Here is a 143578-nt window from a genome sequence, read left to right on the forward strand (position 1 = left end):
ACTTTACATATTCCTCTATTTTTAAACTCATTTATTCAGCGCTTAGAACAGTGCTTTGCACATAGTAAGCACTTAACAAATGCCATCATCATCATTTATTCACTTATGCATACTCGCATTCTCTTGTCCAAACCAACAATGTTTCCTTCCCTTCTAACCATAAATCATTTTGCATCCTCTCCCACATTCAATTTTATGCTCCTGGAGAGCAGGGTACATGTCTTTTGCCCCTATTGGATCCTCCTAAGCACTTAGTACAGTGTTCTGCTCACAGCAGGTGCTCAATAAATATTATTTATCGATTGGTTGGTGAGGTGGGTCCTGCTGCTTATCATTCTGCTTCTCTGCATTGGCCTGGGATGAAACTTTCTGCTCTTGCTTCTGGGACTGTCTCTCTCCTGGTCCTGTAATGGGTTTTCTTTCCCAGTGTCCTGCTCCCTCACCCCAGCGATCCAAGCTGGGGCTGTTAGAAAAGCAGGTGAATTGATGGGAAGCAGTGTGGTCCAGTGGAAAGAACACGGGTTTGGGAGCCAGAAGACCTGGGTTTTCATCCCAGCTCCACCACATGCCTGCTGTGTGTGACCGGAGACAAGTCACTTAATTTTTTGGTGCCTCAGTTTCCTCGACTGCAAAATGGGGATTCAATACCTGTTCTCCCGCCTACTTAGGCTGTAAGCTCTGTGTGGGACAGGGTCTCTATCCGGCCTGATTAACTTGTACCTAATCCAGTGGTTAGAACAGTGCTTGTTGCATAGTAAGTGCTTAACAAACGCCAACAAAAAAAAAAGAAAGATACCCTGACTCAACCTCAGCTTATGGAGGGTGGACAAGTTTCTTATTGGCCCTTGCTGAGGGGGTCAGGGGCCTTCTGTAAGAGAGGGCCTCCACTGGACAGAGAGTTGCCAAGGGCCCATATTCCCCACCCCACCCCCCTTAATGTGGTGCCAATCCAACAACTCATGCGCTCCCATATATACCTTCTAGACTGTGATCCCGTTGTTGGGTAGGGACCGTCTCTATATGTTGCCAACTTGTACTTCCCAAGTGCTTAGTACAGTGCTCTGCACACAGTAAGCGCTCTATAAATACGATTGAATGACTGAATGAATGAATCCTGGCAAACCACAATGCCTAGACAGTCAGAGGGGTTGGGCAAGGTGGGGGTGTCCAAAAAACATGCTCTGGGCCAAAGGTTTTTCCTGTAGGATAGAGAGCGATGTTACGACAATATAAAATGAGACCAGGAGCGAGGCCCAGGAAACAGAGAAGTAAAATGCTGGCAGAGCCTGAAAACAGGACAAAGGCGAGTGGTAACAGGATTAGCACCAACAATGTAATTGAACTGTGCCCATCTGAAGCAAAGGGTGCAATGGAGACAAGGAATTTTCCTCTAACAATGGGCCTCAGGCTCAGATCTTGGGCAGCAGTGAAACTCCAGCTCACTGCTAGGCAACTACAAGCTTGAGGAAGGGGCTGGGTGCCATGGTGGTGGGTTTGGCCTTGGTCCCAGCAGCTGGCCATCCCCCAGGGTTCTGGCAGCTGGCTTTTATGTCTGGACAGGCCGCTGCCAAACACTGTCTCCTAAAACGGGCCCCGGGAGCACACAACCAGGCCGTCTCCAGCAGCTCGGAGCTCACACAGAGACGTGGCCCTGAGGTCAGTTGCCATGGACCCTTTTTCTGAAATTGCCCAACAAGACAGAGAGGAAGGGACAGTCCCACCTGAAATCATACTTCCACCAGGAGGTCGTCCCTGAGTAAAACATCATCTCCCGACCTCATTTCCCCAATTGTTACTTCAACTCTTTAATGCCATTTTGCACCCCTGCCCCATCATACCACTTATCCAGTGGAGAGATCACCAGCCTGGGAGTCAGAAGGATCTGGGTCCTAATCCCAGCTTTGCCATATGTCTGCTGTGTGACCTTGGACAAATCGTTTCACTTCTCTGGGTTTTAGTTACCTCATCTGGAAAATGGAGATTATGACTGTGAGCCCTACGTGGAACAGGGATCGTGCCCCACCCAATTACCTTGCCAGTGCTTAGTACAGTGCCTGGCATGCAGTGAGCACTTAGCAAATACTACAGTATTTTATAGCTCTTATACTCTATTATGCTCGTATCTGTGATTTATTTATGAGTCTGTCTACCCCACAAACTGCAAGCTGCTTGAGTGCAGAGATCATGTATTCAAATACTTTTGTTCTTTTCCAAGTGCTTAGTGCAGTACTCTGCACATAGAACGTGCTCAGTAGATTGACTCACTATGTGTAAACACACTTGGCCAGAGAGAGCAGGAACAGAACCCTTCCTCACGCAGTTCAACACAATATTAAATTCCTTCATCACAAGAAAAGAATGTATTGGCATGAATGGAATTAAACCTATTTGCTGCACATTACTACATGGCTATATTTTTTTCTAACAGCAGGATGGCCCAGTAGTAGTAGTAATAGGAGCAGTAGTAGTAGTGATAATATTTATTAAGCACATAATAATAATGGCATTTGTGAAGTGCTTACTATGTGCCAGGCACTGTACTAAGCACTGGGGAGGATAAAACAAATCAGATTGGACACAGTGCCTGCCCACCTGGGGGCTCACAGTCTCAATCCCCATTTTACAGATGAGGTAATTGAGGTACAGAGAAGTTAAGTGACTTGCCCAAGGTCACAGAGCAGACAGGTGGCAGTTCTGGGATTAGAACTCACAACCTCCCGACTCCCGGGCTCGTGCTCACTCCACTATTAATGTATACAGAGTAGGGAACTAAGCCCTGGGAGAGACTACACAGGTGAGAATTAGACATGGTCTCGTCCTTCGGGGAACTCATGATCCAAGGGTATAGGTGGAGAAAAGGGATTGGAGACAGATACAGCCGGAATGATGAAACGTTAAAACATGGGACAGTCAAGTAAACAAAAAAAATCAGCTGAAGGAGCAAAATTTCCAGCTCCTCGGGGCTCAGAGGTCAGGGCACACCTGCAGACACACAGCAACCGCCACAGCAGTCACTAATCCTCCCAGGGGCCTGAGGAGGTCTCAAGGCTGTGGGCATTTTTCTCTTTCCTGCCAGGGATGGTACCAGGCAGGATGGGATGGAGTCTCCTCAATCAATCAATCAATAGTATTTATTGAGCACTTACTGTGTGCAGAGCACTGTACTAAGCGCTTGGGAAGTACAAGTTGGCAACATATAGAGACAGTCCCTACCCAACAGTGGGCACCTCAATGGCGCGGAGGCAGTGTAGTTAACTGTCCGGTGTTGGGAGCACTCCAAAAAGTTGATGGCCATCTCCGCCCAGTGAGATGAAAACTGGAAAGGGGGAGACAGAGAAATAGCCAGACGGACAGAAGCACAGACTCTGCCAAAAACACGGAGAGCAGGGGACCAGGTATTCTTAAACTAGAGGGAATAGCTCCTGGGATTCCCTGCAGGCTCTCTGGCAGTCAGTCAGTCCGTTGTATTTTAGACTGTGAGCCCACTGTTGGGTAGGGACTCAACAGTGCTCAATAAATACGATTGATTGATTGTATTTATTGAGCTTACTGTGGGCAGAGCACTATACTAAGCACTTGGGAGAGTACAATATAACAACATAACAGACATGCTCCTTGCCCCCAGTGAAACTTCTCCTCTGAGCTTTCATATTCAGAGGTTAGGACTGTGTCCCACACCCAAAGTTGCGTTTAGGTGTTAAGCCGTTAACCCCCAGAAGCAAGGCAACAGCTGCTGGGAAGAATTCCTTTTTCAAGCTAGGACCGCGTTCTAACTCTGTAGCTACGGAATAAGCATGGGATCAAATTGTCACTCAAAATAACTTCCGGCACTATGTTTCAGTTGCAATATAGTAACAGAACTTATTGAGTGCTAACTGGGTACAGAGCGCTGAACTAAGCACTAGATAAAAATATATGGGAGAGAAATAGACATGACCCCTGCCTCTTCAGGGGCTCATGATCTTTGAGGGGCGGGAAGGGTTTGGCAATGTCAACAGACACCAAAACTATAGACACATAAAACCAACAGCAGCGTGGCTTTGCGGATAGAGCAAGGGCCTGGGAATCAGAAGGACCTGAGTTCTAATTCAGACTCCTCCACTTACCTACAGTGTGATCTTGGGCAAGCTACCTCCCTCTCTACTTCTGTGTGCCTCAGTTACCTCATCTACAAAATAGGGTTTGAGGCTGTGAGCCCCATGTGGGACATGGACTGTAACCAACCTGGTCAGCTGGTATTTTAGACTGTGAGTCCACTGTTTTTAGACTGTGAGCCCACTGTTGGGTAGGGACTATCTCTATATGTTGCCAATTTGTACTTCCCAAGCGCTTAGTACAGTGCTCTGCACATAGTAAGCGCTCAATGAATACGATTGATGATGATGATCTACCCCAGTGCTTACAGTGCCTGGGCACGTAGGAAGCGCTGGACCGTGAGCTCGTTGTGGGCAGGGAATGTGTCTGCTAACTCTGTCTTATTGTACTCTCCCAAATGCATAGGACAGTGCTCTGCACATAGTAAGTGCTCAATAAACACCATTGATTGATGAACAAATACCTTAAAAAGAAGATATTGTGATTCTGCCGGAGTTGACACGCATGCACCCACCTGGTGCTCACACCCTAGGAAGCCCCCAATGATTGCATGTTCCAGGAATGATAACATTCAGGCACCGACTTTACTTCCCAAGCGGTTAGTACAGTGCTCTGCATACAGTAGGCGCTCAATAAATACGATTGCATGAATTGGTTTGTATCTGACCCTTTTCTACTTGACGTTACATTAATCCGGTGAAATTCATCAGGCGACCAGCAGGGGGCACTGAATACCCGGGCATTTGTAACTGTTTCCAGGTCAATCAATCAATCAATCAATCGTATTTATTGAGCGCTTACTGTGTGCACAGCACTGTACTAAGCGCTTGGGAAGTACAAGTTGGCCAGATGTGAATAAATAAATAAATGATGGTGTCTGTTTAGCGCTTACTACACTGGTCTAAGCTCTGGGGGATACAAGATGATCAGGTTGTCCCACGTGGGGCACACAGTCTTAATCCCCATTTTACAGATGAGGGAACTGAGGCACAGAGAAGTGAAGTGACTTGCCCAAAGTCATGCGGCTGACAAGTGGCGGAGCAGGGATTGGAACCCATGATCTCTGACTCCCAAGCCCGGGCTCTTTGAGAAGCAGCATGGATCAGTAGGAAAGATAACGGGCTTGGGAGTCAGAGGTCATGCTCTGCCAATTGTCAGCTGTGTGACTTTGGGCAAGTCACTTCACTTCTCTGTACCTCAGTTCCCTCATCTGTAAAATGGGGATTAAGACTGTGAGCCCCACGAGGGACAACCTGATCACCTTGTAACCTCCCCAGCACTTAGAACGGTGCTTTGCACGTAGTAAGCGCTTAATAAATGCCATTATTATTATTATTTCCACTGAGCCACGCTGCTTCTCTATAATAATGTTTCATTCCAATCAATCAATCATTTGTATTTATTGAACCCTTACCATGCGAAAGCTATTGTGCTAAGTCTTGGGAGAGTACAGTACAACAGAGCCAGTAGACAAGATCCCTGTCCATAAGGACTTTACAGTCTAGGATGGGGGTTCACAATCCCCTGCAAATTGATGCCATTTTAATCATTCCATTCATTTCATTCCAATCAATCAATCATTTGTATTTATCAAACCCTTACCATGCGAAAACTATTGTGCTAAGTGCTTGGGAGAGTACAGTACAACAGAGCTGGTAGACAAGATCCCTGTCCACAAGGACTTTACAGTCTAGGCTGGGGGTTCACAATCCCCTGCAAATTCATGCCATTTTAATCATTCCATTCATTTCATTCCAATCAATCAATCATTTGTATTTATCGAACCCTTACCATGAGAAAACTATTGTGCTAAGTGCTTGGGAGAGTACAGTACAACAGAGCTGGTAGACAAGATCCCTGTCCACAAGGACTTTACAGTCTAGGCTGGGGGTTCACAATCCCCTGCAAATTCATGCCGTTTTAATCAATCCATTCATTTCATTCCATCAATCAATCATTTGTATTTATCGAACCCTTACCGTGTGAAAACTACTGTGCTAAGTGCTTGGGAGAGTACAGTACAACAGAGCCGGTAGACAAGATCCCTGTCCACAAGGACTTTACAGTCTAGGGTGGGGGTTCACAATCCCCTGCAAATTCATGCCATTTTAATCATTCCATTCATTTCATTCCAATCAATCAATAATTTTATTTATCGAACCCTTACCGTGTGAAAACTATTGTGCTAAGTGCTTGGGAGAGTACAGTACAACAGAGCCTGTAGATAAGATCCCTGTCCACAAGGACTTTACAGTCTAGGGTGGGGGTTCACAATCCCCTGCAAATTCATGCCATTTTAACTGTCTAATAATAATAATGGTGGTATATGTTAAGTGCTTACTGTGTTCCAGGCACTATTTTAAGAGCTGGGATAGATAAAAGAAAATCTAGTTGGAAACAATCCCTGTCCTACGTTGGGCTCACAGTCTCAATCCCCACTTTACAGGTGAGGTAACGGAGGCACGGAGAAATGAAATTACTTGCCCAAGGTCAAACGGCAGACAAGTGGCAGATCAGGGATTAGAACCCATGACCTTCTGACTTCCAGCCTGTGCTCTATCCACTATACCATGCTGCTAGCATTCCCTTTCTGTTCAAGGTCATTTCTCTAGTACTCTAACACGAGCACTATGTTATTCTTTAACACTGAGACTTTGCCATACTGGCATGGTGCCTAGAATACTGAGGCCTTGTAACACCGAAGACAGTGGAGGCGCTGGGGAAGATGGAAGAAGCATAGAGCCTCGTGGGAGCTGGCAATTTGGTCCTAAATCCCTTACAAAAATGTCGGGAGATGAATTTCCCGACCCCTGGAAGTCTTGTAGCTGTGACAGGGAATTCTAGAGCCCTGAAGGTAGAAAGACATCAATCAGCAATCAGCAGGTCCAGCCCCCTGCTGCCAGATAGACAATGACTGGCTCATCCAAGGCAGATGGATTTCTAATTATTTTATTAGAAATTCTTGCACTCTCCCTGTAGACTGTAAGCGCTTCCCAATCACATGACTGGGAAGAAGGACTTTTTTATTCACTGTGGCCCCGTAGATTTTAGACTGTGAGCCCACTGTTGGGTAGTGACTGTCTCTATATGTTGCCAACTTGTACTTCCCAAGCGCTTAGTACAGTGCTCTGCCCACAGTAAGCACTCAATAAATACGATTGATTGATTGATTGGATAGAGCACGGGCCTCAGAGTCTAACCACCAGCTCGTTGTGGATAGGGAATGTGTCTGTTTATTGTTGTATTATACCCTCCCAAGTACTTAGTGCAGTGCTTTGCACATGGTAACACTCAATAAATACTATTGAATGAATGAATGAAAGAGAAACTCCTTCCCAACTGCTTTAAAGCACTCAATCACCTTGACCCCTCCTAACTCATCTCACTACTCTCCTCCTACAACCCAGCCCACATACTTTGCTTCTCTAATACTAACCTTTTTACTGTACCTCGACCTCATCTCTCTTGCCGCCAACCTCTCGCCCACATCCTGCCTCCTTTCTGGAATGCCCTCCCTTTTCCTATCTGACAGACAATTACTCTTCCCACCTTGGAAGTCTTATTGAAGGCACATCTCCTCCAGGAGGGCTTCCTTGACTAAGTCCTCATTTTCTTTTCTCCCCCTCCTTTCTGTGTTGCTCTGACTTGCTCTATTCACCACCCTGCCCCACAGCACTTATGTACATATCCATAATTAATTTATCTGTATTAATGTCTGTCTCCCACTCTACACTGTAAACTCACTGTGGGCAGAGAATGAGTCCATTCTATTATTGTGTTGTATTCATTCATTCTAGACTGTGAGCCCACTGTTGGGTAGGGACCATCTCTATATGTTGCCAACTTGTACTTCCCAAGCGCTTGGTACAGTGCTCTGCACACAGTAAACACTCAATAAATACGATTGAATGAATGAATTCATTCAATCGTATTTATTGAGTGCTCACTTTGTTCAGAGCATTGTACTAAGCACTTGGGGAAGTACAATACAGCAATATTCCTAAATTCTTAGTATAGCGCCCTGCACACAGTAAGCACTCAGTAAATATGATTTACTGATTGATTGAGTCAGAAGGACCTAGGTTCTAATCCTGGCTCCGCCACTTGTCTGTTACAATAATAATAATAATAATAATAATAATAATAATAATAATAATGGCATTTATTAAGCACTTACTATGTGCAAAGCACTGTACTAAGCGCTCGGGAGGTTACAAGGTAATCAGGCTGTCCCACGGGGGCTCACAGTCTTAATCCCCATTTTACAGGTGAGGTAAGTGAGGCAGAGAGAAGTTAAGTGACTTGCCCAGTCACACAGCTGACAATTGGCAAAGCTGGGATTTGAACCCATGACCTCTGACTCCAAAGCCCTTGCTCTTTCCATTGAGCCACGCTGCTTCTCACCTTGGGCCTTGGGCAAGCCACTTAACTTCTCTGAGCCTCAACTGTAAAATCGGGATTAAGATTGTGAGCCCTATGTGGAACAGGGACTGTGTCCAACCTGATTTGCTTGTATCCATCCCAGCGCTTAGTACAGTATCTTGTACTTAACCAGTGCTTAACCAATACTATTATTACTATTATTCCCACCTGAAATCTCTCCTCCTTGAATTCACTAGGCAAGGAAGACTTCAATAACCCTATCATAAAGGCCATCGCACACTTGGAAACAGTTACCGAGTATTTCCTCAGCCACCTCATCATCCTAGTTCCGCTCGCCTTCTCTCTGAGGACCTATCTCCTAACTCATCTTTCATTTTTTGTCATTGGGGAGAGGCTGGGTCTAGTGGAATGAGCAAGAAGCCTGGGAGTCGGAAGATGAGGTTCTTATCCCAGCTGTGCTAAACTACCTGGTGCAACAACTTCTCTATCTCGGTTTCCTAAACTGCAAAAAGGGATCTAAAATACCCAGTCAATCAATTGTATTTATTGAGTGCTTACAGGGTGCAGAGCACTGTACGAAGCACTTGGGAGAATATAACAGAGTTGGTAGATATGTCCCCTGCCTATCATGAGTTTATCATCTAGAGGGGGAGACAGATATTAATATAAATAAATAATTCTGGATATATACGTAAGTGCTAAGGGAGGGGTGAATAAAGGGGACAGATCCAAATCTAAGTGCTCATTATCCCTCCCTAATTGTAAGGCCTGCGTGGGTCAGGGACTGTGTCCGATCTGATAATCTTGGATCTACTGTAGTGCTTGGCACAAGGTAATCACTCAGAGAATACTCTCATTGAGATTATTCTCCTCCTCAATATCTTCAGGTAGAAGGCAGAGGAACAAGGGACTCCAGATGATGGGATTTCATGGGAAGGAGAAGGCCTAGCTAAAGGTAAATGATTCCAAGAACCCCGAGATTATTGTACCTCCACCGGCTGATCTCCAAGGCCCTTATGAAATCACACCTCCTCCAGGAGGCCTTCCATGATTCATCTCCCATCTCCCCACAGCATTTTCATATCATCTGCACACTAGGGTACACACAAACCCTCCTCCCCACCCATTGCATTTATGTACAGAATATATTCATATCATATAATCATATTTATAAATAGCATTGTAATCTATTGCTTCTCCCTATCTGAAACTTATTTTAGTATCTGTTTCCCTAGGCTAGACTAGCATTCATTCTTTCCTTGAGGGCAAGGACCTGAGTTCTAATCCCTGTTTTTGTCCCTTTGCCTGCTGTGTGACCTTGGGCAAGGCACTTCCTCTTCTGTAAATTGGGGATGGAGTATCTATTCTCTCTACTACTTAGACGCATATAATAATAATAATGATTATGGTATTTGTTAAGCACTTACTATGTGCTAAGCACTGTTCTAAGGGCTGGGGTAGATAGAAGGTAATCAGGTTGTCCCTTAGGCTCACAGTCTTAATCCCTATTTTACAGATGAGGTAACTGAGTCTCAGAGAAGTTAAGTGGCTTGCCTAAGGTCACACAGCAGATAAGTGGCGGAGCCAGGGTTAGAACCCATATCCTCTAACTTTCAAGACCCAGCTCTTTCCACTAAGCCTCTGCTTCTCTACCCCAGCACTTAGAACAGTGCTTTGCACATAGTAAGCTCTTAACGATAATAACAGCAACAACAATGATGACAATAGTAATAATAACAATAATAATAATGATATGCACCCACAAGATTGGTACAGTTTTCTGCCTGGAGCACGAGCTCAATAAATACTATCGATTGGTTGACTGATTTGATCGCTCTTTGCTGGTAGCAGTTCATTCATTCATTCAATCATATTTATTGAGCGCTTACCGTGTGCAGAGCACTGTACTAAGCACTTGGGAAATACAAGTTGGCAACATATAGGGACGGTCCCTACCCAACAATGGGCTCACAGTCTGGGCGGGAGAGCAATTCCTGATCATTCTTAATCTACGAGCTGGTGGCACAGTTATTAACAGAGGGCTCTCTCAGCTTGTTAGCTAGGGAGAAACCTTCACAACCCTCATCTGGAGGAGATACAACTCAGTTCTGCTCCGGACAACTGAAGAAAAGAAAACCCGAATGAACCTAGAAGACAGAAGACTTCAGCAAGAAAGTATTTGTCAGCGTTTACATTAAGCAACACTGTTTAAATTCCTGAAGCAAGGTCAGCGTACTGTTTATCCACAGAGTTACACATGGCTGTTAGTCTCCGGAGACCCAAGGAAGTACAAGACGCCCTGCCTTAAATCCAGATCAAGGAAGCCGCCGAGGGATTGGAGTGCTGGCCTGTTCCTGAACGCTTCCGCTCTGCTTGGAGCTGAGTCCTGGGATGGAAGGAGAAAAGTAGTGGCAGACACCTGTAGGGAAGGCCTCTTTGCGGTGGAAAACTTCAGGTGTTTTGACGGGAGCTGGCTGACCCCGGTTCAAATTATCAGGATTAATCACCTTCAGTATGGCGTAGTGGAAAGAGCATGAGTCTGGAAGGCTGGGAGATCTGAGTTCTAGTCCTAGTTCTGCCTCTGGCAGGTTGTGTGACCTTGGGCAAGTCACCTAATGCCCCTGAGTCTCAATTCTCTCATCTGTAAATTGAAGATAAGATCCCTGCAATCCCCTGCTTATTGACTATGTGTCTCTTGTGGGCAGGGGCTATGCTTGATTTGATTCTCTCTCTCTCTCTCTCTGTCTGTTAAAAGTATTTGTTAAGCACTTACTATGTGCCAGGCACTGTACTACCCTGATGATGAGACCAGAGGCACTCTTCCCTCCCTTACTACCTGCAGCCAGCCCTGAATTTTGGACAATGCTTTAGCTACAGTGGAGAGGTTAACTTACCTAACCTAGTAATAATAACTGTGAAACTTGTTAAGTGCTTACTATGTGCCAAACACTGTTCTAAGCCCTGGGGTAGATACAAGTTAATCAGATTGAACACAGTCCCTGTCCCACATTGGGCTCAACACTCTTAACCTCCACTTCACAGATGAGGTAAGACCCAGGGAAGTGAAGTGATTTGACCAAGGTCACACAGCAGACCGGTGGTGGAGCTGGGATTAGAACCCAGGTGCTTCTGACTCTCTATCCAGTAAGCCTCACTGCTTTTCACAGCCATGCTCCTCTCATGCTACTTCTTCTTAATAGAGTGCCAACACTGTACTGAGTGCTGGAGAAGGTACAAGAACCCTCCCTTGACCCCATGGCTCCCTCCAGTTATTGCCCCAACTGCTTCCTACCATTCCTTTCCAAACTCCTTAAGCAGGTCATCTACACCTGCTGTCTAAACTCCTCTCCTTCAATTCTCTCCTGGACCCCCTCCAATCTGGCTTCTGTTCTCTTCATTCCACAGAAACCTCCCTCTCAGAGGTCACCAATGATCTCCTTCTTGCCAAATCCAATGGCCTCTACTCCATCCTAATCCTCCTCGACCTCTCAGCTGTGGACTACCTCCTTCTCCTGGAAACGTTATCCAACCTTGGCTTCACTGACTCCGTCTTCTCCTGGTTCTCCTCTTATCTCTCTGCCTGTTCATTTTCAGACTCCTTTGCAGGCTCCTCCTTTGCCCCCACACCCTAACTACAGGGGTCCCTTGAGGCTCAGTTCTCGATCCCCTTCTAGTCTCCATCTACACTCACTCCCTTGGAGAACTCATTCACTCCCATGGCTTCAACTACCACCTCTTTGCAGATGATATCCAAATCTACGTCTCCAACCCTGAACTCTCTCCCTCTCTCCAGACTCGCATCTCCTCCTGCCTTCAAGACATCTCTACTTGGATGTCTTCTCACCACCTCAAACTCAAATGTCCAAAACAGAGCTCCTTATCTTCCCACCCAAACCCTGTCCTCTCCCTGACTTTCCCATCACTGTAGACGGCAACACCATCCTTCCTGTCTCACAAGCCCGACACCCTGGCATTATCCTTCACTCCTCTCTTTCATTCAGTCGACATATTCAATCCATCACTAAATCCTGTCGGTTCCACCTTCACAACATAGCTAAAATCTGCCCTTTCCTCCCCATCTGCTACCTTTCCTCTTCTACCACATTACTACAATCACTCATCACTCATCCTATCCTGCCTGGATTACTGCATCAGCTTCCTTGCTGACCTCCCAATCTCCTGTCTCTCCGACTCCAGTCCCATACTTCACTTTGCTGCCCAGATCATCCTTCTACAGAAACGTTCAGAATATGTCACCCCCCTCCTCAAAAATCTCCAGTAGTTGCCTACCCAACCTCCGTAACAAAGAAAAATACATAAATATAATTATATATATACACATCATCAATAAAATAAATAGAATAATAAATATGTACAAAAATACACAAGTACTGTGGGGCAGGGAAGGCGGTAGAGCAGAGGAAGGGAGTAGGGTCGATGGGGGGGGAGGAGCAGAGGAAAAGCGGGGCTCATTCTGGGAAGGCCTCATTCTGAGGAGGTGAGCTCTCAGTAGGGCTTTGAAGGGGGGAGAGAGCTAGTTTGATGGATATGAGGAGGAAGGGCAATCCAGGCCAGAGGTAGGACATGGGCCAGGAGTCGAAGACAGGACAGGAGGGAACGAGGCACAGTGAAGAGGTTAACGGCAGAGGAGCGGAGTGTGCGGGCTGGGCTGTAGAAGGAGAGAAGGGAGGTGAGGTAGGCGGGGACCAGGTGATAGAGAACTTTGAAACCAAAGCTCCTCTACTGTTAACCGCCTCACTGTGCCTTGATCTCACCTTCCTCATCGCTGATCCCTGGCCCATTTCCCGCCTCTGGCCTGGAACGTCCTTCACCCTCAAATCCCACAGACAATTAATCTCCCCCCACTTACTGAAGCCTTATTAAAGGTGCATCTCCTTCAAGAGGCCTTCCCAGACTAAGCTCCACTTCTCATCTCCCACACCCTTCTGCGTTGCCCTGACTTGCCCCTCTCCCAGCCCCAAAGCACTACTTATGTATCCGTAATGTTATTTATTTGTATTGATGTCTGTCTCCCCCCATCTAGGCTGTGAGCTCACTGTGGGCAGGGAATGTCACTGTTTATTGTTGTATTTTCCCAGGTGCTTAGTACATGTGGGCAGGGAATGTCACTCTTTATTGTTGTATTGTATTTTCCCAAGTGCTTAATACAGTCCTCTGCACACAGTAAAAGCTTAGTAAATATGATCGAATGAATGAATGAATGATCGGTTTGACACAGCCCCTGTCCCACATGTCTAAGGAGGAGTGAGGACAAGTATTTGATCCCTAGTTTACAGGTGAGGGAACTGAGGCACAGAGAAGTTTAGTGACCTGCTCGGGCAAGTGGCAGAGCCGGGATTAGAACTCAGATCCTCTTACACTCAGGCTCTTGCTCTTTCCACTAGGCCTGCTGGCATTTGTGCTACTGTCTTGTTCTTCTTCCTGCTACCACTCTCACATGAATGCCCATCTACCTGTCTCCCTCAGTAATTGTTTAAAGGGAAGTGAATCATCATCAATCGTATTTATTGAGCGCTTACTATGTGCAGAGCACTGTACTAAGCACTGGGGAGGCTACAAGGTGATCAGGTTGTCCCACACTGGGCTCACAGTTTTAACCCCCATTTTACAGATGAGATAACTGAGACACAGAGAAGTTAAGTGACTTGCCCAAAGTCACACAGCTGACAGTTGGTGGAGCTGGGATTTGAACCCATGACCTCTGACTCCAAAGCCCGTGCTCTTTCCACTGAGCCACGCAGTTCTTACTGTGTGCAGAGCATTGTACTAAGCCCTGGGGAAGTACAAATCGGCAACGTAGATAAATACTGATTTACTAGTAGATTTTTTAATGGTATTTGTTAAGTGTTTACTATGTACCAGGAACCGTACTAAGTCCTGGGTTAGATCCACGTTAATCAGGTTGGGAGCAGTCTTTATCCCACATGGGATTCACAGTCTTAATCCCCATTTTACAGATGAGGTAACTGAGCCATAGGGATGTGAAATGACTTGCCCAAGGTAACATAGCAGTCACGTGGCAGAGACGGGATTAGAATCCATGTCCTTCTGACTCCCGTGCTATATCCATTAGGCCACTCTGCTTTTTGTGGATCTATTGGTTGCACACCATAATCTTCTTCGAGATTAGGTCATCGGTCCAAATCCCGGCTCCGCCACTTGTCAGCTGTGTGACTTTGGGCATGTCACTTCACTTCTCTGGGCCTCAGTTCCCTCATCTGTAAAATGGGGATTAAGACTGTGAGCCCCCCGTGGGACAACCTGATCACCTTGTAAACTCCCCAGTGCTTAGAACAGTGCTTTGCACATAGTAAGCGCTTAATAAATGCTATTATTATTATTATTATTATTATTATTATTATTCGAGCCCACCCAAAAGAAACCGCTCTATCGTCCCCCTTTTCACATGTACTCACAAGTAGGTGATCACCATCACAGGCAGACGGACACCTCTCCATCCAAATGGCCACCACCCTGGTCCAAATGCTCAGCCTCCTCTCCGGTCTCCTTGCCTCCAGCCTCTCCGCTTTCCGGTCTCTACTTCACTCATCTTCCTGGGACATTTTTCTAAAGCATCATTCTGTGCCCATCTTCCCACTCTGTCAAAAGTGATTTCCCATTTCTCCTTCATCAAGTAGAAACTTCTGACCATTGCTTGGCCTAGAGGATAGAGCACAAGCCTGGGAGTCGGAAGGACCTGAGTTCTAATCCTGACTCTGCCACTCTGCTTCATGACCTTCGGTGAGTCACTTCACTTCTCTGTGCCTCAGTTACTTCATCTGTAAAATGGGGATTAAGACTGTCAGATCCATGTGAGACGGGGACTGGGTCCAACCCAACTTGCTTGTATTCAGCCCAGTGCTTAGTAGAGTGCCTGGCTCATAGTAAGTGGTTCACAAATACTATTATTATTATTATTCAAGGCACTTTACCAGATTTCTCACTCTACTCTCTTCTCCTATTAAACCCACAGTTTTTGATTCTTGGGTCTTGATTCTTCTCCAGCTTACCTATTAACTGGGCCTCTTTTTCATCTCTTTACCCTTTAATCGCTCCTTTAAGCCCTTCCTCCTGCCTGAAACTCGGTTCCCCTTCAAATCCACCAGATCATAGCCCATCTCATCTTCAAAGCCCTTATGAAATCGCACCTTAATCTGAGGCCCAACCTCATTAATTTTTCCCATCTTCCCAACCACCACCTCAACACTTCGGTGCCGCCTCAGTACTTAAATAGTTCACAACCACCCAAAACACTTCTGTAGATATCCATTTACATATTCTACTCTTTATGTACTTCATCATCCACAGAGCATCTTTCTATTATCTTCTTCCTCCTACTTGTAAATAACGTTGTGTCATTCTCTCCTGTTAGACCGTAAGCTTGTCGAGGAGAAGGATCATTGTTGTTCTTTGCCAAGTGCTTAGCAGAATGTTCTGAACATCGTAGATGCTCAACGGATACTATTGATTGATGGATGGATTTTCCCTCTAGACTATACGCTCCTTGTGGGGAGGGAACAAGTCTACCAACTCTGTTGTACTATACTTTTCCAAGCATTTAGTAGAGTGTTCTGCACCTGGTAAGTGCTCAATAAATACCATTGGTTGATTCATAGATTGACTGGTATCCCCAAGAGCATCTCTTGCTGGTCTGCCTAGCGAGACCCAGAGAGGTGAGCTGTTTCTGGCTGTTCCCTACAACCAAAGGTAGCCTGCCAGGTCAATCAATGGCATTGATTGGTCTCAGGGAATATCAAACTCCAGGGAAAAGTACATGGATCTAGGGGGCAGGAGGCCTGACTAGTTATTTCGGCATTGTCTCTGACCTGCTGGGTGACCTTGATCCAGTCATTTAAGCCTCTGTCTCAGTTTCCTCAACTGTAAGTGTGGAAGCTGCTCAACCTGTAGGCCCTGTGTGGGACAGAGGTTGTGTCTGGTGTGGTTATCATGTATTTATCCAGGTGCCTGGCACCATTATTATTTATTGCACACCAGATGTAAGGGGAACAGTCTCCTGGGATGGGCAGAGAGTCGGGAAGAGAGCCGGGATGGATCTAGGCTATGGATCTCTTCCCCATAACTCCGGAATTACAATATTCGTTCATTCTTTCAATTGTATTTATTGAGTGCTTCCTGTGTGCAGAGCACTGTACTAAGTGCTTGGGAGAGGACAATATAACAATAAATAGACACATTCCCTGCCCACAATGAACTGACAGTCTTGAGGGGGAGACATTTAATTACTGATATATACATAAGTGTTGTGGGGCTGGGAGTGGGTTGAATAAAGGGAGCAAGTTAGGGTGATGCAGAAGGGAGTGGGAGAAGAGGAAAGGAGGGCTTAGCCAGGAAAGGTCTCTTGGAGGAGATATGCCTTCAATAAGGCTATGAAGACGGGGAAAGTAATTGTCTGTCAGATTTGAGGAGGGAGGGCATTTCAGACCAGAGGCAGGATGTGGGTGAGGGACTGGGGGTGAGATAGAAGAGACGGAGGTATAGTGAGAAGATTAGCATTAGAAGAGCGAAGAGTGCGGGCTGGGTTGTAGTAGGAGAGTAGTGAGGTGATGTAGGAGGTGACAAGGTGATTGACTGCTTTGAAGCCAATGGTGAGGAGTTTTTATCTAATGCAGAGTTGGATGGGCAACAATATCTTCCTTCCACCTCCCCTGTCTTACTTGGGTCCCATGTGCTGAGCCTAAGCCTCTTCCCTGCCTCACTTCCGGGAAAATTCATTCCACATGTGTCCAATCCATTCGTGTTTACAGTAACTCTTGGGCCCAAGTAGTCTTTTGAATTATTTTTTCCCTTTCATAGAAACAGGAAGTTGTATTTGGCTTGGGGCAAGCTCCTGCCAATCCCCCAAGGCTTACAAGATGTTTGGCATGAGGGACTGTGCGGCCGGAAGGAAAATGAAACGCATTTGCCCCTTCCCAACTCAGCCCACCTCCTGGCATCCTCAGACCCCTGGCAGTGGGCCGGATGAGCAGAATGGGGAATCGAAGACCAGGATGACCCTTCCCTTTTGGCAGGCTCAAGACCTGTGTGGAACAGGGATTAATGATCTCAGCCCAACCTTTCCCAGCCCTCCTCGTTGGAAATTCATCACCTGTTGCTCTGGAAACTCCTTTCCCCATCCCCGAGAGTCAGTTCCACCACAGAAAACTCCTCCTCCTGTTTTCCAGTCTATTTTCCAGTGTCGGCAGTGGCTGAAGAATCCTGTCCCACCCCCTGGCCTAAAGCACTGTCCTTCCTGGTTCCCGTCTTCATCCCATCAGGTTGCTAGACAGTCCTCTCTGAAGCAGTACATCTGGTCACCTTATATAGAGATTAAGGAGCCGGAGCAATCGTGTGAGTTTGTTGCAGAATGTACCACAACCCCAAGGCCTGGGTCTGCCAAGAATGAGCATCAACAGAGGCCAAGTTGGAGATTTTATACTTTTCCTAGATGGCTGGAGCAGAGAATTTCATGTGATTTAATCCCACAATACTTCACAGTTCTTACAGTTCACTGGCATGGGGGCCTTCCATCACCATCTCCTCCCCCATGACGCAACTTGGGGTGTCAGTAAAACCATCTGCCACTGTTCTGGCTGCCCCGTGAGCCCCCTGATCATTTTCATCCACCCTTAGTTCTCCTAAAGAACCTCCGTTTCATCCCCAGTGCCTTCCTCCCTGCCACTTCCTCCTTTTCAGCATTGTGTTGCCTCTCGGCACCATCCCCTTTCCACGTGTTAATTCTTTTCCTCTGATAGTCTAATAACTCATGAACAACTTGAAATGCTCCCCTTTTTTTCATATTTGATTTCTTCCTGCTGTTACTTGGCTCTTGGAGGGTGGATGGGAAGGGGAAGGGTAGCAAGGCCTAGTTCGGGCCAGGCATGTGGTTTTGCACTTTATTTGGAAAAGCTACTTTCTGAGATGATCATTAGTCCATAAGATAACTGACAGCTTCTGAAAAGGCGATTGGGTACTATGAGGGAAAGCTCATCGTGGGCAGGGAACACGTTTGCCCACTCTGTTGTATTGGACTCCCTCAAATGCTTAGTAGGGGCATTTGTACATAATAAGCACTCAGTAAATACCACTCATGATGATTAGGGAACAAAATGATCTGGGGATCATAGTGGACCTGGGGGTGGAAATGGGAGTGGGGATCCAAGAGGGGTGGGATGGAAATTGTTTGCTTGGGCCAACTCTAACGGCATCTTTCTGTCAGTTGTTCCTGCCTAGCTGGGCATGATGGTGTCCCGAGGCCAGCCAATATTCCCGCCCCACCCTGGAGGCTGCCTAAACTAGTCCGAAATAGGGCCATCTGGTTTCTGGTTTCTGACACACAAATGGGCTTCTTCCAGCTCCTGAGGGACTGCGGAGTGATACCTGGTCAAATTTGGAAATAAAGATGCTTCCAGAGTGCTAGATATTCCGGGAACCTGGGAGCATCTGGATGAAATGTGGATGCCAGAAGTTGAGAACTGCGTGAGTGGGAGAGTGTGTGTGTGGGTGTGTGGGTGTGTGTGTGGAAAGTGGTTTATGGATTCTTAGGCCCATTTCTAGGCACAGCAACAGGGCAAACATAAGGAGGCAGCATGACCTGGTAGAAAGAGCATGGGTCTGGGAGTTGGGTTCTAATCTCGCCTCTATAAGGAACTAACTGTTTGCCCTTGGGCAAGCCATTCAATCATATTTATTGAGCGCTTACTGTGTGCAGAGCACTATACTAAATATTGGGAGAGTACAATACAACAATAAACAGACACATTCCCTGCCCAAAATGAGCTTACGGTCACCTAACCTTTTTGGGTCTCCCATGGGATAAGATACTTGTGCTCTCTAATTCTTCCAGTGTGAGTCCTGTGTGGGACAGGGAGGAACTGTGCCAAACTGATTCTCCTGTATCCATCCCAGTGCTTGCCATTAGCAGCAGGGTCTAGCGGATAGAACACAGGCCTGGGAGTCGGTACATCTCCAAGATCCGCCCTTTCCCCTCCAGCCAAACCACTATCATGTTAGTACATATCACTCATCCTATCCCGACTGGACTACTGCAACCGCCTCCTTTCTGACCTCCCAACCTCCTGCCTCTCCCCACTTCAGTCCGTACTACACTCTGCTGCCTGGATTATCTTTCTACAGAAATGTTCAGGGCATGTCCCTCCCGTCCTCAAATATCTCCAGTGGTTGCCTATCAACCTCCATATCAAACAAAAACTCCTCACTGTTGGCTTTAAAGCTCTCCATCACCTTGCCCCATCTTACCTCACCTCCCACTCTCCTTCCACATCCCAGCCCAACATACTCTGCTCCTCTGTTGCTAACCTTCTCAGTGTGTCTTGATCTCGCCTGTCTCACCGCCGACCCTTGGCTCACATCCCATCTCTGGCCTGGAATGCCCTCCCTCCTTAAATACCCCAATAACTCTTCCCCCCTTCAAAGCCCTACTGAAGGCACATCTCCTCCAAGAGGCCTTCCCAGACTAAGCCCCCCTTTTCCTCAGCTCCCCCTCCCTTCCACGTCACCTCAACTTGCTCCCTTTGCTCCTCCCCCACTCACCCCACAGCAAGTATATATATATATATATAATTCTATTTACTTATATTTATGCCTGTTTACTTGTTTTGATGTTTATCTCCCCCCTCTAGACTGTACGGCCGTTGTGAGCAGGGATTGTCTCTCTTTATTGCTGTATTATACTTTCCAAGCACTTAGTACGGTGATCTGTGCCCAGTAAGTGCTCAATAAATATGATTGAATGAATTGTATGAATAAAGGTAATGGGTTCTAATTCCAGCTCTGCCACTTGTCTGCTGTGTAACCTTGGGGAAGTCACTTCAATTTTCTGTGCCTCAGTTACCTCATCTGTAAACTGGGGATTAAAACTGTGAGCCCCTGGTGGAACAACCGAACCTGATCAGAGAAGCAGCGTGGCTCAGTGGAAAGAGCATCGGCTTTGGAGTCAGAGGTCATGGGTTCAAATCCAGGCTCTGCCAACCGTCGGCCGTGTGACTTTGGGCAAGTCATTTAACTTCTCTGTGCCTCAGTTACCTCATCTGTAAAATGGGGATTAAAACTGTGAGCCCCAGGTGGGGCAACCTGATCACCTTGTAACCTCCCCAGCGCTTAGAACAGTGCTTTGCACATAGAAAGCACTTAACAAATACCATTATTATTATTATTATTACCTCCTCTGTAAAATGGGGATTAAGACTGTGAGCCCCATGTGGGACAGAGACTGTGCCCAACCTGATTAGCTTGTATCTACACCAGGGTTTAGGATAAGTGCCTGGCACACAGTAAGCACTTCACAAATATCACAGTTATTATTTTCATTTTATAGTGGTGAAAATGGCATCTCTCAGCAAGGGCACGAGACAGGCCTTGGCCCTGAGACTTCACAACCAAGAACCTTGTGAAGTGATTTACTATAGCCTCTTGTTCCCCCTGAGACACGGATGCCACGAGCGAGAAGGAGGACTGGGTTGCAGGACGGTGTAAAATCTTTGACACTCGGAACCAACTTACGGCCAAAATGGCCATTGTAGTAAGTGCTGCCGTTGTACCGGCAGGCAGTCACCTGGATATTTGGATATCTGGATACCTCTGGATATTGAGAAGTAGCATGGCGTAGTGGCTAAGGCACGGTCTTGGGAGTCAGAGGACGTGGGTTCTAATCCCCGCTCCGCCACTTGTCTGCTGTGTGACCTTGGGCGCGCCGCTTAACTTCTCCGTGCCTCAGTTACCTCATCTATAAAATGGGGAGTAAGACTGTGAGCTCCACATGGGACAACCTGATCACCTTGTATCTATCCCAGTGCTTAACAAAGACCATAATTATGATGATTATGATGATGATGATTATATCTGTGGTAGGCTTTGAACTTAATCAGTGCTTCATCAACAACGCAATTATTCACACAGCCCTGAGCCTGACGAGTCTGAAGTAGCCATCTAAACCGTGCATCCATTTTGGAACATATCTGGGAGAATCACAAGCCTCAGGCTGAGTACCATAACTTCTGCCAAGTCCGAGGTGGGGAGAATTGCTCACTGAGAGGCACCTGTGCCGGGTTCTATTAGAACCTAATGTCTTGGCCCGAGAGAGCAGAGGAAGGAGCCCACTTGGAAAACCACCCCCCTCTCCCTTCCCTTTCCCAACCCTCTCTCCACTTGGAGGGTGTCCTGGCTGCAGGAGGGTTTCCGTGGTACTTTCAATCCAGCAGCTGAGCTGTCCTGTGGGTGTCTCCTCGTTGCAGCTGTTGGATTTCCAGACACAAACAAGCATTTATCCCTTTAGCCCCGCCGAGCCCACACACTGAGGGGAGAGCCAGGCTGAATTCCTTTCGAGTTTGCACATCATCAGTCCAATTGCCAGCTGAATTCCAGGGGCAGAATCCCTGATGGATAACTATGTATGAAGTAGAATTGCCCCAGCTGGACACCAGTGGTCTTTGGAGGCTGATGACCCTCCTGAGTTATTTTGGGGGAATCGTGGACATGAGGGAGAGAAGGGCTGAAGGAGAGAAAGAGAGACAGCCTTGTGCTGACATCCCTAAGGAGTCAGTTTCCCAATCATTTCCAGCAACATTAACATCGGAATGCTGATATCCCTGCTATATCCCCCAGTCCGGGTTTGATGGGGCTCTGGTGGCTCAATAGAGAGAGCCTGGACTTGGGAGTCAGAGGATATGGGTTCTAATCCTGGATCCACCACTTGTCGGCTGTGTGACCTTGGACAAGCCACTTAACTTCTCTGTGCCTCAGTTCCCTCATCTGTAAAATGGGGATGAAGACTGTGAGCCCCACGTGGGACAACCTGATTACCTTGTATCTACCCCAGTGCTTAGAACAGTGCTCAGCACAGAGTAAGTGCTTAACAAATACCATAATTGTTATTTATTATAATTATTATTATCATCCCACCGTGGCCACCCCACCATGTCGAAAGTGGGACCAGAAGGAGGTCACCTAATTTAAGCTCTGAATAAATATGATGGATTGATTGATTTAAAAAGAGTAGGCAATCTGGTAGACTTGATATCAGGTGCTAGGCTCAGGAGGAGCATGAAGCCCCACAAAGCCATTGCCTCCTGGTATTCCCTGCCCCGAAGGAACATGGAAGTGATGGAACCCTGGAGGTAGCGATGTGGAAACATGGACTGTGACTTCTGGTTTGCTGATTCTGTTTGAACCTGCTTACTTTCCCCCTTCATCCCCTGGCCCTGCCCTTGTTTTCCACTTCGGGAACAGGCTTGCTTTTGGTTTTCCTCTCATTCCTCTCCTTGCCCTCCACCCCGAGACACTTTTCCAGAAAAATGTTCTCTCAAAGTGAGTATTCAGGTGCTGTGTTAAGTGCTTGGAGCATTCAGACATGCCTCTTGAAGAGAAACTTTCTAACGCATTCACAATTCTCCAGTTTTTCCCAGGCCAGATTAACTCTCTTTTTTATGGTATTTGTTAAATACTTACTACGCGCCAGGCACTTGTACTAAACGCTGGAGTATATACGAGGTTGGACACAGTCCGTGAACATGGGGCTCACATTCTTAATCCCCATTTTACAGATGAGGTACCTGAGGCGCAGAGAAGTGAAGCGACTTGCCGAAGGTCACACAGCAGACCTGTAGCAGAGCCGGGATTAGAACCCAGGTCCTTCTGACTCCCAGGACCATGCTTTATCCACTCAGCCATGCTACTTCTCATCATTAGGCTTCACCGTATCCTCTGTGACTCACCATTCCACCCACCAAGATGGCAGCAGTCTCCAAGGGACTGTTTTGCTCCTTCCTGGGGGCACTAGGCACTGGATGCATCTTGGATGAGAGGGGGATCCTGGGAATCTGGGGAGCCCTAAGGCAATGAAGGAGTGGGGGAACCCTAACTTTGGCCTCCTCCCCCCCCCATCAGAATTCCCAAATCCATGAAGTGATATTTTTTTAATGGCATCTTAAGCACTTACTACGTGTCAAACATTATTCTAAGCACTGGGGGAGATACAAGTGAATTAGGTTCATCCATTCATTCATTCAATCATATTTATTGAGCACTTACCGTGTGCAGAGCACACGGTAAGTGCTTGGGAGAGTACACTATAACAATAAACAAAGTTCCCTGCCCACAATGGGCTTACAGTCTTAGATAGAGTCCCTGTCCCACATGGACCTTACAGAGTAAGTAGGCGGAAGAACAGGAGAACTGAAGCATGGAGAAGTTAAGCGACTTGCCCAGGGTCACGCAGCAAGCCCTTGGTAGAGCTGGTATTAGAACCCTGGTCCTTGGTCTGTCCATTAGGCTATACTGCTTCCTAAATATTAGCATGCCTAAATACTCGTTTGAAATTGGTATTTTAATGGCCTGAAGATCATTTCCATGCTCTCTGGGGCCCCAGAGTAGGGTTCCCCTCTGTCTAAAGCCAGCGCAGGACGTGGTTTTCATTAGAGAGCAAATGACCTCATGCCTTCAGCGAGTTTCTTGTTTTTTCTGTCCCCACTTATTTTGTACAAATGTTTGCTGATCGCTGCAGGGCAAAGGGAAAGGCACTAAAGAGATTTCCCTTCGAGCACAAAGGCACCCAGATCAGGAGCAGGCACACGCACAATCACAGGGAGCTGGCTCCCGTTCACTGAGGATCAATGAGGTGAATTGCCAGGGGAGGGTTCTGGGGCCTCTCCCGGTCCTACCCTCGCTTCTGGATGGGGGAACTGAAGGATCCTCTCAGCATGACTGTGCCGGGAGGCCATTGGCTTGTCTCTTGTTCTAAGGAGGTCCGCCATGGGGTGGGCCAGGACAGTGTTTGCTTCCGTGTTGAAGTTGAATTAAGCCTTGGTGGGGGCCACACCCAGAGAGAGTGGACACAACGCAACTCCTGGGCTCTGCTCCGCACAGTCCTAAAATGGTGATAAGGGGGAGAAAAGCCTTCTAGGCCGTCAATTTTGGTGATTTTTTAGGTCCACAGGTCCCATTGGCCAATTGGCATCTCACTATTCATTCAATCGTATTTATTGAACACTTACTGTGTGCAGAGCACTGTACTAAGCGCTTAGCAGTGTACTGAGCGCTTCACCAGGAGTCACCTTAATCCCGCCTTCTCGGCGGTTCTAAACTCCTGACGTTGACCTTTGCCATTGTCTTCCTGGGAAGGTTTGGCATTACCAGGCTGAAGAGACTCCTCACCCATGTACTCCCATACATCCCCTTCCCATGTGCCCAGAGCTCTTGGAAGACAGAAGAATCTGAGAGGTGACAGGCCCCACCCACAAGTCACAGACCGCCTACAGGAAAAGAGACAAGACACAGAGGGAAAGTAAAAGCCAGCTACAGGGGTGGATGCTATGCCAGAGATGCCGTTAGAACGTTTCCAAGGTGGTCATTTATTCATTCAATCGTATTTCTTGAGTGCTTACCGTGTGCAGAGCACTGCACTAAGCGCTTGGGAAGTACAAACCGGCAACATACCCCACAACAGGTGGTCGAAGTAGTTAGAATGCTCATAAATTTATTTTCATGTCGTTTGCATAGAATTTACATGGATCTCCAGCATCTGGACAGTCTGTTTTCGGGCATTTCTCAAGTGAAAATCGGAAAATTACTTTCCAGTAAGGTTGTCATTTTTTTGAGTCCTGCTTTTCTGCTCTGTTCCTTATTATTCTGTGTTAGGCAGAGAGGAGGGAGATGTAAAGAATCAGGGCAATGGGGAGCGGGGTGGATGAGGGCTGATCAAGGGAACATGGAACATGGAGAATAACCAACATTATTAGGGGGAGTTGGGTTTCGTTGATCGGGAAGATGAAATTCTCTGATGTAACTACAGGGCGACACGGCCTTATCCTTGTTCTTCCTCTGGTTTCCACCCTGCAAATAATTACGGTCTGTCTGTCTCCCCCAATAAGTTGGAAGCTTCTTTGGGACAGGGATTTGGTGTCTTGCCTCTGCTGTACTCTGCCAAGCACTTAGTGATAGGCTTAAAACTCAATAATCACTCACAATCAATCAATCAATGGTATATAGAGCAATATACTAAGCCCTTGGAAGGGTACAATACAAAAGAATTGGTAGATACAATTCCTGCCCTCAAGGAGCTTACAGTCTAGTGGACTCAGTGTATTCTGCAGGCGCTTAATAAATACTATGGATTTCCTGTGGACTGTTACCACAACTCAGCCTCTCTCCCATCATTGACTCGAATGGTGATTCCATGTGAGACTGCAGGAGGATGGGAGACGAGCATAGAGAGATAGTGAGAAAGAGCTGGAGAGAGAGGAAGAACAACGGAGGATGAGATATCCATTTCTAGATATAAATAAATCTACGTAGAATCTTAGCAACATAATAAAAGAATGAAAAGAAATGTCACTGCTGGGGCAGGCCTGAGTCCTTCCAGCCCAGTCCAGGAGTCTTTTGCCGTTAGAGGCGGCAGGATTCTTGGTGCAGTGGTGTGATGGCTTTCCTCCAGGATGTCAGGAATGGACCATCGAACGTGCAGAACTTTCCTTCTGGAGCACGTCTGGACCACTTGTCCACGACTGTATCCAAACCCTTTTTGAACCGTGACACTGAATGGGCAGGTGAAAGCTAAAGTGAAAACGCATATTAAACTGGTGTGGAGCCAAGAGTGGTCAGTTTCCAGGGGTTCTGGGGAGAGCACAGAGCGGGTGGAGAGCTCAGAGAAGGCTCTGGCCCAAATTACTCCTCTTCCATAAACACCTCCCAACTCACTCCCCCTGCCAAATAACTAGTCTATCTTTACGATCCGCTCATTCCCCAGTATCCCTCTGCTTCTGTACCCCTTCTTAGAAAGCCTACTGGGGAACCCAGCTATGCCTGGAAGAGTTGGAACTTGCACAGCCGTTCCAAGCATCCTGGAGATATCACTGACCATTGGGTTCTTTTCAGTTTACAGAGTGGTTGGGAGGCATGGGATGGAGGAGGGTGAGGGTGGGATGATTAGATGTGAAAGAAGTCTGAGAACCTCAGGTCCAGTCCAAGAGGCTCCAATCTAGCAATCAATTCTTGCCGCTCCCCCTCAGAGGGGAGTTCAAGAACTCCAGGAGGTTACGGGGCCTCTCTTGCTGACCAAGGAGAGAGTCCTGCCTGCTGGGGTTGGGCTTGGGGCAGCAGGGAATTTGAGCCCTGACTGCCACTGACCCAATTCTCCCTCCCGCCGTGCCATGCCTTCCTCCTTGCCCAAGGGCCGCCCAGGACTGGGAGCCATGGTTGGCAGAGGGAAGGAATTGTGAATCACCATGCCCGTGCATCCCCTCTCTTCCTTGGCACTATCTACATGGCCATTCTGCTGGGTAAAGGGTCTAAAAAAAGTGGATGAGGGGAGGAGAGGGAGGACAGCCGAGAAGACTACACTCTGGACACCGAAAACCGCAGGCACCACCCTGGCTTTGAGCACAACTCTCCGCTCTTACTCCAGAGGCTTTCTGACAAATGGACTTCAGTCATGAGGACGTCAGCAGCAGCAGTGTTTCCCTTCCACTGCTCCTTCCTTCCCTCTGAGGTAGATTTTCTATTGGGGGAAAGAAAACGGCTAAGAGAAATTCATTCTTCCTCCCTCTGCTTTGCTAGTCTGTGCATCCTTGGCCAAAGGGTTGTTGCCTTGTTTTCTGCTCGGGTTAACAAGTGAACTTTGGCCCTTTAAGCCCATATCCTTTTCTTGAACCATCAAGGTCGGGTCATCTTAAGAGTTGTCTTTGCTGTCTGCCCTTCCTCCCACCCCTGTCCTCTCGCCTCCTTCTCCAGCTCAGTGTCCTTGCAGGGTACGGGGTACCGCGGGGGGCTCTGGGCCTCTTTGGTGCCATTTCCTGTCCAGGGTGGGCATTGTAGGTGATGTCCTCGACCCTACCCTGTCACCGTGAGTCCGTGAGCAAAAGGACCGTGGCCTCAACTGTCACAGGGCACAGGGGACGTGGCCACAGGGCTTGGTGTCCTCTGGCTTTAGGGCTTTGTCACAGGTGGCCAAAGCCAGGCCTGCAGGGCCCCTACACTCTACTGTTCGCCGCTGCCAGCCGGCCCCACAGGTCTGGGAACATTCACTCCAGTCTCCCAGGACCCACTCCACGGTGTTCAGGGCCTGGATGACATTGGTCGGCTTCTTGTCTTTGGCCTTCTGCTTGCCGAAGGCCACATCCTTCGGCACGAAGAAGGTGTACTTGACTCTGGGTGGAAAGGCCTCCCCGGACACGGTCAGCAGCTGAACCGTCAGGGGCTCGGGCAGCGGGCGGAAGCTCTGGAGCCGCTCCAGGGCGGCGATGGAGCCGCTGTATTTGAGGATGGCGCCTTTGACCAGGATGTCCTGCTCCATGGCCGAGATGGCCAGGTCCCCGTTGAGCAGGTAGCGCCCGTCGGCGGTCTTCACAGCCAGGTAGTTGCCATCGTTCCTGACCCCACGGTGACTCCGCTGTTTCACGTCAATGTTGGTGGCCCCGGCGGGGATGGTGACGATGTCATTGTAGCCGTACCTGGGAAGCAGAAGAGGGCACAGGTCTGGGACTGAGACTCCAGCTACCCCCCGCCTGATGTTTTCAGAGCTGGAGTGGAGACTCTAGGGGCCAAGACCTCGGGGGTGGCCAAGGACCTCATATTTTCTGACTTTGCTGTGGCCACGGCCTTCTCACCAGACCCCTCTCCCTCCTGTGTAAGTAAGATTGTAAATGAATTCCGTCTCAGGAGCGACTTTGGCCACAGAAGCTCATGGAGTTAAAACTGAAACAGAAAAACTCATCTTCCTGAGCCAGGGGACTAACTGTTGGGATGGAAAGAAATCTCATTCCTCCCCTCTAGGTGAATCTCCATGGAGCCTGGATGGATGCCATTTGGTCTGTTTGGTCTCAAGTCTGTGAGATAAGATCATTTCAAGGAGGCCCCTGGGCTTTCAGGAGGGCTTTGAAAATGTGGAGGGCTGTAACCAGTCAGATTTGGAGAGGGAGGGAGCTAAAAAACGAGCCAACAGGGTGAACCAAGGGGATAGAGGTGGAAGAGTCGGGAGTGAGGTAGCAGTGACGGAGAGAAGAAGGGAGGAGATGATTGCTTTTAGGAGAGAAGAGGGATAATAATAATAATAATGATGGTATTTGATAAGCGCTTACTATGTGCAAAACACTGTTCTAAGTCCTGGGGGGGGGGTACAAGGTGATCAGGTTGTCCCACGTGGGACTCACAGTCTTAATCCCCATTTTACAGATTAGGGAACTGAGGGTCAGAGAAGCGAAGTGACTTGCCCAAGGTCACACAGCAGACATATGGCGGGGCCAGGATTTGAACCCATGACCTCTGACTCCAAAGCCCGTGCTCTTTCCACTGAGCCACGCTGCCTGGCACTCAGTAAGTGCTTAACAAATACTATTATTATTATTATTATTATTTACCTCAGCCCTTAGAACAATACTTGGCACATAGTAAGCAGTTGATAAATGCCTCTAGACTGTAAACTCATTATAGGCAGGGAACGTGTTTGTTAACTCTGTTGTATTGTACTCTCTCAAGTGCTTAGTACAGTGCTAAATAAATACCATTTATTGATAGATCAATTGAGTGGTCTTTTTTTTTTTTAAAGGAGAGGGAGAACAGGTATTGAATTCCCATTCTGCAAATGAGAACACTGAGGCATAGAGGAGTTAAATGATTTGCCCAAAGACACACAGCAGGCCAGTGGCAGAGCTGGGATAAGAACGTCTCTACAAATTCTGTTATATTGTACTCTCCCAAGGACTTGGTACAGTGCTCTGCACACAGTAAGTGCTCAATAAATATGACTGATTGATTGATTGATTGATTGACTGAAGAAATACTCTAACTGTGCAGTGAGGGCCAATGCCTCACAGCCCATTGCTGGGCAGTGTTGGCCCCCGGAGGATGATGTGTATTAATGATGTGTATATATCTATAATTCTATTTATTTATATTGATCCTATTGATCATCATCATCAATCGTATTTATTGAGCGCTTACTGTGTGCAGAGCACTGTACTAAGCGCTTGGGAAGTACAAGTTGGCAACATATAGAGACAGTCCCTACCCAACAGTGGGCTCACAGTATTGATGCCTCTCCACTTGTTTTTTTTGTTTTGTTTTGTTGTCTGTCTCCCCCTTCTAGACTGTGAGCCCATTTTTGGGTAGGGACTGTCTCTATTTGTTGACAAATTGTACTTTCCAAGTGCTTAGTACAGTGTTCTGCACACAGTAAGCGCTCAGTAAGTATGATTGAATGAATGAATGATGTCTGAGAACATCAGTTCTCAACCACAGGGCTGGGAGCTGTAGCTCTAAGTCACTGGGGGCTCTTGGGAGGGTTTCACCCCTTCTCAGCCTCAGTTGTCCCACCTCAAACTCCCTGTCCCTTCCTCTGAGACTGGCTGAGAGATGGAGTAAAGGGCTCCATCATCATCATCATCATCATCATCATCATCGTATTTATTGAGCGCTTACTGTGTGCAGAGCACTGTACTAAGCGCTTAGGAAGTACAAATTGGCAACATATAGAGACAGTCCCTGCCCAACAGTGGGCTCACAGTCTAAAAGGGGGAGACAGAGAACAAAACCAAACATACTAACAAAATAAAATAAATAGAATAGATATGTACAAGTAAAATAAATAAATACATAGAGTAATAACATATATACATATATACAGCTGCTGTGGGGAAGGGAAGGAGGTAAGATGGGGGGGATGGAGAGGGGGATGAGGGGGAGAGGAGGGAAGGGGCTCAGTCTGGGAAGGCCTCCTGGAGGAGGTGAGCTCTCAATAGGGCCTTGAAGGGAGGAAGAGAGCTAGCTTGGCAGATGGGCAGAGGGAGGGCTCCAGAGAAGGAGGCTAGAGACACCTCAGAAGGAGGTTAGAGAGACCTCAGGTTCCTGAGCTCCCTTCCTCTTCTCACAGTGCCCAGCTCAACCCTGGGAAAGCCTTCCTCCTTGTATCTTCTCTCCCCTTCCTCAACCCCCTCCCTCTATCTGGTCAAACCTGCCTCTTCTCTCCTGCCTGAGGCCTGGCCACTCTGGAGAGACTCAAGAGACAAGCAGCGTGGCCTAGTGGATAGACCACAGGCCTGGGACTCAGAAGGACCTGGGTTCTAATCCCGGCTCCTCCACGTGTCTGCTGTGTGACTTAGGGCAAGTCATTTCAGTTCTCTGTGCCTTGGTTACCTCCTGTGTAAAATGGGGATTAAGACTGTGAGCCCCATGTGGGACGGGGTCTGTGTCCACCCTGGTATCTACCCCAGTGCCTGGGGTACAGTGCCTGGCACATAGAAAGCACTCAATGAATATTATTAAAAACTAAATAAAAATAATCACTCTCAATTCGAGGACATATTTCACAGTCTGACCACTGAATCAGCCTCCTCACTGGTCTCCTTACCTCCAGCCTCTGTTACCTTCAGTCCGTAGTCTACACAGCTGCTAGGATCATCGTCCTGAAACACTGCTCAATACATGTCTCTCCATTCTTCAAAAGCCTCTAATGACTGCCCATCTCCCTCCACCTCAAACACCACTGGCTTCAAAGCCATCCGCCATCTATCTTTGTGTTCCATATAAGTTCCCTTGACCCACTATTCCCCAGCTGACACTCTCTGAAGCAGTGTGGTTTAATGGACAGAGCATGGGCCTGAGACTCAGAAGGACCTGGGTTCTAATCTCACCTCTGCCAGACATCTGCTGTGTGACCTTGGGCAAATCACTTAACTTCTATGGGCCTTAGTCATCTCATCTGTAAAATGGGGATTAAGAGTGTGAGCCCCATGTGGGACAGGGACTGTGTCCAACCTGATTAACTTGCATCTACCCCAGCACTTAGAACATTGCTTGGCACACAGTAAGCATTTAACAGGTACCATAATTCTTATTATTAATTATTATTTACTCTTTCCACACTCACTTTCTACCTGCAGCTCCACCTCCCACCCCTTGCTGACATTCTCCATGCAGCCTGGAATTTCCTCTCTCCACAAATCAGCCCTCAGCTCTCCTCATCTTCAAAGACCTTTCGAAATTCTGCCTCCTTCAGAAACCTTTCTCGATTAATTCCCAACATCGTTCTATCAACCCAACAGCCATCCTTAGCACATATGTATTTAGAATAATTTTCCGCAGTATCGGAAGCATTGCAGCCTAGTGGAAACAGCTCGGAGCCTGAGAATCAGAAGACCTGGGTTCCAGTCCTGGCTCTTCCTTGTATGCTGTGTGACCTGGGACAAGCCACTTAACTTCTCTGTATCTCAGTTTTCTCATCTTTAAATTGGGAATAAAATCCCCGTTCTCCCTTATGTGAGCCCCATGTGGGACAGGGACTGTGTCTCCTCTGATTGTATTGTTTCTGCACCATGCTTAGTACAGTGTTCGGCCCATTGTTATTATGACTTTACGGGTAGATATATATTTCTCCACTGCGCATTCATTGATTTTCTGGGATCCGATTAAATTCTGCAATTTCATCATGGCATGTTCACTCTACTACCAAATTTGACCCTTCTGCTTCCTTCTGCTCCCGCTAGCTGTAAATTCATTCAATCGTATTTATTGAGTGCTTACCGTGTGCAGAGTGCTGTACTAAGCGCTTGGAAAGTACAATTCAGCATCAAATAGAAACAATCCCTGCCCAACATCAGCCCCACAGTCTAGAAGGTGTAAATCATTTTGTCTGTCTGTTCCTCCCAGTAGATTATAAATTATTTATTTTTATTAACATCTGTCTTCCTCTCTAGGCTATAAGCTCTTTGTGGGTGAGCAGGGAACATGTCTACCAACTCTGTTTTATTGCATGCTCCTAAACACCTAGAACAGTGCTCTGATCACAGTAAGCGCTCAATCAATACTATGAGTGCTTAATTGCACAGTACGCACTCAATCAATACTATCGATTGATTGAATCATTGTTTGAAAGCCCCTCACGTGGGCAGGGACGTGCGCTTGGCTCCCGACATACTTTCCCAAGCGCTTAGCACAGTGCTTAAGTTAATACCGCTGATCGTTTGACCGATGGATGGACTGACTCACTTGGAGCGGTTGAGTGACCCAGAGACCTTCCTGCATGAGGAGCCGCTGCCCCCGCAAACGCCACACTTATCCAGCTTCCGGGCCGACCCCAGCACGTGGTCGCAGCCGGCTTTGATGCACTGGCCGTGGACACAGATGGACAGGGTCTCTGGCCCACACAGGGTCCCGTCGATCACCTGCAGGAGTGAGAAGTGCCCAGAGGTGAGGAGGCAGCTTGAAAAAGTGAGGGTGGAAGAGAGCGGGGTGCTCCAGGAATAGGGGTGGTGGTGCGGGGGCGGGGAGTGGGGAGAGTCTGGACCCTCTGTGCAGCTCTTACTTTGGCTTCAAACACTTTGAACTCGCTACGCCCTCGGGCCCGACAGAAGAGCTTGCATCGATCCCGGGGGGACACCCCTGTGAACTTGGGCACCCACTGAATCAGGTTCCCGTCCTTGTCCGTGTAGTTGTAAGCGTTGTATTTCTCACACTGCTGCTCCCGGAAGCTCTTCCCTGCAATGAATGATGGCATTTTTTCAGCGCTAGCTATAACAATAACGATAACGGTGGCATTTCTTAAGGGACTACATTGTGCCAGTCCCTGTGCTGGGGGGGATACAAACAAATCGGGTTGGGCACAAGCCCTGTCCCACACGGGGCTCACAGTCTTAATCTCCATTCTCCAGATGAGGTAACTGAGGCACAGGGAAGTAAAGTGACTGGCCCAAGGTCACAGAGGAGATAAGTGGCAGAGCCGGGATTAGAACCCACATCCTTCTGACCCCCAGGATCGTCCTCTTTCTTCTAGGTCACTTCAATCTAGATAGATTGAAGATAATCAGAATAGGCACAGTAACCCATCCCACATGGGAGGGAGGGAAGAAGAGGACATGTTTTATACCCATTTTCCAGATGAAGAAGCTGAGGCACAGAGATGATAAGTGATTTGACCAAGCTCACTTAACAGGCCATTTGATGAAAACATAGGTTTCCTCACTCTCAGACCCCTGCTCTTTCCACTCCTACTATTACTAATAATAGTAAAAGTTAAGTATTTACTACGTGACAAACGCTGTGCCAAGTGCTGAGGTAGATACAATATAATCTAATCAGACAGTCCTGGTCCCATATGAGTCTCTTAGTCCAAGGGGGAGGAAGAACAGGTATTGAATCCCCACTGTACTGAGGCATGGAGAAGTTAAGTGATTTGTCCAAGGATATACCTCCTTCCCTTCCCCACAGCACCTGTATATATGTATATATGTTTGTACATATTTATTACTCTGTTTATTTATTTATTTTACTTGTACATATCTATTCTATTTTATTTTGTTAATATGTTTGGTTTTGTTCTCTGTCTCCCCCTTCTAGACTGTGAGCCCACTGTTGGGTAGGGACTGTCTCTATGTGTTGCCAACTTGTACTTCCCAAGCGCTTAGTACAGTGCTCTGCACACAGTAAGTGCTCAATAAATACGATTGATTGATTGATTGATATACAGTGGGGACGTGGCAGAACCAAGATGAGAAGCCAGCTCTCCAAACTTCCAGGCCTGTGCTTTTTCCGCTAAGCTAAGCTGTCCCCCTTCAAGAGCCCAAGGAGAACAGAGCAGTTACAGACACCCGGGTCAGAGGCATTTGGGGTGTGGAGGCCCCTGGGCCCGCCCCTCCACCCCCAACTGTCTCCCTCTCCACCTCCGGCCCCATGGAACTGAGGCCAGACCGGTTCCTGATAAGCCCCCGGGATGTGTTCTGAGCCAGGACACCTGGATTGATGATGATGACGATGATGATGATGGCATTTATTAAGTGCTTACTATGTGCAAAGCTCTGTTCTAAGCACTGGGGAGGTTACAAGGTGACCAGGTTGTCCCACGGGGGGCTCACAGTCTTAATCCCCATTTTGCAGAGGAGGTAACTGAGGCCCAGAGAAGTTAAGTGACTTGCCCAAAGTCACACGGCTGACAATTGCTGGAGCTGGGATTTGAACCCATGACCTCTGACTCCAAAGCCCGTGCTCTTTCCACTGAGCCACGCTGCTTCTCATGGATCGCACAGATAGACTGGGGGAAAGTGACTCCCAACCACTTTGTTTGACCCTTCCCAGGTACCATGAGCTGAGCCTGTTGATTCGAGCCTTGACATTTATCATTTGTTACTGGGATAATTTTCCCTTTATTATTGTAATAATAATAAAACATAGTAAAATATAATGATGATAACAACAACAACAATGATAATACCTAGTTCATTGTAAGTGGGTTGATTTTCTCATGAAGCAGCATTTCAGGATTGACCAGAAGCTTCCAGATTGGACTCCGAGTCCTCCCCCTGCTCACACTGGTGGAGCTGGGCTAGAATCGGAGGGGCCCGGGGATGCTCGTCCAGGACTTTGGCTCTTGGTGTTCCCACCCCAGCCCTGCCCGCGCCCAGCATCTTACCATCCGGCGGGCACTCCTCCGTGTGGCACGATTGATACCTGGCCCTCTGGCCTTCGCAGTAGTGTCCTCCGTTCTGTGGCTCGGGCTCGTTGCAGTCGCGGTGGGAGTATTGGACGCCCCCGCCACACGTGCGAGAGCACTCGCCCCACGGCCCCCACGGGCTCCAGTTTCCGTTCACCACAGGCTGCAAGACACCACCCAGCCAGGGAGTCGGTCACTGAGGCGGACGGCTGCCCTCAGGCCATGACCTTAAGCGCTTAGTACAGTGCTCTGCACATAGTAAGCGCTCAATAAATACGATTGATGATGATGACCTGTAACCCCCCATCCCTTCCCACATGGATCATCTTTTACAGCAGCAGACCCTCAGCAGGCTAATTTCATGGATCGCACAGATAGACTGGGGGAAAGTCACTCCCAACCACTTTGTTCGACCCTTCTCAGGTACCATGAGCTGAGCCTGGTGATTCGAACCTTGACATTCATCATTTGTTACTGGGATAATTTTCCCTTTATTATGGTAATAATAATAAAATGTAGTAAAATATAATGATGATAACAACAACGATAATACCTAGTTCATTGTAAGTGGGTTTTTTTTTTCCAAAGCCCTTCCCCCATTAATTATCTCCTTTAATTCTCACCACATCTTTGCGGGGTCGGGAGAACCAGATGTTATTATCCTCACTTTACAGGTGAGGAAACAGAGGTACAGAATGGTTAAGTAACTTGTGCTTTTCCTTAGTACAGTGCTGTGCACACAGTAAGGGCTCAATAAATGTGACTGAATGAATTTTCCTTCCTCATGGTCTCAAGTACCAGACGAAATGGTAACTCAAGTCTTTGTCTTCCCTGTTTCCTGCTCCCTGCTCCTACAGGATGCAGAAAGTTCCTAGAAAGCAAAGCTACTGCTATGGCCGAGCTCTGAATTCCCAAGTTCCACCTCTTTGCCTTATGGTGTGTGTGTGTAGCAGGGGAGGGGGAGTGACTGTCTGCCTCCAGAATGCTTTGTGGTTTAGAAAAAGACTAGGCCTTTTATTTAGGAAAGGTGGCCGGAGGATTAATATTTCCTCATCCTCTAGACTCTACACTCATTGTGGGCAGGGAACATGTCTACCAAACTCTGTTATACTGTACTCTCCCAAGTGCTTAGTACAGTGCTCTGCACACAGTAAGCGCTTAACAAATGCAACTGATTCACTGATCCTTGCGATACAGATAACAGGAGTCCAAATTTGCCTAGTATTTGTTTAAATTTGAATACGGTCTAAAGTGGTCCTGACTCTGAGTATTCCAACTCAATGTTGAAATACCACAGCATTTAAGCCACAGGGTTTGGAAGAGGGCAGTGTGCTGGTATGGTGCAGGTAATAATAATAATAATAATAATGATGGTATTTGTTAAGTGCTTACTATGTGCCAAGGACTGTTCTAAACGTTGGGATAGATACAAGATTATCAGGTTGTCCCACGTGGGGCTCACAGTCCTAATCCCCACTCTACAGATCAATCAATCGTATTTATTGAGCACTTACTGTGTGCAGATGAGGTAACTGGTAGTATCTGGGAGCCTGGGTGGGAGGGCTTGCCCTATCCTATGGTTCAAAACATCCTCATGACCCCATAATAATAATAGTCATTGTAGTAGTAGTAGTAGTAGTATTTATTTATATTTATATTAATGACTGTCTCTCTCTCTAGACTGTAAGCTTGTAATAATAATAATAATGGCATTTGTTAAGCACCTACTATGTTCAAAACAGTGTTCTAAGCACTGGGGAGGATACAAGGTGATCAGGTTGTCCCATGTGGGGCTCACAGTCTTCATCCCCATTTTACAGATAAGGCAACTGAGGCCCAGAGAAGTTAAGTGACTTGCCCAAAGTCACACAGCTGACAATTGGCGGAGCCGGGATTTGAACCCACGACTTCTTTCCATTGAGCCATGTAATGGGCAGAGAACATGTCTGTCAACTCTGTTGCATTGTTCTCCCCCAAGCACTTAGCACAGTGCTGTGAACATAGTAAGTGCTCAGTAAATACCATTTATCAATTGTTTGATAGAGGAGTAGAAGCAGTAGTAGTAGTAATAGTAGTAGTGGTAGCAGCGTCTATTGAGGGCCTATTTGGTAGGGTGTGAATAAAGAATGAAGAAGTGACATGTTCCCTGCCCACAAGAAGCTTACATTCTAATGAAGGAGACAAACAGAAAAATATGTATTATTATTTTTAATAATTATTATCATTACGATGGTATTTATTGAGCGCTTACTATGTGCCAGGCACTGTACTAAGCACTGGGGTGAATACAAGCAAATCACATTGGACACAGTCCATGTCCCAGACAGGGCTCATAATCTCAATCCCCACTTTATAGATGAGGTAACTGAGGCCCAGAGAAGTGAAGTGACTTGCCCAAGGTCACACAGCAGACTAGTGGCAGAGCCAGGATTAGAACTCGTGCCCTTCTGACTCCCAAGTCCGTGCTCTAGCCACTACGCCATTACCCCTAGAGAGGTCATAATTCATAGAATGCTGAGAAGGGTGTGAATGGGTTCATAAGTGCTAGAATTGACTGAGGGTATGATATGGAAATCAATGGGGGGAAAGTTGTTTTCTGGGAGAAGTGGGATTTTAGGAAGTATTTGAATATGGAGAGACCAGAAGTCTGATCTGGGGCAGGAGGGCGGGAGTTTCAAGCTGTGGGAACAGTGTGAATGAAGAGATGGAAGCAGGGGAATCAAGAGAAGCAGCGTGGCTCAGTGGAAAGAGCCCGGGCTTTGGAGTCAGAGGCCATGGGTTCAAATCCTGCCTCTGTCAATTGTCAGCTGTGTGACTTTGGGCATGTCCGTTAACTTCTCTGGGCCTCAGTTACCTCATCTGTAAAATAGGGATTAAAACCGTGAGCCCCCCGTGGGACAACTTGATCATCTTGTAACCTCCGCAGCACTTAGAACAGTGTGTTGCACATAGTAAGCGCTTAAAAAATGCCACCATTCTTAGTATTATTAAGAGCGAGATGCAACTGGGAAGTTGGTTTGGGAGGAATGAAGATAGCTGGGGAACAGTTGGCGAAGACAATTGGCGAGGGAGGATTGAAGATAGCGATTTGGCTAAAAGCCCAAGAAAGATTCTTTGCTCCTCCCTTCGGTCCAGAAAGAGCAGAATAGATCTGGCATGGCTGAGGTGGCCCAAATCAGGGTTTAGCAGCTGCTGAGGCGGAGAGATGACGCTCAGGACCATGACCTGAGAAGGGAGCTCTGGGGGCCTGACTTGACAGGGATGGATGCCCAGAGATTGAAAACCCGAACTTCTCTACACCACTGGAGAGCAAGCTCCTTGTGGGAATAGGTCACTTGCTTGTTTTGTACTTCCCAAGCAATATATTGCACTGCTAAATAAATGCCAGAGAGCACCCTAACTAGACTATAAGTTTTCTATATACTTCCCTGGTGCACAGGACAGTGCATTGAATAGGTTGGTGCTTAATAAATACTCCTACTCCTATTAATAATGGCATTTATTAAGCACTTACTATGTGCAGAGCACTGTTCTAAGCGCTGGGGAATTTACAAGGTGATCAGGTTGTCCCACGTGGGGCTCACAGTCTTCATCCCCATTTTACAGATGAGGGAACTGAGGCCCAGAGAAGTTAAGTGACTTGCCCAAAGTCACACGGTTGACAAGTGGTGGAGCCGGGATTTGAACCCATGACCTCTGACTTCAAAGCCCGTGCTTTTTCCACTGAGCCACGCTGCTTCTCTATTGCTACTACTACTAATAATAATTATGGTATTTTAGACTGTGAGCACACTGTTGGGTAGAGACTGTCTCTACATGTTGCCAACTTGTACTTCCCAAGCACTTAGTACCGTGCTCTGCATACAGTAAGCGCTCAATAAATACGATTGATTGATTGATTGATTATGGTATTTGTAAAGTGCTTACTATATGCCAGACACTGTACTAAGCACTGGGGTAGAAACAAGCAAATTAGGTGGGACACAGTCCCTCCCTGTCCCATGTGGGGCTTACAGTCTCAATCCCCATTTTACAGATGAGGTAACTGAGGCATAGAGAAGTGAAATGACTTGCCCAAGGTCACGCAGCAGACAAGTAGCAGAGCCGGGATTAGAACCCATGACCTTCTGACTTGCAGGCCCATGCTTTAGCTGCTACACCATGCTGCTTCTCTACCACTACAACTACTACTGTTTCTGGGGATTTGGCTGCTAAGGTACAATTCAAAAGGGTTGTAGCGGGAGCCTCTGGGAGAGGCAGGCCTGGGGCTACTGTAGAGACTCTACACCAATACAGGCCCTTTCCGTCTCGCCGAGGGACGGATCCTGGGGGACAACGGGGGGCTCCTTACCTTGGGTTTCAACACTTCCTCTCGTGCCAGGCAGATGCCATCCCAGCACAGGTGGTCCACACCACAGGGCGTCCCGTCGGCCCAGGGCAAGCTGCCATTCTTGGTGTGGCACAGGGGCTCGGCCACGTCCACGCGGCACCACAGCTGGGAGCAGAGATCTTGCTCCGAGGTGTTGGGGCAGTGGCGGAAGCCCGGGCCAAAGATCTGTTGACACTGGCCATCCAGGTTGTATAGGGTCGCCCGGCCCGGGAGGTCAGTGGGGAGGGGGAGGGTCGTGGCCGGGGCATCCAGCAGACAGTCGCCTGGTCAGAGGGCAAGGATAGCAAGATTAGAGGGAGGTGGTAGGGTACCAACCACCACCTCCAACTCCTCACTTCCCTGAGGACTCTCCTTGCCCAAGGAAGAAATCCCCCAGTTTGTCTGCATGGGGCTCACAGCCTCAATCCCCTTCTTACAGATGAGGTAACTGAGGCACAGAGGAGTGAAGTGACTTCCCCAAGGCCACACAGCAGAGGCTGGAAGGGAAGGGGCTCAGCGAGGTGGAGGCTGCTGGTTCAGCACATTCAGAAAGGCGACAGTCTGCTACAGTTCAGCGCCTGCAGCTCTTATCTCCAAAATTTCCTTCCAGAATTCCTTGTGACCAGTCCCCGCAATCCCAGATCTCTCAATAACTGTGGTACTTGTTAAGCCCTTACTGTGTACCAGGCACTGTAATAAGCGCTGGGGTGGATAAAAGCAAATCGGGCTGGACACAGTCTCTGTCTCATATTGAGCTCACAGTCTCAATCCCCATTTTACAGATGAGGTAACTGAGGCACAGAGAAGTGAAGTGTCTTGCCCAGGGTTGCGTAGCAGACAAGGGGCAGAGCTAGGATTAGAATAGACTGCCAGGACCATGCTCTATCCACCAGGCCATTCTGCTTCCCCACTGGGCCACGCTACTTCCTCACCTTCCTCTTTCTCTTCAGACACCCCCACCCCCCAACCCCTGGACGTCTCTTGGGGTCTTTCCCCCAACTTAGTTTGGGAGAACCTGGAGGGACAGGAGCCCCTCTTCTTCCCTCTGGAGAATAATAATAATTGTGGTATTTGTTAAGCCCTTACTATACACGCCAGGCACTGTACTAAGCACCGGGGTAGATACAAGGTAATTGGGTTGGATGCAGTCCCTGTCCCACATGGGGCTCACAATCTTAACCCCCATTTTAAAGATGAGGTAACTGAGGCCCAGAGAAGTGAAGCAACTTGCTCAAGGTCACACAGCAAACAAGCGGTGCAGCTGGGATTCAAACCCAAGTCCTTCTGACTCCTGGCTCCATGCTCTATTCTGCTAGGCCAGAATTCTTCGTCAACTGATAATCTAGAGAATCAGCAGGGTGTGTGGCTTGGCCTCGTCAGGGAGCCAGTGAAGAAGGGTGAATTTTCAGCCTTCTGCCTCTCCTGCAGCCCTCCCACCCGCTCCACCCCCATCTCCTTTCCAGAAGAGGCCAGGGGTTCCCCACCCGAGGAAAGGAGAGAAAGCCGAGAGGCCGCCCACCGTGGCCGCCGTCCAGGAACTCTGTGACATACATGGCGCTGCAGGGGGACCAGGGCTGAGTTTTGTTCAGGTGGACAAACAGGGGGGCCATCATGTGATGCTTCCCGACGGGCCCAAAGACCCGTTCGCAGGTCTTGGAGTCGTCATGGGGCATGCTGAGAACGTGACCTGGAAGAGAAGTTTTGCTTTAGTTTGTCCTCAAAATTCTTCAAACCTACACACGTGATGACATGTATGTAGACTGTATGCTCCTAGTGGGCAAGGATAGCATCTACCAACTCTATTATATTGTTCTTTCCCAAGTGTTTAGTACAGGGGTCTGCACACTGTAAGCACTCAATAAATACTATTTATGGATTGGCGTTAAAAACACTTAAAATTGCAACACCTTTTCTGAATTTTTCCTACCCTCCTTTCGGCCTTTGCTACAGCTCTCTATATCATTTCATGTCCATCTTCTGGCTGGCTCTAAAATCATCCTCATCTCCAGTCTCCCGGAAAATTTAAATGCCCAATGCGTGTCGGTGGTAAGTCGCTGTTCTTAATCAATCAATCAGTGGTATTTACTGAGCACTTACTATGTGCAGAACTTTTGGGAGAGTACAATACAACAAAGTTGGCAGACATGTTCCCTGCCCACAATGAGCTTAAGGTCTAGAGGGGACGACAGGCGTTAATGGAATATAAATTAATATTATAATTAGGTTTTGTTCTCTGTCTCCCCCGTTTAGACTGTGAGCCCACTGCTGGGTAGGGACTGTCTCTATATGTTACCAACTTGTACTTCCCAAGCGCTTAGTACAGTGCTCTGCACACAGTAAGTGCTCAATAAATACGATTGATGATGATGATGATGATTGTACTGTCCTGGGCACTTACTGCAGTGCTCTGCCCATCCTACAGGCTCACTAAATACCTCTATTAGATTGTGACTTTGAAACCGCAGGGGCTCTGTGTTTTGAGCCTATTGAGTTTCACCTTCGTATTTGTTTGAACTCTTAATTTGCCTTTCATCGCCAACCACATCCCATTGCTTTGCCTCACTTTCAGGTTTAACTGTGAATAATCCCTTCCATTTCTTCTTCAGTACCCCCTTCCCACAGCATCCAGTGATGCTGGTTAACATTTCTCCAGCTAAACATGACCTTTCTTTTCGTTCTAACTGGGCCCTGGACATCCCCCATTTTCTGCTGCAGCTGCCAAAGCTCCTCCTGTGCCATTTCTCCTAATTATAATAATTGTGGTGTTTGTTAAGGGCTTACTATGGGTTAAGCACTATAGCGAGCACTAGGGTAGATAGAAGATAATCAGATCAGACATCATCCCTATTCCACATGGGGCTCACAGTCTAAGTAGAAGGAAGACAAGTATTGAATCCCTGTTTTATAGATGAGGAAACTGAGGTGCAAGAGGAGTTAAACGACTTACTCAAGGTCACATGGCAGGCAAGGGGAAGAGCGAGCATTAGAATCCAGATCCTCTTTCCACTAGGCCAAGCTGCTGTCAGAGCTCCCCTTTGCCCCCAGTTTTTCCTTTTCTGCATTGCTAAGCCATTTCACCATTTAACTAGCAGATGAACGTTTCCATTAAGACTCTACTGCCACTCCACCTCTCTCTCCACCTTCTGAACATTGAAGTGCATTAAAAAATTAGAGAAGCATCATGGTCTATTAGGAAGAGCCTGGGCTTGGGAGTCAGAGGACCTGAGTTCTTATCCTGGCTCTACTCTTTATCTGCTGTGTGACCTTGGACATGTCACTTATACCACCTGTATATATGTATATATATATTTGTACATATTTATTACTCTATTTATTTATCTTGCTTGTACAAATCTATTCTATTTATTTTATTTTGTTAGTATGTTTGGTTTTGTTCTCTGTCTCCCCCTTCTAGACTGTGAGCCCACTGTTGGGTAGGGACTGTCTCTATATGTTGCCAACTTGTACTTCCCAAGCGCTTAGTACAGTGCTCTGCACACAGTAAGCGCTCAATAAATATGATTGATTGATTGATTGACAACTTCGCTTTGCCTATGTTTCTTCATCTGTAAAATGGGGATCAAATCCTCCTCCCTCTGACTTAGACTGTGAGCCCTTTGTGGAACAGGGACTGTGTCCAACCCGATTATCTTCTATCTACCCCAGTGCTTAGAACAATGTTTGACATATAGTAAGGATTTAACAAATATCATAAAAAAAGACCTGGGAGAGAAATCGGACTACTAGCCAGCCAGCCACCAATCAACCCTCCACTTCAGGTCAAGAGAAACAAGGCTAGAGTGCTTATTACAAGGCTCTGCACACAATAAGCACTCAACAGAGACAACTGATTGATTGATTGATTGAGAAAGTGACCTTGAAGTCATACTAGGGGAATAATAATAATAATTGTCATATTCATTGAGGAGGAGCATGGCTTGGGTGTCAGAAGGTGAAGGGTTTTAATCCCAGCTTTGGCACTTGTCTGCTGTATGACCTTGCGCAAGTCACTTCACATCTCTGTGCCTCAGTTACCTCATCTGTGAAATGGGGATTAAGAGAATGAGGCCCATGTGGGCAACCGGATTAATCTGTATCTATCCCAGCGCTTGACACATAGTAAGCACTTAACAAGTACCATTATTATTATTATTTGTTAAGCTCTAACTGTTCTGAGCACTGTGCTAAGGGTGGGGTAGAGACAAGACTATCAGGCCGGACATGGTCCCTGTCCCAAATGGGGCTCACAATTTGAAGGGGAGGGAGAACTGGTGTTTAATCCCCAATTTACAGATAAGGAAACTGAGGCAAAGAGAAGTTAAGTGACTGGCCCAGGACCACACGGCAGGCATGTGGCAGAGCTGGGATGATAACTCAGGTCCCTTGAGTCCCAGGCCTGTGCTTTTTCCACTAGGCCATACTGCTTCTCAAGAAGGAAGTTGGGATTGGAGAGGGGTCGGGGTAGATAAAAACGAAGCTGGTTAATCCCCTCTTCCCGTTGAAGTTGGGAGGGCTGTGATCTGTAGTTTTGGAGGAGGAGGGAGTACCAAGCTGAGGGGCTGGATAAGTGGGTGGGCAGAGGCAGGAGGGTCAAGAGCCAATAGAGGGACAAACAGTGTGTGCGGAGGAGTAGTGGGTCAAGAGAACTGTTATTTAAGCAGTGTGGCCTTGTGGACAGAGCACAGACCTGGAGGTCAGAGTACCTGAGTTCTGATCCTGGCTCTGCCACTTGCCTGCTGTGTAACCTTGGTCAGGTCACTTCACTTCTTTGTGCCTCAGTTTGCTCATCTGTAAACTGGGGATTAAATCCTACTCCCTCCATCTTAGACTGTGAACCCCATATGGGATACAGACTGTGTCCAACCTGATGATACTGCATCTACAGTGCCTGGCATTCCCCTCTAGACGGTAAGCTTGTTGTGGGCAGGGAACGTGCTTACTAATTGTTACATTATACTCTCCCAAGTGCATAGTGCAGTGCACTGCACGCAGTAAGGGCTCAATAATAATAATTAGTATTACCATTATTGTTGGGTGAATTGGTGGAGAGTCTTGATGCAGTGGTAAGGTGTTCTCATTGGAGGCAGCAGGTGCCTGGAATCAGCCCCTGGGCTCAGCCACCCCTGGGAGGTACCTTCCCCAGGATAATACTCACCCAGCTCGTGGGCCAGGGTGTAGGCCGCCTGCAGCCCCTCGTCCTCTATGACGGAGCAGCTCTTCCTGGGGTCACACATGGTACCGATGTCTGCCACGCCCAGGGTGTCACAGCTCTGGTGCCCACAGAAGTCCTGCCAAGGTGGGGAGAGGTGTGAGGGAGACCTCTATTGACCTACCCAAGACCTCTTCCTCCAGCTGCTTGGGGACCACGTCTGAGTAGTTCACCCTGCCCAGCGTGTCACACCTGGCCAGGCAGAGTTTGGGGGGTGCGGGACTTTGGGACATTTGGCTTCCTGATTTATTAGATTCCAGCATTCCACTAACTCACTGCCAATCCTGGTTCCTCACTCACGGTGATTCCCATACTCTCCCCTGATTTCCTAGCTTCTTAGAACCCCAGGGATGAAGTGGGCTAAAGAGGTCATCCGGTCCTTCCCCTGCCTCCAGCAGGCCCACCCCGAAACCATTCTGAGGGGGTGAGAACTGTGCCTGTTTGGGACTAGAGTGGGATTCCCCAATTTCTCTCAGTTCCCCGCTTGCAACCCCCAAGATGGAGACATCCTTCCCTATGGCCATCCTCACGTTACAGTTGAAGTCCGTTTTCCCTGTCCTGTTCTCGGTGATGATGGAAAGCAGAGGCTCCGCTTCCTGTGGGCAAATCCCCGCACCTTCTCCATCCCAGCCACCCTCCTCACTCCCGCTAAAGACGCAGGCCACACCTCCCACTGGGGTTCCACACTGCCACGAGGTCGGAGGTCAGGTACATCCCTTCAGACTTTCTCTAGCCTCTTCCCCAAATTCCCCCATTGCCACAAGGTAAGACACTTTCCCCAGTTGGACCTTTCATCCGTTAACCTCCGATTCCCACCCTGAAACCCCCAGGGGCTCAGGGGCTCTGGGCACAGACCTGCCGGGTGAGCAGGATGGCCGTGTCGTAGTGTTCGGGGTGGCGGTCGCTGGAGGGATTGAAAGCCTGCTGCCAGCTGCAGAAGTTACGCAGGGTGAGGCCTCCGTTATCCGACACTTCCGGGCCCCTCTCCTCGTCTTCCACCACGAGCACCTTGACCACCACCAGGTTGATGGAGTTCTTGAGGCTGGGGTGCTTGTAGATCCGGGAGGCCACGGACATCAGTGTGAGGATGTGATTCTGCAGGGAAGCAAGGAGTCAGGCCACGGTGGAATCCAAGAGATGTGGGCGGGGGACCCTTAGTCTTGACAACAAACACAGAGTGGCCCATACTGGGAGTCAGAAGGATCTGGGTTCTAGTCCCGGCTCTGCCACTTGTCTGCTGTGTGACCTTGGGCAAGTCACTTCACTTCTCTGGGCCTCAGTCACCTCATCTGTAAAATGGGGACTAAGACTGTGAGCCCCACGTGCTCTCCCTCCCCCCACCCACTCGCCCCAGCCCCACAGCATTTATGTATATACCCGTAATTTTATTTATTTGTCGTGATGTCTGTTCATTTGTATCGATGTCTGTCTCCCCCTCTCTAAACTGTGAGCCTGTGGTGGGCAGGGATTGTCACTGTTTATTGTATTGTACTTTCCCAAGTATCGTACTTTCCCAAGCGCTGAGTGCAGTGCTCTGCAAATAGTAAGTGCTTTAATAAATAGGATTGAATGAATAAAAGAATGGCAGGAAATGTGTCCAACCTAATTACCTTGTATCTACCCCTTTGCATAGAACAGTGCCTGGCACATAGTAAGCACTTTACAGATACTATTTTAAAAAATGGCACCAGCCACGTGCCCGGCGTGGAAGAGAAACCTGAGCCAGCTTGAAGGGAGTAGGTGGTTCGGGGCTGCCCATTTCCAGCCCCTCAGAAGCATCATTACGCAGACACCCAGACACTGCCCAGACAGTGCCCAGACAGTGCTGGCATTCCATGGGGATGCCAACTGCCGCTTTAGAGTGAATGATCGGAATGGGGCCTCAGTGCCAGTTTCTCAACAGGGCAGGGGAGGGGGCCTGATGGCCTCATGGGTGAGGAGGTAGAGCCCGAATTGGAGCTGGGCACCCGGCTCCTCAGACCAACACCAGCCCAGCTGTCTTGGCCTCTGTCACCACCCCATCCCTCTCCTCCCCCGCCGCCTGTCGGGTGCAGCTGAGCCCAGCCGGACCGTCATTCCAGCGTCCGGCGCTTTGGGGTTGGGGGGTGTTCTCCACACATCTGGCTCCTAGTGAATGGGCTCGCCCCGCCTCGGGGGGCAGGAGGTCACTTGGCGTGTCGAGCACTCCGGCAGGGTTCAGGCTGATGTAAACATCTTATCAGCAAGCTGGAACTTGGCACCTTCTCCTGGATTTGGGCTCGTGAGAAAAGTACGGTCATTACACAACCAGGAGGAAGCTCACGACCGGTGAGCCGCTTCCCCGTGAGGCTGCATCTCGCTTCGGGGTGACTCACCCCCCTTTTCCAGGAAAGAGAGGGTCTCGGGGTTACAGGCTGCTCTTCGAGTTTCTGTTCCAGTTTTCCTGGTGACATTTATTCATTCAATCATACTTATGGAATGCTTACTGTGTGCAGAGCACTGTACTAAGCCCTGGGGAGAGTACAATACAACAATAAACAGACACATTCCTTGCCTGAAATGAACTTACAGCCTAGAGCAGGGGAGACAGATATTAATATAAATAAGTTAGAGATATGCACATACGTGTTCCGGGGCTGGGAGGAGGGGAGAACAAAGGGAGCAAGTCAGGGTGACACAGAAGGGAGTGGGAGAAGAGGAAAGGGGGTCTTAGGGAAGGCTTCTTGGAGGAGATGTGCCTTCAATAAGGCTTTGAATGGGGGGAGAGTAATTATTTGTTGGATTTGAGGAGGGAGGGTGTTCCAGGGCAGAGGTAGGATGAGAGCAGGAGGATGGGAATGAGATAAATGAGAGTGAGGTAAAGTGAGAAGGTTAGCACTAGAGGAGCGAAGTGTGAGGGCTGGGCTGTAGTAGGAGAGTAGCGAGGTGAGGTAAGAGCAAGGTGATTGAATGTTTTAAAGCCAATGATGAGGAGTCATATAAGGGTGGGCAAGAAGGAGGGGTAGAGGGATTTATTGAGCAGCTCCTGAGGGCTATGCACTATACTGAATGTTTGGGAAAACATAATTTATTTCCTTATCAATCAATCAATCATATTTATTGAGTGCTTACTGTTTGCAGAGCACTGTACTAAGTGCTTGGGAGAGTACACTATGATATAGTTGGTCGATGTGTTCCCTGCCCACAATGAGTTTATAGTATGTACCTCATACTCTGCTGATTCCCCAATCTAAAAAATAAAGCCAAGTTATTTTAATGCCCATTTCCCCCATTAGATTGAAATATTTTCATGGTCAGGGATTAAGTCTACCAACCCTGTTGTACTCTCAAGAAACAACATAGCCTAGTAGAAACAGCACAAGCCTGGGAGTCAGAGGACCCGGGTTCTAATCTCAGCTCTGTCTCCTGTCTGCCGTTCGATCTTCGGCAAGTCTCTTCACTTCTCAGTGCTCAGTTTCCTCATCTGTAAAATGAGGATTAATTACCTGTTCTGCCTCCTACTTAGGCTGTAAGCCCCATGTGGAACAAGGACTGTGTCTAACCAGAATTGCCCTCTGATTCCCACTACTTGTCAGGCCACTGGAGCCCTTAAAGCCTTGCTGCAACAGTGCCACTGTTCCCCCCTTCACCCCATGGAACTAATAATAGTAATAATAATAATAATAATAATAATGATAATAACGATGGCATTTGTTAAGCACTTACTATGTGCAAAGCACTGTTCTAAGCACTGGGGAGGTCACAAGGTGATTAGGTTGTCCCATGGGGGGCTCACAGTCTTAATCCCCATTTTACAGATGAGGTAACTGAGGCACAGAGAAGTTAAGTGACTTGCCCAAAGTCACACAGCTGACAATTGATGGAGCTGGAATTTGAACCCATGACCTCTTATTCCAAAGCCCGTGCTCTTTCCACTGAGCCATAACGAAGGTATTTGTTAAGCACTTACTATGTGCCAGGTACTATACTAAGCATTGGGGTAGATACAAGCAAATTAGGTTGGACACAGTCCCTGTCCCAAGTGGGGCTCACAGTCTCAATCCCCACTTTACGGATGAGGTAACTGAGGCCCAGAGAAATGAAATGACGTGCCCAGGATCACACAGCGGATGGCCCTGTCCCGGAGTTGAGACCATTCAACAGCTCATTCACGCACAGCGTGCGCACTCCAGCTGCAATGCTACCTCAGTTCCCCAAGGGACTCCTACGGGTTCTTTCTTGGAAGATAAAATAATGATTTTATTGTGATTTATTCATTTATTATTTTATTTATTTTTTATTATTTAAATTATTATTAACATTTATCTATTTTTATTTTATTGTGATGCACATTCAGCACTTACTATGGACCAAGGAAATACAATTTAAGCAGGTGAGACACAGTTGCTATCCCAAATGGGGCTCGCATGCTAAGGAAGAGAGAATGTATCCCAGGTGTTTACAAAAAGCAACCTGAATTGCAGGTCACACAGGAGGCAAGGGAGGAGCCGGGGTTAGTACCAGGATCTTCTTATTCCCAGGCCATACTGCTTGGGCACCATGGGACTCCCGAGCTTGCCAGCAAGCACCGCCTAGGATCCAGCACATCCCTGGTACTTGAAAGGTGAGCAAGGTATTTCCTCAAACCTAGCCCTAGGGCAGCCAGAATAAACCGTAGGCAGGCAGCAAGGTGAAGCCCCTGGGTGCTGTCTAAAAGCATCTCAGCTGCTGCTGCTGGTCCCTGTTCTGATGCTCCTTCCTCTGGCTTCTCCTCTGTTCCTTTTCTGGACTTCTATTCTACCAGCACAGGTGCGGAGGGGCCAGCGGAAGGAGGTCAAGGAAGGTTGCTCCTCCATTCAGTTCCCAGGCCCCAGGCTGGTCTGGGGAAGGAGAAGAGGGGAAGAGAAAGTGAGGATGCAACTTACTCTCTCTCTCCATGGGGTTATACAGGGTTTTAAGTCTTCCTCCTGGCCTTCCCTGCCCTGAGCCCAAGGGACACTCCATTAGACTGAGCAAAGGCCAAACAATAGAACTGGCTCTGCACCGACAATAGGATGTGGGTTAGAGAGGCAGGGAAGCCTGGTGAAAAAAGGATGGGGCTGGAAGTCTGGAGACCTGGGATCTAGTCTCTACTCTTCCGGCTGTGTGACCTCAGGCAAGCCACTTCACCTTTCTGAGCCTCAGTTTCCTCATCTATACCCCAGGGGAGAAGATACCTGCTCTCCAAGATACCTGCTCTCTGTCCCTCTTGATTAATCTAGAGTTGGGCAGGGGCTGGGTCTCATCTAGCAGATGAGACCCAGCTAACACTTAGAACAGAGAGCTTGGCAATTGGTAAGTGCCTAATAAATACCCTAACAATAATGAGAAACAGTATGGCACAGTGGATAGGGCACGGGCTTGGGAGTCGGAAGGTCATGGATTCTGATCCCAGCTCTGCCATTTGTCTGCTGAGTGACCTTGGGCAAGTCACTCACTTCTCCGTAACTCAGTTACCTTATCTGTAAAATGGGGATTGGGACCGTGAGCCCCACGTGGGATAGGGACCGTGTCCAACCTGATTTGCTTGTATCCACCCCAGGGCTTAGTATAGTGCGTGGCATGTAGTAAACATTCAATGAATACTATTATTACTATTATCATTATTATTATTATTTTGTCCATTGTCAACTGAAACCTCATTGGTGCCTTTCTGTACCACCATCCTGTCATACCTGTTCCCTTTCCTCCCTCTGTCCTCCAGACCTCTGTCCTCCAGACTTATGGCAGCTCTGCATACAGACCCCCATGAGGTGGAATTCAATATTTGCCCCAGTGAGAAACCAAGCCTTCTCCCAAGCCTCTCCCAGGCCACTCCCAGCAGGCAGTAGGATCTGGGGCCTCCCATTCCAGGTTGATTTCAGACGTAATCTCCAGGTGGACTTTCAATCAGGGGTCCCAGGGCTCCTATCTCTCCCCCTTTCCAGCTTCACCCGTTGTTCCTGTTCCCAGAAGCTGGATGTGGCCAAAGTGAATTAAATCTTCCCAGGTGGTCCCCTCCATTTCAGAAAGACCCCCTCACCCGGGGCCCCTTAACTCTGAACTCTGATCGCAGTGGCGCTGGCCTCTTTTTGTCAAGGGATTAAGGGGACTTGACTGGGAGCTCTTTATGTGACTTGGAAAAACATTCCCGGAGCCCGGAGCCAGCTGAAGACCTGATGTGTTCCCAGAGTCTGCTGGGAGAGGGATGCCCTGGCCGACACTTGGAGCTGGAGCCGGCAGCCCCCTTGTCACCCACAGCAGAGTGCTAACTGTCAAGGCCCCTGGAGACCGGACCTCCCTGCCTCTCCATCAAACCAGTGCTTGACTGTAACCATGCCCTACCTCCCCTCGGGTGCTTCTCCCCAGAGGGAAGGGCAGGCAGGGCAGAGGAAGTGGGTAGGTCACGGGATCTAATCCCAGTTCTAATCCCGGCTCTGCCACTTGTCTGCTGGGTGGCCTTGGACAAGTCACTTCACTTCTCTGGACCTCAGTTACCTCATCTGCAAAATGGGGGTTAAGACTGGGAGCCCCATTCAAGACAGGGACTGCGTCCCCCCCGATCTGCTTGTTTCCACCCCAGCGCTTAGTTCAGTGCCTGACACATAGTAAGTGCTTAACAAATACTACAGTTATTATTATTACTACTAATAACGTGAAGTGGGTGGGAGAGGTCCAGAAAACTCTCTGGAAAAGTGTTTCAAGAAATGAAGTTTTGGAGGAGGGGTACTGAGGCCAAGCAAAGACCCCATGACCCTTCTAGAAGGTGTTCTCTTCCCTGGACTGGACAAACCAAGGGTTATTATTATGGTATTTATCAAACACTATCTGCCAAGCACTGAGGTAGATACAAGGCAGTCAGATCAAACACAGTCCTTATTCCACAGGGAATTCTCAATCTAACATGGGGGGAAAAACTGGGATTTTGTCCCCCTTTGACAGATGCGGAAATTGGGGAACAGAGGTTAAGGTCACAGAGCAGTTCTCCTGACTTTCAGGCTCAGGCTCTTTCCAGTAGGTGACACAGCCTCCCAAGTGTTGACTTCTGTTTTCCAGCGAGAAAGGGCTGGGCAGAGACTGGAGTCCTTTCAGTCATGACTACCATTGATCATTCAGTTCTGGATGTGCCCAGGGATGAGGCTAGATGAAAGATCCTACTGTATGAGTGGGGGTGGGAAGCTGAGCGTCAATTCCCTGAAAATAGGGGTGGTGGAGGAGGGGAAGGATCTACTGTTACGAAAGCCGGGCAGGGTGGAGGGAGGAGGACAGCTGAGAAGTTGGCTCTTTCCTGACTCGGTTCACTGACAGCCTCCAAAGATGATTCCCCAGAAAGAGAAAAGGCCCATTTTCCCAGGGCCCTGATGCCAATTCAGGGAGGAGGCAGCTGGGAACAGAAGGGAGGTCTCCAGGATGTATGGCAAAGCAGGCATGCTGGACAGCACTAGCCCACCAGTCAGCACCAAGTGCTGTAGATGACAAGCGAGTTAGCCAACAGTTGCTGAAAATGCCCAGATGGTTGGACTTAATTCCTGACCTGAAGCAGTTACGTGTCCGGGGCTGCTGGTCATCTCCCCTGGACACCCCCTTAGGGCTTGTGATTGAGATCCTGAACATCTTTTAAATGCTTAGTGTTCTGAGAGCTTGTATTATTTATATAGAAGCGGTGGGGCTTAGTGGATAGAGCACAGGCCCGGGATTCAGAAGGACCTGAGTTCTAATCCCAGCTCTGCTACATCTCTGTTTTGTGACCTTGGGCAAGTCACTTAACTTCTCTGTGTCTCAGTTACCTCATCTGAAAGAAATGGAAGAGAGGGTGAGCCCCATTTGGGACAGGGACTGTGTCCAACCTGATTAACTTGTACCTACCCAAGCGCTTTGAACAGTGTTTGGCATATAGTAAGTGCTTAACAAGTATGATAATTATTATTATTATTATCGTATGTTCCCCTCTAGAGAGAAGCATGGCACAGTGGGTAGGGCATGAGCCTGAGAGTCAGAAGGTCATGGGTTGTAATCCTTGCTCCACCACTTGTCTGCTGTGTGACTGTGGGCTAGTCGCTGTACTTCTCTGTGCCTCAGTTACCTCGTCTGTAAATTGGGGATTGAGACTGTGAGCCCCACTTGGGACAGGGACCGTGTCCAACTCGATCTGCTTGTATCCACTCCAGCGCTTAGTACAGTGTCAGACACAAAGTAAACGCTTTACAAATACCGTCATTATTATTATTATTATGGGCAGGGAACATGACTACCAACTCTGGTGTATTGGACTTTCCCAAGCCCTTAGTACAGTAAATACAATGGATTGATTGATCTAGAAGGGGTGTTTGGCAGGGAGCGTGAAGTGGGCAGTGGGAGGAGCGAATGGAGAGGAGAAAATGTCTCGAGGGGGTGATTAGGAAGGATGGCGGTGGCCTGACAGAGGCTGGGAGGGAACAGGAGGAAGGCGGAGTGCTGAGTGGGCTGGGAGAGGCTAGCTGATATTACTGGGAAGGCTTTGTGCCTGCTGGGTTAAAGGGCCAGTTTCTTGCCGTTTCTTTACAACTGTCAGTCAGCCAGAAGTCTGGGTAAGAGCGTAGTCGCTTGCCTGCTGTGTGATCGGGGGCAAAATCATTTACCCTCTTTGGGCCTCAGTTTCCTCATCTGTAAAATGGGGATAAGATACCCGCCTCTCCCTCCCTTTTTAGACTGGAAGCCACGAGGAAAAGGAACAGTGCCTGATCCTTGTATCTACCCCAGTGCATCACACAGTGCTTAGCACACATAAAGTCCCTTATAAATACCATCAATAGCAAGCGGGGGAGGTCACTCAAGGGCAATGCACCTGTTGCCCGCGGCCTTCACTTGAGGTCAGTTTTCAAACTAGTCACTAGGTCAAAGGCAGCGGGGAAATGGAAGGTGGGAGGGGAAGGGGGGCGCGTCCGGTGCTGGAGCTGGCAAGCATGCCCAGGCAGTTGTTTGCTCCGGTGGGTTTGCATGGACAAGAGCTGACCAAGGTCCCGAGGGTGAGTGAAGCTGCCACACTCGAGTGGGTGGGGTTGGTGGGTCCCTCACGTGTGCTCCCTCACCATCCCCCCACCATGGAAAATCTCCCCTGGCTGCTGTTCCTCCGAGATGGCAAATCTACTATCATCAAAGGAGCAAGTCCGCCTGTGGGGCTTTGATTTCTCCTTTCCCTCCAGCCTGGATTTGGAGGCTGATGTCAGAGCTGGGATTTAAAGGGACAGGGAGATTGGGACTTGTGGAGCACAGATTTAAGAGGTCTTATTTCCTGTTTCCTTAAAGGAAACTTCTTCCTCCTTTACTTCCTCCAATTTCTCTCTTCCTCCTTTGTTCCTAGCTTCTTCTCTGACCCTCCTCCTCTCCTCTCCTTTTTTTCTCAATCTTCCTCCTCTTTTTCTTCCCTTTGTTCCTTTTCCTCCTCTTTCTCCTCCCTTTCCTTTTCCCACCTCCTCCTCCTAAGCCTCTTTTCCTCCTCTCTTCCTCCTTCTCGTCTCTTTTCTCTTTCTTCTCCCTCCTTCTCCCCTCTTTCTCTTCATTCTCCTCTACTTCCCTTTTCACCTCCCTCCCGCTCAGGGCTCTGTGCCATGGCCTCTTTCCTAGGGAGAGGGAGGAACTGGCAAGGCTACTGAGAGAGAGCTGGCAGCTGCCACTGCTTCCTGGCCAGGATGGAAAACGCACCACTAACCTAAAGCCAAACCCAAGCCCCACAGAGCCCCACAACAAGGAGTTGCTGCCCTCCAGCACTCAGAGAGGAGAGGCCTAGGGAGGGGGTGTGTTTGGCTTGTTGGGGCAACCCGGTGATCGAAGAACAAGTCAGGTCAGCCCAGGAGGCATCTCCTTACGACCGACCGTTGAGGGGACGGTTAGGGGAGAAAGCGAAGTGAGAACTTTGCCCTGGCCCCTGCTTGTAAGGAGTTTCCCCCCTGGACTTTAAAGAATGAATGGAAGTCCAAGACATTCTTTTACTGCAGAGGAAAGATTCTAGGGCAGGGGAAGCACAGAGTCTCACTGTAAGTGTGAAGGACTGGAGTCAGGAATCTTGGGTTTTCACCCTTACTATTCCCCTGACCTGTTGAGTGAACTGGGGAAAATCACTCAACCTCTCTGGGCCTCAGTCTCCTCTTTCGTAAAATGGGGCTGGTTATACCAGCTTCACTCCACCTCACGGAGACGTTGTGAGGTTAAAATTAGGTTGACACTGTTAAAGTGCTCTGGGAACATAACAGCTTGACAAACTCCGAGCGTTATTATAGCATCCCACCCCGCTTTAGGAGGCTGTTTGGCCTCTCCTTCCTCCTCCTGCCCCTTCAGACAGATGCGGTGTAGGGGGTGAAGGAGGGACATAGGCAGAGGGCCGGCTTGCTGGGAGGGCCTGAAGTTGCTACCTCTTTGCAGCTGCCTCTCCTGCCCCTGCTCCCCAGCCCGAGTGCTTCTAGGGGAAGCTCCCGATCAAGGTATGAGCAGTGATCTGAGCCATCTCCTGCCCCTGGCTTTGCTCACCACTCACCAGGGAATAGGGTCCAGATGGCACCGGGCTAAGGAGATAGGGGAAGGAGGACTGGCAGGATGGGCTCGTTAACCCCTTCTAGAGGTTTGACTCCACCTGCCGCAGAGATGGAGACACTGGTGCGCTCTTACTTCATCCTCATCCCTCTGCCTGACCCTTAACCCCTTCAGGGAGCTACCACGTCATGAGGAGTGGGGAAACATGGACTGAATGGCTTTGTTAAAAAAAAATGATCCGAGTAGCGGAGTGAAATATGGACTGGAATGGGGAGAAAGAGGATGTAGGGAGGTCAGCGAGGAAGTTGAAGCAGTAATCAAGGTGGAATAGGATGAGTGCTTGGATTAATGTGGTAGCAATTTGGATGGAGAGGAAAGGACAGATTTTAGCAGTGTTGTGAAGGCTGGACCAACAGGATTTGGTGACAGATTGAATATTAGGATCGAATGATAGAGATGAGTAGAAGATAACACCAAGTTACAGGCTAATGAGACAGGAAGGATGGTTGTACTGTTCACAGTGATAGCAGAACAGGGTTTGGGTGGGAAGATAAGGAGTTCTCTTTTGGATGTATTAAGTTTGAGGTGTCAGTGTCACCTGTCTACATATTTTCACCTGTCTACATGTTTTGTTTTGTTGTCTGTCTTCCCCTTCTAGACTGTGAGCCCGTTGCTGGGTAGGGACCGTCTCTATATGTTGCTGACTTGTACTTCCCAAGTGCTTAGTACAGTGCTCTGCACACAGTAAGCGCTCAATAAATACGATCGAATGAATGAATTCTAAGCCTGGGGTGCAAAGCCCAGCAGAGGGGCCCTTGAATCTGATGGGGCCCAGGTCTGAGTGGATGGGGTTAATCCCAACCTGAGTGGGTTGATCCAATCTGGGCTCTATTCATGCATCCCAGTGCTAGCCACTAGGCAAGGACCAATCAACCTCCTTGCAATCCCTCTGTCCTCTTTTAAACTGCAGGTCAGAACCCACCTCCTCCAGGGAGATTTCCCCAATTTATCTCCCCCCACCCCCAGCCCTCCAGTACCGTCCACGACCAGTTCATTCTTGGCAGCCCTGTATATGGGAATAGATGGATGGAAACGATTTGCGGGCCTGTCTTGTCTCCCTTACGAAGCGGCGGGTCCCTTGAGGTCAGGCACCTCTCCATAGACTCCAGGGGCCCAGGCGAGGTGGTGCCCGACTGAGGGTCTGTTGGGCAACAGTGTCTGGGCTCACGGCCGATCCCCAGATCACAGTCAGAGCCAAGAGATGGGCGTGTGTAATGGAGGAGGCGGGGAGAAGGGCGGGAGGGGGATGCCAGACCCTCTGGGGAATTCAGGCTGGGGAAATGGGATGAAATGAGGACACGGGGGAGATGTGGGAAGGAAGGAGATGAAAGACTTTTTCTGAGCTCAGTAAGGGCAGATTGGGTGGGGAGGTCAGGGAGCAAAGGAGAGAGGGGGGCATGTGGGTGTAGTGAAGCAGCATGGTGTAGTGGACAGAACACGGGCCCGGGAGTCAGGAGGTCATGAGTTCTAATCCTGGCTCCTCCACATGTCTGCTGTGCGGCCTTGGGCAAATCATTTCACTTCTCTGTGCCCCAGTTCCTTCATCTGTAGAACGGGAATTGAGACTGGGAGCCCCACGTGGGACAGGGACTTGTGTCCAACCCGATTTGCTCGTATCCACCCCTGTGCTCAGGACAGCACCCGGCACATAGTCAGCGCTTAAGGAATGCCATAATGATAAAAAACGATGTGGGGAGGGGAGTGGGAAAAGGCGGGAAGGAGAAATCGGCAGGATCAGAGAGGGCATGGGATCAGGATGAGGGCGTTGATGTGTGGGTTAGGATGGAGAGAGGGGAGGGAAGGGTTTTGGGGTTGGGGGTGGGGAAGGGGTGCTGGGTGCCGGAGGAGAAGAAGGGGTCAGCTCCTACCTGCAGGTCTTCTCCGTAGAACCGGGCCATGGAGGCGTCGGCCACGAGCAGAGTCTCCACGTAGCGAGCCTCGGACACAAAGCGCTTTGTTCTGCTGCTGGTGGCATTACTGCTGCCACTGCTGCTTGTGGTAGGAGCGCTGCTCATGGTGACGGTGGTGGACTCCAGAGGCGGGGGTGGCTCGAAGGCTCTTAGCTCATGGCTGTCCTCTTCCAGGACATCTTCATCATGGCCCTGCTCCTCGTCCTCCTCCTCGTCCTCCGCCTCCTCCTCCTCCTCCCCAGCCTGGTGCCAGTCCTGGGGCCTGCCCTCGGCGGAGCCCGGCCTAGGGGTCCCGGGCCACCTCTGCAGCCGGTGCAGCCGGGTCAGCCGGGTCAGGGGGTGTCCCCGGGGGTCCGGCCCGAGGGGCTGCACGGTGAAGCTTTCTCCGGCCAGGAGGAAGGCCCCGCTCAGACCCCCGCACAGGCTGACCGCCGCCAAGGAGTCCGGCCGGCCGTTGACCGTGCCCGAGTAGAAGCAGCGGCGCCCCCAGACCCGGGTGGGGGGCCCCTGGGAGACCCTCGGGGGGCCCCCCTGGGCGGCCAGGCGCTGGACCCTGAAGGCTGGAGCCAAGAAGGCGTCATCGGGCACGAGGTGCAGGTGGAAGGCCTTGCCGAAGGCCCACAGGTGCAACACCACCTGCCCGGGACCTGCCGGGCCCCGCCTGGGCACCACCAGCTCCTCCTCCTCCGGCCCTGGACGGCCGGGACGGGCCAGTACCGGGCCCAGCGCCAACGCCACCGCCACCACCACCGGCAGCAGCGCCGAGGGCGGCGTGGAGGAGGAGGAGGACGACGACGACGACGACGACCGGTGCAGCGCTGGGAGGGGACGGGGCATGGGGGTTCCTGAGCGGGCCTACAGCCCGGTGGGCACCAGGAGGACGGAGAGAAGGAGGAGGAGGAGGAGGAGGAAGAGAAGAGGGTCCCGGAGGGCAGTTCCGACCACTCTCTGCCCCGAGGACCCGGGAGTCCGGCGGTGGAGAGGGGCGAGGCTGCCGGTCCCGAGAGGAGGCTGCGAAGCCACCTCCCCGCTTGGCTTCGAGGGTCGTCTGTTTGTCCTTTGGCCTGTCCCTTGATCTGTCCCCTGGCCTGTCCCCTGATCTGTCCTTTGGCCTGTCCGCCTGCCTGTCCCCTCGCCTGCCTCCCCACCCGGGCCTCCTCCTCCTCCGTCTGGGAAGCACCCGAATGGGCCTCGGTATTTATACCGCCTTCCCCCGGCTTTGACATAAGAGGTTTATTTTTGATCTCTCACTATTCCAGTTTCCCCTCCCCTGGGATCCGGAGAGGGAAGCTGAAAAGGGGGGGGGGGGGCGGGAGGAGAAGGGGGAGGGAGGGAGAGAAGAAGAGAGAGAGAGGGAGAGGGAGAGGGAGAGGGAGAAAGAAAGTTTGGATGAAAGTTTGGGATGAAACGTAAAGCCAATCAGGAGGCAGAGATCCGCCCCCGGTTTGTGTCAACTCCAAGCGCTTTTTTTTCCCCTCTCTCTCCCTTTTACTCGCTTTCCCGTTAACCCTTAGAGGGGCAGCAGGCCTCCTTGCAGCCCTCGCAGACCCCCCGAGCCCCTCCTGGCATCAGCGACCCCCATCCTCTGCCCATGAGACCTGGCCAGGAAAGCCCTGGCTGACAGGCTAACCCCCCTCTCCTCATTCATTCAATCGTATTTATGGAGCGCTCACTGTGTGGAGAGCACTGTACTGAGCGCTTGGGACAGTACAGTTCGGCAACAGAGGCAATCCCGACCCAGCAACGGGCTCACAGTTTAGAAGGGGGAGTCAGACAACAAAGCAAGCAGACAGGCATCAGTGGCATCAAAATAGATAAGCAGAATTAGAGAGCTATACACATCATTAATAAAATAAATAGAATTATGGATATGTACATATAGACACAAGGGCTGTGGGGCGGGGAAGGGGGTAGAGCAGAGAGAGGGAGTAGGGATGATGGAGAGGGGAGGAGGAGTAGAGGAAAAGGGGGGCCCAGTTTGGAAAAGGGGGGCTCAGTCTGGGAAGGGGGCTCTGCCCCACCTGGGGGGTGTCGTCCCCCCCCCCCCCACGATGTGATTTCATTAAGCGCTTAGTATAGTGCTCTGCACACAGTAAGCGCTCAATAAATACGATTGATTGATTGATTATGGCTTTGAAGAAGGGGAGAGTGGTGGTCTGTCAGATGTGAAGGAGGGAGGGAGTTCCAAGCCTACTTACCTGGGGGATCTCACTCCCTGTGGTCATTCATTCATTCATTCAATCGTATTTATTGAGCGCTTACTGCGTGCAGAGCACTGTACTAAGCGCTTGGGAAGTACAAGTTGGCAACATGTAGAGACGGTCCCTACCCAACAACGGGCTCACAGTCTAGAAGGGGGAGACAGACAACCAAAGAAAACATATTAACAACATAAAATAAATAGAATAGTAAATATGTACAAGTGAAATAAATAGAGTAATAAATTTGTACAAACATATATACAGGTGTTGTGGGGAGGGGAAGGAGGTAGGGCGGTGGGGGAAGGGGAGGGGAAGAGGAAGGAGGGGGCTCAGTCTGGGAAGGCCTCCCGGAGGAGGTGAGCTCTCAGTAGGGCTTTGAAGGGAGAAAGAGAGCTAGCTTGGCGGATGTGCTGTGATCACAGCAAATCCCCATCCCTGTGTCTTGTGCTCACCGATCCTGGGAGAGGCGGTGCTGGGAACTAAAAAGTGGAAGGGCAGCTCTCCATTCTCTGCCCTACTCCTGCCCCAGCCGCCCTCTGGGGATCTTCCAGGGAGATGGGAGAGGCACTCACTGCTCCTCTCAAATTTAGGCTCCTGCCCCGAAGGAGCAGGTTTCAGGAGATCAAAATCCTCTTCTCTCATCTTCAAGCGCTTAGTGCAGGGCAAGTGCTTAGTACAGTGCTCGGTGGTTAGTACAGAAGCAGCGTGATTCAGTGGAAAGTGGAAAGTGGCTTGGGAGTTGGAGGTTGTGGGTTCTGATCCACTTAGTTGTGTGACTTTGGTCAGGTCACTTAACTTCTTTATGCCTTCATTACCTCATCTGTAAAATGGGGATTAAGACTGTGAGCCCCACATGGGACAACCTGATTACCTCGAATCTATACCAATGCTTGGCACATAGTAAGCACTTAATGAATACCATCATCATCATTATTATTATTACAGTGCTTTGCACACGGTAAGCACTCAATAAAGAGAAACAGCGTGGCTCAGTGGAAAAAGCACGGGCTTTGGAGTCAGAGGTCATGGGTTCAAATCCCGGCTCCACCACTTGTCAACTGTGTGACTTTGGGCAAGTCACTTAACTTCTCTGGGCCTCAGTTCCCTTATCTGTAAAATGGGGATGAAGACTGTGAGCCCCAAGTGGGACAACCTGATCACCTTGTAAATTCCCCAGTGCTTAGAACAGTGCTCTGCACATAGTAAGCGCTTAATAAATGCCATTATTATTATAATAAATATGACTGACTGAATGAATCTTTTAGTCCGGCTGACCTGTGGGCTCTCTTTCTCAGGGGAGGGAGGGCCGGCTTGTCCAGGGCACCTGCCTGGGAAGGGAGATGGACCAGATGGTCTCAAGGCCCTTGCACAATGCCAGCCAGAGCCAGAAACCAGAGGGGTCAGGGTGTTTTGGGGACAGGATGACCAGGGACCAGAACGAGGAGAAATATGTTTGTGTCTCCATCTCGTCCACATCGTGGCTAGGATCCAGCATCAACTTTTTTGCTTCTTAATGTCCTTTCTGTTCACCTCTTCCTGACCTCCTCTCTTTGACTCAAAAACTCAGGGGATTAGCAGGAACTGCCCTTTACAGGCTGTTCATAGTCTCTATGGGCATGGCTAAGTCTGAAGGCATCATAACCAATCAATCGTATTTATTGAGTGTTTACTGTGTGCAGAGCACTGAACTAAGCGCTTGGGAGAGTACGATGCAACAGAGTTGGTAGATATGTTTTCGGCTCCACAAGGAGGGGGAGGCAGAGATTAAAATAAATTCTGGATATGTATGGAAGAGCTGGGGGGCCGAGGGAGGGGTGAATACCAAGTGCTTAAAGGGTACAGAGCCAAATACATAAGTGGTGCAGAAGGGAGAGTAAGGTGAGATGACGGCTCAGTCAGGGAAAGTCTCTTGGTACAGATGTGATTTTATTAAGGCTTTGAAGGTGGGGAGAGTGGTGCTCTCCACGTCGTCCACAGATATGAAGGGGGAGGAAGCTCCCAGCCAGAGGGAGGAAGGGGTCGGTGGCAAGACAGAAGAGACTGAGGTACAAGTGAATAATCAATCAATCATCTGTACCTACTGAGTGCTTACTGTGTGCCGATCTCTGGAAGGAGAAGAGACATTCCTGGCCCCCATTTTGTAGTTGGAGGAACTGGAGGATCACACGCAAACCCCAGAGCCACAAGAGCTGCCTGATGCTTGCAGATCTCTGCAGGGACAGAAAAGCAAGTCGGGGGCGGCTCTCACAGAACTTTTTTTCTTTAAATGGTATTTATCGATCACAGAGAAGCAGCATGGCCTGGTGGAAAGAGTACAGGCCTGGGAGTTAGAGGCCCTGGGTTTTAATCTCAGCTCCGCCACTTACCTGATGTGTGATCTTGGGCAAGTCTCTTAACTTCTCTGTGCCTCAGTTCCTTCATCTGTAAATTGAGGATTCAATGCCTGTTCTCCCCCTGACTTACTATGCCCAGGTGGGACCTGATTATCCTGTATCTACGCCGGCACTTAGTACAGTGCTTGGCACATAGTAGGTGCTTAATTACTGTGGGGCAGGCACTGAACTAAGCACTGGAGTAGATGCAAGCTAATCGGGTTGGGCACGGACTGAATTCATGGGGCTCACAGTCTTAATTCCCATTTTACAGATGCGGCAAATGAGGCACAGAGATATGAAGTGACTTGTCCAAGGTCACACAGCAGGGAAGTGGCAGAGCGAGATCAGAACCCAGGTCCTTCTGACTGCCAGGCCCATTCTCTAGCCACTAGACCACACGGCTTCTCCTTCTTAGATCCTCCTGCAGAATTGACCAGTGGTATTTATTGAGCACCTATTATGTGCAGAGCACCGTTCTCGGGAGAGGACGCAGTATGAGAGAATTAGCAGACCCGTTAAATAAGCTTAAAGGGAGCAGCAAGAATTTGACTCTTGGATCGCTGTTTCTTCTGATCCTTGTTCCAGGGGATCTTCCCGCCCGCTCTACTTCACCCTCTGGGCCGCTCCTAGCCTCTTCCCCCACCTCTCTTCTGGAATTTCTCCATATTTTAGGGACCCAGGCTTCTTCCAAATCAACCACGAGGTGGTAGCATCGTCTCAGTTTAGCTTTTTTAAGGCGAAGTGAAGGATAGGGAAGAGGGGAGACATCAATTAATCAGTCCATCAGTGGGATTTATTGAACACTTAACTGTGTACAGAGCACTGTACAAAAAGCTGGGGAGAGTACAGTACAACAGGGTTGGTAGACATAGCCTCTGCCCACAAGCCCGTTGTTGGGTAGGGACCGTCTCTATATGTTGCCGACTTGTACTTCCCAAGCGCTTAGTACAGGGCTCTGCACCCAGTGAGCGCTCAATAAATACGATTGAATGAATGAATGAATGAACAAGAAGCAGCGTAGCTCAGTGGCAAGAGCATGGGCTTGAGAATCAGAGGTCGTGGGTTCTAATCCCGGTTCCGCCACTTGTCTGCTGTGTGACCTTGGGCAAGTCACGTAACTTCTCTGTGCCTGTTACCTCATCTGTAAAATGGGGATTGAAAGTTTGAGCCCCACGTGGGGCAACCTGATTATCCTGCATCGACTCCAGTGCTTAGGACAGTGCTTGGCACATAGTAAGTGCTTAACAAATGCCATCATCATTATTATTATTAACAAGCTTGCAGTCTAAAGAGGAGGAAGAGAAATAAAAAAGTTGTGGAGGTCCACATGACATAACCTGGAACAGGACTTTCTCTCCTTAATGGATACACAGTATCTGCAGCAGTCATGTAAATCAGAACCAGACCAGGACTCCAGGCCTGAAAGAAAGGTCAAATTTGAGGAGAGCAGCATGGGCTAGTGGCTAGAGCCTGGGCCTGGAAGACAGAAGGACTTGCCACTTGTCTGCTGTGTGACCTTGGACAAGTCAGTTAGCTTCTCTGCGCCTCAGTGACCTCCACTGTAAAATGAGGATTAAGGCTGTGAGCCCCATGTGGGAGATGGCTTGTGTTCAACCTGATTAACTCGTATTGACCCTAGCTCTTTGTTCAGTGCCTGATTCATACTTAACTAGTCCCATACAAAAGAAATGAGGGAGTGGGCAAGTCAGATTCTTTTTTTGAGTGAAAGCACGTTCAAGATGTTTATGTTTCCTGACATTTGTTGCATCGTTGTCCTGATATTGGGAAGTTTGGGAAGAGTTGGGGAAAAATTAGCTGGCTGGAAAAAAATTTGTGGGGAGAGAATTTGTGTGCAAAACTGATATGTAACTTTTCGTTCTTTCAATCATATTTATTGAGTGCTTACTGTATGCTGAGCACTGTACTAAGTGCTTGGGAAAGTACAATACAGAAATAAAGAGACACAATCCCTGCCCAAAGTGAAGACACACACACACACACACACACGATTTGGTAAATTGAGGACATTTGAGGCCAAAGGGCACTTTTGGAACTGGAATTATTCGATAATTGCACCTGTAGAAGTAGCCATAGTGTGCATACATAGATGACCTTTTGAAAGTGGATTCAATGTGTTTCTTAAAGGAAAAGAGTGAGTGAGGATGTGTGAGTGTGTGTGTGTGTTTGCGGAGGGGTGCACATTTTAACTATTTAAATAATTTATCGATCTCACCCCTGTCTGTGTGGATTTCCTACCTAGAAGATTCCAAACTTCTTGATCTAATATTTAATTGCTCCCAAAGTCAGAAATCCTTTGACATGTCAGCCCTAGATCTTGTGTGTTGTAATTCAGTCACATTTTCTCTAGCTCCATCATTAGATCCTATATTAACCAGTAGTATTTATTGAGTGCTTGCTGTGTGCAGAGCTCTAAACTAAGTGCCTAGGAGAGTACAACAGAATTAGTAGACACGTTCCCTGCACAACTCGATAATAATTCTGACAATAGATTTCAAACCTCCTCTCGCTTTTATTCTTCAATCGATTTGTTGTGATATTTATTAAGCATATATTATGCGCCTAGTGCCAAACTGTGCTAAATACTGGGGTGGATGCAAGATAAACATCCCTATCCCACAATGGGGTTCATAATCTAAGAGGGAGGGAAAGCAGGTTAAATCCTCATTTTACAGATAGACACCTGAGGCCCAGAGAGGCAAAGTGATTTGCTCAAGGTCATAAAGCAGGCTAGTGAAAGAGTTATGATTGAACCTGGGTCTTCCAACCCTTTGTCCCCTGCTCTTCTTCCTAGCCCTTTCTGGTCTCCAACTCCCAGTAGGGGCTATTTTTTAGCTATTTGGCTACTTTAGCTCTGGATCCATTCCTATTTCTCCATGTTCCTCTTAAAATACAAGATTGAACCCCATAGCCTAATAAGGGCCTGAGAATATCCCATATCATGGAAGAATGATTTCCAGATCTTGCATATCTCACTCATGTTGATATTTCCCAACAGCGTGTTTAAATAACAACACTCGCTTTCAGTGAACTTATAGTCCACTCTGACCGCCCCTAGCTCTTTTTCCACAGTACCCGTGTCTAACCAGCAATTTCCTGACTTGCATCTGCCCAGTGAATCTGTAGTCCGAAGGGCTCGCCTTTCCTCAAGAGCCTTTTGAAGGTCGATTTCTCCCCCTCTCTGCATCTTAGAGGAGACTTCATCCCATTCTGCCTTCCACCACCCCAGTGGGAAAGAGAATGACACCCTCGGCATGAGCCCTCTACAAAACCTGGAGAAGACTGGTGACAACTGGAGCAGTTGCATCGGCCATGGGTATATCCTAGACTCTGAGCCATGAGGAGCCGGAAATTCTGCTTCTTTAGACACAGTACCCTACTGGTTTTTGTTTTTATTTTGTGTATTTTTCCTGGTCTTTTACATTGTTTTATTGTTTCACTACTCCTTATGAATCTGTCTCCAGTCCCATCTCTCCCTTTTTACTTTTAGACTGTGAGCTCCCCTAGGGACAGGGACTGTGTCTATGTATTCTTTCCCAGGGCTTAGAACAATAGTCTGCCCACAATAAACACTTAATATTACTACTACTACTACTATTACTATTACTGCTGTTTTATTACCTGTCAAGATCCTTGAGTTTGCAATCCTATCTTCTTTGCGGTTTACTGGAAAGAACCCAAGCCTGAGAGTCAGAGGATGTAATAATAACGATGGCATTTGTTAAGCACTTACTACGTGCAAAGCACTGTTCTAAGCGCTCGGGGATACAAGGTGATCAGGTTGTCCCACGTGGGGCTCACAGTCTTAATCCCCATTTTACAGATGAGGTAGCTGAGGCTCAGAGAAGTTCAGCGACTTGCCCAAGGTCACACAGCAGACATGTGGCGGAGCCAGGATTAGAACTCACGACCTCTGACTCCCAAGCCACACCCAAGCCACTTTCCATTGAGCCACGCTGCCGGCTCCGCCACCTGTCTGCTGTGTTACTTTGGGCAAGTTGCTTAACTTCTCTGTGCCTCAAGTTACCGCATCTGTAAAATGGGGATTAAAACTGTGAGACTGCCGTGGGACAATCTGATGACCTTGTATCTACCCCAGCGCCTAGAACAGTGCTCGGCACATATTAAGCACTTACCAAATACCATAATTATTATTATTATTATTATTATTCTGCAGTTGCAGTAGTAGTAATAGTAGTTAGAAGAAGTAGTAGCGAGAAGCAGAGAAGCAGCTTCTTCTGCTTCTTCTGCAAGAGAAGCAGTGTGGCTCAGTGGAAAGAGCATGAGCTTTGGAGTCAGAGGTCAGGGGTTCAAATCCTGGGTCCGCCAATTGTCAGCTATGTGACTTTGGGCAAGTCACTTCACTTCTCTGGGCCTCAGTTCCCTCATCTGTAAAATGGGGATTAAGACTGTGAGCCCCACATGGGACAACCGGATCACTTTGCATCCCCCCAGTGCTTAGAACAGTGCTTTGCACATAGTAAGTGCTTAACAAATACCATCATCATTATTCCTATTATTATTAGTAGTAGAGATATAGATGTTTGTTGAGTATATCCTGAGTGCAATGCACTGTGCTAAATGACTAGAAAATTGCAATAGAAGCACAAAATGTGTTTTCTAACCACATTTTTATATAAAATATATATATTTAATGTATAACTATAGTATAAAAGTATTTACATTGCAGTAGCAGCAGGAAACCCCTTTCAGGGTTGCAGCTAGAGAATTTCCAGTACTCTACCAGTCTCGACTATGGGAGGGAGGGTCAAGTAGAAGCATACCCATTCCATTCCTAGCTTGGACAGTAGGTACAGAGTGGAAGGCAAACTGCTACAAGTCAAAACTCACCTATGTTGGGCAGCGGCGGCATGGGAGAGAGTCGAGGATGGAACTCAAGTTTACTGCATGAAAGGAGGAAATGGTAAACCACTTCTGTACTTTTACCATGAAAACTCTCTGGATTCGCTACCAGAACAATTACAGATGGAGGTGGGGTATTCTGGGGGAGATGCATTCCATGGCGTTGCTATGGGTCGGAGATGATTCGACAGCATAAGACAAGCCGCAGGAAGGAGAAAGATCACATCCTGGAATATTCCAGGTTAAAATAACAGAAGAAATCTGAAGGAAAAAAATGAACAGTTGATTATTTGATTATGCACACAATCACCGAGGATGGATATAATTAGACCCATTGCTAGGGTGGTTGTCGGGTTGATATGACACAAAGTAGTAGCAACAATCCCAACTCAATTCAGCATCATATCAATCAATCAATCAATCAGTGGTATTTATTTAGTGCTTACTGTGTGCAGAGCACTGTCCTAAGCACTTCGGAGGGTACAATATAAAAGAGTTGATAGACACAATCTCTTGCCCTCAAGGATCTTACAGCTTAGAGGGAGCTTACAGTTGGCAAAGAAACCCCCCTCTAGACTGTAAACTCACTGTGGGCAGGGAACATGTCTACCAACTCCGTTATATTGTACTCTCCCAAGCGCTTAGTACAGTACTCTGCCCACCGTAAGTGCTAAATAAATGCCTTTGATCAATTGATTACTTGAGAAATGAAACATGAAAAATGAAACAGCTGTTCCATGAAGGAAGTGAGTCAATTTTTTTTAATGGTATTTGTTAAGTGGTTACTATTTGTCAAGCACTGTTCTAAGTGCTGGGGTAGATACAGGCTAATCAGGTGGGACACAGTCCCAATCTGACGTGAGGCTCAAAGTCAAGTAGAAAGGAGAGCAGGTACTGAATCCTCATTTTACAGTTGAGAAAACTGAAGACATAGATCCCGCTGTTAGGCAAAGTCCTCCAAAACAGTCAGATAAGATTTTGCAGAACGTTGGCAGGGGGATCTGTTATTGCTGGGGTCAAAAAAGAATGAGACTGTGCCAATGACATGACCGAGGTGAATGTCTGTGGCTCCTCTGAACCCAAATTTCCCTTACTCAAAGCAGGCAAGAAAATAAGCATCGTTCCCCTTCCATCAAAGCCCAAGGGAAGCCAGGCAGCGGTGCTAAAAGCAATGGAAAACATTGCTCCTCTTTTGTTTAATATTCACAGTGTGCTTAATAAATACTGTCATTATTAAGAAAGAGAAAGGCTGAGGGAACTTAGCAGAGCACAGAGGAGACTACTGGCACCAGGTAATGCCTTCATTTATTTTTTATGATACTTGTTAAATGCTTACTACACGCCAGGCACTGTTTTAAGGGCTGGGGTAGATGCAAGCAAATTAAGTTGGACACAGTCCACATCCCACATGGGGCTCACGGTCTTAATCCCCATTTTCCAGATGAGGTCACTGAGGCAAAGGGAAGTTAAGTGACTTGCCCAAGGTCACACGGCACACAAGTGATAGAGTAGGATTAGAATCCACGTCCTTCTAACTCCCAAGCCTGTGCTCTTTTCTACTAGGCCACTCTGATTCCCTTCCTAAGCCTGTTGTGGGCAGGGATCGTGTCTACCACCTCTGTTATATTGTACTCTCCCAAGTGCTCTGCACACTGTAAGCACTGAATAAATATGATTGATTGATTTATTGGTAGATGTATCAGGCCACCAGAAATCCTCTTCCTACGATTAATTCATTTTAGTGATTACCTCACATTCTAGTCTATAAGCTCCGGGTCCTGTTAATTCCACTGGTTTTTTTTTTGGCATTTGTTAAGTGCTTACTATGTGCAAAGCACTGTTCTAAGTGCTGGGGAGGATACAGGGTGATCAGGTTGTCCCATGTTGGGCTCACAGTCTTAATCCCCATTTTACAGATGAGGTAACTGAGGCCCAGAGAAGTTAAGTGACTTGCCCAAGATCACACAGCAGACATGTGGTGGAGTCGGGATTCGAACCCATAACCTCTGACTCCAAAGCCCGGGCTCTTTCCACTGAGCCACGCTGCTTCTCACTGTTCTTTCCCAAGCTCTTAGTAAAGTGCTCAACATACACTAGGAGCTCAGCAGTGAGGCTTAGTGAAAAGAGCACGGGCTTGGGAGTCAGAGGACGTGGGTTCTAATCCAACCCCTGCCACTTGTCTGCTGTGTGACCTTGGGTAAGTCACTTAACTTCTCTATGCCTCAGCTACCTCATCTGTAAAAAATGGGGATTAAAAGCGTGAGCCCCGTGTGTGATAACCTGATTACCCTGTATCGACCCTGGCACTTAGAACAGTGCTTAGCATATAGTAAGCGCTTAACAAATACCATCACTATTGTTATTAATAATAAATACTATGGATCGACTGACTGGGTATTCAGATATTTAGCGAGTCTTCAGGCCACTTAGACGAATCATATTATGAATTAATATCTACACATTATGTATTATAAATTATTTATTTTTATTAATGTCCGTCTCCCCCTCTAGACGGTAAGCTTCACGTGGGCAGGGAACGTGTCTATAACTTTGTTGCTTTGCCCTCTCCCAAGCTCTTAGTACAGTGCTCTGTATACAGCATGCGCTCCGTAAATACCATTGATTGATGGATGAAGCGCTCAGTAAATACCATTGATGATGATGATAATGATGATGATGATGATGACTTTAGAAGCAACTTGTACTAACCAGAAGGTGTCAGGATGGTCTCAGTGTTTTTTCCTTTTTTCCTTTCTTTTAACCAAGAGTCCATTCTGAACTCACTAGGGGTCGCAGCCTCCAAGCAAGAGGGGGCTTGGAAAAAAGGGGCTCCTTCCCAAGCCAAAGATATGGATTTGCGCTGCAGTGTGATTAACCCCTTCTATTAATGAGTGTAAGTTCGTTGTATACACTCTGTTGTATTTTCTCAAGTGTTCAGAACAATCCATAGTGAGTGCTGTGTGCAGAGTTGCGTACAAAGGGTTTGGGGGAGTACAACATAACCGAGTTGATGACTATGTTCCCTGCCCACAACGAACTTACAGTCTAGAGGGGGAACAAACATTAATTTAAACGAATAAATGAAAGATGTGTACATAAGTGCTGAGGGGCTGAGGGATAAGTGAAGAAACAGTGCAAATCCAAGTCCAGCGGCAAAGCAGATGGGATCAATATCATCATCATCATCGTCAATCGTATTTATTGAGCGCTTACTGTGTGCACAGCACTGTACTAAGCACTTGGGAAGTACAAGTTGGCAACATATAGAGACAGTCCCAACCCAACAGTGGGCTCACAGACTAAAAGGGGGAGAATAGATAATCAATGGTATTTACTGAGCACCTACTATGTACAGAGCATTGCACTAAGCATTTGGGAGAGTACAGTATAACAGAAATTAGCAGACGCATTCCCTGCACAACTTGATAATAATTCTGACAATAGATTTCAAACCACTTCTCACTTTTATTCCTCAGTTAATTTGTTGTGGTATTTATTAAGCATATACTATGTGCCAAGTGCCAAACTGTGCTGAACACTGGGGTGGATGCAAAAATACTTACAGTCTAGATGGGGGAGACAGACATTAATATAAGTAAATAAGTAATTTATAATACATCATTTTAAGATATACACATAAGTGCTGTGGGATTGGTGTCGAGGGTGGGGCAAATATCGAAAGCCTAAAGGTCACAGATCCAAGATGAGATCGAAGGGAGAGTGAGCTGAGGAAAAGAAGGCTTAATAAGGGAAGGCCTCTTGGAGGAGATGTGACCTTAAAAATGCTTTGAAGGTGGGGAGAGTGGTTTTCTGGTGTATATGGAGGGGGAGAGAGTTCCAGATTAGGAGTAGGATACAGGAAAGGGGTCAGCAGGGAGATAGAGGAGATCAGGGCACAGTGAGTAAGATGGGGCTAGAGGAGCGGAGTGTGTAGGAGATCAGTCAGGTGAGGAAGGATTGGGTGAGCTGATTGAGTGCTTTAAAGCCATCGTAAAAAGCTTCTCTTTGATGCGTTGGTGGATGGGCAACCACTGGAGGTTCTTGAAGAGTGGGGAGACATGGACTGAACGTTTTTGTTAAAAAATGATCCATGCAGCCAAGTGAAGTATGAACTGGAATGGGGAGAAATGGGAGCCTGGGAGGACAGCAAGGAGGCAGTTTTAGTAGTCAGCTTGGGATAGGATAAGTGCTTGCATCAATGTGGTAACAGTTTGACTGCAGAGGAAAGGACAGATTTTACTGATGTTGTAAGGTTGAACTGACAGGATCTGGTGATGGATTGAATATGTGGGTTGAAAGAGAGCAGAGTTGAGAATAATGTTGAGGTTATGGGCTTGTGAGACAGGGAGAATGGTGGTGCTGTCTACAGTGATGAGGAAGTCAAGTGGAGGGCAGTGTTTGGGTGGGGAGATGAGGAATTCTGTTTTGGACCTGTTAAATTTGAGACATCAATGGGTCTACAGATAGAAATGCCCCGAAGGCAAGAGGAAATGTGAGACTATGGAAAAGGAGAAAGATCAGGCTTGGAGATGTAGATTTGGGAATCATCCACATAAATATGATAATTGAAGCCATGGGAGTGAATGAGTTCTTCAAGGGAGTGGTTGTAGATGGAGAATAGCTGAATAGCGTGGCCTGTGGAAAGAGGACAAGCCTGGGAGTCAGAATGATCTGGATTCTAATCCTGTCTCTGCCACTTGTCTGCTTTGTGAGTTTGGACAACTCACATAACTTCTCTGAGCCTCATTTACCTCATCTGAAAATGGGGATTAAGACTATAAGCCCCACGTGGGACAGGAACTGTGTCCAACTGGATTTGCCTATATGTATCCAAATGCTTTGTATAGTACCTGGAACAAAGTAAGTGCTTAACAAATACCACAGTTTTCATTATTATTACGATTGATTGATTGGGGCAACTTGCAAATCTGAAGCCATTTCTCTAGGTGAAAGTCCGAGAAGTTTGCCTCCAGGTTCTATTTATGTAGTCGCTATTTATGTAATTGCTCACCTTTGCTTTTATCATCTGAGCTAGGCTTTCACTTTTACCGATTGTGATTGTCAATACATCCGCTTATGAGATCCATGAGTTGGGGCTGTGTCTTTTATTTTTATTGAACTCTCTTGAGGGATTCTGCACATGTTGGATTTTCAAAATGCCAGTGACGATGTCAAAGATGAAATCTGGACACTGGTTAAAGGACTCATTCAGGATGGATGAGGGAGGCTAGGTCTCCAACCAACTGCTTCAGAGTTCAGATGGGTACAGAGGGTATATTTGGCATACTCATATGTTTACCCTTTGAAATTGTCTCATGTTTCAGATCTGTGGATTTCTATTAGTTTCAGCACAGCCTGCCAGATGTGGTCTTGAGTTGATGGAGCGAGGCAGACAGTCCACGTTTAGGAACCTTATAATGATGATGAAGATGATAGTAATAATACTTGTTAAGTACTCTGTGGCAAGCATGGTACTAAATACTGGGGTAGATGGTAATAATAATATGAATTCATTCATTCAATCATATTTATTGAGCGCTTACCATGTGCGGAGCACTGTACTAAGTGCTTGGGAGAGTATTTGCTAAGTGCTTACTATATGCCAAGCACTGTACTAAATGCTGAGGTAGATAAAAGATAATCAGGTCTCACAAAGGGCTTACAGTCTAAGTAGAAGGGAGAGCAGGTACCGAATCAACCATTTTACAGATGGAGAACTGAGGCATAGAGGAATTAAGTGACTTGCCCAGGGTCACACAATCAGCAACTGGCAGAGCCAGAATTAGAACCCAGGTCCTCTGACTCAGAAGCCTGTGCTCTTTCTATTATGCCACACTTCTTTTCCTAACTGAAAAGACCGATTGGTTCTGAGATAGGGCAGCCCAGTTATCCAGGATGGTAATAATGCTACTACTACTACTTACAGTGATAGTTGCGATATTTGTTAAGGACTTACTATGTGCCAAGCACTGTACTAAGCACTGGGGTAGATACAAGATAATCATGTCAGGCACACTTCTTGTCCCACACAGTATTTGTAGTCTAAATCGAAAGGAGAACAATCAGTCATTCAATAAATGGTATTAATTGAGAGCTTACTGTAGATAGACCACTGTACTAAGCACTCGGGAGAGTACAGTACAATAGAGTTGGTAGCCACAATCCCTTCCCACAAGAATCTTACGGTTTAGAAGGTATTTGATTCCCATTTTACAGATGAGAAAACTGAGGCACAGAGAAGTGGAGTGACTTTCCTAAGGACACACGGCAGGCAGGCTTTGGGGGCAGTAGATGACTTACTAATATCTGGTGTGAGTGGTAGAGGCAGATGTTATGGGCTTCAAAGGAAGGGATAGAGAGGGATGCAAGAGGTGGGATGGTGTGAAAATGGCTTTGGAGAGCAAGAAGGAAGCCAACTCCTCCCCCTTTTCCAGAGAGTCTAGAGGAGCCAAAGAAGTTGAGACACCCCTCCCCGCCCCACCCCGAGAGAGAGCAGCAGGGGAGATCGTGACATCCAGGGAGAGCCAGGTTTCAGTGATGGTGAAGGGGAGCAGTGACTGGATCGGGAACTTGGTCAGTGACGAAGGAAAGCTTTCCCATAATGGAGCATGGGTTCCATAGGCCACACTTGGTTGAAGCTGCGGGGAGAGGAGGTGGCGTGGAAAGTCCAAATGTAGATTGGCTTTAGGAGAAATGGTTGTCTGTAATTGATTCTAGATCGTTAGATGTGTGTGGATGTGAGTATATGTGACCACACGTGGGTGTGGATGTGAGTCTGTGTGTCAGTGTAGAGGGGTGCATGTGAATGTGGAGTGTTTGATCAGTCAATCAATCAATCAGTGGTTTATTGAGGGCTTACTGTGTGCAGAGCCCCATACTAAGCATTTGGGAGAAGACAATATTATAGAGTTAGAAGATACTAACCCTACCCTTGAAGAGCTCACAGGTGTGGATGTGTATGAGTATCGATGTGTGTGTGCATGGGTGGGTAGAGTCTAATAAGATGAAACAGCAACCTAACTGCTTCCTGCAGGCAGGCAGCCCTGACTTTAATGCAACCCAGCTCAGAAGCCTCTGTCTTTCTGGGTAGGCTAGTGATGAGATGGGCAAAGTGGGGAGGACCAGGATGAGGAAACGGGAAACTCTGCTGGCTCTTAGTTTGCCGACAACAAAAGTGCGTTGTTGCCCTCACCCCCTGCACTCTGATCCCCTCGCAGTCTGCCCCGCTCCCTCTGCCCGCACCCACCATCCCACAGCTCCACTCCATTTTCCCTTGGCTTTTCCCCGGGCAGCTGGGAGTCCAAACACGAACACCTCTGGAGCCTCACAGTGGGGAGGCTGCTGCTCAAGTCTTCCTCCTGAGCTTACTGGAGTGTCCATAGCTGGGCAGCAGCCCAGACCCCCAGCGCCCACCCGAGAGGAAACAAGGGGGATAATACTTAATTAACCCCGCCTCAATGCAGCTCCACCTCCTGCCTGCTCATCCCAGTCTCACTCAAGGGCTAATTTGAAACTATTTTTTTAAATAGTTAACTGAAGTGCAATTGTGAAGTGCTAACCAAGTACCAAGCACTGTACTTGAAGCGCTGGGGTAGGTACAAGGCTGTCAGGTTGGACACAGTCCCTGTCCCGCATGGGACTCACAGTCTTAGTCCTTAGTTTACAGATGAGGGAACTGAGGCACAGAGAAGTGACATGCCCAAGGTCACATATCAGGCAAGGAGTGGAGCAGGGACTACAACCCAGGTCCTTCTGATTCCCAGGCCCGTTCTCTATCCGCTATTTTTGTGTATATATTATATATATATATATATATATACATAGTTATATAAATATACATATATAAACATATGCATTATATATACATATATTTTATTTTTATATGTGTATATCTATGATTCTATTTATCTATAATGATGCCCATTTACTCGTTTTGATGTCTGTCTCCCCTCCTCTAGACTGTAAGCCGGTTTGTGGGCAGGGATTGTCTCTATTGCTGTATTGTACTTTCTTAGCGCCTAGTACAGTGCTCTGCACATGGTAAGTACTCAATAAATATGATTGAATAAATGAATGAATTTTTTATGTCAGTTTCCCTCCCTCTCGGTCCCCCCAATCTGGCCTGTCTGTAGTGTCCCCGATGAGCAGGCTCACACCTCTCTCTCTTTCAGGCAGATTTTAGGACAGGAGCCTAGGAGCTGCTGAGCCCCGGCCAGCCTGGTTGGAGAGTGGCCCCAGCCGTCTGCGGGAACCCTGGGCCCTCGCCTCCCAGCGCCAAACAGGACAGGTGCTTGGGACTGCATCCTCTCCGGGACTCCATTAGGTGGGATCTGCCTTCAGGGAATCAATCAATCAATCAATCAATGGTATTTATTGAGCGCTTACTGTGTGCAGAGCACCGTACTAAGCACTTGGGAAGTACAAGTTGGCAACATACAGAGACGGTCCCTACCCAACAGTGGGCTCACAGTCTAGAAGGGGGAGACAGAGAACAAAACCAAACATATTAACAAAATAAAATAAATAGAATAGATATGTACAAGTAAAATACATAAATAGAATAATAAATATGTACAAACATATATACATATATACAGGTGAAGGTTTGGAACTTCATGGAAAGAGCATAGGATTGGGAACCCGGACTCAATAGCTGCTCCCAGCTTTGCTACTGGCACACTGTGTGACCCAGGGCAAGTTGCTTAACCTCTCTGAGCATCAGTTTCCTCATCTGTAGAAGGGGGATAAGATAACTGCCTTACCTACCTTTTAGACTGTGAATTATGTATGGAATGAGGACTGTGTCTCACCTGATTACCTTAAATCTGCCCCAGAACATGGCTCAGTGTGATAGATACCATAACCATAATTATTATTTTAAGGCTCAGTCCTTAGGAGTAAGAATATCTCATATTAGAAACCAGAGTCTCCCCACTTTCTGAGATGGTTTAAGGGGCAGCCTGCCTGGAGATAGGGGTGTAATAATCATAATGACAATTATAATATGGAACTTGTTAAGCACTTACTATGTGTCAAGCACTGTTCTAAGCCCTGGGCTAGATTCAAGAAAATCAGATTGGACATAGTTCCTGTCCCACATAGGGCTCATAGTCTTAATCCCCATTTTACAGATGAGGGAACTGGGGTGCAGAGAAGTGAAGTGACTTGCCCAAGGTCACACAGCAGACAAGTGGTGGAGTCAGGATTAGAACCCAGGTCCCAGGCCAGGGCTCTACCCGACTAAGCCACACCGCTTCACCCAGATGGGTGACCTTCACAGGAAGCCCTCAGGGAAGGAAAATGACCGTGATTAATGACCCTGATTTGGGCATCAGGCCTTCAGTTTCAAGACCTGGTCCTTGTCACCTGTGACCAGGGAGTTTGGCAAGGTCTGGTGTTCCGACCTCTGGGGGAGGCACAGCTGAGGGGTCAGAGTGGATGGTAATAATAATAATAATGATGGTATTTGTTAAGCGCTCACTATGTACAAAGCACTGTTCTAAGCGCTGGTACCCCAGGGAAACCTGGCACCCCATGTGCCAGAGTGGCAGGTCAACTCCTGGCATGAATTTCAGAGCCAGGGCTACTCCACTGGCTCCAAGGCCCTGAAACAGCCTCAGGACCCTCTCCCACCTCCAGGCTGAGCCCCCCTGCCCATGACCTGTCCTGGGGGGCAGGGACGCCCAGCCTGAAAGGACCGTGCTACTCCACTGCAGGTGGAGGCCGGGCGGTTAGGATTGGTGAAACAGAGAGGGTCCTGGCTGCTGCTGAGGGGTGGGGGAGGGCGCCAGGAGACAGAAAGTGCTCAGGAGGGGCCCGCCTGGGGAGCAGCTCCAGCCAATCACAGTCCCAACAACTACCCACTCTGCTGGGGGCAGTGGCTAGAACATCCCTGCACCCTGTGGCTACACTGAGGGCACACTTCGAGACCAGCACTGACCCTTCGAGGTGGGGCGCGGCCCGGCCAGAGGAAGCGGCCAGTGGCTGCCCACCCCCTCCTCTTCTCTCCTCTCCGCTCCTTCCAAGTCCGCCCTTCTGCTCTCTGAGAGCCCAGGAGCCCCTTGTGCAGCTCACTAGCAGGAAGAGGGACAAGAGTGGCTTTTCTTTAAACATTTGGCCCCAGAGAATAAACAGAGCTGGTGGCTGAGATAAAAAAAGAACAGTATTCGAAATCCCTTCTGACTGTGAGCTAGTAGACTCAGGCCCAGAGCTGGCAGGGGTGAGCCCACAGCAGGATTTCCAGCTCACTGGGTGTGGGGGTGGTTCACGGGGAGGGGAGAAGGGGGCAGAGACTCACCCAGCCACTGGAACCAGGAGTGGGTGCAGCTGGGCAACTGGGCAGCAGGGCAATCTCCTGCCCAAAAGCCTCTGGGAACCAAGTCAATTGCTCTCAGGTTGTGGCCCCGAGGGTCTCTGGTAGCTGTTTATTTCTCTTTTCCCTTCTTTCTCTTCCAACACTCTCTCTAGTTTTGGAAGGGAGAAGGAGGGAAGAGTAGGGGATGGAGGAGGGGAAAGTGGTTCAGGAGCAGGATTTCTGAACCCGTTCTCTTCTTACCTTTCTGGCCATTTAAGATCCTTGAGGGCAGGGTCTGTGTCTACAGATGCTGTCGTATTGTACTCTCAGTCTCCTCCCACAGGTCTTCTTCCCACTCCTTATCTGTGGAGATCCCTCAAGATTCTGTTCTTGGTTTACCCTAACTCCTGCAGAGAGCTCATCTGCTTCCACGGCTTCAAACCATATTTCTATGTGGATGACTCTCCAGTCTTATCTCACCAGCCCTGACCTCTCTTCTTCTCTACACTCTCACATTTCCTCCTGCCTCCAGGATGTCTCTCTATGGCTGGCCTGTCAGTACCTCAAGCTCAGTAGGTTCAAAACCGAACTCCTCATCTTTCTCTCCAAATCCCCTTGTCTACCTCATCTTGCCTTCACTGTTGACACCCCCCCATGATTCTTTCTGTCTCTCAAGTAAGTCCTCAACTGTGGCATTTTCCTTTTTCCTTGGCTCCTCCCTTCCTTTCAACCCCGACATCCAGTCCGTAGCCACATTTTATTGATTTTTCCTTCACAACATTTCCAGAATCAGCCTCTTCTTCTTCATCCATGAGACCATCAAGCTGAACTAGGCACTTGTGGTTTATTGGCAGGACTACTGCACTAGCCTCCTCGCTGACCTCCCTGACTCCAGTCTCTCTTCTCTCCATCCTTTACTTCACTCGGCTGTCCTGATTTTTCTAAAATCTCATATTGCACCCATCTTCCCACTCCTCAAAAACCTCCAATGATTACCTCTTCACATCAAGCTTCTAGACTGTGAGCCCGTTTCTAGACTGTGAGCCTGTTGTTGGGTAGGGACCGTCTCTACATGTTGCCAACTTGTACTTCCCAAGCGCTTAGCACAGTGCTCTGCACCCAGTAAGTGCTCAATAAATACGATTGAATGAATGAATGAATCAAGCAGAAACTCCTGATAATTGGTTTTAATCAATACCCAGTAATGAGTGCCTATTCTGTGCAAGGTAATAATAATGGTGGTATTTAAATGCTTACTATATGCCAAATGCTGTACTAAGTACTTGGGTAGGTTGTCCCACCTGGGGTTCTCAGTTTAAGAAGAAAGACAGCCTTTCCGGTCACAGAACAAAGAAAAAAAATGTCTAAGACCTGTGCTGACACATCTTATTGGGGCCGAGGCCAAAGCACCTAAGACTTGAACGAGGATGGCATGCTGAGGGGGGCCAGACTCCTTGAAACTCCTCTGTCGTGGGACTATCTTCAGGAAACTTGGGGAAGCCAGTCAGATTGATGAGAGAACTGAAGCACAGAGAAATAAAGTGACTTGCCCAAGGTCACACAGCGGACAAGTGGTGGAGTTGGAATTAGAACCCATGACCTTCTGATTCCCAGGCCCGGGCTCTTTCCACTAAGCCATGCTGCTTCGGTGAGCGTCTCCTCCAGGAGCGCTGGCTGGGTGGGTTGGGACCGGGGGGACTCTGCGATGGCTGCAGTTCTCCATGACAGTGGTAGTGCTAGGTGGTGCGGGGCCCTCGTCCTGGCAGCGGCCTCCCTCTTCCGCGATGTCCCGCAGGCTCAGCCTGTTCCGCTCTTTAAACTCACTGCTGATTTCCAGGAGGAGGCGGACCCCCACAAGGTCAATCTGCGGGTGGGAGCCCAGCCCAGCTTGCACACTTGGCTCCTCTGCTACTAACCTCCTCACTGGGCCTCGTTCTCGCCTGTTCCGCTGTCGACCCCTGGCCCTCGTCCTACCTCTGGCCTGGAATGCCCTCCCTCCTCACATCTGCCAAGCTAGCTCTCTTCCCCCTTTCAAAGCCCTACTGAGAGCTCACCTCCTCCAGTAGGCCTTCCCAGACTGAGCCCCCCTTTTCCACTGCTCTGTGGCTCAGTGGAAAGAGCACAGGCTTTGGAGTCGGAGGTCATAGGTTCAAATCCCGACTCTACCAATTGCCAGCTGTGTGACATTGGGCAAGTCACTTAACTTCTCTGCGCCTCAGTTACCTCATCTGTAAAATGGGGACGAAGACTGTGAGCCCCCCGTGGGACAACCTGATCATCTTGTAACCTCTCCAGCGCTTAGAACAGTGCTTGGCACATAGTAAACGCTTAATAAATGCTATTATTATTATTATTCTATTTATTTTATTAATGATGTGTATAAATCTATAATTCTATTTATCTATTTTGATGTAATTCATGTTGTTTTGTTTTGTTGTCTGTCTCCCCCTTCTAGACTGCGAGCCCGTTGTTGGGTAGGGATTGTCTCTATCTGTTGCCGAATTGTACTTTCCAAGTGCTTAGTACACTGTGCACACAGTAAGCGCTCAATAAACATGAATGAATGAATGAATGAATGAATGAATGAATGAATAAATAAATGAATGAAGAGAGACCAGAACTAAGCATGTGATCACTTCCCCTGTAAGCTTGAAGGGAAGGCAGGCACTAAAATAAACTACTAGTGGTTGACATGCAGAATTTAAAGGTATGCATAAGTGGTAAGGTAGTGAGGGGGTTATATGTGGCCTAGTGGGTAGAGCATGGGACTGGGAGTCAGAAGGACCTGGGTTCTAATCCTGACTCCATCACTTGTCTGCCGTATGATCTTGGACAAATCACTTTTCTGTGCCTCAGGGACCACCTCTGTAAAATGGGGATTAAGACTATGAGCCCCCTATGGGGCAGGGACTGTGTCCAGTCTGGTCAGCTCTGGACAGCACATATCTATCCCAGTGCTTAGTACAGTGCCTGGCACATAGTAAGCACTTAAGAAATTCCATTTTTAAAAAAAGTGCTTAAATGACCTGGGAGTGCTGAAGTACTCTACCAGTTTTCTCCCTCCTTCTTTACCCACTCTTCTGTCCCACTCCACCCAGTTCTCAATATTTGTTCCTCTCACGAACACCTAGTCACCGAGCCCTTGTTCTTTTCTCTCCCACCTCTGACCTCTTGCTAGCACCTTCTCCCCATCCCGAAACCCCCCATCTCTTCACATTTGGGAGATTACAGCTTTTCCCATCCTCACAGCCCTTCTGAGATTTCATCTCTCTCAGATTTTCTGGGAAGCACTCTGTTATCTTTAAACCTCCCAATTGCCATCTAAGCACTTGCTCCCGCAACTCCAAGATTAGTTTACAGCAATCAATGAATCAATCAATCAATCAATCGTATTTATTGAGCGCTTACTATGTGCAGAGCACTGTACTAAGCGGTTGGGAAGTACACATTGGCAACACATAGAGACAGTCCCTACCCAACAGTGGGCTCACAGTCTAAAAGGGGGAGACAGAGAACAAAACCAAACATACCAACAAAATAAAATAAATAGGATAGAAATGTACAAGTAAAATAAATAAATAAATAAATAAATAGAGTAATAAATATGTGCAACCATATATACATATATACAGGTGCTGTGGGGAAGGGAAGGAGGTAAGATGGGGGGATGGAGAGGGGGACGAGGGGGAGAGGAAGGAAGGGGCTCAGTCTGGGAAGGCCTCCTGGAGGAGGTGAACTCTCAGCAGGGCCTTGAAGGGAGGAAGAGAGCTAGAATTGTAAGAGAGCTAGAGAAATGAATGGTATTTATTGAGCACTTACTGCGGGCAGAGCACTGTTTTAAGCACTTTGGAGGGTACAGTACAACAGAGGTGGTAGACACGTTCCCTGCCCACAAGGAACTCACAAATTTGGCCGGAGAGACAGTCATTAACGGATTTGTGCATAGGTGTGGGGCAAGGTGGGGTGAAAATCAAGAGCTTAAAGGATACAAAGCCAAGTGCATAGGCAGCCCAGAAGGGAGAGGGAGTATGAGAAATGAGGGCTTAGGCGAGGAAGGCTTCTTGCGGGGAAGGCCTCTTGGAGAAGATGTGATTTTAATAAGATTTTGTTGGGGGTGAGAGTGGTCGTCTGTCGTATATGAGGGGGTGGAAGAGGGATTTCCAGACCAGAGGGAGGGCTGGGCAAGAGGTCGACAAGACTGAAGGTTCCTTTAAAAGAGTGAAGTATGCAGCCTGGCTTGTAGTAGGAAATCAGTGAGGTAAGGAGAGAGCTGGTTGAGGGCTTTATTGTCTATTACTTCCCCTATCTGTAATTTATCTAAAGTGTCTGTCTTCCCCTGCTAGATCGTAAATTCCTTGAGGGCAGGAATTGCATCTTTCAACTCCTTTGTACTCTCCCAAGCACTAAGTAGAGTGGTTCTGCATAGAGTAGCAGAGCTCAATGAATGGGATTGTTTGACTGAAGTGGGGTGGGGAGGGGGAAGTGGGGAGAGGGAAAGGAAATGGGGAGGGAGAGGTTGAGGCGGTAAGGAAGGCCTAAATGTACTTATATTGAACATATTACATTGGGTTATATTGTACTCTGCCAAGTAGTTATATGTGCATGCATTCTTAGGGCTGAGGGAGGGGTGAATGAAGGGTAAAGTTTAAATCCGTGAACTCAGCCCAAGACATCCAGAGAATATGATCAATTCTCAATGAGAATGGAAGCAGGGACTTTGCTTCAACCCTTACACAGTGCTTGGCCAAGGTAGTGGCTTTCATGAAGATGATGATAGTGATGAAGCTGATGATTATCCCTTTGTTAGCTTACCCAGGTCCTTTGCTTCCCCTCTGCATCCCCCAGCTGCCAACTTTTCACCCTTCTGGTGAAGGGTGGGCAGAAGAAATAAGACAAATTGAAACTCAAACCAGTCCTTTTTGCATCTTTGTGAGCGGTTCTCCTGAAAGCCATGAGGAAGGTGGGCAAGTCATTTACCCTCAGTTTCCTCTTCAGGAAAATGGGGAAATTAATACCTGCCTCTCCCTACCTCACAGGGATGTTTTCCGGATAAAATGAGGCAATCGATGTGAAAGTGCTTTGGAACAATAAACAATCCAAGGAATTATTTCAGTTATCCCATCCCTCCAAATCAATCAATAATATTTATTTATTCATTCAATTGTATAATAATAATAATGTTGGTATTTGTTAAGCACTTACTAGGTGCCAAGCACTGTTCTAAGCACTGGGGTAGATACAAGGTAATCAGGCTGTCCCAGGTAGGGCTCACAGTCTTCATCCCCATTTTACAGATGAGGTAACCGAGGCACAGAGAAGTTAAGTGACTTGCCCAAGGTCACACAGCTGACAAACAGCAGACCCAGGATTATAACCCATGACCTCTGACTCCCAAGCCCGGGCTCTTCCCACTGTGCCACGCTGCTTCTCTTCATTTGTTAAGTTGTATTTATTGAGTGCTTTTGGTGTGCAGAGCACTGTACTATGTGCTTGGAAAGTATTTTACTTGTACATATCTATTCTATTTATTTTATTTTGTTAGTATGTTTGGTTTTGTTTTCTGTCTCCCCCTTTTAGACTGTGAGCCCACTGTTGGGCAGGGACTGTCTCTATATGTTGCCAATTTGTACTTCCCAAGCGCTTAGTACAGTGCTCTGCACACAGTAAGCGCTCAATAAATATGATTGATGATAAAGAGAGACAATCCCTGCCCACAGCAGGAGTGCTTACTGTGTGTGAAGCACTGAACTAGGTGCTTAGGACAGTATAATACAATAGATGTTGTATTATACATTAATATTATACATTAGTACAGTGCTCTGCACATAGTAAGTGCTCAATAAATACGATTGATGAATAGACATAATCCCTGCCCTCTAAGGAGCTTGCAGTTTAGAGGTATTTGTCAAGTGCTTACTGTCTACCAGGCACTGTACTAAGCGCTGGTGTGGGTACAAGCAAATCGGATTGGGCACAGTCCCTGTCCCACATGGGACTCACAGTCTCAACCCCCATTTCACAGACACGGTAACTGAAGCACAGAGAATAACAATAGTAATACTAATGGTATTTGTTAAGCACTTACTATGTGCCAGGCACTGTGCTAAGCACCGGGGCGGATACAAGCAAATTGGGTTGGACCCAGTCCCTGCCTCTCGTGGGGCTCACGTTCTCAATCCCCATTTTACAGAGGAAATAACCGAGGCACAGAGAAGTAAAGTGATTTGCCCAAGGTCACACAGCAGACAATTGGTGGAGCCAGGATTAGAACCCATGACCTTCTGACTCCTGGGACCTTGCTCTGTCCACTATACCATGCTGCTTTTCCAACAGATGATTAAGTGGGCTGACCAGATTTAATGGGGTGCTCCCTTTCCCATTTCACCTCCAGGGCACAGCGCTTGAAATATAGTAAGTGTTTCCTAACTGATTCGGTGAGTTTCTGGACACTTGGGCCTGGGAGTCTTTATGGCCAGGAGAAGGGGAAGTTGGATGCCAGCTGTTTAGGTTCACCCTCCTCCTGGGCTGCCCTATTCGGTGGCCTTTTCAACACCCAGAGGCCTGGCAAACCAGCTCCTCTGCGGTCAAACCTTTTCCACCCAGGGAAAGCAGAGCTGGTGTCTTTGGCAACCTCATAACAACCAAAGGCAGTCCTATTTTTAATTACAGACCCTGGAGGCACACAAACACAGGCTCTGGATATACTCACCCTCCCTCTGGCACAGAACAGCTTCCCACAGATACCCACTCGCTCCCATTTAGAATGAACAGCGACTCCTCCTCACACCAACAAGGTTCTGGGTGAACTCTCTGCCCTGAAGTTTCCCCTCCTGCTCTGATCTATTCCAATCAATCAATCAGTGGTAATTATTGAGCACTTACTAGGGGCAGCACACTACACTAAGTGCTTAGAAGAGTAAAATAAACAGAATTAGCAGACACTTTCCCTGCCCATAAGGATCCTCTAGACTGTTACCTCCTCGTGGGCAGGGAACGGGTCTGCTAATTCTGTTGTACTGTGCCCTCCCGAGGGCTTAGTACTGTGGCCTGCACAGAGTAAGCGCTCAGTAAATACCATCGATTGGTTTATCGATTGATTGATCTTTCCATTGGTAAGAACAGAGGGGTCTGCTTGCTGCAGAGGGTCCCTGGACCTTCACCCCTTCTGAGGAGGGCAGAAGGGGGCTTCCTTTGCAGACAAAACCACCCCAACTCTCTTCCATTCCTAACTCACTTCAAAACTCAAAAAGGCCCTTGCAAAAAACCAGGAGGGTCTGGGGCATCCCCGTCTCTTCTCAAAACCCACAAGGGGGTCCAAGGACTTGCTGCAGCCGGAGACCCCCGGGCCCCTCTGGGGGTGTGTGCACACCCCCACCACCATCGGCTACTACAGTGGGCGGGAAAGGGAAAGATGCTGGGCTCCATGTTGCGGTGGATGGCGGGATCCCATGGCTTGGAATTTTTCCTATGATGTGAAGAAGGTGGGCGAAACAAGGGCTGAGTCTTTAAGATGCAACTGCCCCACCCACCCCCGAATGCCAGCTCCTCTGCCTTTGCCTCTGAGACAGCTCTTGAAATGTAAGCTCATTCTGGGCAGGGAATGTGTCTGTTTACTCATTCAGTCGTATTTATTGAGTGCTTACTGTGTGCAGAGCACTGTACTAAGTGCTTGGGGTGGTACAATGCGGCAGCACTGATAATCCCTGCCCACAACGAACTCACGGTCTAGTATGGTATTCTCTCAGTGCTCAGTGATCAGGTTCGTGGCTCAGCGGAAAGAGCCCGGGCTTTGGAGCCAGAGGTCATGGGTTCGAATCCCGGCTCCGCCACATGTCTGCTGTGTGACCTTGGGCAAGTTGCTTCACTTCTCTGAGCCTCAGTTACCTCATCTGTAAAATGGGGATTACGACTGTGAGCCCCACGGGGGACAACCTGATCACCTTGTATCCCCACCCAGCGCTTAGAACAGTGCTTTGCACATAGTAAGCGCTTAACAAATGCCATCATTATTATTATTAGTAGTAGTAGTAGTAGTAGGGTGCTCCGCACACAGTAAGTGCTCAGTAAATACGACTGAATGACTGCCTGACTCTTGCCCCCATGTGGCTCTAAGGTCAGGAGGCAGTATGGCTTAGTGGATAGAGCACGGGCTTGGGAGTCAGAAGGTCATGGGTTCAAATCCTGACTCTGCCACTTGTCTGCTGGGCGGCCTTGGGCAAGCCACTTCACTTCTCTGGGCCTCAGTTCCCTCATCTGTAAAATGGGGATTAAGAGTGAGCCCTATGTGGGGCAGGGATGGCATCCAACCTGCTTTGCTTGCCTCCAATCTGATTTGCTTGCATACTCCAGCGGGTAGTAAATGCTTAACAAATACCATTTTTATTATTGTTATCTGAGAACTGCAGCTGCCCTAGAGGCCTGGGCTCTGGGGGTCGGATAGAGCTTGGGCCCGGGAGTCATAAAATCATGGGTTCTAATCCCAGCTCTGCCACTTGTCTGCTCTGCCACCTTGGGCAAACCACTTCACTTCTCTGGGCTGTAGTTACTTCATCTGTAAATGGGGATTGAGACTGTGAGCCCCATGTGGAACAGGATCTGTGTCCAACCTGATTTGCTTGTATCCATCCCAGAGCTTAGTACAGTGACTGGCACCTAGTAAGGGTTTGAGAAATACCACAATAATAATTATTATTAGAAGAACGAGGGTGGGGAGGGATGGGGAAGGACTGGGGGTGATGGGGAGGGATGGGGTGGGATGGGGTAGGATGAGGAGGGATGGGGGAGGGATGGGGTGGGATGGGTTGGGATGGGGAGGGATGGGGTGGGATGGGTTGGGATGGGGGAGGGATGGGGGAGCGGTGGGGTGGGATGGGGAGGGATGGGGTGGGATGGGGTGGGATGGGGTGGGATGGGGAGGGATGGGGTGGGAACACTGTTGGGTAGGAACTGTCTCTATATGTTGCCAATTTGTACTTCCCAAGCGCTTAGTACAGTGTTCTGCACATAGTAAGCGCTCAATAAATACAATTGATGATGATGATGATGAGGATGAGGCAGGATGGGGAGGGATGGGGAGTGGTGGGGTGGGATGGAGAGGGATGGGGTGGGATGGGGTGGTATGAGGCGGGATGGGGTGGGATGGGGAGCTTTGGGGTGGGAAGGGGAGGAATGGGACGGGATGGGGAGCGGTGGGGTGGGAAGGGGAGGAATGGGACGGGATGGGGAGGAATGAGGAGGGATGGGGAGGGGGCGGGTGAGGCTTTGCGCTGCTCGGAGCGTGGCGGGCCCTTTAAGAGGATCTGGGCTGGTCCTGCGGCTCCCGGAGTGGCCTGGGCCTCTCCAATCAGCGGCCCAGCGGCCCCCGCCCCCTACCCCCCCCCAGCCCCCCGGCCCCTCGGCCCCCCGGCCCCCCGGCCCCACGGCCCCAAGCCCCAGCCACAAATCTTCCGCTCTGCACTTGACAGCGCGGGGATATATAAGAGGCGGGGAGCGGGCGGGACGCCGCAGCGCGCCACAGCGCGGCACAGCACAACACAGCGCGCCACAGCACAGCGCAGCACAGCACAGCAGGTCGGAGCCGGGTGGCCCTGTCCTCGGCTCTGTGTCCCGGGCCGCCCTCCTCCCTCCGTCCGTCCCTCCCTCCCTCCCCCCCTCTCTCCTTCCCGGCCCATTCCTTGGCGGGAGGGTCTCTGCCGGGGCCGGGGCCCCACCGCCCCACCGCCGGACCCGGGCGCCCCAGGCTGTGGTGGCTGGGTTCAGCCGCGCTTCGTCCACCTTCCCAAGCCCCGTCCCGGCCTCCCTTCCTTCCCGGCCTCCCTCCCTCCCGGCCTCCCTGCCTCCCTCCTTCCCTGTCTCCCTCCAGATCACCCTGCCTCCCTCCCTTTAGGTCTCCCTCCCGGCCTCCCTGCCTCCCTCCTTTCCTGTCTCCCAGCCTCCCTCCCTCCCGGCCTCCCTGCCTCCCTCCTTCCTTGTCTCCCAGCCTCCCTCCCTCCCTCCCTCCAGGTCACCCTGCCTCCCTCCCTCTAGGTCTCCCTCCCTGTCTCCCTCCCGGCCTCCCGGCCTCCCTCCTTCCCTGTCTCCCAGCCTCCCTCCCTCCCTCCCTCCAGGTCACCCTGGTTCCCTCCCTCTAGGTCTCCCACCCAGCCTCCCTGTCTCCCTCCCGGCCTCCCTGCCTCCCTCCTTCCCTGTCTCCCAGCCTCCCTCCAGGTCACCCTGCCTCTCTCCCTCTAGGTCTCCCTCCCGGCCTCCCTGCCTCCCTCCTTCCCTGTCTCCCAGCCTCCCTCCCTCCCTTCCTCCAGGTCACCCTGCCTCCCTCCCTCTAAGTCTCCCTCCCTCCCTCCCGGCCTCCCAGCCTCCCTCCCGGCCTCTCCGGCCTCCCGGCCTCGCCTCCATGCATCTGCTGGCGCTGGGCGTCGTGGCCCTGGCCCTCCTGGGTGGGGCCGGCCGGGCGTCGGGCCCGGATCAGGAGGTGGTGGTGCCCATCCGGCTGGACCCGGACATCAACGGCCGCCACTACTACCGGCGGGGCCCCGACGAGGCCGGCGGCCGGGGCCTCACCTTCCAGATCGCCGCCTTCCAGGAGGACTTCTACCTGCACCTGGCCCCGGACGCCCGCTTCCTGGCGCCCGCCTTCTCCAGCCGCTACCTGGGCGGGCCGGGGCCCGGGACGGAGCCCGGGGCGGTGCCAGGGCCGGTGCCAGGGCCGGTGCCCGGGCACTGCTTCTACTCCGGGGACGTGAACGCCGAGCGGGACTCGTTCGCCGCCCTGAGCCTGTGCGGGGGGCTGCGGGGCGCCTTCGGCTACGGCGGGGCCCGGTACACCATCAGCCCCCTGGGCAACGCCAGTGCGGAGGCCGGGGCCCAGCGCCCCGGGCAGGGGCTGCACCTCCTGCAGCGCCGCGCCGCCCCCGGCCGGCCCCCGGGGGGCCCGGCCCCCCGCTGCGGGGTGGCCTCCTCCTGGAACCCCTCCATCCTGCGGGCCCTGGACCCCTACAAGCCCCCGCGGGGCCCCCGCCGGGCCAAGCGCTTCGCCTCCGTCCCGCGCTTCGTGGAGACCCTGGTGGTGGCCGACGAGTCGATGGTCAAGTTCCACGGGGCGGACCTGGAGCACTACCTGCTGACCCTGCTGGCCACGGCCGCCAGGCTCTACCGCCACCCCAGCATCCGCAACCCCATCAGCGTCGTCGTCGTCAAGATGCTGCTCCTCGGGGAGCGCGACAAGGGGCCCAAGGTCTCGGGCAACGCGGCGCTCACGCTGCGCAACTTCTGCGCCTGGCAGAAGAAGCTCAACAGAGGGAGCGACAAGCACCCCGAATACTGGGATACGGCCATTCTCTTCACCAGGCAGGTGAGTCCGGCGGTCCCAAGCACCTATCCGTCCGGTCGTTTCTTCCGCCCAGGCCCCGGGATTCCCCACAGTGTGGATTCACACCTAGCCCGCTTCCCGCTCATCCCGCTCATCGCTTTCCCGCCGCTCATCACTTTCCCGCCTCTCAGCACACGTGCGGGGGGCACTCCTGGCAGGCCATTGGGCGCTTTGGGGAGGTGTTGCCCGCCCTGACCAATCAGAGGCCCGCGCACCCCGGGGAGAGCCAATCAGCGTCTCCCTCGCCCAGGGGAGTACCAATGGGCAAAGCCACAGATACTAGGCAGGGGCCATAGGGGGCGCTCGGAGAGTGCTCGGGTTCGCTGCTTCGCACGTTGGAAGCGTTCAATCGCTACCCGAATAAATTGAGTGAATGATTGAATGAGTGAATGGTAGCCCTGGGCACACGCTGGGTGAGGGCGCGGGCACCGCCCGCTGCATCTCTTGGCCCCGGAGACCGGACCAGAGTGAGCCGGGCGGCACCGTCCCGCCGACCGTCAGTCCAGAGGGTCTGACCCCCTTAGCTCCGGAGGTCTGGAGAACCCAGGGGAGCTGATGCCTGACTGACCGCAACCCCAAGGCACAAGCGATCTTTTTTTCCTTTTATCCTTCGACCCCTCTGCCCCACCTTATTTTGTATGTTTGGTTTTGTTTTTTTTTTTCTCTGTCTCCCCCTTTTAGACTGTGAGCCCAATGTTGGGTAGGGACTGTATGTGTTGCCAGTTTGTACTTCCCAAGCGCGTAGTACAGTGCTCTGCACATAGTAAGCGCTCAATAAATATGATTGATTGATTCTCCAGCCATTTATCGATGGGCAGCCCAGTTGGGGCTCAAACGGAGGCTAGGTAGGGCGAACGGATTCCATCACTTCATCGCTGGCTAGGGCTTGGCCCGGGGGCTAGGACGAACGGATGCCATCGGCCCGTCACCGACTTCCACAGGGTGGTTGCCCTCTGTCCTTGCGTTTTGCCCAGTTTCTGTCTAGGTGGATGTTCTCCCTGTCCCCGATTTATGTTCATCCCATTGTCTAATCGGTTTGGTAACTTTAGGGCATTGTCACCTGCCACTTTCAATTTTCATGAAGTTTTCCTCCAGCACCACTTCCGTACCAGAACCGTAAGGGCCTGGCCTCGGTTCCTCTGGCTTGGGGAGTGCACATTGGTGGGACTGGCTGGCACGCCAGTTCTCCAACTTGAGCAGGAGAGGGACCCTGCCTTCCAAGCCACCTGATTTACAGCTTTCAATGGGTGGAGGGGCTTGCTTGACTTCCTCTCTGATGTCTAAGGCTGCTACCAAGACCTGGCCTTCTTTGCAGGTTCCTAGTAGTTAGGACACTCAAGTCTGAGGTTGTGACCCAGGAATCGGGACTGGGTTTCCCTGACATTCGTCTTTTGTGAGACAATTTTGTTTTTCCCTTCAAATTCAGTTTCCTCGTTGCATGCAGCAGTGTTTTTAGAGAGGACTTTAGGGTCAGATTTAACTTTTGCTCTGCAAGCAGTGTTCCCTGTCAAGGTCAGGCAGCCCTGTAGAAACCAGAAACGATGAGCCAAGCCCCTCTTGTCCCCTTTGGCTCTCTCTCTCTCTCCTTCCCCGCTCCTTCCCCCTCCCCATTCTTGCCGATGGCCAAGATGTCTGATCCCAAGTTGAAGCTCCTCCTTCTGTCTTCTAGCCTTCCCCTCCAACCTGACTCTTCAGGCAATTGTGGGGTTGTGTCACGATTTCTGCCAAGGGCTCCGGTGCTGTTTGTGCTGTGCTCTAGCTTCCTTGATCAAATCTTTCCCCAGAGTGGAAGCACCCAGGACGGGGGGTCTTCCCCATAGGTCCTCAGAATCTCTGCAGTCCACCGGGTGAGGAAGACAACAACAAAGGCCAGGAACGTGATAACTTAATGAGATTGGGTAGCCCACTGCTCTCTGATCTCAGAATGACATCCCAGTGGAGGTCAGAAAGTCATCTGATGCAGCCTCTCTGGGAGCAGAACTTCAAGGGGAACCAGGTCCGAGTGAGGGAGGTGGGATCGTGACCTCAGAAGGGAAGGAAATCAAGCGGGTTGGGGGTTTGCTTTTGCCAGCGATGTGTGCCACCCTTGGGACGTGACCCCTGACCTCCTAGTTGACCTTCCCAAATGGATACAAGATGCATGACCACTCTGACTCTGTTCGACCCGCCTGGCGTGGCAGGCTGACCTATCGAGACGGAGCTCTCCACAGCCACGGTACCCTTGAAGGCCAGCTGGCGGGCTGATCGGTCGAGGACTTGACGTTGGAGAGCGGAGAAGCTGCATTGGCTGCGTCCTCATCAAGGTCGGTGCCTCCTGCAGGAGAAGACCGCAGAGCGCAAACTGAAGGATGCGCTGCATTCCTGCAGCATTACCAGACCCTTATCCCTGCATCCCTGGGGCCTGTACAGTATGAGAGAAAAGCATCAACACACAGCTGCTCTTTCTGGACTCCTCCGTCTGTGGTCTCCAGATACCAGAGGATGGATCGCCTTGCCAAGCCGCTCGAACGGAAAAGTAACTCTCCTCCCCCTCCCTTGGAATGGATCGCCGTATTCCTCATGTTCCAAGTGGAGGGCTGGTCCACCCGGCCAGGCTAGAGTCCAGAGCTTTGCCTGCAGCCCCATTCACTGAGGCACCAGTTGAATTGGATGGACGTCCAAGATCTTGGCTCTCATGCAAGCCTATATATGTTACGGTGCGGTCTCATCCATTTCTTCTTTTCCCTCTGGACTGGGATTTGCTTCTTTCTTTGATTGGTTCCATTCCTCTGACATGCTGCTTTGAGCAGACTAGGGATTACTTCCATAGCGACGACGACGACAATCCCCGTTCTGTGACCGAACAGGATGCTCTGTTGGGCGTTTCATAGGGTGGGTAGGGTACAGATCTTCCTGGCTGACGGAAGACACTATGGGGCTACAGCTTGCCCAAGCGGGCGAATTAGGGTCTAGAGGACAACCTCTGATGACAGGGCTTAGAAAATGGCAGACACGCTAACATTAGGAAGCGGAGAGGGAGGAGGGATGCTGGATTCATCCATTGTAGCTACAAGTGGCTGAACCAGGGAGATGACCCGGGCACTGCTCGTTCCACAGCTGGGGACGAATCCTAAAGAAGAATTGGCTTTTCCGCTGATGTTATCCCCTTCAGGATCGGCCTCAACTATTGAGCATTTCCAGCTAAGGTAAATCCTGCCCCGGCTAGGCTGAAGTGGGCTCGGGCCTTCTTTGAAACTAGGAACAGGAACGGAGCTGGAACAATTCTAGATGGAGACCTCCAAAAGGGAGCTTGGAATTCGTCAGTCACTCAAACGTAAGCACCAAGTACAGTGCTAAGTGCTTAGTACAGTGCTCTGCATGTATTAAGTGCTTAATAAATACTATTGGATGAATAATGAATGCTTACATTGCGCAGAGCACTGTACTAGGCACTCGGGAGAGTACAATCTAACAATAGCAGTCCATCGTGTTGCTTCGCCAATATTCATTCACTCGTTAGTGTTAGTTGAGTGCCTGCTATGTGCAAGAGTACTAGAGAAGAGTGGAATGAATGATAAATTAGTCACCATCCCGGGCCCTCGCAGGGGTTCATTGTCTATTGATATGGGGTGGGGGAAGCAAGAGGCTCACAAGGAAAGAATGAAACAAGAAAATGGCCTAGGAAGGTGCTGGCAACAGTGAGAACTAATGTAAGGTGCAGTGGAAGGAGCCGTTTCCAGTATTTGGAGTGGCCCGCTACAATGATGAGTCCAGCAGCCCTGACCTTCCCACGGTTCAGAATGCTTGCCCAGCCCACAGCCCTTCCCTCACCCGCGTCTCCCTCCACCTGCCAAACCGTATGACTGATGTCATCAGGCCCTTGCCAGCTGGTGATGACAGGAGCCTCTGGCGATCGTGGGTGTTGCTGAGGGAAGCCCCAAGAACGGAGAGAGCAGCTTTGATTTGATCTGCAGCCCAGTCAGGTCATCTACCATTCAGGACAACTGGACCTAGGGTTTGGCTCTGACATGGAAATATGTGGTGTCCTCTGGCTCCCTCTTCTTCCTCTTCCTCCTCCTCCTTCCACCTTGTTCTGTCATCCTTCCCCTCCACATTGTTCATTTATTTTACCTTTTTCCCCTCTTTCTAGCCTTTCTGTCTCCTCTTTCCTTTTCATCCTTTTGATGATCTCTGCCCATTCTCCCCACTTCTCTTCTTTTCTGTTCCTTCTCTCATTCTGCCTCCTACATGCTCCCCTTTTCCTTTCCCCTCCAGGTAAACAAGTACTTCCTCCGCCTTTAGTATCTTGGCGGGAGGGGTTTTTCCCTCATTCTCTGGAGCTGTGTGGCCTCTCTGGTTTCATCATCAATGGTATTTGAGCACTTACCGCATGTAGGACACTGTGTTAAGCGCTTGGGAGAGTACGACGCAACAGAGTTGGCAGATAAGTTCCCTGTCCACAGTGAGTTTACAGTCAAGATGGGGAGATGGACATTAATATAAATGTATGATATATAATTTAAAGATATGTACAAAAGTGCTGTGGGTTTGGGGGTGGAGAGGAAATCAGATGCCCAAAGGTCACAGATCCGTGTGCCTAGATGACACAGAAAGGAGAGAGAGCCTGGGAAATGAGGGCTTAATTGGGGAAGGCCGCTTGGAGGAGATATTTCTCATGTACACCCCCCACCCCCTCCACACTTTTCCCTGTCCCACCCCAAGAAGAATTGTGTGCCTTCCCAGGGCTCTGATTCAGCCTGTTGGGCCTGGAGGCTTAGAGGCTCCTCCGATTTCCTCCTGGACTACGGGTATGCTCTAGGGCAAAGGGAAGGGTGGAGAAGGGCATCTGCCTAATTCATCCCCGTAAGTCAGCAGACGAAGCTCATGGCAGGAACCAGGTCAGTGTGTCAGTGCAGGTGTCGGGCCTGGAGCCCAGGATTTGCTCATCTGGCAAGGAAACAGTTGCTGTTAGAAAGCAAAGGGAAGACACTTAAATCCGGGCTGCACCTTCCTTGGGACCTGCTGGGAGCTGAAAACTCTGTTCGGTACTGTGTAAATCCGGAAGGGCTGGGTCTGGTGTCCCCCTGCCCTCTACAATCTTCCACCCAGACCCAGGAAAAGTGTTGCAGTTCTTCCATCAGCATCTCCTTGGATTCCTACCCATCTTTGGGAGAAAAGGAAGGGGCATGGGACTACTAAGCCCTAGTGCAGCTGGCAATCTGAGTTCCCACGTTCAGGTGGAATCTCAGCTTGGGAACATGGGAGGGCTGGTCTGTTCCACCACCCCGCCTCCAACCCCTGGCCAAAGCCCTAGTTTGAACATCATCAGAGACTTGATTTGCGTGAGCCCAGACTGGATCATAGAAACTAGCACCTGAGCTTTAGCCGGGACCCTTTTCTCCCTTTCTCCCTTTCCCCGCGCTGCGATCGGTACCACTCCTGGGCCCTGAGCTGGCAGATCCGTCTTTCCCAAAGGGAGCAGAGTTCTGCCTATCGGGGATAACAAAAACGAAGGAGACTAGGCTGCTTGACTCGCATGGGGACAAGAGAAGATGCCAATCAGAAATGCGGTGTGGTGGCCTGGTCTGGCATGGGAGCCACCTTCCTCGCTCAGATCCATGGCCTCATCTGATGGGCTGGACCCTCTTTGGCCGGGGTCTTTGACCTCACTGAGCAGAGAGATTGTCGCCTCCAAGAGATGCTGTGTCGATGGTCAGGTTGTAGCAGAAGGGCTCACACCCTGAAATGGGATTGTCCATCAAGTGGCAAAATCTCCCTGCCTCTCCTGCCAATGCCATTGGCTCCTATGGGAATCCTGGGGGAGATGAGTGATTTGCAGGAAGGAGGAGAGCATGTAATTGGGACAAATGAGAGAAGCCTGTACGGACTTTCTATTTCCTTCTCCCTCTGTCTTTCCCCCTCCCTGGTCCCCAGGGTAGTCATCTTGCAAACAAGTGACATCTGACAGCCATTCTCCTGCCTGTGGAGGACCATCTTCACCCCTGCCCAAGAGCATCTTGGAAGAAGGGGATCATTTGCTTGGACCAGAGTGGAATGGTTGTGTCTCCAGCTGAGCTGGGAAAACCCCTGTCTTGTCCCCCTCCGGTCTGAGCAGGAGAAGGGGAGGAGGCAACGAGCAGACCCAAAACACAGATCCCTGAATCTGTCCCTCTCTGGGGGACCAGAGTGATTGGATGGGGGTCATGGGGGTTCATTCCAGCTGAGCAGGGGTAGCCCCCTCATGGGAGGAGAACTGGATCCAGATGCTCCTTGGCCCGGTATGGCCCCCATAGGCAGCCAGAGCACATATGGTTGCGGACTTCTCCAGCCCAGCCCCCTGGTGCCTGGGGAGGGCTGGACTTGTGGGGGAGGGCTAGGACTCCTCATCCTAAGCAGCTGCAGTTCCGCATGATGAGGATGTTATTTGAGAGCAGGGTTTCCAGCTACAGCCTGCCCAGCTACAGTCTGCAAGGGAGAATTGCCACAGCCTCCTGGCTCTCCCGCTTACTGCTTTTTGGAACAGGGCAGTGTGTCCACCTAGTGTGGCCACCCTGCTGGGGTGTCTGCAGAGGTGCTTGGAAGGGTTGGATCTGCAGGTGGGACAGAGGGGAAACCTTGCTCCCTGTGTCTTTAGGGGCAGGGTGGCTTGGGTTGGAATGTTAAATGTCTTGCCTAAGGACAACCAGCTATGGGGGCTGAGAGCTAGGTGACTCCCGGTTTGCTTTTCTGCCACTGCCCACTTCTGCCAGGCAGGGCAGATGCTGGGGACAGGCTGGCTCTGACTCCTACGGATTGGGCCCTGAGGTAGCCAGTGTTCCTGCTAGGAGAGAATTGGCCTGGGGGTTGGAGGGGAGTGAGGGCAGCACCCAAAGTCGGGGGGACAGTATCGGGTTGCAGTAAGGAATAGGCCCAGTCATACTGGCAGACACTTCCCCTGGAGCCGGGAGCGAGGCAAAGGGTGGATTCTTTCTCTGCCAGCAGTGCAGACGACCACCCTCCAGCCCCGCCACCCGAGACCAGACTTAGGGCTGTTGTGAATGAGTGCTTAAAAGAGCCAAGCAGACCTTACTGTTGGGGAATTCCGGGCTGGCAGCTCCTTCCATTTCCCCCTCCTTTCACCTCCAGGTAATCTGCGGGACAGGGGCCCTGGGGGGACCCAGCAATGCAGGTGACGAGAAAGGCACCTTTTATGATAGACAGCCAGCTTTACGGATGGCTTGCTGTAGGTCTGTGCCCAGCTTTTCCCATCCATTTCTTGACTGGATCGGGCTGGACTCTCCAGAAACCTCATGTTCCCTTTCCCTCGCAGTGCTTCCCTCCATGGGTCACAGTCACCTGTTTTACCTCTCTGGTCTGAGCTGTGGCTCACTGAAGGCAGAGTTCTGGGGGGCTGCTGGGGAGGGGCAGGGTGAAGCAGACCAGAGCTGGGTCTCCTACATACTGCTGGTAACTCAGTTCTGGGCCCCCCAAGTCTCTTGAGTTAGTCCAGATCTCTGTTTATCCAGAGAGAGTTTGCCATCAGTGAGCGTGGTTGAGGATCACCACCGGAGAGTGTCAAACCACTGGATGGGTGAAGGGAAAGCATGTTGGAACTCACTTTCAAGTGACTTGGATTAACACTGATGTTGTCTTCTAGTCGAGGGGAGTCCACTGGGCTAGTGGGAGTGAACCCACAGGTGTGGGAGGGGAGGGGGAGTGATTGTGTTTGTCTGTGGATTGTGTGTACATGTGGTTCCCTAAACCATCTGATCACCTCATAGTTGTTGTGCTGACAATTTGGGGACTCCCTGAAGGGTGCCCACTCCTTGGCATGGTGCTGCTGGTGCCCCCTGTTCTGGAGGGCAGAGGGAAGGAATGGTTGGGACCTTGTGCCAGACACTGTGTCTTCCCTCCCGCTTCCCAGGCTGCACAGTGGCTCCCTTGTACCCGGGACTCTGGGGCAACTGGTGCCCATCCAGGGATACAGCCCACCTGGGGTGCTCCCCCCACCTTGTCTACCGTGGGATCTGGCCCAGGGTTGGACCAGAGCGCCGAGGGCCAGCCAGGGTGAGCTCCAGCGGCCAGACGAGGCCCATGCCCTGGCCCAAACTCAAAACTCTCTTGGCCCACGTGGGAGTCTGTTGGCTGGAGATCTGTCCAGTCTGTGGCCATCTGGGCTAAGCGATGATGGGAGGGGCCCTCTGCCTCCCTCCCACCTGCCAGGCCAACAGCGGCAGCTGCCTCTGCCTCTCCCAGGATCAGCCATGCTTTCTCCCAGCTCCTGGGGTTCCATGACTGGGCAGGAGGTATAAAGTGCTGAGGCCCTGCTAACGTGATTTTGGGGGCCCCAGTTTCTACCCCTTGATTGTTCCAGGCAGGATTTGGGCCGAGGCTTCTGGTTTTCCACGGGCCAGTGTCCCCCTCATCCCCTGTCCCCTCCCCGTCCCCTGGGATTGGCAGACGGGAGGCTGGGAAAACTTGGGAGACAGTGGAGGAGACCCCCAGGGTCGGGTCTAAACAGGACTGCCTCCTTTTGCCTCTTCTAATGCTGGGGCCTTTGCCCGCTTCTCCCCCGCACCCAGGATCTGTGCGGCGCCACCACCTGCGACACCTTGGGCATGGCTGATGTGGGCACCATGTGCGACCCTAAGAGGAGCTGCTCGGTAATTGAGGACGACGGGCTGCCGTCTGCCTTCACCACTGCTCATGAGCTGGGTAAGGGCGGAGGCTGTGGGGGCTTTCTGGGTTTGCCTTGGGGCTGGGCTTGGGGAGAGGAGTGGGTACAGCATGGTTTAGTGGCTAGAGAATGGGGCTGGGAGTCAGAAGGACCTGGGTTCTAATCCGGACTCCAACACACGTCTGCTGTGATCTTGGGTAAGTCACTTCTCTGGGCCTCAGTTACCTTATCCGTAAAACGGGGATTAGGAGTGTGAGCCCCTTGTGGGACAGGGACTTTGTCCAACCTGATCGACTCGTATCTACTCTAGTGCTTAAAACAGTACTTCATCATCATCATCATCAATCGTATTTATTGAGCGCTTACTGTGTGCAGAGCACTGTACTAAGCGCTTGGGAAGTACAAGTTGGTAACATATAGGGACAGTCCCTACCCAGCAGTGGGCTCACAGTCTAAAAGTACTTGGCACATAGAGCTTAATAAGTACTGTTATGGTTATCAGTATTCTGCTCCTGTCTTGAAGCCCTGGCTGCCATGCCCATGCCCTCTGCCAGCAATACCATCCTGACCTTCTGCCCTCCAACCATCCATCCGGCGTCTTCTTCTCTCTGCTAGCCCTGCCCGGAACAGCTGCTGCCTACTGCTTCCCGCAGGCTGCTTCCTTGACCCGTTCTCTGCCTTCTGCGCCAACCCTGGTTTCTCCTGACCTCTCGAACAGTGGCACTCGTTGAGAACATACTGAGAGCAAAGCACACCCTCCTAAGAGCTAGGGAAAGAACAGCAAAAGCGTGGCACCCATTTCCTCCCCTCAAGGAGCTTACAGTCTCAGAGGGGAGGAAGAAGAGGAGGGAGGTAGGAGGGAGGAAGGTAGGAGGGCTCTCCCATCCCTCCCTTTCTCACACACACTCTCCGGGGGATGTTTTTCACCCCACTGAGACTGCTAGATGTATCCTGGCCTACGGAAGCCATGAGCTCTGGGTTCTCAGCTCCCTGGCCCCAAGGAAACCCACGACCATCCCTACCCCAGGTACTTCACGGGCTGGCCCAGTGTTTCTCAGCCTCATTTGGAGAATCTGAGTCACAGAGCTCATACTAGCTGGTGGGCAGGGTGCATCTGGCCTGTCCAACCTAGGTGAGCAGGCTGCCTCTCTACCTCCCTCCCATCCCCGTCCTTCCTTGCCAATCTTCTAAATCTTCTGTGATGCCAGGTGGCAGGCAGAAAGGGGGTGCGGTTAGCGGGGGAAGTGGGGAAGTGTTATATTTGGTGGTGCAGGGCTAGGGACCCGAGGAGCCGTGGGATGGAAATGTCTGGGAAACGCTGGCCCTCCGTTAACCCTCAGCAACCGGAGTCCAGATGTTAAAATAGCTGCTGCCCAGTCTGAGTGAGGGAAAGGGTCCAGCCAGGCAAAGCCGTTGGGCTTGGAATAATAATAGTAGTAATAATGATAATAATAATAGTGATATTTGTTAAAAGCCATTGGGCTTGGAATAGTAATAATAATAGTAGTAATAATGATAATAATAATAGTGATATTTGTTAAATGCGTATTATGTACCAGTCACTGTTCTAAGCACTGGGGTAGATAATAATAATAATAATAATAATAATAATGGTATTTGTTAAGTGCTTACTATGTGCAAAACACTGTTCTAAGCACTGGGGGTATACAGGGTGATCAGGTTGTCCCATGTGGGGCTCACAATCCTAATCCCCATTTTACAGATGAGGTAACTCAGGCACAGAGAAGTTGTCACACAGCCGGTAAGTGGTGGAGCCGGGATTAGAACCCATGACCCCTGACTCCCAAGCTCATGCTCTTTCCACTGAGCCACGCTGCTTCTCAGCGATACCAGCAAATCGGTTGGGATGCAGTCCTTGTCCCACATGGGGCTCACAGTCTTTAACCCCCCGCCCCCCCATTTTACAGACGAGGGAACAGAGGCACAGAGAAGTGAAATGACTTGCCCGAGGTCACATGGCAGACAAGCAGCTGGGGAGGGATTAGGACTCAGTTCCTTCTGAGTCCCAGGCCCCTGCTCTATCCACTAGGCCACACTGCTTCTTTAAGGGCTGGGGTCTTCATCCCTGTGACTGTGGACAAGGCAGTGGTAGTAGTGGTCTTTGTCTGGTATATATTAAGTGCTTACCCTGTGTAGGGCACTATTAACCACTGCAAAAAAAAAAAAAATACACAGGTGAAAATAAGATACAGTCCCCAGCTCCCAAGAGGCTCACAGCCTAAGAATAAGGGGGACAAGTGGTAAGGGTGACAGACTCCCAAAGAAGGGTGAAACCCTAAAAACACAAACAATGTGAAAGACAAGCACAAAGATGCTTGTGACAAGAGGAGGGGAGTTTTGGGCTCCTCATGGGTCAGAGTCTGACAGTCATGGCTGCCATCACTGCCTTCTTCACATTCTGAAGTTTGAGGTGGGCCTCACGTTACTGCTGCTGCCCCTCAGCCTCCTGCCTGGGGAAAGAGGGGACCATGGGGTGACTTGGATTGGGGGAGTGAATTTTGGAGAGTGCCATAGAATTGATAGCCACAATTCTTGCCCTCAAGGAGTTTACAGCCCAGCAGGCAAGAGACTTGGTTTCCATAGCAAAGGAAACTTGGCAACACAGGAAACCACTTTTTAGCCACTCTCCATTAATTTCCTCCCTCTCTCTTCATGGTCCCTGTTTCTCTTTATCTGGGCCCAGAGGCAAGGGTGTCTGATCCACACAACCTACTGGTTAGGCCTGTGTGGAGCCGGGTCCAAAATGTGGCCACATTCAAGGTAAACTAAAAAGTGCACCAGGCTGTAGCCTTTACCTGAATCGGAAATGATTGGTATGGAAATGGTTTCTGTTTAACTGGGCTCAGAGAGGCAGGGTTACCTAAAGGGAAAAGCACGAATCTGGGAGTCTGGAGGCCAGACTTGTCCGAGTGTGCTACTGGCCTGCTCTATGGCCTTGGACAAATCACCTATCCCCTCTGTGCCTCAATTTCCTCAGCTGTAAAGGGGGGATAACATACCCAATCTCCCTCCCTATTAGTGTGTGGGATTGGGACTGTGTCCGGCCTGATCATGCTTACTGGCCCCAGTCTTTAGCACAGTAATCATAATAATTATGATTAATTGTATAATCCTTTATCTGGTCTGCCATTTCTGGCTTCTTGTCGAACCTACACTGATGCCAAGATAATCACTGAGTTTCTCACCCGTCCCCCTCCCAATTTCTTTTTTAGATGGAATTTGTTTAAGACTTACCATGTGCCAGACAATGCACTAAGAGCTGGAGTAGGTACAAGATAAACAGGTTGGATACAGTCCCTGTCCCACATAGGGTTTGCAGTCTTAATCCCCATTTTTATAGATGAGGTAACTGAGGTACAAGTGACTTGCCCAAGGTAATCCAGCAGACAAGTGGCAGAGCAGAATTAGAACCCAGGTGCTTTGACTCCAAAGCACATGCTCTTTCCACTAGACCACGCTGCTTTTCCCTCTGCTCCATAGCCTCTGCTTTACACCATTATAGCAGTTCATCCTACGTTTTACTTTCTTGTGTTGTTGTTTGTTAATGGTATTTGTTAAGCACTTAACTATGTGCTAGGCACTGTACTAAGCACTGGGGTGGATGCAAGCAAGTTGGGTTGGACACAGTCCCTGTGCCATGTGGGACTCAAAGCCTCAGTTCCCATTTCACAGATGAGGTAACTGAGGCCCAGAGGAGATAAGTGACTTCCCCAAGGTCACACAGTAGACAAGTGGCAGAGTCAGGATTAGAATCCATGACATTTTGACTCCCAAACCTGTGCTCTATCCAGTACGCCATACTGCTACTCAGGTCCCACCACTTCTCCCACCGACTTAAACTGTGAGCCCCATCCGGGACAGGGACTGTGTCCCGCCTAATTAACTTATATACCAGCTCGTAGAACAGCGTTTGCCACATAGTTAGCGCTTAGCAAATGCTATTTAGAAAAAAAAAAGGGAAACCGTCTTGAGATCTGCTCCTTAAACCAGAACCGAACCTGAGTCCTAGGCCTGGGGTGGATTCTTTCTTTGGGCCGGGCTGGTAGATCCAGTCCGGCCGGGCCCAGATGGGGTGTCCACAGCCCCAGGGGGAACCTCCCTTTCTCCCTCTCTCAGCCGACTGCCTCCTCTCACCCCTCCTCCCCTTTCCTATCCCCCCCACAGGCCACGTGTTCAACATGCCCCACGACAACGTGAAGGTGTGTGAGGAAGTGTTCGGGAAGCTGCGGGCCAATCACATGATGTCCCCCACCCTCATCCAGATCGATCGTGCCAACCCTTGGTCAGCCTGCAGCGCTGCCATCATCACAGACTTCCTGGACAGTGGGCACGGTGAGTCCCTTCAGCCTGTCCGCCTGACTGCCCGCGAACGTTTGAGACCGGACTCGGGCCTGGCCTTTCCTGGGTTGGTCTTGGGATGGGATTAGATTTCTCCCCTCCTCCATCCCCCCCCGGGAACTTCCTACTGGGCAGCAGTGGAAGCTCCTTCTTCCTTAAAGGTCCAGGGGAAGACCCACCTGCCTGGGGTGGGATGGGCAGGGTTCCAGGGCTCCTGGATCCTCCCTTATTCCCTCCTTGGACCTTGGAGCTAGAGGCTTGCTCCTCACGGTGCCCTTATGCCTCTGTACCCCCATTGCCTGTTTGGGGTGGAATGGAGTCAGCCCCCACCCTCCAATCAGTAGTATTTATTGTGCCTCCATTGTGTGCGGAGCACTGCGCCATGTGCTTGGGGCAGTACAGTCGAACAACCACACATCCCTGCCCTCAAGGACTTTCCAGTCTACCGGGGAACACAGATGCTAAACTAAGCGCAGGCTAGCAGTGGGAAGGGCGAAGGGGAGAGGTACAGTGGGGAGGCGGAGAGTCTGTAAGTAACTCCAGCCTCACCTGCTCGCGGGGAGCGGGGCCGGACTCCTCCTCCTGGCAGGGATGCCGAGAGCAGTTCTCACCGCCGCCCCCCTCGTGCCCCCCCGCAGGCGACTGCCTCCTGGACCAGCCCGGCAAGCCCATCTCGCTGCCCGAGGCCGACCTGCCCGGCAGCAGCTACAGCCTGAGCCAGCAGTGTGAGCTGGCCTTCGGCCTGGGCTCCAAGCCCTGCCCCTACATGCAGTACTGCACCAAGCTCTGGTGTACGGGCAAGGCCAAGGGTCAGATCGTGTGCCAGACGCGCCACTTTCCCTGGGCGGACGGCACTGGCTGCGGCGAGGGCAGGTTCTGCCTGAAGGGAGCCTGTGTGGAGAGGCATAGCATCAGTAAGTACAGGGTGAGTACTGCTTGCTGCCCACCCTGGGGGGCCCGGGGGGGACCAGGGTACAGAGAGGCGGCAGGCAGGGGTGCCTGGCTGGGGACCGGGAGAAGCGGGCGCTTGGCTCTGGGCCTGCCACCGGTGTGCTGGGAGGTCTCAGTCAAGTCCCTGCCTCTCCCTGGGCCTCCGCTTCCTCACCTGAAAAATGAGGGAGGAGAACCCTTTGTTCCTGCCGTGCTTCCAAGGAAGGGGCAAGGATGGAGCGGAAGAATGCTTGTGTTTTGTCCTCAAAAGGCAAGCTTTCAGGTCTCCTGGGTTCCCCTGGTCTGGCACCTGGAACCAGAAGTTTCATCCTCACAGTCTACCCCCATTTGCTACCTGGATTTTAAGGCCAAACTAGGTGATCCCAGATGGAGAGGCATCATCATCAATCGTATTTATTGAGCGCTTACTATGTGCAGAGCCCTGTACTAAGCGCTTGGGAAGTACAAATTGGCAACATATAGAGACAGTCCCTACCCAACAGTGGGCTCACAGGGCTCGCCCAGAGAGATGACCAGGCCGTCCTCCGGCAGGGGTGGCCTGGGTCCTGGGGTGAAGAAGACCTTCGGGAGGCTTGACTGTGCATCTGTGCCCTCCTCCTCCTCTCCCCACTGCAGGTGGATGGCTCCTGGGGGAAGTGGGAGCCGTATGGGCCGTGCTCCCGGACCTGCGGCGGGGGCGTGCAGCTGGCCAAGAGGGAGTGCGACCACCCGGCCCCCGCCAATGGGGGCAAATACTGCGAGGGCATCCGGGTCAAGTATCGTTCCTGCAGCCTGGATCCCTGTCCCAATGCAGGTGAGGAGGGAAGGAGACGGGGGGCCGGGAGGGGTGGGGCGGGAGGCCCCTGTGGGGGTGGAGCCAGTCACCATTCACACCCAAGGGAGCGGTGACCAAGCCTCCTTGCTGGTCACTGCCTCAGAGCAGCACATACAGTCTTCCGCTCACAGTAGAGCCCCAGGGGTCATCTTGTTCTCCTTCTGCCTCCAGGGGGGTAGTGCCTTACCTACACGGGGAGACAGACTCTCCCACCCTCACCTCGGTGTGGGTTCCTTCCCTCTTGGCTGAATCCTGGCTGCTGGCTCGGTGGGGGTGGCGGGGCAGAGAGTGGAACCCCTGGGAGGGGAGGCCAGCGGAAACCCAATCGTGACGTCCTCTGGTGTGGACTCTTCCGGGATGGTTGCCCCCTTGCCCCTCACCCTCCCGTCCCAGAGGGAGATGGAACTTTGGTCTCTGGTCCGTGGACGGGGCCCCGGTGGCAATGGCTCACTAGGGCTCATCTCCCCTTCCCCCACAGTGCTGGGCAAGAGCTTCCGCGAGGAGCAGTGTGAGGCTTTCAACGGCTACAACCACAGCACCAACCGGCTGACGCTCGCCGTGGCCTGGGTGCCCAAGTACTCCGGCGTCTCGCCCCGGGACAAGTGCAAGCTCATCTGCCGTGCCAATGGCACTGGCTACTTCTACGTGTTGGCACCCAAGGTGGGCCGGACTCCGGAGAGGGCAGAGGGAGCAGGGTAGAGTTAGACAGAGCCAACCCAACACCTAGCAGAGTCTGAGTGCTGGCAACGGGCAGGGGTGCTTACGGTAGGGGAGACTGTAAGCTCCTTGAGGGTAGGGAATGTGCCTCTTTGTGCCTCAGTGCTTTGTGCTCAGTGGGCTGCCAGCTGAGATCATTGGGGTGGTTCTAAATCCTCCAACCCAGAGCCCTGTGCCCTATCTCTTGACTTCAACCGGGAAGGAGACCCCTGGGGGGGGAAGGCCTTGGGGAGGGGAAGGGAAGGTGGGCCGGAGGCGGTGGTGTTGGCTAAAAGGTTGGAGAGAGCTGGGTTCTTCTCCCAGCTCCACCTCAGTTTTCCCATCTATGAAATGGGGTCAGTCAAGCTAACATTTTCTGGTTTCCCAAGGATGAGTGGATGGGGGTTGAGATGGGACAAAAGCCAGAGACTTTAGGCATCAGATCTGGAGCTGAAGAAAATCTGGTGGGGTGGGTGTTGCCCGAAAGACTGGGGACAAGGAGGACATAGAGTGATCTCTGGGCCGTGGTGGTCAGGGGACACCTGAAGAGAGAGGCTCTGGGACCTCAGAACCCAGCTGGGGAGTCTGGTCCTGCTGCCCTTCCCTCTTTAAACTCTGTTGCTTCCACCAGCCTGTGCTCTTATTTTAATGTCTGTATCCCCTACTAAACTTGTAAGCTCCCTGAGGGCAGGGATCATGTTTACTAACTGTTATACTCTCTCAAGTGCTTAGTCCAGGACTCTGCACAAAGCAAGCACATAGTCAATTTAAGTGACCGATTTGGTTTGGGGGTGCAGGGGGTGGGTTCTTTGGCAAGCTTCCCGCAGGGCGGAAGGTGTGAATGACCAGGGATGGTGGCCCCTCTCTCTCTCTCTCTCTCCCAAGGTGGTGGATGGTACCCCCTGCTCTCCCGACTCCACCTCCATCTGCGTCCAGGGCAAGTGCATCAAGGCAGGCTGTGACGGGAAGCTGGGCTCCAAGAAGAAGTTTGATAAGTGTGGCGTGTGTGGAGGAGACAACAAGACCTGCAAGCGGGTCACAGGCCTCTTTACCAAGCCTATGTGAGTGCTGGCCTCAGGACGATGGGCCCCTCCAGCTGGCCACCAACTTGGGGCTGAGAGAGCTGTTGTGGCGAAGGTGGTGCAGGCAGCTCCTCCACCCCTCCCTGAATCCTCAGCCCTGGGGATATGCCCAACTCTGTCCCAGGGCCTAAATGGGGCTGTAGAGGGTTGGACTTGAAGGGCACCTACCTTGGGCTTGATTCTGAGACTGTGTTCCCTTTGGGATTTACAAAGATCAAAGACGGCGGGTGAATTTGCCTGAGTGTGTACCCGAGGTTGCTGGCTGCCTGCGCTTACCCACCACAGGTCCCTTCTCTGGTCCTGGACCGAGGTCACGGAGTCCAGGAAGCCAGCCGGGGTCATTGTTTCGAGAACTTAATGCTAGGCCTTCTCAGGAAGCAGGGAGAAGCAGCGTGGCCTAGTGAAAAGTGCCCAGGCCTGGGAGTTGGAGGGCTGGGTTCTAATCGTGGCTTGCCACTTGTCTGTTGGGTGACCTTGGACAAGGCACTAAACTTCACTGCACCACAGTTACAGATTTTACAGATAAGGTGAAATGGGGATTAAGACTATGACAGGGACAGGGACTATGTCCAAACCAATTATCATCTATCTGTCCTAGCACTTAATACAGTGCCTGGCACATAGTGCTTAACAAATGCCATTAAAAAAAAAGAGGTTTGTGTTTCTGGAAGGGCTGACTGGTGACATCGGGGTGGAGGTAGGGGGTGCTCCCTGGAAGAGCAGGACTGGAGCTTCCTGAACCCGTGAAGGGGTTCTTTGTTGCCATGTTGCTTCTCCATCCTGCTCCCCACTACTCCTCTCTTGATTTCAGAGGTGCCACGGTAGACTGTCCGTCCTTGCCTATGTCTTGAAGGCGCTGGCTTCCCCCTGACTCCCTTCCTCATTAGCTCAAGTTGAGCCTCAGCCCTGCTCGCTGTGGGAGTTGGGTGCCTCCTAAACTGAGGTCCTGATGTTGGTAGCTCCTGCGTGGGACTACAGGGCAGGCCGGGATCACCCCCTTGCAGGGGTGGGAACAGAATGCCGTCAACTGAGTCTGCGCCTCTGCTACCCTCCCCTACCCGGAGGGTGGTGGTTGAAGGGGCTGCCCCACTCTGGCCGGGGCCGCCCCGCCTGCCTTCCCTGCTCTTCTCGACCCCTCCTCTCTTCTCATTTCCCCAGGCACGGCTATAACTTTGTGGTGGCCATCCCAGCCGGGGCCTCCAGCATCGACATCCGGCAGCGCGGCTACCGAGGGCTGATCGGCGACGACAACTACCTGGCCCTGCGTAACGGGCAGGGCCAGTACCTGCTCAACGGCCACTTCGTGGTGTCGGCCGTGGAGCGGGACCTTCCGGTCAAGGGCAGTCTGGTACGCTACAGCGGGACGGGCACGGCCGTGGAGAGCCTGCAGGCCTTCCAGCCCATCCAGGAGCCCCTGACGGTGGAGGTGCTGTCGGTGGGCAACATGACGCCCCCGCGGCTCCGCTATTCCTTCTACCTGCCCAAGGAGAGCCGCGAGACCAAGCCCGCCCGGCGCCCGGATGTCCACGGCCCCCCAGCCCCGGGCCTCTCCAACCGCGTGGAGCAGCCGGACTTCGGGGGGCGGCCCCCGGCCCGCTGGGTGGCGGGCGGCTGGGGCCCCTGCTCGGTCAGCTGCGGGCACGGGCAGCAGAAGCGACCCGTGAGCTGCCACCCCGCCTCGGGGCTCCCCGGCCCAGCCGCCTGCCCTCTGGAGCAGCGCCCGGCTGAGGTGCGGCCCTGTGGGGAGCCTTGCCCCTCCTGGGAGGTGGGCGTCTGGTCTCCCTGCTCCAAGACCTGCGGCCGTGGCTTCAAGCGGCGGCCGTTGCACTGCCTGGGTCAGGGGGCCCGTCTGCTGCCCCGGGACCGCTGTAACCCGAGGCAGAAGCCTCAGGAGTTGGACTTCTGCACCCAGAGGCTGTGCTGAAGGGGCTCCTCCCTCCGCCCCGGGGACGCCCCTGTCCGCTCTCCCACCGGCCGGCAGCCGAAGGGATAGGCCACGGCTTGGCTGAGGGCCAGCAGGGACTAAGGACTTTGGAACAGGAGTCAGAGCCTCTTCGCCCCGGGTCTTCCTTCAGGGCAGGGGCCCAGCACACTCCGCGTCTACCTCGCACTGCTGCCCCCTCACTCGGTCTGGGCCCGGGCGGTGCCGAGCAGGGGCCTAGGGGAGCAGGAGACCTGGCCACCTCTCTTGGCCATCTATCCTCGCCCTCATGGACCCTGGCAAGAGGGGCCTCCCTCTACGGTGGGCTCTGGGCTTGGAAGGGGCAGACCTGCCGGTGGCCTGCGTACGTGGGCTGCATCTGTCTGTGGCAGGGTTTGTTGGTGCTGTCAACTTCTCTGTCGGTGCTGTCCACCTCTCTGTTTCCCCAGGCTCCCTCAGGCAGGGAGTGGGGGCGGAAGGGGAAGGGATCTGGGCACCAGACCGTTCCCCAGAGGGGCTGGAGAGGAGCAGCGTGAGGGGCTCATGTGCCTGTGGTGCCTTGGGTGGGAGTGGGGCCCAGAGGCCCGAGCCCTGTCTGCCTGCCCCCATGCCGGCTCTTCCATGGCCTTCCTCCAGGCCTATCCTGCTAGGTGGGCCTCAGTTGGAGTCACATGTTGGCAGGGTACCACTGGGAGCCCCTGCACAAACCTAGAGTGGGTGGGCTGCTGGGCATCTTGGCACCTGGGTCCTCCCTGTACTTGGCTGGCACCACACTGGGAGTCTTGGACAAGTCACTTTGCCTCCCTGTGCCTCAGTTTCCCCCACCTGGGAAGCGGGGCCATCAGAGCTACCTCAGGTTGTGATTTCTGCCCCGGTGCTATGCGGTTGTTTGGTGCTGGCCCCAGGGGCGGGCCCTGTCCCCTGTCTCTTGTCCCTGTCACTCATTCTCAGGGCCCAAGGCCCAGGTCTGGCTAAAACCTCCGGGGACCGGGCCCAGGTCTGGCTAAAACCTCCGGGGACCGAGCCCAGGAACAGGATAGACAAGTGAGGTAGTTGGTCGGGGAGAGATTCTGTCAACCAGAACTGGGTGCTGGCCCGAACTGGGCCTCCCTCCCCTACTTCTGGGACTTCTTCCCCTTCTACCCCTGTGCCAGGAGGGATGGAGCTCCCTGCCTTACCCCCCCCCGATCTGCCTGGCCCCGTTCCTGCCCCTCCAGCCTGGCTGACCAGCAACGGGGGCCACGGAGCAAATGTAGGGGGCTCAATTATCAGTCTTGACCGGAGGGACAGGGAGAGCTGGGATCGTGGAAGCTGAGATGAAATGGGCAATCTGGTTTCATCCGGTTGTTGCGTGGCTTTGTTCCCCCTCCCCCTCCCAGTCTGCTGCCTCCGGGACCCTCTCATGAGTTAACGGTGACAGGAGGGAGACTCCACCTCCCCTCCTCTGGCATTTCCTCCTGTCAGGCTAGGAAATGGCCCCTGGAAAAGCTGGAGCCAAGAAGAGAGGAGAAGAGTATGGATAATCCACGTCATGGATAAGGGGGTTGGTGTTGTGTTCTCACCCCTCCTTGCCTATTTCACGGAAGTGGCCGCATGCCTCCAGAGGGCTGATTTAGACTTTCAAGACTGCTTATTCCAGGAAGAGGGTGCAGTCAGGCCCGAAAAGACCCCAAATGGTCAGTCAGTTCCTGGGCTAGTTTTTTGGAGGCGTCCCCCAACCCTGCTCCCACCAACCTAAGGCCTCCACTTGGCCCCTGTAGTCACGTGAAAAGCTGTCACCTAGGTCTCCACATACAGAATGAGCAGACTCCTGGGCGTGAATGCCCTCGCCTCACCACCCCCTCTCTTCTAGCCTGTTGGGTTCTGTTTTCCTTCTACTGATATGTTGGAGTGGGAGGGAGGTGGGTGTCGAGAAGGGATGGCAGAGGAAGAGGTGGGGGTCCCGGTGCCCTCACTGGCATCCTGGCACCGCAGTGGTAACATGTAGCAGGAAGGGTCCCAGCCTCCATCTCTCACTGCCTTTGGGTGAGGGAGGAAATAGTCACAGGGCATCAGGACTGTGAGCTAGGGCCTCAGCAAGTTGGCATCTGTCCTGTGAGCTGGCCGGTCAGCCTGCAGGCCGCAGGAGATTGGTTACTCCCAAGTCATAGCACGAGTGGTGAGATTGTGGTTGGCCTCGCAAGGCTGGGTGAGGCCAGCACCAAGACGAATCTGGTCGAGGTCAGAGTCATCCCTGTGAGCTCATCTTTCCTGGCCCCTTTGAAAGTTTTCAGTGTGGATATTGTGGGCCCCAGGTGGGAGGATCACACAGGTGGCATTGCCCTGGACCGACGGGACTACGGCTCCCACCAGGTCTGGGGCAACTGCCCGAGTGGAGTAGGGATGTCTGAAGTGACCTTTCTCAGAAGGTTTGTTTGGCACTAAGGACTCTGGGAGCTGGGCAGAACCTGGGCTGGGATGGGGACAGACCAGATGGCAGTGTGCCTTCACAGGTCTCTGGGTGGGAGGAGCCTAGGCTGGTTTTCCCAGAGGAACTGGGAATTGTTTTTGCCAATCATCTGAACCTTCATTGAGCCATCTGACCCCAATCACCAAGGTCTGGATCCTGAAGGTAAACCATTCTTTCCTCAGGGAGGTCTGAAGCCTCCTGGCACAGTGAACCAGGGGGCAGAGAAGGGTGAAGGGGCTCGGACTTCTTCCAGCCCTGGCCCAGCTTGGAAGCAAACAGTTGTCTCCCTCCCGTTTCTTTCTCTCCTCCTGCCGGCCAGACAACTATTCGGAAGAGCCTCCAGAGTGCAAGGGCTGCTCTGAGCGTATCTCTTCCTGGGGACCCTGCCCTGCCAGGAGGAGCAGCGGAAGCATGGGATAGGCAGACCGGGAAGGGGGAGGAATTGACAGTAGGGCTTGGGCATCTGACCGGGCCACAATCTCTCAGAGAGGAAACTTTCCCAGCAAGGGATTTCTAGCAGGACCTTGACTTCGTGTCTATGGTCCTGAGTGGATCTTTCATTTTCTAGTCTTCAAAAACACAGCACCCAGAATTCCCAACCAGGATAAGTGTGGGCCCACCAACCCTGTGTTCACTCTACTGAGCTCTGCAGGCCCAGTTGATAAGGTGGAGATGGACAGATCTCCAGCGTGTCCTAGGGAAAACCAAGCCTTGGGGGCTGTGAAAAGTCAGCACACTCTCCTGTGAAGTGTAGAAAGGGAGGGATCAGGGCTTGACCTCTGATCCCCCTGTCCTGTGACTGCACTGATGGTGACATTTGGGCCCAGGAACACCCTCCTCCCCCCCACCCCCCCCCCCAACTTGAACCGACGGAGCTTAGGCCTTTGGGCTTGGCTGATCTCCCTCCTGGTCCCGTATTTCCAGTGCCACTGGGAATTGTCGTTGTCACCCGTGGATGTATTTTATTTTGTTTCTGCGGTATCCTTCTGCACCCTGTGTACTGCAGGAGGACTGTGTACCGACTGTATGCGTATACTGTGTATACATGGGTGTCGGCTGCCGGTGTGTTGGCAGCCAGCCCCCAATAAAGTTGTAAGTATTTAAAGCCCTCACTCTGTCTCCTCGTCTTCATCGTTCTCTGGGAGGTTGGCCTGGGGTTGGAAAGCGTGAGAAGTCATCCCAAGGTGGGGGTCAGAAACGGGAGACCCAGGCCCCTGCCCTCGAGCTGATGGTCCAGTCACAGGCTTTGGCATGTGGAAGCGGAGAGCTCCCTTCAACTTTTTGAGCCTGGGCTGGAGCTGGCCACCAGCAAAGACAGTGTTGCCCTCTACTCTGTGGCTGACAGCTCGCTTCTGGGGCTACTGAAGGGAGAAGACCAGGCTTTTGTGGCAGGGCATTCTAGGGATGTGGTGTCCTGGCCTCCTGCAGAGGTGTGCCCACTGGTCCATCCGGGACTTGGGGCATGGCGTAGCAGAACCAGCGCATTCTGGAACACAGGTGTTCGCACCACCCCCCATCAGGGGAGAGAATTGGCCTGATTACGGGGGTACGTGGGCCAACTGAAGGCATTCTCAGGCATGTCTGTCCATCACAGAGGACAAAGCTGGAAAAGAACTTGAGGGGTTATCTGGTCCAGCCTCCATGCGGGCACAAATCAAACCACTCAAGCATCCCTCTGTTAGACCGTGCAGCAGATCCGTCAACCCCTGGCTGCAGCCGAAGATTCAGCCTGCTCCTGGCGCGGTTGGGTAGGGCAGATGGGTGGATGGTTTTGGAGATCTGTTTGCCACTGTCCAGTTGCCTCCCCATCCTGTCTCTTTCCCTTTCCCCCAACTGTGACAGACAGGCTCATGGCTTCTCTCCCCCTTGTTTTCTCCTGAAATCTGGCCATTTCTGCCTACGGGTCGTCGGGTTCTGCGAGTCCAGTTTGTAAACCACATTCCTAACGCAGACTAGAATGTTGTTGACGAGGGAGATAAGAGTCTCTGGCGGGGTAGACACATTCCAGGGAGAAAACAGTCCTAGTTATTTTTCCGCTTTGGGTGGGGACGAGAGGGGGCGGTGGGAAAGTGCTCTTTGATGGAAATGGGATCCGGGAAGAGCCTTGATGAGTGTCCAGAACTCAGTCAAGAGGGACCGGGCTGGACATCCTGTGCCTGTTCTACATAGTGGGCACTGAGGCAGCTAGAAGCTTTGAGGAGAAAAGAAAAAAATCACTTCCCTGACTCCTCTCTCTATCAATCCCTGTAATCAGTTAGTGGTCAAATCTTGTTGGTTCTTCCTTCGCAACATCTCCAGCATCTGCCCTCTCCTCTCCATCCAAACAGACACCACTACTGGCCAAGCACTTGGTCGTATCCCATCTTCACTAACTCATTAAGCCTCCTCGCTGATCTCCCCTGTCTTCAGATCTCTCCCCTCTTTGGTCCATATTTCACTCTGCTGCCTGGATCATTTGCCAAAACACTGTTCAACGCATATCTCTCTGCTCCTCGGAAACCTCCAAAGACTGGCCATCTCTTTCAATGTGAAGCTTAAACTCTGGGCCGCTGGCTTTAAGGAACTCAGTCAGCTCTCTTCACTGCTTATCCTCCCTCCCTCCTCTCTCCCTACAACCCAGATCTCCTGCTTTACTCCTTTTAAGCCCACCTATCACTCGGCCTTGTTCTGGTCTCCCACTGGTAACCTTTGCTTCCCTTCTTTTGCATTGTACTCTCCTAAGCACTTAGTCCCCTCTCAGAACCGCACCTGGAGAGTGTCCCGTACTCTATTATTCTCAGCTATGGGAGGGAGAGTCAAGTAGAGGCCTACCCATTCCATCCCTAGCTTGGGCGGTGGCTAGCGAGTGAAAGGCAATCTGCTACAAGTCAAAACTCACCTGTGCTGGGCAGCAGCAGCATGGGAGGGAGTCGAGGGTGGCGACTCTAGTTTTCTGTGCAGAAGGTGGCAATGGTAAACCACTCCCATATTTTTACCAAGAACACTGCAAGAATACACTACCAGAACGATTGCACATGGAAGTGGGGTGTTCTGGGAAAGATGTGTCTATGGAGTCACTATGGATCGAAGACGACTCAACAGTATTAGACAAGACAAGCACTTAGTACAGGGTTTTGCACATAGTGTGCTCTCAGTAATTACCACTGATTGGTTCTTCCTGGAATTTCCCCTCCTTCCACATCCAGCAGTCAGCCTCTCTCCCAAACCTCAGGGACTTTCATTAACCACATCTCCTTCAGGAGGCCTTCCCTGACTAATCCCTCATCTCCCTATCCTATTCCCCCTCTCCTCCCACCCTCCATGTGCCACTTCAGCCCTTCTGTGTCACTAAAGCACTTGGGCACTTTTCCCTTTCCCCAGAGTTGTTCTCCTGTTTATAATCTATAAACTGTTGCTTTCTTCTACCTGTAATTTATTTTAGCATCCATCTCTGTGAGGATTTTGAGGGCAGGGATCATGTCTGTTCATTCTGTTGTGCGCTATCAAAAGCTTAGTACGGCTGGAGGAACAGCATGGCCTAGTGGAAAAATCATGGGCCTGAGCGTCAGAGGACCTGAGTACTAATCCCGTCTCTGCCACGTGCCTGTTGTGTGACCTTGGGCAAGTCATATAACTTCTCTGTGCCTCGGTTACCTCATCTGTAAAATGGGGATTCAATACTTGTTCTCTTTCCTATTTCAATTGTGAGCTCTAAGTGGGACAGGGACTGATTATTTTGTATCTTCCCCCATGCTTATAGTGGTGTTTGACACAACAATAATAATAATAATAATAATAATAATAATAATTGTGGTATAGTAAGTGAACAGTGCTTTGCATATAGTAAGCGCTTAATAAATGCCATTTAAAAAAGTGCTTAACAAATGCCACTATTGTTATTACTATTACATTGTTCTACTGTAAGCCCTCAATAAACACTAGTGATTGACTGATTTCTCTCCAGAAGTAATGAAAAAGCACGGGACCGGGAGTCAGAGGACCTGGGTTCTAATTCTTGCTTTTCCCGCCTGCTGTGTGACCTTGGGCAAGTCACTTTGACTTCACTTCCCCGTTCCTCAGTTTCCTCATCTGTAAAATGGGGATTCAGGGCCTGCTCTCCCTCCTACTTGGACTGGAAGCCCCACGTGGGGCAGGGATTGTGTTTGACCTGATTCACTTGTATCTACCCCAGTCCTCTCCATCTCAGGATCGTACCTAGAGAGTTTCCAGTACCAGTCTCAACTACGGGAGGGAGGGTCAAGCAGAGGCATACCCATTCTAGTCTCAGGTTGGTCAGTGGCTAGCGAGCAGAAGGCAGGCCATCTGCTTCAAGTCAAAACTCACCTGTGCTGGGCAGCGGTGGCATGGGAGAGAATCGAGGGCGGAGACTCAAGTTTACTATGCAGAGGAAGGCAATGGTAAACCACTTCCATAATTTTATCAAGAAAACTATGGATATACTACCAAATGATTGCAGATAGAGGTGGGGGGGTCTGGGAGAGATGTGTCCATGGAGTCTCTGTGAGTCGGAGATAACTCGAAAGCATAAGACAAGATCCCATTCTTTAGTACACTGCTTGAGTAAGACTTTATTAAATACCACAGTTACTAATGAGGAAGCCATACTAGGCCCTGGGGCTTCACTGTCTGCCCAGAAGTCCAATGGGGGAGAGCCCCCACAGGTCTGGGGGAAATGGCTTTCATTGATGGCTGGCTTCTGGCAGTTTATGCCTCAAAAAGAGCAGCTTACATAGATCTTCATGGTCCCAGTGGGAAGAAGGGAAGCAGCATGGCCTGATGGAAAGGGCATTGGACTGGATATCAGAAGACCTGGGTTCTAATCCTGACTCCGCCGTAAAAACTTGTCCTCTAGACTTTCAGCCCATTGTGGGCGGGGAATGTTATATTGTTGATAGTACTTAGTACAGTGCTCTGTGCACAGTAAGAACTCTAATAAATACGATTGATTGGTAACTGCTGTGTGGCTTTGGGAAAGTCACTTAACTGCTCTGTGCCTCAGTTACCTCATCTGCAAAATGAGGATTCAATGCGTCTAGACTGTAAGCTTGTTTTAGGCAGTGAATGTGTCTGTTTACTGCAGTATTGTACTCTCCCAAGCGCTTAGTACAGTGCTCTGCACACAGTAACTGCTCAGTAAATACAATAAAATGAATGAGTGAATGCCTGTTCTCTTTCCTAGACTGTAAGTCACAAGAGGGCCCTGATTATCTTGCATGTACCCCAGGGCTTAGTACAGTGCTTGGTACACAATATGCACTTAACAAGTACCACAGTTAGTGGTTATTGTTTAGACTTCTAGGCTTGGAGCATGCACAGTGATCCCAGGGTCTTTCCAATGGGCATGCTCTATTTCTCCTCATTCCCATTCCTTGCTGGGGGAGGGATGTGTGCTGGGACACTGGATGGAGGTGGATGGGGCCATGCCAAAACTCTGGCTCCAAGGTACATAGTCCCTTCCCCTACTGCAAAGGAGACAACCTTGGCCTTGACTGGAACCTGGCTGACCACCACTGGACCGGGCTTTTGCTCATAAAATAAAGGGACCAGGAAATCCATTGTGAAGGTGGTCAGGGAATGAAAACACCAAAGGCATCCAAGGAGGCTGCGGGTTAAAGATTAAACCAAATAAATAGAAATCCCAGACTCTTCCCCCAGGCAATGGAACCAAGAGATGCTGTTGATAACCCTTGGCCTTTTTGCTTTTCTAAGATTAAAAAGTAAATAAAATGATGGCACTTGTTAAGCGCTTATTATGTGCCAAGCACCGTTCTAAACTCCGGGGTAGATGCAAGTTACTCAGGTTGGACGCAGTCCCTGTCCCACATTGGGCTCACACTTTTAATCCCCATTTTACACATGAGGGAACTGAGGCCCAGAGAAGTGAAGTCACTTGTCCAAGGTCACACAGCAGACATGTGGCAGAGCCAGGATTAGAACCCAGGTCTTTCTGACTGCCAGGCCCGTGCTCCATCCACAAAGCCTTCCCAGACTGTGCCCCCTTTTTTCCTCTCCTCCTCCCCATCCCCTACCCTACCTCCTTCCCCTCCCCACAGCACTTGTATATATTTGTACAGATTTATTTCTCTATTTATTTTACTTGTACATATTTACTATTCCATTTATTTTGTTAATGATGTGCATATAGCTATAATTCTATTTGTTCTGATGATTTTGACACCTGTCTGCATGTTTTGTTTTGTTGTCTGTCTCCCCCTTGTAGACTGTGAGCCCGTTGTTGGGTAGGGACTGTCTCTACATGTTGCCGACTTGCACTTTCTGAGCGCTTAGTACATATTAAGCCCTCAATAAATGTGATTGAATGAATGAATGAATGAATAAAAGCCATGCTGCTTAGGGTCACTCATCATCATACAATCTCTTACTTCACCAGTGCTGAAATCCCAAAACCACCTCACCTCCCTTCTCTCTCAAAGTCCATTATTCTCTGCCTCCACAGACACGTCCGCTCTCTAGATCCTCCTCCACTTATCCCAGAATATCAAGCCCCATTTAGACTCCCTACTAAACCTCCCCTGACCTCTGCTGACCTCGACTCCCTTGCCCCCTGTCCCTCTGCCAGTCACGCACTGCCAGCCCTTTGCCCAGGATTACTTCCTCAGTGCATTGGCTCTGCTCCACTGCCATTGCCAAGATCTGCCCTTTCCTCTCCATCCAAACTGCTACCCTGCTTGTTCAAGCTCTCATCCTATCCCGTCTGGACTACTGCATCAGCCTTCTCTCTGATCTCCCATCCCTGTGTCTCTCCCCACTTCAATCCATACTTCATGCTGCTGCCCGGATTGTCTTTGTCCAGAAACGCTCTGGGCATGTTACTCCCCTCCTCAAAAATCTCCAGTGGCTACCAATCAATCTGCGCATCAGGCAGGAACTCCTCACCCTGGGCTTCAAGGCTGTCCATCACCTCGCCCCCTCCTACCTCACCTCCCTTCTCTCCTTCTCCAGCCCGGCCCGCACCCTCCGCTCCTCCGCCGCTAATCTCCTCATCGTACCTCGTTCTCGCCTGTCCCGCCATCGACCCCCGGCCCACGTCATCCCCCGGGCCTGGACTGCCCTCCCTCTGCCCATCCGCCAAGCTAGCTCTCTTCCTCCCTTCAAGGCCCTACTGAGAGCTCACCTCCTCCAGGAGGCCTTCCCAGACTGAGCCCCTTCCTTCCTCTCCCCCTCATCCCCCTCTCCATCCCCCCATCTTACCTCCTTCCTTTCCCCACAGCACCTGTATATATGTATATATGTTTGTACATATTTATTACTCTATTTATTTATTTATCTTACTTGTACATATCTATTCTATTTATTTTATTTTCTTAGTATGTTTGGTTTTGTTCTCTGTCTCCCCCTTCTAGACTGTGAGCCCGCTGTTGGGTAGGGACTGTCTCTATGTGTTGCCGACTTGTACTTCCCAAGCGCTTAGTACAGTGCTTTGCACACAGTAAGCACTCAATAAATATGATTGATTGATTGATTGATTGATGATTGATTGATTGCTCCAGTACCTGTTCCAAGGAGCACTGTTGGTGGGAGTCCAGCTGTCTTGGGCCTCTTCAGAATCATCCTTGCTTGTTCCAATGCTGCCTCTCTTCCACTCGGCAGCTTCTCCTACTTCACTGATCCCTATGCCCATCGCCCCTACCAATTATTTCAGAACTATATGTTGCCAACTTGTACTTCCCAAGTGCTTAGTACAGTGCTCTGCACACAGTAAGTGTTCAATAAATACAATTGAATGAATAAATGAATGAACTTAACCTGATGATCTAACCTAAAACCATCAGACATAAACTCCCCCAAATCTTTTGATCCCAACACTACCTCATTCTCTCAGCCATCTCTCAAAGTGTGATCTCTTGCCTGCTTTTAAAATCTTCTCCTCTACCAGGGTCTCAGGCCCCATCTCTTCTCACCTTCTAAAAACACTTGCATCCACTCCTCTTCCCTCCCTGACCACTATCTTCCACCACTTACCCTCCGATGGCTCTTTTCCTTCTGTCTTCAAACATACTCTTGTCTTCCTTTTCCTAAAATAACCTTCTCTGGGTCCCACATCCCTTTCTAGAGATCGACCCATCTGTCTCCTTCCCTTCTTGTCCAACCTCATTGAATGGTTTATGTACCCTGCTGCCTCCACTTCCTCTCCTCCGATTCCCTCCTTGTCCTGTTTCCATACTCCTCACTCCACTGAGATTGCTGCTTCCAAGGTCACGAAAGACTGCCTCCTCACAAAATCCAATGGTCTCTATAATAATTGGATTTACTAAGTGCTTACTCTATGGGCCATGAACTGTATTAAGAACTGGGGCAGATACAAGGTAATCACGTCAGACACAGTCCCTGTTCCATATGAAGCTCACTGACTGAGGGAGGGAGAGCAGGTACTTTAGTCCCATTTTAATGATGAGGAAACTGAGGCACAGAGAAATTAAGTGACTTGCCCAAGGTCACCCAGAAAGGCCATAAGAACCTTTGGGTCCTGGTGGAGGTTTCTGGTCAAGTAACCTTCTCTCAGGCATCTCTGCTGGATGGAGGGGATTCAGTGGTTTAGCACCCTGCTGCTGCTGAGATGTTTTTTTTAAATGGTATTTGTTAAGCACTTACTACATGCCAGGCACCATATTAAGCGCTGGGATAAAAAGCTAAGCAGGTTGGACACAGTCCCCATCCCAGAGTCTTAATCCCCATTTTATAGATGAGGGAACTGAGGCACAGAGAAGTGAAGTGTCCTGTCCAAGGTCACACAACAGACAAGTGGCAGAGCCAGAATTAGAATCCAGATCCTTCTGAATCCCAGGCCCAGGCTCTATTCACTAGGCTAAGCTGTTTCTCACTTTTGAAATGGGAAATGGAACAGGACAGTTGGAGAAACCAGGCAGCAGGGGACATGGAGTTAGAGTGGCCCCTTCCCCTGTGTGCTGGAGCCTGGACTGTCACTCTCCTCCCAACCCATCATTTCTGGACTTTAGTGCAGACACTGTCAGCTTGTCCCTCTGCTCCTGCCCCTCATTTGTTAAACACTTACTATGTGCCAAGCACTGAACTAAAAGCTGGGGTAGAAGCAGCATGGCATAGTGGATAGAGCACGTGCCTGAGAGTCAGAAGGTCAGGGGTTCTAATCCCAGCTCCACCACTTGTCTTCTGTCACTTTGCTGGGACTTAGTTACTTCATCCGGAAAATGGGGATTGAGACTGCGAGCCCCACGTGGGACCGGGACTATGTCCAACCCAATTTGCTCGTATCCACCCCAGGGCTTAGTACAGTGTCCAGCACATAGTAAGCATTTAACAAATACTACAATTATTATTATTCTTCATTTATTCATTGTCATATTTATTGAGTGCTTATTGTGTGCAGAGCATTCATTCATTCAATTGTATTTATTGAGTGCTTACTGTGTGCAGAGCACTGTACTAAGCGCTTGGAAAGTACAATTTGGCAACAAATAGAGACAATCCCTACCCAACAAAGGGCCCACAGTCTAGACATGGGGGAGACTGTCTAGAAAGAGGGAGAAAATATATTATTATTCTAACATATAATATACAATATATTATATATAATATATAAATATTATACATGTACTGTAATATAGTATATATTATTATATAAGCTAATCAGTTTGGAGATGGCAGTCAAGCTTGGAGCCCTCTCGCAATCCCAGGGACACAGGAAGGAGCAGGGATTAGACTCCCCATTTTACTTATGGGACAAGAGAGTTTAAGTAACTTGCCTAAAGTCACAAAGCATTCAGTGATAGGGATGGGACTAGAATTTAGATCTTTACACCAGGTTTTACATAGAATCATGGATCATCATGCTTGGCACATAGTTAGCCCTTAACATATACCATTATTATTATTATTATTATTATTATTATTATTATTATTATTATTATTATTATTACCCAATAGCTCCAGGGGCAGGTTGCTGGGCAGAGCAGGCATCATCCCACTCCTGATGGTAGATCAGATAAAACTGTTGTTTTTAACACTGATGAGAAGCAGCGTGGCCTAGCGGAAAAAGCACAGACTTGGGAGTCAGGGGATAATAATAATAATAATAATAATGATAATGATAATAATAATAATTTGTGGTATTAGTTAAGCACTTACTACATGCCAAGCACTGTTCTAAGCACAGGTGTTGATACAAGGTAATCAGGTTGGACAGAGTCCATGTCCCTCATGGGGCTCACAATCTTGATTTTACTGATGAGGAAACTGAGGTACAGAGAAGTGAAGTGACTTGCCCAAGGTCACAAAGCAGAAATATGGTGGGATTAGAATGCATAACCTCGGACCCCCAGGGTTGTGCTCTTTCTACTAGGTCTCCGGGGACACTGGGGACCTGGGTTCTGATCCCACGCCTGCTGCTTGAGCAAGACACTGCCTCAATTTCCATGAAGCTCATTTTCCATAAGAGGCTTAAATGCCTCTTCTCCCTTCCTCTTAGACAGTTAGCCCCTTGCGGGACAGGGACTGTCTGATTGTTTTGAGTCTACCCCAGTGTTTAATGTAGTGCTTGGCAAATTATCACTATTATTAATCTACTTGCAAGAGTATAGTCCCGACTGGAGTCTGGAGACTAGCCTCGTTGACCTCTCAAGATTGTCTGATTTGACACTGACTTGGAGGGAAATTCCCCTCTCCCCCATCCAAGCTGCATGCAGCAGGTGACACAGGAAAAAAAGATGGAGAGGGGAGAGAAAAAAGACAGAAAAATGCCTCACTGCAAAAACCACTGATTTGGACCACTCTATTTTAAATGCATTTCAGCCTAGGTCATATAAACAGGCTTATTTTTTAATATACCCCCTGTATCTTTCAATTAACCATACATTGTGCATAATATATTTTTATGACTGTATCTCAAGACATGGATAGCAGAAACATATGTTACCAAACTCATATTAGCTCCAGGGACAGGATCACTGGGTTACGGGATATTATGCCTCCAAATGTTTCAGCCGCATATGGTCCCCATAATGGGTTCTTGGGCTTTAATTCATGACGTCGGCTGGGCAAGGATTACCTAAAGGGACGGAGATCACAAAGAAGGCCCAGGATCTCCGGGAGACAAAGATTTACACCCTGGGTTGGCATTGGAAGTCCATTCTTCAGGGCTGGGCCTGTTTTCTGGCACCTTCTGCAAGCTCTTGGTTCTAGTGTTCAACCTCCAAAGATTTCACCACCATCCACCCATGCAATGAAGGGATGGTGTCTTGGCAAGAGCAGAACAGAATTTGGCATAGGTCTGCGTGGCCTAGTGGAAAGAGCACAGGCGTGGGAATCAGAACACCTGGGTTGTAATTCTGCTCTGTCACTTGTCTGCTGTGTGACCTTGGGCAAGTCACTTACCTTCTCTGTGCCTCAGTTCTGTAAAATACGGATTAAGGCTGTGAGCCCTAGGTGGGATGGGAACTGTGTCCAACCTTGTATTGATCCCAGAACTTAATATTGTGCCTGGCACATAGCGAGCGCTTAACAAATACCACAATTATTATTATTATTTTATTACTGCTGCTTGTGAAAGTGTTGGGGGAGCTGGGGTTTGGCCTTGGCTATCTGCACCCCCTCAATGTTCCCTATCTGCAAGCAGCACCTGGAGGAGTGGATTTTAATGAACATACGTGGTTGATTCAAATCTCCGCAAAACTAGAACCAACAGAAACAAGGATTCATTCAATCGTATTTATTGAGCACTTGCTGTGTGCAGAGCAAGCACTGTACTAAGCACTTGGGAAGTACAAATCAGCAACAAATAATGTTGGCATATTATTCAACCTTGTCCAGTGCCAGAGTGAGTCAGACCCATGGCCCCTCCAGTCCAGGTCTGTTCCCAGCAGTCAATGAATCAATCAATCACTGGTATTTATTGAGCACTTACTGGGCACAGAGCAGTGACAACTGGACCCTTGAAAGAACCATGTGGATAATGGTTGCCTTCTGGGATTACTATCTTCTTGGTTATGGAGGGACCATCTATTACCATTAACTTTTCCCCTTCGAATAGTCTTTTGTGGATTTGCTTTATTCCCTCTGCTCCACTTCCCACATTCACAACTGCAAAAGGGAAGGAGATACCCTAAGCCTTCAAACTCTTATGTCGACCCATCATTTTCTTCTAATTCTACCAATGGGAAGCAGCATGGTGTAGTGGAAAGAGAATTAGAGGACCTGGGTTCTCATCCCAACTCTGTCACTTATTTGCTGGGTGATCTTGGGTGAGCCACTTAACTTCTCTGTTCCTTTGTTCCCTCATCTTTAAAATGGGGATTCAATCAATCAGTCAATGGTATTTATTGAGTGGCTTACTGTGTGCAGAGCACGGTACTAAGTGCTTGGGAGAGGACAATATAACAATATAATAGAGTTGGTAGACACCATCCTTGCCCACAATGAGCTTACAGCCTAGAGGGGGAGAGAGACATAAATATAAATAAATTATGGATATGTACATAACTGCTGTGGGGGTGAGGGAAGGGTGAATAATGTGGTGAGCCCAAAATAAGCTGCCTTATTGATGACTGTTTGCGAATCTAAGAACAACAACAAGGAGGAGATGGGCAAAGGCAATGATGGGCTTTACTCGAGGCAGGTGATTGCAGGCCTGTAGGGGTGGATCATGGAGGGAGGCAGGGCTTTCTCTCCCTGTTCTACGCAGTAACAGGTCTGGGCCAATCAATGACTGCTACTTAGAGCCCCAGCTGTGATGCCTAAGATAGATAAAAGGCAGTCATGTTGAATCATGAAGGGCATCTGAAGGCATTCTCAGAAAAGGCAGTAGAGGAGCAGAAGCATGCAGAAAAGCAAAGAGCAAGGATGCTGAGAGCAGCATGTGGAAGCAGAAAGAAGCATTGGCAGAACGGCCTCCTCTGACTACAGACTGGTACTGGGACCTTGGTGGAGAGAGTGAGTGTATATGTGTCACTCCCTTGCATGTTGGTAAAACTATGTTAAAAAAACTTATCACAGTTACCTAGGTGATCAGAGGTGTGGTTTGACTTCTACTATTTGTCACTGAGGCTTCCCTGGTCCAGTACGGTCCTGGTTGGTATGGTGGGGGACTAGGGGGACTCATGACCCACAAAGTGAGCAAACTCAAGTGCAAGGGTGACACAGAAGGGAGTGGGAGAAGAAGAAATAAGGACATAGGAAAAGCCTTTTGGAGGAGATGTGCCTTCAGTAAGGCTTTGAAGGTGGGGAGAGTAATTGTCTGTTAGATATGCAATGGGAAGGAATTCGAGGGCAGAGGCAGGACTTGGGTGAGAGGTCGGTGGCAAGATAGATGAGATCAAGGTACAGTGAGTAGGTTGACATTATTGGCATTAGAGGAGCCAAGTGGGTGTGCTGCATTGTAGTTGGAGAGCAATGATTTAAGGTAAGAAGGTTTGACTGCTTTAAAGCCAGTGGTGAGGAGTTTCTGTTTGTGGAGGTGGATGGGCAACCACTGGGGGTTCTTGAAGAGTGGGGAAACATGGACTGAATGTCTTGGCAGGAAAATGATCTGAGCAGCAGACCGAAGTATGGAATGGAGTGGGAAGAGACAGGAGGCAGGGAGGTCAGCAAGGAGGCTGATGCAGTACTCATGGCAGAATAGGATAAGTGCTTGGAATAACGTGATAGCAGTTTGGATGGAGAGGAGGGGACAAATTAGTGATTTTGTGACAGGATTTAGTGACAGATTGAATATGTGGGTTGAAATGATTCAATACGTGTTTTCCCTCCTGCTTATTCTGTGAGCCCCGTGTGGAACCTGATTATCATGTTTCTACCCAAGTGCTTAACAAAAAAATCCCATTATTATTATTATTATTATTCCATTTTGTTCCAAAAGCATCTGCTATTTTTGTGATTCCAAAATACCAGGGGGAATCTACAGCATTTGCCTGGCACATAGTAAGCGCTTAACAAATACCATCATTATTATTATTATTATTTGCAAAATTGAGGGTGGTCTTTAGTGGGGCCAGGCACTAAACACTGCAGTTTAGGACCCCATTAGTCTGGGGCCCCAGAACTCCAATCTCCTGAACCCTTACATTAATCTGGCCCAGGAATCCCTCCGCCCTCCTGCCATGGAACACTTCCCTTCCTTTAGGAATAACATTGAAAGGGGTCCAGTGATCTGAGGAGAAAATATTTAGGCAGTTCTGGTGTCCATCTTGCTATCAGAGAACAATGGATTCTTTTCTGGGCCAATGTTGCTTTTCCTGCCCCAAGAAGCAGGCTTGTGTGTCACTGTGAAACATCAGTCCCCCTGCAACATGGTAAGGTTCCTCTGTCACTGGCCACGGCGTTCCTCAACAGACAATTATTCCTGGAGGGATTTAGCGATGATAACAATACAATTGTTAGGAAAACATGGCTTTCCAGGAACTTTAGGCTAACTTCTGTATTTATGAAGACCTCACACAAGGAAACAAGAAGATGGTTCTTTCCAAGTATAAATAAAAGACACAGTTGGGCCCATAGGTTCCATCTAGTCAAGAGCTTCTCAACTTGCTTCCAAGTGAGCATCAGGGCTGGCCTCCTTTAAGCCATCTGCACAACAAAAGGTCAGCTGTGATCCAAAAAATAGAACAGAAAAGCCATGAGTTGGGAGGGCAGAGAGCCAACCTAGCATAGGAATTAATTTATGATGAATTACTTAAACTAGATGGGTTCCAAGCCCTGATGCTCTGAAACTTGGAGTGCTTTAGTCACTGGTCAGAGGCATCACAGATCCACCAAGCTATCATTTCTAAGAACTCAGAGTACAGAAGACTGGAAAAAAGCCCAGCTTCTTAAGAAAGGGAGGAAAAAATAATCCTGGTACTTACGCACCAGTCAGAAATCTGTACATCACTAAGGAGTGCTTCTACTTGCTGGACCTGGGCTGAGAGAGGATGGTGGAATGTCACCATTTCTGAAGACTACAGTCAATCTATCATTCAATCAATGATATCTATTGAGCATTTGCTGTGCGCAGAGCATTGTACTAAGCACTCTAGAGGGTACAATAAAACAGAATTGGCAGACAATCTCTGCCCACAATGAGTTTACGGTCTAGAGGGGGAGAGACTGACTTTAAAATAAATACATGATATACAGCTATGTACATAAGTGGTGTAGGGCTGAGGGTAGGGTGAATATCAAATGCTTAAAGGGTACAGGATAATGCTTATCCTGAAATTCCACTTCTTCCAGGAGGCTTTCCCTGATTGACTTTTCTCTCCAACAGGTCACGTCCTCTAATCTATCATCTCAGCACTTTTGCACACCACAGCATTTAGGCATTCACAACCTCCCTTAGTACTTTTGAACCTATCATTTTACCCATTCTATTATGAAAGTCAGTAGTGTTTGAGTGTTTAATGTGGGCCGAGCACTGTACTAAGTATAGGGGAGAGTAGAATAGAGTCAGTAGACAAGTTTCCTGCCCTCAACCAGTTAACAATTTTGTAGGGGAGACAGACATTAAAATAAATTACAAGTAGGTGGAATAACAGAATATAAATGTTGTGGGGATGGGAGTTGGGTGAATATTAAAGTGCTAATTAAACACTCCTTCCACCTATCTATAAATTATGTTGTGTCTTTCTCCCCCATTAGACTGGAACCCTGTTGTGGGCAGGAAACGTGTCCTCTACCTCTATTGTATTTTCCCAAGTGCTTAGTCCAATACCCAGTATGCACTCAATAGATAATAATAATTCCATTTATTAAACACTTACTAAGTCCCTGAGTAGATACAAGATCATCATATCCAATGGAGCCCCTGCTCCACATGGGGTTCACAGTCTATCTAACCCCAATTTTTCAGAGGAGGACATTGAGGCGCAAAAAGCACAAGTGATTTAGCTAGCCAATGTCACCCAGCAGGCCAGTGGCAGAGCTGAGACTAGAAATAGGGCTTCTGGCTCCTACTCCTGTGCTTTTTCCACTAGGCCATTAGACCTTGATTCTTTGAACGGCTGAATGCAACTCATGGTGTGCTGGTGCCTGGCAGATCCACTGCCCTAGGCTGACCTCCCATTGGCACTGCCTTCAGTTTGTCCCGGTGGGTTTGCCTTTGCTCCTCCCTTCCCAGCCCTCTTCGGGTGGCCAGTGATGGCACTCCAGGAAACCGGACCCTGACACCATATGACATCACGCACACACTACACCAGCACTCGGGATGTGATGATGTGACATGACTGCTGCCATTTTGGCAAGCCGCTTGAGAAGCAGCATGGCTCGGTGGAAAGAGCCTGGGCTTGGGAGCCAGAGGTCATGGGTTCTAATCCTGGTTCCGCCACTTGCCAGCTGTGTGACTTTGGGCAAATCACTTAACTTCTCTGGGCCTCAGTTACCTCATCTGTAAAATGGGAACTGTGAGCCCTACGTGGGACAACCTGATCACTTTGTACCCCCCAGCACTTAGAACAGTGCTTCGCAAATAGTAAGCGCTTAACAGATGTCATTATTATTATTATTATTATTATTTAATTTTTTTTTTTTTGGCCCAAACTGGTCTGAACCTGGATCACTTCTTCGGGGTACCCGGCCCCTCCCTTTTTTTTTTTCCTTACAGTATTTGTTAAGCACTTACTATGTGTGAGGCACTTCACTGGGCGCTGGGGTAGATACAAGACAATCAGGTTGGGCTCAGTCCATGTCCCACATGGGGCTCACAGTCTTAATCCCCATTTTACAGATGAGGTAACTGAGGCACAGAGAAATTAAGTGATTTGTGGTCCAAGATCACCTTGCAGACAGGTGGCAGAGCTGGGATTAGAACCCAGGTCTTTCTGACTCCCAGCCCTACCTCTAGCCACGAGACCAAGCATGCTGCTCCCAATTCTTGAATGAATGAATGAATTCTTTCACAGCCTCTGCCTTTCCTCCATCCATACCTGAATGAGGCCTGGGGTCATGTCTGAGCTGTGGAATTCAGTGCCAGAAGTATCAACCAAAGTATTAATTCATTCAGTCAATTGTTTTTATTGTGTACTTACTATGTGCAGAGCACTGTACTAAGTTCTTGGGAGAGAACAAAATAACAGTAAACAGACACATTCCCTGCCCACAGTGAGCTTACAATTTAGAGGGAGAGACGGACATTAATATAAATAAATTACAGATACGTACAATAAACTGCAGCAGCAGCATCTGTGTTTATTGATCGCTCCCTCCCACTCCCACGGCTCCCCAGACCCTGGCATCTTCCCAGCTCCTGGAGCTTCTCCCCCAGTTGCTACTGCAGGCCGATACCAAGATTGGAAATCTCAACAATGTTCAGTGGTCTCTTAATAATAAAACCGAATCTTTCAAAACATCTTTCCCTGGATCTAATACTTCCTCTGCCTCCCCTGATCCACCCTTTACCCCTTCAAGCTAGATGAAAAGCAGACTGTCTAGTACGATGTCAGATGACTGACTGCTTTATAGCCTTCCTTGGCCTTTCCCTCTCCCCAAGGAGTGGCTGGAATGGGGATTTGGTGGCAGAGGAGACTGCCCTGTGTGAATAAAAGTTTTTCAACTGATCCCTGGGCCCAACCCAGCAGTTCTCACAGCCTTGGGGTTGTTAATAGGGAGAGAGGACGTGAAAGAGCTTAAGGAGTTGGAAGGCATAGGGAGGAATGAGGGGTGGAAACCAGTCTTGTGCTTGATGTGTTTGGAGGAGGGATTTTTATACTATTACATGAATATACATGAATCTACATCTCTGCCCCTGCTCTCTCCCCCTCCCTCCAGGCTCACATCTCCTCCTGCCTTCAGGACATCTCCATCTGGATATCTGCCCACCACCTAAAACTCAACATGTCCAAGACTGAACTCCTTGTCTTCCCTCCCAAACCCTGCCCTCTCCCTGACTTTCCCATCGCTGTTGACGGCACTACCATCCTTCCCGTCTCACAGGCCCGCAACCTTGGTGTCATCCTCGACTCCGCTCTCTCGTTCACCCCTCACATCCAATCCGTCACCAAAACCTGCCAGTCTCAGCTCTGCAACATTGCCAAGATCTGCCCTTTCCTCTCCATCCAAACCGCTACCTTGCTCGTTCAAGCTCTCATCCTAGCCTGTCTGGACTACTGTATCAGCCTCCTCTCCAATCTCCCATCCTCCTGTCTCTCCCGACTTCAATCCATACTTCATGCCACTGCCCGGATTGTCTTTGTCCAGAAACGGTCTGGCCATGTTACTCCCCTCCTCGAAAATCTCCAGTGGCTACCAATCAACCTATGCATCAGGCATAAACTCCTCACCCTCGGCTTCAAGGCTGTCCATCACCTCGCCCCCTCCTACCTCACCTCCCTTCTCTCCTATAGCCCAGCCCACACCCTCCGCTCCTCTGCCGCTAATCTCCTCACTGTGCCTCATTCTCTCCTGTCCCACCATCGACCCCCGGCCCATGTCATCCCCTGGGCCCGGAATGCCCTCCCTCCGCACATCCGTCAAGCTAGCTCTCTTCTTCCCTTCAAGGCCCTAATGAGAGCTCGCCTCCTCCAGGAGGTCTCCCAGACTGAGCCCCCTCCTTCCTCTCTCCATCCTCCCCCTCCCCATCCCCCCCACCTTACCTCCTTCCCTTCCCCACAGCACCTGTATATATGTATATATGTTTGTACATATTATTACTCGATCGATTTTTATTTGTACATATTTATTCTATTTATTTTATTTTGTGAATATGTTTTGTTTTGTTCTCTGTCTCCCCCTTCTAGACTGTGAACCCACTGTTGGGTAGGGACCGTCTCTATATGTTGCCAACTTGTACTTCCCAAGCACTTAGTACAGTGCTCTGCACACAGTAAGCGCTCAATAAATATGATTGATTGATTGAATATATGTTTCACATTTGAAGGAGATGCCACTGCTGTGAAATTTAACTTTGGCTGAAAGTGTAGAGGCAGAAGTCCTAGGTCTTGGCATCCTGGACACACGCACTCCATTGAGCAGAGGCAGAGATGGAGCTGGAATATGACACAGCTGCCAATGCCGCCGTGTTGCCTCTGCTGCTGCTGTTGCCCCCACTACTACCACTGCTACCTCTGCCATCACTTCTGTCACCACTACACTACATTCAGGCTAGGTCTCTGCACTCCTCAAAAACCTCCAGTGGTTTCCCATCCACCTCCACATTTATTCATTCATTTAGTCGTATTTATTGAGTGCCTACTGTGCTCAGAGCACTGTACTAGTGCTTGGAAAGTACAATTCAGCAATAAAGAGCGACAATCTCTGCCCACACCGGGCTCACAGTGTAGAAGAGGGGAGTCAGACATCAAAACAGGCATCCATATAAATAAATAGAATTATAGGTATGTACACATATACACAAGTGCTGTAGGGCTAGGGGTAGAGGAAAGGGAGCGAGTTGGGGTGACGGCGACGGGGAGCTAAGGAAAAGGGGGGTAAGGCTGGGAAGGCCTCTTGGAGGAGGTGGGCTTTCAGAAGGGCTTTGAAGAGGGGAAGAGAGCTAGTTTGGCGGATGTGAGGAGGGAGGGCATTCCAGGCCAGAGGTAAGAGGTGAGCCATGGGTCGACAGCAGGACAGGTGAGAATGAGGCACAGTGAGGAGGTTAGCAGCAGAGGAGCAGAGTGTGCAGGCTGGGCTGTAGAAGGAGAGACGGGAAATGAGGTAGGAAGGGGCGAGGTGATGGAGAGCTTTGAAGCCAGTAGTAAGGAGTTTTTGCTTGATGCGAAATTTGATAGGCAACCACTGGAGATTTTTGAGGAGGGGGATGATATGCCCAGAGTGTTTCTGTATAAAGATAATCGGGGCAGCAGAGTGAAGTATGAACTGAAGTGGGGAGAGACATCAAACAGAAACTCTTCAACACTGGCTTTAAAGCACTCAATCACCCCTGCTACCTCACTTTGCTACTCTCCTACGACAACCTAGACCACACACTTCACTTCTAATGCCAATCTACTCACTGTTCTATCTTGCCACTGACCCCTCACTCACATCCTGCCTCTGGCCTGGAATATCCTCCCTGTTCATATCCAACAGACTCTCCCCTCCTTTGAAACCTTATTGCAGGCACATCTCCATTCTCTGACTATGCCCTCCTTTTCTCCCACTCCTTTCTGCATCCACCTGACTTGCTCCCTCTATTCACTCCCCTCGCAGCCCCACAGCACTTACATACAAATCTGTAATTAATTTATATATATATATATTAATGTGTGTCTCCTGCTCTAGACTGTAAGCCCACTGTGGTCATGGAATGAGTCTGATTATTGTTATATTGTACTCTTCCAAGTGCTTAGTACAGTGATCTGCACACAGTAAGCGCACTTTAAATATGATTGACTTACTGACTGACGCCAGCCACTGTTATTACTGCTGTTGCTGCCGCTATTTTTTCTGCCACTGCTTCCACTGCCTCCTCTATCACTGCTATCGCACTGCCTTCACCACTGCTGCTGCCTACATTACTGCCACTCTCTCCACTGCTGCCACTGCCCCCACTCCCTCACAATTAGTTTCGTTTCTGAACTCTGAGCTTCCAGATCAAATGTTGCTCCTATCGTCTGAGCCTAGAGTTTTGCTTACTCATCTGTCATTCTCTTTTTGTTCTACCCAGAAGGGGAGTAGTGATGGTGGCCCGTGAGTCTCTATGTGACAATGGGAAGATCCAAGAAGGGCCCGCAGCTCTGCAGTTGGGTTTGAAATAGTCTGAGGGTTTCCTAGAATTGTGTCTGCAATCACAATTTGGTGTTCTGGTGAGCTGCTGTCCTCCCCGCTCACCCCCAGGTCCTTCATCCTGCAGACAATGCTCCGGGCCATCCTGACAGATAGATTCCAGACAGACAGACAGACTGACCTCTCTTCTCCCAAAAAACACTCCCTCCCCCCCCCCCCATCCAACTTCTCCCCACCCCTTGCACCGTTCCCACCCTATCCCTCTCATCCCATTCCACTTTCACCCCTGATCCCCCTCCCCCTGCACTGGTTCCCATCAGCTAACTCACATCCAATCCCTCCCCACCCCTCGTACTTCTCCCTCACCTTCCACACCCCTCCACAGCCTCAGCCAAGTGCTGAGCCAAGTAGAACCCTCGCTCCATCATGGGGAAGATTCCCTTCATCCTTGACCTGTACCTGAACCAATCACTGCTCCTCCTCTCCATCACTGAAACCCGGCTCTTTCCAGGTGACGGTCTCCCCTTTCTCTCTCTCTCTAAATACCACCACTCTAAAGGGGGCCTCACCTTCACCCACTCCCCCAGACTCACGGGAAAAGAGGAGGTGTTGGCTTCCTTCTGGAACCCCAATGACACTTTCACACAATTCCACTTCCCTCATCCTTTTCTTTTCCTTCTTCGAAGCCCACATCATCTACCTCAATCACCCATTCCAGTTCCTATTAACTGTCATGTACTGCCCCAGAAACCAACTCCAACTTTTATTAACCATTTTGATCCCTTTCTCACATTCCTTCTCTCTCCATCTCTAAATTTGATCCTTGGGGACTTTAATATCCACATAGATGTTCCTGATGACCCTTGTACTGCCCACTTTTGATCACTCCTCAACTCCACTGACCTCTTGCTCCACCCTAGCTCACCCACTCATCAACTTGGATACACACTTGATCCCATCATCTCTAACCACTGCACAATCTCTACCTGCACCAAGTTTGAAATCCCTCTATCTGACCACAACCTCCTCACCTGCCTTCTCTCCCTCACATCTCCTCCACACAAATCTGTGCTCTACCCCCACAGAGGCCTCCGATCTTTTGACCCCATCCAACTTTCTCAACTCATCATGCCCCAATTAGCCTCCATAACCAAACTACTTTCTGTTGATGACCAAAGTGACACTTTCAACACCGTCCTCTCTACTGAACTCAACTCACTTGCTCCCTTCGTTGATCTCGTGCCATTAAACTACATCCCTGGATCACCTGTACAGCCCCCTTCCTTCGTTCTTGTGCACTAGCCATAGAGCACTGCTGGCAGAAATCTAGATATCAGGCCGATCTTGTCCACTTCAACTTTATCCTTGCCTATTTGAACTCTGCCCTCTCCTCTGCCTGACAAAATTATTTCTCCAACCTTATTGGCACCCAAGCCATTGCCCTTGCCGGTTGTTCCAGATGTTTAACTCCCTCCTCAAACGCCCTGTCCCCTCACCTCCTCCATTTCTTGGCCCTAGTGACCTGGCCACCTACTTTACTGAGGAAAATTGAAACTGTCAGGTGTGATCTTCCTAAAAATCTACTCCGCCCTTCCCCACTTGCTCCCTCCTCCTGCCCCTTCTTCAACTCTCCCGTGTTTCCAAGCAATATTTCAAGAGATCTCCTGCCTTCTCTCAAAATCCACCCTCTCCACCTCTGCATCTGACCCTATTCCTTTGCACCTTATCAAAATCTTTGCCCCCATGCTTCTTTCCTCCCTAACTCCCATCTTCTATCGTTCGCTCTCCAATGGCTTCTTTCCCATTGCTTTCAAACATGCCCATCTTTCCCCATCCTAAAAAAAAACCTTTCCTTGACCCCATGCCTCCCTTCAGTTATGGCCCCAACTCCCTGCTACCATTCCTCTCCAAACTCCTTGAGTGGGTTGTCTATACCCACTGCCTCATGTTCTTTTCCTCCAGTCTGGCTTCCATCCCCTTCATTCCACAGAAACCACCCTATCAAAGGTCACCAGTGATCTCTTTCTTGCCAAATCCAATGGTCTCTACTCCATCCTAATCCTCCTCGATCTTTCAGCTGCCTTTGACACTCAACCATCCCCTTCTCCTGGAAACATTATCCAACCTTGGCTTCACTGACACTGCTCTATCTTGGTTCTCCTCCTATCTCTCTGACTGCTCATTCTCAGACCCTTTTGGGGGCTCCTCCTCTGCCTCCTGCCCCCTAACTATGGGGCTTCCTCAAGATTCAGAGAACTCATTCTCTCAATTGGCTTCAACTACCACCTCTATACAGATGATTCCCAAACCCACATCTCCGGCTCTGATCTTTCTTCCTCTCTGTGGTTTCACGTCTCCTCCTGATTTCCAAACATTTCTACTTGGGTGTCCTGTCATTATCTCAAACGTAACATGTCCAAAGCAGTGTTTAGAACAGTGCTTCAGTGCTTAGAACAGTGCTTTGCACATAGTAAGCGCTTAATAAATGCCATTATAAAAAAAAGCCATATCTTTCCACCCGAACTCTGCCCTTCTCCTGACTTTCCCATCACTGTAGACAGCACCACCGTCATTCCTGACTCACAAGCCTGTAGTTTTGGCTTTATCCCTGACTCCTCTCTCTTTCAACCCACATCTTCAATCTATCACTAAATTCTGTCAGTTCAACCTCATATCATCGCTAAAGTCCTTCTTTTCCTCTCTATTTAAACTGCTATCATGTTAATCCAAGCACTTATCATAGCTGGCCTTGTTTACTTTAGCAACCTCCCTGCCTGCTGTTTCTCCGCACTCCAGTCCATACTTCACTCTGCTGCCTGGATTATTTTTCTACGAAAATCTTCAGTCCATGTTTCCCCACTCCTCAAAAACCTCCAGTGGTTGCCCATCCACCTCTGCATAAAACCAAAACTCCTTACCATTGGCTTTGAAACTCTCAATCACCATGTTCCTTCCTACCTCACCTCGCTACTTTCTTACTGCAACCCAGACCTCACACTTGGCTCCTCTAATGCTAACCTACTACCTCGATCTCATCCATCTCACTACAGACCTCACCCACATCCTGCCTTGGACACCCTCCCTTTTCACACCTCTCCCCTCTTCAAAGCCTTGCTGAAGACACATCTTTTCCAAGAGGCCTTCCCTAACTAAGCCCTCTTTTCTTTTTCTTCCACTCCCTTCTGGTCACCCTGAGTTGCTCCCTTTACTTCACCCCACCTCCCAGCTTTACAGCACTTATATACATATCTGTAAAGTATGCGTTTATATTAATGTCATCTTCCCCTCTAGACTGTAAGCTCATTATGGGCAGGGAATGTGTCTGTTTGTTGTTATATTGTACTGTCCGAATCACTTAATGCAGTGCTCTGCACACAGTAAGCGCTCAATAAATACGAGCACCCACGCATCCTGACAATCAGTCTGCATTGGTCCCTTGCTGAGCCTTTCCTTCCCATCAATCCCGGGAATTCCTACTCCTCCACACCCCAGCCCTCAGAACCTCTTCCTGAGTGATCCCATCAGCTTTTGGTGGACGAACCAGCGCCTGGGCGCATGTGGAGAGCAATCCAGGCTGCTTGTCACCACTGCTCCCGTGTTTACTCACACTATAGTTGCTTAAAGCCAGCCTGCCAGGAAAATGAATGACTATTTTGGTTATGGTACTGGAGTACACTATGTTCTCGCTGTTTCCCCTGGCTCCTCCTCGGGGGACAGAAGTTGCTTGGACTTGGGGGGAGGGTAGTCCCTCCATGAGAAAGGGCCCAGGTGGACAAGGCTGGTGTTCTGTTACAATTCATCGGAAAAGGGCCAGAGATGGGAGGTCTTCTTCCCATCGCTCCGCGTTACCGAGGGAGATGCCAGTTTGGTGCAGCTGTGGGTGGGAAGCCAAGCTTGGGAAGTAGGGTGGCCTGGGTTCTATTTTGAGAAAGGCCCTGGACTGATTCTTGGGTCTTGGGAAGTGTCACGCTCCTCTTGGGGTTCGGTACCTTTGCTTTTGTTGGTGTTGCTTTTGGTAAAGGTGGTGTGTCCTTTCACCAATGATGGACCAGAGCCTTGGTCAGCTCATGAAGACTTTGGGATGGAGAACCTGCAGGGTGGGATAAATTATCATGGGAGCAGGTCATGCGACACCACACACACTTACTTTTTTCTGCCTGTCGTGTTGGCAGGGGTGCAACATCCTGCACTAAGCCCTGGTGATGTGCACAGAAGGATCATCTAGGCAAGACACGTTTACAGCGCTAGGAACCACAGCCTAGACCAGCAGGCCCGTGTCAGGCGAGCTAGCTACCATAGGCGTTTGGTGGTGGACAGTCTGGAGGGAGCAAAAGAGGCAGGTCAGCATAGCAACCCAAGACCAATGACAAAGGGGCTGGAGTCTCCATCCAGGGTAATGGAAGAAGAGGGGTGGATGAATGAATGAATGAAGGAAGAGACTTCCAATGGGTGGTCGGATGATCCAACCACCAAAGTCTCAGACTTCTGCTTGAGCCAATATGCCCAGGGGCCCCAGGGTGGGGCTGCCATAGCCCTGCAAGGAGGCCCTGTCCTCTGTTTTTCTTCTCAGTTCTAAACTGTAAAATGAATCACGGCCCTCCATGACTCCTGGAGCCCTTTGGGGTGAATGTATGGGAAAACTGAGGCTGAAGGAGAGAAACGGGATCTGGATTTCTGAGGAGAGTCAGTTAACAAGCAAGGAACAAGTGGAGAAGTTCAGTTGAAGGGATTAGAGGGTGGGGTCTCTTGGCATCATGGGCTGGAGTTGCTCTGTGCCAAGCCCTGATGTCAAGGGGAGTGGTCTTGGCATATCTGCCAGGACTCTAGTGGCTACCCAGAAAATCCTGATGCTCTGGTCAGGCCTGGGCATAGGGAATGAGAAGGTTATGAAACAATGGTCTATGGGAAATTACTTGATCCATTTGGCCCTCTTCCCATCCAGCATCACTACCAGTTGAGGGAGACAACTGCTTCTCCTCTCAGGTCCCCCGCACTGGACAATCGAGAGCCAAAGGCCCAGAGGGACCTTGCTTGTCTGCCCCCTCCCCACTCCTTCCCCATCCTGCTGCCCCCTATGATGCTGGGGCAGCCAAGGAGGCCTGAGGTGAACTTTCCCGCTACAACTGTGTCATCACCTGGGCTTCCAGCAAGGAAGAGGCCCAGGGTGGGAAATAGTTCTCCACATCCCAGGAGGAAGGAGGAGAATGTAGTACACTCTTCCTTGGAAGAGTGTAGTACAGCAGAATTTGCAGACGTGTTCTTACCCATAAGAAGTTTACAGTCTAGAGACTTGAATGTGCAGAGCCCATTTAATCAATCAATCAATCAATCATATTTATTGAGTGCTTACTGTGTGCAGAGCACTGTACTAAGTGCTTGGGAAGTACAAGTTGGCAACATATAGAGACAGTCCCTACCCAACAGTGGGCTCACAGTCTAAAAGGGGGAGACAGAGAACAAAACCAAACATACTAATAAAATAAATAGAATAGATGTGTACAAGTAAAATAAATAAATAAATAGAGTAATAAATATGTACAAACATATATACATATATACAGGTGCTGTGGGGAAGGGAAGGAGGTAATCCCATTCTTCATTGAGGCCAACTAGGAATTAGAATGATTTCTTGTAAATAATTTTTTAATGTTATTTGTTAAGCACTTGCTACATGTCAGGCACAGAACTAAGTGCTGGGGTAGATACAAAATAATCAGGTTGGACATAGTCCATGTACCCCGTGAGACTCACGGTCTTAATTCCCATTTTACAGATGAGGTAAATGGAGAGAAGGGAAGTGAAGTGACTTGCCCAAGGTCACAGAGCAGACGAGTGGTGGAGCCAGGATTGGAACTCGGGACCCTTGACTCACAGACCCATGCTCTTTCCACTAGGTTCTAATCCCAGCCCTGCCACTTGCCTGCTGCGTGATCTTGGTCAATCACAACCTCTCTGTGTCAGTTTCCTCATCTGTAAAATGGGGATTCAATAGTTGTTCTCTCTCCTACTTAGACTATGAGCCCCATGCAGGACAGGGACCAAATCCAACCTGATTAACTTATATCTACCCCAAGCTTAGGTTAATGCTGAGCACATAGTAAATGCTTCACAAATACAAAAATCATCATTCTTCTCCTCCTTCTTCTATTTGCCAACATGCTGTGCACGCCACTTGCACTGTAATTAATTCCTTTGTGTTGGTTCTCAGGAAGTTGCAAGACCAAGGCTGGTCTGTTGTCCTTGATGGGAGACTCCACAGATGTCATTCTTGTCATCATCATCACCTTTTAGTTATCGGTTCCGGGAAGAGAGGTTTCTTCTTTTTGCTCTTCCCCTGGCTGCATTGCCAGGGAAAAATTTGGTTTCTGTGGGGGCAAAAGAATATCACGGTAATGATACTCTTGCTAAATGGGGCCGTATCTCTGCCTCTGCATCTGAAAAGATTCCAGGACTAATCAGTTAAGGCAAGAACACTCCTTTGCAGAGAATGACACGGGATCAATTATTCAAGTTTTAAAATATAAATTCAATTTAAACTGTTTATCTTAATTTTACTTTGCAAACATGCACAACTTGACCTCTCCCTATTTGTGTTTGTTCTAATTATGTAACAATTTTACATTTCCTAAATTCCACTGGACATAGGATGAGAGGCAGCAATTCCCTGTGTTATTTTCTGCGCGGGCCAAGACAGCCCAGAGGCTGAACGGAAAGCATTTGTTCTCCAACAAAGCTTCGGGAATTCAGGATAAAAGAATCTGTGGATGAAAATGCCACAAAGATCCCAAATCCACTCCCACTCCTCGGCCCAAAGAGGGGTTGTCATCTTGCGTCTTGATCGGGTAACCGGCTTTATCCCCTCTTGTAGGATTGTCCCAGCTCCAACTCACAATGCACATCACAGCTGGCCTGGTAGCCTTCCAGCAGCCACTGCTGCTTCCCTTTTCTTTTGTATTTATTGACTGTTTACTGTGTGCAGGGCTATTCTTTCTCTGGCCTTTGTCTCTCTCCTCGACTCTCTGCCCTTAATAATCTCAAGAACATTTTAAAACATTAATGCTCATATCCGTATGGAACTATCACAATAAAGAATAAATTACATAATGATAGTAATAATAAAATTATGGTGCTCAAGTGCTTACTATGTGCCAAGCACTGTTTTAAGTGCTGGGGTAGATACAAGTTAATCAGGTTGGACACACAGTCCGTGTCCCACATGGGGATCACACTCTTAATCCCCATTTTATGGGTGAGGTAACTGAGGCCCAGAGAAGTTTGGCCACACAGCAGACAAGTGGCGGAGGCAGGATTAGAACCCAGGTAGTTCTGAACTGACCACTGATCACTGAAGAACCATGGGCTGGTGGAAAGACTGGGCCTGGGAATCAGAGGGCCTGGTTTCTCATTCCAGCTCTGTAATTTGCCTGCTGTGTGGCCTTTAATCAATCAACCAATCAATCAATCAATCGTATTTATTGAATGCTTACTGTGTGCAGAGCACTGTACTAAGAGCTTGGGAAGTACAAGTTGGCAACATATAGAGCCAGTCCCTACCCAACAGTGGGCTCACAGTCTAGAAGGGGGAGACAGAGAACAAAACAAAACATATTAACAAAATAAAATAAATAGAATAGATATGTACAAGTAAAATAAATAGAGTAATAAATACATACAAACATATGCATATATACAGGTGCTGTGGGGAAGGGAAGGAGGTAAGGCGGGGGGGATGGAGAGGGTGAGGAAGGGGAGAGGAAGGAGGGGGCTCAGTCTGGGAAGGCCTCCTGGAGGAGGTGAGCTTTCAGTAGGGCCTTGAAGGGAGGAAGAGAGCTAGCTTGGCAGATGTGGGGAGGGAGGGCATGGTACTTCTCTGTGACTCAGTTTCCTCATCTGTAAAAGGGGGACTAAATACTTATTCTTGCACCTTCTTAGGCTGTGATCCCCATCTGAGATGGGGCTGTCCTAACTGCTGAAATTGAATCTATGCCAGTGCTTAGCACATAGTACGTGCTCAAGTACCACAAATATAATATTCTGTAGAGTTCCCCAGTGCACAGACTCAGCTCACTAGGGACAGTAGAGCAGAGAAGGGGAGAGGAGGGAGAAGGAGTGGGGTTAAAGGTAGGGAGAGGGGAGGCCACGATATTGACCTTTGGACTAGTGAAATGGTATAGGTTTGCCCTCTCCTTCATCCGTATCCTCAGCCCACACTGAAAGCGAGAGATAGAACAGCGGAGAGCAGGAAAGGATATCTAACAGGGACCAAGGGAGTTGGTAAGGCTCTGAACACACCTTACCTCAACTCTCTAGCACTTCATGGCCAGGAAGCAGCATGGCCTAGTGGATAGGCCCCCTCGTCCCCCTCTCCATCCCCCCACATCTTACCTCCTTCCCTTCCCCACAGCACCTGTATATATGTATATATGTTTGTACATATTTATTACTCTATTTATTTTACTTGTACATATCTATTCTATTTATTTTATTTTGTTAGTATGTTTGGTTTTGTTCTCTGTCTCCCCCTTTTAGACTGTGAGCCCACTGTTGGGTAGGGACTGTCTCTATATGTTGCCAACTTGTACTTCCCAAGAGCTTAGTACAGTGCTCTGCACATAGTAAGCGCTCAATAAATACGATTGATTGATTGATAGCGCTTGGGCCTGGAAGTCAGGAGGGCTTGGGTTCTAATCCCAGCTCTGCCAACTGGCTGGCTGTGTGATCTTGGAAAAGTCACTTCACTTCTCTGTGCCTGTTACCTAATCTGTAAAATGGGGATTAAGACTGTGGGCCTCATATGGGACAGGGACTGTGTCCAGCCTGATTAGCTCATATCTACCCCAGTGCTTAGAACAGTGCATGACACATAGTAAGCACTTAATAGATACTGTTATTATTATTATTATTATTATTATTATTATTATTATTATTATTATTATTATTATTATTGCTAGCTGTGTGCAGAGGGGTGCCAAGCAGTGGCTTTCACATCCCTTACCCTTCCTGCCTATCCAGATTTTGGATCAATAGAGGAACACCTTTGTGCCCCATTGATGTATCAAGTTTCTGTATCATGTTGCAAAATCGATGGTTTTCCTCATTCTTCCCAAATGAGGCAGAAACCATAATTACGTGTGTGTGCGTTATAAAACTTCCCTTGCAAACTAAACTTTGACTCCAGTGACAAAATTATTGGACAAAGTCAGTCTCCTAGGATGGAAGCTCTGCTCACCACAACTCAAAGGCACTGAGTGGGCTCCGTGAGGAGATTGGATCACAGAAGAATACCCAAACAGCTGCGGTATGGAAAGCTGAAGTTGGGAAACTGAAAGGAAAATAGGAGAAACATTTTAAGGATACAATAAAACAAAGCCTCACACAATAATTTATCCCAGCTGGAAACTGGGAATCACTTGTCATAGATAGATAAACGTGGTTCACTGCAACTAAGAAAAGTGTGGCTCTTTGGAAGCTAAAAGTTTGCGGGGTTAGTGAGACAAGGAGGCTAAAGTTAAACAGCGCTGAGAACTGCAAGCAACGTTTATGTCAGCACAACAAGGGACAGTCTTTGTGTGTACACAATGCAGTTAGAGCCCACGTTACCCTTTTCAGAGTCACACCCACACACGTAGAATTTTACCTTGGTAGACTCTTTTCAAGTGTGAAAGTAGCTCTCTGTCTCTCTTTCTTTCTGACTGTCTGTACTCAAACTTTGACAACTTTTGCATTCTTTAAAGCCAGGGCCTACATGATTTAGGGTTTAGAAAAGGACAGTGTTGTATCTAGAAGTTTGTAGGGTCATTTCTAAGATCAGAATCCCCAGGCAACATAATTGAGCAAATATCTACCCTCCCAACCTGCACTGAGAGACCAAAAGGTTGTATTCTTTTTCCTTCTGTTGCAACCTGGCCAGCCATCGATGATGTAGCCTGGCACCTCTGTCTCACTCCAGCTGTGGCCATGCCCAGAATACCAGCCCCAGGTGTGAGCAAGGGAACACCTGCACTTCAATTTCAGCATCAATCAATTGAATTTATTGAGCACTTACTGTGTTCAGAGCACTCTACTAAGCTCTTAGGAGAGTACACAACAGAGTTGGTAGACACATTCCCTGCTCACAATGGGCTTACCAATCTTGCCAGTTGTGGAGAAAGAGGAAGTGGTGTGATTCCTGTCTCTCTTTCCAGGAACTCTAGCCCCCTCTCAACCTCTCCCCAACCTCTCCTCTGGGAATGAGCTATCAGGCCCCTGAGGGGAGGGATAGCCTCATCTCCATTTCTCTTATTGCTGCTTCAGGATGGAAGTTGAGTCCCTGGCCCCATTTTGTCTCTCTCCTGTATGCTATGATTCTAAGTCAAAAGGAAAAATTGCTCTGAGAGTCTGAATAACTCCCCCCCCCCCCCCCGCCCCACTACATTTGTGCTGAGAGAACCAGTACCTTGTGGCCTTGACGTCCCCTCCTCCCTCCAACAGGGTCAGATTCATCTACTTGCTGCTGTTTTTAATCCTTGATCTTCCACCTGCTTTCGTTTTTTGTAAATAATTCTATCTCCCCCACTGGACCATAAGCTTGCAAGCTTTGTTTCTGGTGTCCTTTCCAAGCATTTGGTACACCTTTGCTTCAGACAGAAACTCCTTACCATAGGCTTTAAAACACATTCACCAGCCTTCTCCTCCCTTACCTTGCTGATTTCCTATTATAACCCAGCCCACACACTTTGCTCCTCTAAGGTCAATCTACTCACTGTATCTTGATAGAGGAGTCCGTCTATCTTGCCACTGACTCCTCTCCCACGTTCATATTTCATATTTGACAGTCACTCTCTCCACCTTCAAAGCATTATTGAAGGCACATCTCCTCCAAGAGGCCTTGCCTAACTGAAACTTATTTTTCTCTTCTCCCACTCCCTTCTGCATCACCTTTATGCTTGAATCTTCACCCTTCATTCATCTACCCTCATCCTTATAGCACTTATGTACATATCTGTGATTTATTTATATTAATGTCTGTATCACCCTCTAGACTGTTGGCTTATTGTGGGCAGGGAACGTATGTCTTAATTCTGTTATATTGTACTCTCCCAAGCATTTAGTACAGTGCTGTGCACACAGCAAGAACTCAATATGATTCATTGATTGCTTTGTGCTCAGTAGGCACTCAATAAATACCATGGACTTTCCTGCAGCTCCAAATTCTAGGGTGGCCCCCTGCATGGAATCACTTAATAACTCATTAATTTTGGTATTTAAATGCTTACTACGGGTCAAGCATTGCTCTAAGGACAAGGGTAGATACAAATTAATCAGGTTTGACACAGACCTTGACCCCCATGGGGCTCTTGGTCTACAGAGGGAGAATGGGCATTTTTTTGAAATCCCTATTTTAATAATAATTGTGATATTTAAGTGCTTACTATGTTCCAGGCACTATACTAAGCACTGGGGTGGCTAAAAGCAAATTGGGTTGGACACAGTACCTGTCCCAAGTGGGGCTCACAGTCTCAATCCCCATTTTCCAGATGAGGTAACTGAGACCCAGAGCAGTGAGGTGACTTGCCCAAGGTCACACATAAACCATGTGGCGGAGTCAGGATTAGAACCCATGACCTTCTAACTCCCAGACCCATGATCTATCCACTAAGTCATGCAGCTTCTCAGGTAAGGAAACCGAAGAGTAGAGAAGTTAAGTGACTTGCCCAAGGTCACACAGCACACAAATGGCAGAGCAGGGATTAGAACTCGGGTCTTCTGACTCCCAAGCCTGTGCTCTTCCGTCTACATCGCGTGATGTCTGTTTCTCCTTCTGTCAGGGTCTAGGGAGACTGAAGTAGAGGTTCTAAGGTCTGGACATGTTTAAGCTAATCAATCAATCAATTGTATTTAGGCCAAGGGCACATTGCTACCCATGAAGGAAGATGGGGAAGATTGAGGAAGGTTAAGTGGGAAAGGCTGAGAGGGAAGACAGGGCAGAGTACTCCTCCTCATGAAGCTGGGGAGAAAGGAGAGTGCTTTGGCTGTGAATGCTGGCAGAGGGGCTTCTGGTGGTGATAGAAGTGCCTGGAGGATCCTCTACCCTCAGCATCCCAGCCAACATGGTAGTAGAGGAGAAGGCATCAAATGAGCAGGCTAATTTCTGAGTCAACATTCCCTGGACCCCATCTTTCACCAAGCCAACCGTGACTTTCGGCTCCCACTCCTGCTCACTCCCTACTCCTGAGATACTATTGCTCGGTATCTCACCCTGTCTCCCCATGCCGTATCCCATCTACTGATTCGGCCTCTCCTTCTAGTCTCCCCTAGCTAGATTGTAAACTCACTGTGGGGAGGGAATGTGTCTACCAACCCTGTTCTATTTTACTCTCCCAAGAATTTAGTACACTTAGAGAAGCAGCATGGCTTAATGGAAAGAGCACGGGCTTTGGAGCCAGAGGTCATGAGTTAAAATACCGGCTTCGTCGTTTGTCAGCTGTGTGACTTTGGGCAAGTCACTTAACTTCTCTGTGCCTCAGTTCCCTCATTTGTAAAATGGGGATTAAGATTGTGAGCCCCATGTGGGACAACCTGATCATCTTGTATCCCCCCAGTGCTTAGAACAGTGCTTTGCAGATAGTAAGCCCTTAACAAATACCATCATTATCATTGTTATTATCATTACACTGCTCTGGACACAATACATTCTCAATAAATACAATCGATTGATCGATTAACTTGACCTGTTCCCTCTGTGAAGGCTGAGCTTAGTGGAAAGGAGCGTTGCAGGGAATAATAATAATAATTTTGGTACTTGTTAGGTGCTTACTACGTGCCAAGCACTGCTCTAAGCACCGGGGTAGATTCAAGTTAGTCAAGTTGGATACAGTTCCCATTCCACATGCGGCTCACTCTCTTAATCCCCATTTTACTGATGAGGTAATTTAGGCCCAGAGAAGTGAAGTGACTTGCTTAAGGTCACCCATCAGACATGTGGTGGAGTCAGGATTAGAACCCATGACCACCTGACTTCCAGTGGCATGCTCTATCCACTAAGTCATGATGCTTAGTGAAGGGCATGGAAGAGTTGGCTGTGGTCCAAGCCTGAAGGCAGGTTAGTACAAGACACAGGGGGACCAGAGTCCTTGCTGGTAATGATAATAATAACGATTGCTGTGATATTTACCCCATGCCAAACACTGTTTTTAGCAATGGGATAGACCCAAGATAGTCTGGTAGGATAGAGTCTTTATCCCATCCAGGGCTCACGATCCAACAGGGAGGGAGAACAGGTATTTAATTCCCATTTTACAGATGAGAATACTGAGGCGCAAATAAGTGAAGTGACTAGCCCAGGGTCACACAGATGGCAAGTGGCGGAACCAGATCCCCAGGTTCCATACTCTTTCCACTAGGCCAAGCTGCTTCTCAAGAGGGACTGGTATCTCAGTCCCTTTCCCCACCACAAATCGGGTTGCTTTCCACAGCAGGGGGGCAGTGAGGGTGAGGTGGGGGAGAATGGGGTGACTCAGAGGTTGAGTGGGAAAGTATTCCCTTCAGTCTCCATTACTTCTCTGTTGCCAGGCCTAAGAATCAAGGTCAGTGAGCACTGTGAACTCCTTTAGTATTCCGAATTTAAAGCCCATTGATCCTGAGATCAGAGCCTAGAGGGTCCAGGCTGATTAGCACCTCCCCCAGACTACTCCCATAGTCTCCTGCTCCCACTGGCCCCTTCCAGCACCACTGGTATTCTGAGCTCTACCAAGTTAATACACTAAAACAATTAAGGGATCTCACAATACTCTGCACACAGTAAGTGCTTAATAAATACAATTGATTGATTAATTGTTGGCCAGTGTTGTTTCAAATGTTTGTACTGCCACATCCTCCCTGCCCCATGAGGCACCCGGGCAAAAGCAATCTCAACAATCCATCCAAAACACGGGGACACAGCTACAGGATAGCCATCAAGACCAAAGGGATAGTTTACACTCTTTAGCAAGTGT

General features: G+C 49.5%; 2 protein-coding genes across 2 annotated transcripts; one reads left to right on the forward strand and one right to left on the reverse strand.

Moving 5' to 3' along the window:
• Positions 1-24936: 24936 nt before the first annotated feature.
• On the reverse strand, positions 24937-84089 carry ADAMTS8 (ADAM metallopeptidase with thrombospondin type 1 motif 8). Its single transcript, XM_038754342.1, has 13 exons — positions 84015-84089; positions 78408-78572; positions 59611-59752; positions 57259-57775; positions 56916-57117; positions 45361-45600; positions 44452-44584; positions 40816-40983; positions 39279-39580; positions 34907-35090; positions 32807-32979; positions 32491-32666; positions 24937-27959 (listed from the first exon to the last, which is right to left on the reverse strand). The coding sequence occupies exons 1-13, from the start codon at positions 84087-84089 to the stop codon at positions 27389-27391; spliced, it is 3048 nt and encodes a 1015-aa protein (XP_038610270.1). The 3' UTR covers positions 24937-27388.
• A 3009-nt stretch (positions 84090-87098) lies between these two features.
• Positions 87099-106883, forward strand: ADAMTS15 (ADAM metallopeptidase with thrombospondin type 1 motif 15). Its single transcript, XM_038754736.1, has 8 exons — positions 87099-88055; positions 96614-96746; positions 100894-101061; positions 101706-101992; positions 102634-102811; positions 103311-103492; positions 104414-104589; positions 105769-106883. The coding sequence occupies exons 1-8, from the start codon at positions 87099-87101 to the stop codon at positions 106532-106534; spliced, it is 2847 nt and encodes a 948-aa protein (XP_038610664.1). The 3' UTR covers positions 106535-106883.
• Positions 106884-143578: the final 36695 nt, after the last annotated feature.

Source organism: Tachyglossus aculeatus, chromosome 11 (assembly GCF_015852505.1).
Source record: "Tachyglossus aculeatus isolate mTacAcu1 chromosome 11, mTacAcu1.pri, whole genome shotgun sequence".
Classification (NCBI taxonomy): domain Eukaryota; kingdom Metazoa; phylum Chordata; class Mammalia; order Monotremata; family Tachyglossidae; genus Tachyglossus; species Tachyglossus aculeatus.

Coding starts and splice junctions, on each gene's coding strand:
- ADAMTS8 (XM_038754342.1), bottom strand. CDS start 84,089: ATGGTGGTGGGGGTGTGCACACACCCCCAGAGGGGCCCGGGGGTCTCC. Junction 59,753..78,407: donor AGAACTGCAGCCATCGCAGA/GTCCCCCCGGTC, acceptor CCTTCGGGGCAG/GAGCCTAAATTTGAGAGGAG. Junction 40,984..44,451: donor CACCCTGGCCCACGAGCTGG/GTGAGTATTATC, acceptor CTTCTCTTCCAG/GTCACGTTCTCAGCATGCCC.
- ADAMTS15 (XM_038754736.1), top strand. CDS start 87,099: ATGCATCTGCTGGCGCTGGGCGTCGTGGCCCTGGCCCTCCTGGGTGGG. Junction 96,747..100,893: donor CACCACTGCTCATGAGCTGG/GTAAGGGCGGAG, acceptor TCCCCCCCACAG/GCCACGTGTTCAACATGCCC. Junction 104,590..105,768: donor GGCCTCTTTACCAAGCCTAT/GTGAGTGCTGGC, acceptor TCATTTCCCCAG/GCACGGCTATAACTTTGTGG.